Below are 144,179 nucleotides of genomic sequence, written 5' to 3'. Positions count from 1 at the left end.
GCTCAGCCTTAGACTTGGGTGTGGAGCCAATTCCAGGAGAAGCCTGTGGATTGGGAGTGGGCAAGACGGGTCAGTCCCCAGAAGAAATTGGGATGCCTTACAAAAAGGGGAGGAATAGACACTGGCAGCCAAAGCAATTAGCCACTGTCCACTACAATGCCCTGTGTGGTCCAGTCTCTCTGTGCCCTCCTATTCCTAAACGCCAATACAGCAACCAAAATTCCACTAAAGCAATTTCTGACCTTAGGTGGTGCCTCTCAAAGACTGTCAAAGGGGATTTGAGTTGTAACCTACAGTCACACGTGTTCTCTTTTCCCTTTTCTCTCACTCTCGATCTCTCTCATGTCCCATGATTGTCCCAATGCCTGCCTCTCTGCGTGCTCTTTCATCCAGTCCCTACCGAAATTCCAGCCCTAGCTCACATCCCTGCTGTCCTTTCCTCATTTACTGTACCTCAGCTCCTTGCTGGATCCACTTGTCCCTCACTCCTAGTACTTTCCTTCCCCAGTGTGGGTCTTCCAGGCTTACCTGTTTCTCAAGTTTTCCTTCCACTGATTTAACCAAACTGTATAATAAAATTCAGAAATTCCCTTATAAAGTGGGGGTGAGAAGAACCCAGTGGCAAAAGATTAGACTATTTTAACCTTTTTCTTTTTTTTTTAAGGGCATGGATCTTGCTATGTGGCCAAGGTTGGCTTCAAACTCCTGGGCTCAAGTCATCCTCCTGCCTCAGCCTCCTGAGTAGCTGGGACTGCAGGTGGGTGCCACCATGCCCCTGCATTAAACTAGTTTATCTGAGGAGGTGATAAACACATTTATAGTGTCTTTGCTTCCATCTCTGCCATCCGATTATATCCCACAGTATATCATTTCAAAATGTGATAAGAATCTGGAATAGGGGTGGGCTGGAGGAGGGCAGTGGCAGACTTTTGAATTAAGATCTAAAGGATAAAAAGAAATTCATTAAGTGAACAAGATTGGCCAGGTGACAAAGTGTTCTGGGAAAAAGACATCATTAAAGAGGACCCTGAGCCTGGAAGAAGGTCGAGGTGTGTTCAGAGTGAGGTAGTGTCACCCAAGATGAGGCTGCAGGGCAGGCCCAGGTAATCCTCAGGCAAGAAGCAGCAAAAGAGCAGATGCTGATGACGAAAACAAGAGAGTGTGGCCCAAAAGGTGTCCAGAGTCTTTGAGTCTAAGGAGGACAAAGGAAAGCCATTTTAATACTGTTTCTGAGCCTCAGCCTCGTGAGAAAGGGAATAGTCAGTGCAGAAATCCCTTTTGGACACTCTGCCTGGGTGGTTACGCTACAGCAATCTGAGTTATGAAAGTGCTCTGCGAAGAAAGAAATGAAAAGTGCCTTCAGCACAGTGTCTCTTGGCTGAACTGGTCAGACATCCTTCTGTGATATGCTTAAATCAGAAAAGGAATCACTGCCAAGCTCATTTGCTGTTACAGCCATGATTTGTTCAAGTTTCTAATCTTTCACTACACAACTTTTTGAGAGAAATTTAATGCAGATAGGAGATCAAAGTTAACTTGTTTATTTGTCTAAGAGAATAGACTAAGGGCTTATTTGCATGGTTGGGTTTAAATCTACCATCTTGCTAATTTGTTTTCTATTTGATCCATCTGTTGTTTGTTCTCTTTTTCATATTTTCTGCTTTCTTTGGATTGAGTATTTTTATGATTCCATTTTATTTCCTTTGATGGCTTATTAGCTATAACTATTTGTTTTGTTTTGTTTTAATGATTGCTTTAGGGTTTATAAGTGTACACTCTTAACCTATTACAATCTACCTTCAAACAATAATATGTCACTTCACATATAGTATAAAAACCTTACATTAGTACACTTCCTTTTCCCACCTTCAGATCTTTGTGCTATTATTGTCATACATTTACCTCTACATACATTACAAATTCTGTAATACATTGTATACATTGTTAGTGTGTTCTTGTTAAACAGTCAATTCTATTGTAAACATTTTTTAAATTAAAAAAAAATTTTCTATTTACCTATTTACTATGTCTAGTGCTCTTTGTTCCTATTGAAGGTACAGATTTCTTTCTAGCATCATCTTCCTTTTGCTTGAAGGACTTCTTTTTAACATTTTATTTGGTTCAAGTCTGCTGTGATGGCATCTTTCAGCTTTTATATATCTGAAAGATACTTTATTTCATCTTCATTTTTGAAAGATTCTTTTTTTTTTGCTGGTTTTTGAATTCTAAGTTGATGCTTTTTTTTTTTCTTTCAGTACTTTAAGGGTATTGCTGTACTGTTTGGTGACTTGCATTGTTTCCCACAAGAAGTCTGCTGTCATGTCATTTTTTTCCCCCTCTGTATATACTGTGGTGTTTTTTCCTCTGGCTGCTTTTAAGATTTTCCCATTATAACTGATTTTAAGCAATTTGGTAATGGCATATGTTGTGTAGTTTTCATGTTTTTGTTTGTTTTTGGAGTTGTTGAATTTCTTGTATTTGTAGATTTATAGTTTTCATGCAATCTAGAAATTTTCTGGTCATTATTTCTTCAGATATTCTTTCTGCCCCCCACTTTTGGGGACCCCAAGTACATGAATTAGGTCATGTAAAATTGTCCTACACCTTGATAATGCTCTATTCATTTTTTTTTCTGTCTTTTTTTCCCCTCTGTGTTTCATTTTGGATAGTTTCTGTTGCTATGTCTTTAAGTTACTTAATTTTTTATTTTCTAGATACTAATACATTTTTACATTTTTTTAAATCCCAGACATTGTATTTCCATCTCTGGAAGTTCAATTTGGATCTTTTAAAAAATATATCCTATGTGTCTTCTTAACATTCTCAAACATTTTTCAACTTTGTTATGTGAACTTACAGAATATAGTTATAACTATTTTCATGTTATTTTTTTGGATCTGTTTCTATTTATTGATTTTTTTCACCTCATTATAAATTACATTTTCCTGTTTATTTGCATGCTTCATAAATTTTTATTTGATACCAGTCATTGTAAGCTATCAGTAGTCTTGAGCTTTGTTCTGGGATGCAGTTAATGTTATTTGGAAATAGTTTGATTCTTTCAAGGCTTGCTTTTAAGCTTTATTATTCAGGATCAGAGAAGCCTTTAGTTGAGGGCTAACTCTTCCCCACTACTGAGGCAATACTCTCTGAATACTCTACCTAATGAGTACTCTACTTTGCTCCGTGAATTAGAAGGTTCATTCTCTCTGGCTGGTGGAAACAGAAACTATCCCCAGCCCTGTTTAAGCTATAGAGATTGTTTTCTCTGCTCCATTTGGGTGGCTCTTTCCCCAACCTCAGCTAGTTTCTTCATACTCACACACTGATCAGTACTCAGCTAGAACCTCAAGGAGGACCCTCTGCAGCTCTCTGGATTTTCCTTTCTCTGAAGCTCTGTCTTGTCTGGTAATCTGCCCTGCAAATTTTAGTCACCTTGGTCTCCCTGGACTCCCAACCCATCTCCTTAACTCACACAGATGGCCAGGCTCTGCCAGGGTTCCTTCTCCCTGACTTCAACCTGGCAACTCGCCTACCCCTTCCTGGCAGTAAGCTGAAATTTTCATAGGGATCACTTCATTTGTTTGCTGTTTCTCAGGGATGATTATCTTTTGCTGCCTCATTTCCAGTGTCTGAGAACCATTGCTGTGTATACTTTGTCCCTTTTTTTCAGTTGTTTCAGGTACTAGGGTAAATCCAGTCCTTGTTATCCTTTCTGAGCAGAAAGTGAATGTCTTAGACTGCGTTAAACTAGTAGTTCTCAAACTTTAGCATGCATCAGAATTAACTGGCAGGCTTGTTAAAATACAGATTGCTGCTCCCCACAGAGTTCCTAAGTAAGTAGGTGTGGGACCTGAGAATTTGCATTTCTTACAAGTTCTCAGGTGATTCAGAAGCCTTTGGTGCAGGACCACGCTTTGAGAACCACTGTATTAAACTAGTCAGTTAAGAATATCCCAGATGATGTTCATCTACAAATCAACAGTAGAGTGTGAACCACAATGATAGTTAAGAGAAAATCTGTTAGTCATAGAAACACAATTATAAGCACTTATATATTGTTGTTTAAATCCATTGGCAGACACAGAGAACAAGAACTAACATGCTGTTCATGTTCTCTTATCTGGTAAATCTAGGAAATCAACTCCACAGAAATCATGTATATCAATTTTTCCAAATGATATTCTTCATAAATTTAGTACTTTATGAGGTTCTTAATAGGTGCTTTGTGAAAGGTTTGTATAGTCAAATAGGGTTAGGAAGCTGTTATGTTAGTGTGTCTTATGAACTTTCCAAGAGGAAGATAGAAATTGAAGCGTTTCCCCAACTTATTTGACAACAGAACCATTTTATTTTGTAAGACACCTGTCAGCAACTTGAGAAACTCTTCTGCTCCTCTGAAGCCAGTTTGGGAAATACCAGAGGAGACTTCCTTGGCATTTGTAAATTTACTATTTTCAATGTTAGCTATTTATCAGAAGAAGCTCCATTGCTGTAGTAATTTGTGACTCTGTTGGAACAAGGTGGCACACTAGGGGAGGGAGCCACTCAGCTGATGAAGAATAAACCCACCCCTGCCCACATGCACACCCCAATATGGCTTTTCTAGTTTGCTGCTCATCACGCATTTTTTGTAGTAATAAAAATTTATTTGTTTTGTGAAAATGGCTTTGAAAGAAATTTAAGCTGTTGGTTTTGGTGATAGAAAGAAATTAGAAAAAGAGGAAGAGGAGAAGAAGGAAGAAGAGGAAAATGGGGGATGGAGAGGAGATCTTGAAAAGTGGGTCTTAGCAAGGAAATAGAAATTTAGGGATAAATTTTAAAGGTGACCTCCTAAGTCTGGCAGGGAATTGGATCTATAGGACAATAAGTTTATCCTGTAGCCTACATGAAAACCATAAAATGTGATTCATGAACTGTTCTGGTGAGAGAGAAATCTTACCAAGATAAAATATTATATATGCAACTGCTTTCTGAGATATAATTCAAGAGAAAGCCAGAACCCTGGGCAGGTGTTTCTGTGAAGTCACAGGTGGTGAAGACAGTCATGCAGTAAATAAAGTTGGCTTCTGGAATTTAAAGAAGAGCTTTCGTTATGTATTATGATGTTAGCAAGGGAGATGTAGTCTTGGCTGGCCATATTCCCAGGAAATGTTTCCACCTAAGCTAAAGACCTCACAGAAGGAAATATCTGAGAAATAGATTTTATGTCTTAGGACATGCAGAAAGTTATAGTGGGGAAAAAAGTGCTGCAAATCACAATGATTCTAAGAATCTAAAGTTCTATACCCCTTTCACATTTTACTTAGGGATCCTCTCCTATAATTAACAAATTTCGCGCAGCATCTACTACATGCCAGATAATGTGATATTTATAGGGGTTTTAAATGTAAAGAAGCTGGTGTGCTGCCTGCCAGGAGCTCACAGCAGCCACCTGATTGACCCGCCTGTTCTCCCAAGGGAGAACTACTGTGTACCACTTGTGAACTAGTGTAACCTGACTGATCTTCCATGGCTATGTTTCAACAGTGTCCCCTACTGAAACGTCAACTCTGGAAGAGTAGGTATTGGATCTGTCTTGCTCACCTTTGTCTCTGTGCAATACATATTTATCGATTAAATGAACATTTTTGATAATAAGTTTGAAAACAAGCTAGATGTTTAGATATGGGGAATGGTTAAGCAAAGAGTGAGTTAACACAATGAAATGCTAGGTGGTATTAAAAATAAGAATGACATGGGGGAAAAATAAACAAGATAGTTATACCAATTATGTCAGTTATCTACAGTGTCCTGCACTTTGCCTTCTCTGGCTCTTTGCTCCAACTATTCCTTGTATCTGTTGACATCCTACTTCTTTAAGCCTCAGCTGAAGAACCACATCCTTCCTGAAGTATCTAGATTTGCACGTCCCTATATCCTAAGAATTGGCCTCCTTCTATAGCATATGTTGCTAATTCCCACCCACATGCCCCCAATTTTACCATCAGTGCTCACAGTATGTATTTATTTGACTGAGGATTTCCTCCCAACCTGGGGGAAGCCACTCTGCTCACTTATTTGGCAGATCAGAAATGCTAGAAGTAACTACCTCCAGAAAAGTCCCTGATTCAAGACTGATGGAATTTGGTAAATAAGCACCTCAGCCTCTTTGCTCCTTTTGTAGAGTAACGCTAAGTTTGTGTCAATATCCTTTCCCAGTTTCCCCAGGAGATTAAGCTTTCCAGGCAGCCATACTGGTGACTGGCTTGATACTGTATCCTCTATCAGCCACCTTCTCTTACTGTCTCACTTACCCACTCTCATACCTGCCTACACCTTCCAAACCCAGCTGCCTGTTCTTGTATCCTTGTATCAAGGTCATATCCCCTTCTGAGCTCCTTTATTCCTGTGTTATAATATGTCTTCATTAGACTATGTGTTGGAGGGTTTTGTGAATGTCTTGGCTCTCCTAACTAAACCGTAAACTGTTTGAGAGCAGAAACTTTCTTTAATTGCTGTATCCCTCAAAGCCTAGCAATATACCGTGCACACAGCAGGTGCTTGAGAAAACTAGATTTAATCAAATCGAGAATTTGTAGAATAAAGATACTATAGAAATCTAACACCTAGATAAATAAGTTCATAGCATTCTCTGTGGCACTAAATAAATCAAATTATTTTAAGCCAAGTTTTATGAATTATAATTATGTATCAATTTAGAAATCTCATAAAGTACTGTTCCAAGTTCAAAATAAGGCTTCAAGTTTAAGCAACTGGTTGAATATATTTTAGTATTTTCTAGTTGGAAAAAAAATCAGCACCCATGGACGGATTTGAGGGGACACGATTTTGATTGAGTCCATATTCTTGATCATAGTTCAAAGACCCATATTGTCTAGTCCTCCCCTCCCTTTCCAGCTTTTTCTTTTATTCTGTTTCACCATTCCTGTGGATGAGACTGTGTGATCATCATGCAAATTATCTTTAATTCAAATTTATCTTTGCTTATTAACAAAACTGCATAATACCACTATGAACGTCATAAAAAATTATCGTTGTTTTAATGTAAGCAACAAGAGATATGATAAAAGGATGAAAAAAAATACTCCAAGGAAGAAAAAAAGAGACTCCTCAGATAATTCCCAGACATTATTATTAATATATTGTCTGAGTCTCCATTAAGAAATTGGTTCTAATATCTGGAAGTTTGATAACATGAGCTGAATTGGAATAATGGTTTACATGCCCTTTAAAGTTATTTTCAAGATCTAATTCTGTGGCCTGTACATTGAAGGCAGACATCTGCAAGACACAAAAGGGCGGGGACGCTATGTCAGGTAGAATCATAGGCACATAAATAATAAGTATCATTCTTTTAAGAAATTATACAAGTATATTCATGGTAGAAAAATTGGTCAATACAGAGAAGCAAAAAGAAGAAAAAAACATTAATCCTTCTAATCAAAACAAAGCACTATTAAAATTTTCATGTATACCCTTTCAGACTTTTTTATAGAGTACATTTTTTACATATAAAAAATGGACTCATAGTGTACACACTATTTCCCCCCCCCCAACTTTTTGCACAGCAATGTGTTAATAACATGACGTGGCAGACACTGCACACAGACTCACTTAACAACCACTCACTCTTTGAACATAGCTTCCTGTTCTCCAGAGGATAGAAAACTAAACATTTCCAAGACTCCCTTGCAGCTCGTGTTCCACATATAACCTAGTTTCCACCATGCCCTGATGGAAGATCCCTGAGCCAGATTTGGAAGGCAAATGGGCAACACAAGGGTTTGGCCATAGTCAGTGACAGCAGATCTAGCAGCTGAAGCAGGAGGTCTGCTCCTAGGCTCCAGCATAAGAGGTGTTGAGAGCCAGACACAGGCAGCAATGGGGACTCCTATAAAACTGTGCCATGCTGGGGTCAGGCAGTGATGCTGACCCTATAGCACCATTTGGCTCTTTGACCCTCTCAGAAACTCTGTTATCTGAAACTAAGAACCCTGATGGATGCATGTGAACACCTTTCCTTGTCAAAAAATACATGCCTACAATACCATATAGCTGCTACTATTAGAATTGTAGACTTCTAGAGCTAAATGGGACCTGAATAATTAGCTAGAATTAGGAAATTTAAGCTCAGGAAGTTAAATAACTCACCCGAGATTCCACAGATAGGTAGTGGCAGAGGCAAGACCACATGCAGGTCTCCTCATTCCCACTCTGTGTAAGGAATTTATACCACCCTTATGCCCCAAAAAGGAGGTGGGACAGAATGGCTATGCTCTGAGTTAGACTTTGGTATTTTTGTGTTAGCATAATGTGACAAGCTCATCCATCATCTGGCAGGCTTTCACCCCATGAGGATAGTCAAAGTGCAATGCCTTTTTAATGTGTTTCCTTCCTCTTCATGTTCCCTTCTTGTCCCCCACCCCCACCTCCCTTCAGCAGAGGCCCTGTCCCCAGACCCACTCCCCAGTTGAAGACCAGCTAGGATTGTGCAAGTAGGGCACGACTTGTCCTAGCCTTCACTTCAATCAGCTATGCTGTGGGGGTCTCCTCACACTGGAAAGGTTTATGTTTGGTTTGCCCAAAGACGTGCTCCCAAGGAGCTAGAAGTCTTTAGTGTCTTCAAGCAAAGGTACTTTTTTTCACTCCTCTGGTATAACCGGATAGAATCATTGTTAAAAGGCCCCATTCGGTAGTGGAAAGAGTGTGAGATTTGGATCCAGGCTGGATTTGAATTCCAGTTCTGTCACTTGCTAGTTCTGTGGCTTTGGACAAGTTATTCACTTTTCACGAGTCCCACTTTTCCTAGAGGTAAAATGGAAAGAAAGATAACAACCTTACAAGGCTGTCATATGGACCAGAAAAATATTTCTACAATGCTTGACATGCGAGGAACATTCAATAAATAGTTATTGTTATTTGGTTGAAATACATGTTGTTGGCTTGAAGAACAGCCAGTGGCATGAACTTTGGCTCTTCCTCATTTATGATTTTTCAGCAGATTTGGGGAAGATGATCACTCCAAGATAGCCCAATGCTTTTTCCCAGAGAACCCAGATGGTTTTGCAGGTCCATGCATGTGTGTGTGTGTGTGTGTGTATATATATATATTTCTATATGGTGTATATATTTGAGCTCATATCCAGCCATTAACAGGTCACTGGCGTTTAGCTCTGCAGCAGTGTTCCAAATCTTATAATTGAAGTGAACATAGGGACAAATAAATCAAAAGCTGAGTCTTTCAACATATGACATTATTTAAGAATTAGGAATGGGAATTAGGTATTCCCAAAATGTTTTTGGGAATGACTTACAGTGTAAGTCAATAATGTTTAAAGTAAAATCTAAGCCAGCACTCCTTATAAAGATATAAATATAGAATTTATGCAAACTATTTTTTTAAAAAAGCATTAACCTTTTTCCTATAGCTCAACACTTTTCTTATGAGGTGAGAGCTATAGAAACATGACAGTTTTTATTTTCTTTTACAAGAAAAGTTTCATTTTACAAATGACTTTTAATCCCATATGTGAGGATTACACAAAAATCCTGGCAGGCATATGCCATAAATAATTAAGTGCCTATCAATTATAGCATTGTGTATTGTTTCCAAAATCTAGTTAACTTTCCTTACATCATTTCCCAGAGAAATACACGTACACACACACACATAGAGTTTTAAGTGGAAATTTTTATGAGGTTTTCTCTAGAGCTTTGCTCAAAGATCAAGATACATGTGGGAATCTCATTAACTACATTTAAAATGAAATATACACCTAAATGTTAACTTTTAAATCCCAAATTAGAGTTATTTTCCAGTTAGTCTTTTCCTGAACAGGCAGAAAACCCAAAATTTTTGGATAAGCCCTACTGCAAATTTTTAAAATCTTTCTTGAAATTTGGTGGATAAAATATACATTTATTTTTATATAATCTTTAGCAAGAATAAAAAAAATCTATGTAAGAGTTGGAAAGTAAATATATATACACTTTAATTTTTCTGAAGTGTCTGGCATTTCCTATCATAAGTGAGATTAAAAAATCATTTAATGCATCCTCTAGTATCCTCTGGTCCTCACAGTACAGTTTTTTAGGGGAAAAGCTATGCTTCCTAGTGGTTGTGGCTTTGAGAATTTATTACCATTTCTCGTTAGAAAAGTATTGAAAGACAGAGGTTAACATTTGTGTGAAGTTTCAGAAGTGTAACGCTACTAAAATATCTCATTCTGTGCATTTTTACACAATCATATATTTATTCAATGTTGTCCAATAACCAAGAGGTCAAGTAGGGTAAGGAGCACAAAATGGTAATTGGTTAGGCAATTAGGAACTCTCTGATGACCGCAGTGACAGTCTCAGGACCTCTCACGAGGTTGCAGTCAAAGTGTCAGCCAAGGCTGGAATCATTTCCAGGCTGGACAGGACTGTAATATCTCCTTCCAAGCTCATTCATATTTTTGTTGGCAGAAGGGTTCAGCTCCCCTGGGACTGTTGGCCAGAGGCCTCTGTTCCTCACCATGTGAGTCCTCCATAGGCTGCTTGAGTGTCCTCCTGACGTGGCAGCTGGCTTCCCCTGCAGCAAGTGAGGGGTGGAGGCTGGGGGGAGAGAGGGGGGAGAGATGGGCAGGGGATAAGAGAAGAAGGTAGGGAGAAGAATGAGGAGGAAGTCACAAAACCTTTTCTGATTTAGTCTCAGAATCATAATCATACACCTTATTCTAGTTATATTTTCTAGAAGCAAGTCACTAGCCCACACCCGAGGGGAAGGGAATGAATTAAATTCTACCTGTTAAAAGGAGTACTATCAAAGAACTCGTGGATATAGTTTCAAACCACCACAATCCATTGGTAGTCCTAACTGCAGGTAACAGAAAATCTATCTCAAAATGGATCAAACAACAATGGAAACTCATTTGCTCCCTCAATGAAAGGATCCCCCAGGTAGGTAAACTTGGTAAGTAGTTTGTTTAGAGCTCTGCTTCCATTTCTCTGTCCTCCTCTCTGTGCCATATCATCCTCGGCCGCTTTCAACTAGCAAAAATGTTGGCAATAACTCTAGGCGTCTTCTGTACACGTAGCACCTTCCAGAACAAGTGAGCATGGTTCTGCCTCAGCAGCCAGCAGAGTCCTGAGATTCACTCTGATTTAATGGACTTAGGTCACATGTTCCCCTCACCCCCCGAATTTTGTCAGTTTTTTAAAATATGGGGAAAGAGCATTTTTTGTCACCTGAAAGGAAACAGTAGAGACATTGAAATTGAAGAGCAAGGGAGTACTGCCATGCACAACATAAAGATTTTTAGTCAGCAATGGACTGCTTATACAGCGCTGGTCCCATAGGAGTATAATGCTATGTTTTTACTGAACCTTCTCTACGTTTAGATACAGAAATACTTACCACTGTGCTACAGTTGCCTACAGTATCGAGTACAGTAACATGGTGTACATGTTCGCAGCCCAGGAGCAACAGAATGTACCATGTAGCCAAGGTGTGTGGTAGGCCATGCCATCTAGATTTATGCTGGTACACTCTATTATGTTCACACAGCAACAAAATCACCTAATAAGACATTTCTCATAATGTGTCCCCATTTGTTAAGCGATGCACAACTTTAAAGAATGCTCAAGAAATGGATCAAAAATCGCAAGCAGAGTGACTATTCTTGGTAAGGAGCAGGAGAATCACCTTCTCCTCCAGGCTCAGGGACAGCAAATATAAACACGGGAGAAAATCTGGATGCTTCCAGGCAGAGTGGAAGAAGGCTGAGCAAACGTGGCCCGGTAGCTGTGAATGCCAATGAAGAAGGCAATGTCACCAGCTGAATATAAGAGAGAAAAGTGAAATAGGGCATTTAAGGGAATAAAATAGGGTAGATAGAATGGGCTGTCTAGGAGATTAAAGTTAACAGTGTTTTTATACTAGCAGTGCTAGAATACCTCTGCTATAATAAAAAGCATAAGTAGAGCTCAAAAAGCTAGAAAGCTCTGCCTGACAAGAACACACAAATCACAGTCATAAAAGGTAACAGCACTGAAGGAAAATCGTACCTACTCAAGAAAGTGAGTTAGGAAATGGAGCAAGTATGAAGAAGTAGAGTTTATAGCAAGTTTAAAAAAGCAACTATGACAAATACCAAGAACAGTAATCTACCTTTCAAAATGTAAGCGTAAGTAATCTCTTTTCTCTGTCAGATAATGTATCACAGAGTATTGAGTATGAGTAATTTTTAATTCCTATCACTGAGGCTAATTCTTAGCTAAGACCTAAAGTAGAACAGCTGCTTCTTTTTGTTTTAATTGTGTAGATTAGCAAAGTTAGAACTTACTTTTTCTTTTATTTCATAGTAAAATTTTTAGACTAAAAAATTCTTCACCAAACCTAGCGGGCTTCTGGGAAGAAATTATTGCCCTAAAATAAAATAAAGAGGCCTTATGGTTGTAGTCACACTCATTTGATTCAGAGTTTTGTGAAGCAAAAGTGGCATGAAATAAAAATAATAAAAATATTTGAAAAATCTAAGCTTGAAGCACAAGGTCAGGGAGAAAGGCAGCCTTGGTTCAACTTGCCTTCGGACAGTGACCTTGACAGAAGACTTTGACTGGAAATTGGTTGATGGGTTCCAGAGAATGAAGTTGTTACAGGTATAATGTGCATTGTGAGTGGGAAAAAGAATCAACCTGCTGGACACATTTAACCTTCAATTTTAACTGTTACAATGCTGAAGGTGTCAAACGGACTAGGACCTTATGGAATTAAGAAGGGCGTATGCTTCTACAGGAGGACAAATTTCTCCCAGTAACCCTTCCCCAGGCACAAAAATGCTTTGTACTGAAGGCTCTTAATTGTTTTGGAAAACACTGCACACCTTCTTATTACCAAACCCTCGAGAAAGTAACACAAGATGAGTGCTTAGCAAAGCACAATTTCTGTTTCTTTCTCAAGAGTCAGAAAAGGACATCAAGATACCCTTGCTTAACAAAAGAACCATCATTATTCAGTATTTACCATGTTCCAGGCCCTATGCTTGGCATTTTACATACATCGTCTGATTTAATCCTCGTAACAAATCTACAAGTGTATAGTATCACCATTTTACAGATAGAGAAACAGGTGTAAAGAGGTCAAGTACTTAGACCAAGTTCACAGAGCTAGCAGGTGCTAGAGCTGTATGCTGAAACCATGTCTGTTTGATTCCAAAGCCCACACTGTATCTAAGAAAACTTAAAGAATTTCTTATGTTCATAACTAAAAGAGTCAACAATTTAAAGAAATGTTTAAAGAATAGGGAAATAAAAATATTTTTAAAGTGTTGGTAATTAAATACAAACAGATTTATTCAAAATCAAATGTTGTATATGTCATCCCCAGACTTGCTGTGAGATGCAGAGACAAATATATACGGGGACATATAGCAGAAATACTTCTAGGTCAGAAGCAACCCCAAGTTCAAATGATAACATGCAGCTGTGGAATTCAGGGACAACGTGAGCCCTACAGAAAGCAAACAGGTCAGGTCTGGGAGGCCCCTTCCACAGAGAGGCATTGAGAAGGACTCAAGGGTAGGAGAGAAAGGACAATGGTTTGCTCAAAGCTAGTGCTGCAGTGAAATTCACTGATTTAGTTTCACTTAGTAGAAGCACTACACAAACCTGTGCAAGAAAAAATAAGTAGCTGAGCTAAAAAAATGTGCAATCTGAGGAACAGAATTTTCATGTTGGCTCAGGAGTTAAGTCACTTACATTAGCTGATATCATGGAAATAACTATTGCCCATATTAGGAAAGCTCACAGCAGGCAAGAATACTTCCAGACTCCTGCCACAATATCAGGAGGTGTCAATCACCACTATGTGTTTTTGTACGGGACTTGGTGGAGAGAATAAGGCTGCTATTATAATGAGTTTATCCTGGCTTGGCCCCAGCATATAAAATAAAACAAATATTATAAGCTAGGTCTGCACTTTGTCATGCAGATATATGCTTCCTGCCCTCCCTCCCCAGAGGGCATTTGGCAATGTCTAGACATTTTTGATTGTCACAACGTAGGGGGAAGGGCACTACTGGCCTCCAGTGTCTTACAAGGCAAGGACAGCCTTCCACAACAAAGAATTATCCAGCTCAAGACGTCAGTAGTGTGGGGGTTGAGAAGTTCTGGACCGGAGCTCATGCATTTGTGGCATGGGGGGATTTTGGTTACTGCCTTTTCCAGCTCCCCACTCCCCAAGTATGAGGTCTCAGGGACCATGGCTTCTGGCAGGAGAGGTCATCAGAAGGCCTAGAACCAGATACAGTTTACATTGTTTATTTTCCTTCTCATCTAAAATAGTAAATCATCCTGTAGCTTAGTTATTAGGTCCTTTCGGATGTCCCTGGCATCCCAGGCTTTTCTGACACCAGCAAATGGAAACCCAGGGCCTTTTGGCGCGCAGGTTTCCGTTTCTTTCCCCTCAGCAACGTGTGCCCTGCCCTCGTGGTGGGAAGAGCGTTTTCGTAACGTCATTTATTTAGTCTAGATGAGGAATTTTGCTATTTAAGAACAGGAAAGTTGCAGATTCCCAGAAGCTGGAAATCCGACCAGAGAATATTTGTCCACTAGGGAGGTTAATCACGTTGAGTTTACTTATAAGGACAAGGCAAGGTGGGAGGGGGGTGGTGGAAATCCCCGTTCGGCCAGTTTTTTGCGGGAGCCTCCCCGCCCTTGGACTGTTCCTCCAGAAGGGGGACTGGCGCCCGCGGAGGGCAGGTTCAAGGCAGGGCTGCGGGGCTACTTCCCAGCGGGACCGTCCCGCCGCCCGGCCTCGCCGGTGGGTGAGGAAGCGCCCTGTCCAAGTCCTCAAGGTTTCTGGAAACCGCAGGGTCCCGCTGGTGGGGAGGGGTAAGGCCGGCGGGAGAGGTCCCGGGACATGGGAAGATGCCGGGCGGGCGGGAAGCAATAGGAAGAGGCGGGAGTCCAGTCTTTTGTCTCCTGGTCCCCAGCCCGGCCGCGAGCCCCCCTCCCGCCCCACGCCCCAGCCCCAGCCCCAGCCCCAGCCCGCCTAGCGGTCCGGGAGTTCGCGGGGCGCGGCGGGGCGGTGGGCGGGGCGGGCGCAGGCCACGCCCACAGGGCTATTTAAATGGCGCGGGCGCGCGCTTCGCGGCAGCTTTCGGACTGCTCGCGCCCTCGCTCGGCCCGGCGTCGCCAGCTCCGCCCGCGGTGCGTGCTCCCGCCTCCGACCCGAGTGAGTAGGGGCGGTGGGGCGTCCCCGCCGGTCCCGGGGGAGGGGGGTTTCCCACCGCTTCCCGGGCTCCTCCGGCGGTCCAGCCGGTGCAGCCTCTGTCTCCTCCGGCATCCCCATCCCGGTCCCCTTGTGTGCCCCCGGCCAGTCTCCTCACCCTGCACCCCAGTTTCCCCCCCACATTACCCCCAACACACCTGCCCTTCTCCCCGAGGCAGCCCAGGCCCTGGCCCCGGATCCCAGACCCGCGGGGCAGGTAAATAATCCTGAGTGACCTTTAAATTTCTCAATACCGGTTTCTCTGGGGGAGAGGCGGGGTCGTGAGTTTCGCGTTGCCGCTAATCCGCCTTTTGGTCGCGTTGGGTCCCCTCCTCCAGCGGCCGGTTCTCTCCCCGCTGGGAGAGGGGGGTGTGCGAGTTTCGGCGTCTCCTCTGCCCGCGGTGCGGTGCGCGCAGAGGGCGACTTCCCGGGGTCGGTCTCCGGGGGGCGAGGTGGGGACTTCTACGCCCGCCGAGCCCGCAGTCCTTCCCCTGCTGCCGTGCAGTGCTCCTGGCATCACCATTGTTTGGTGGTCTCTGCCCACCGGGCACCGAACCTTCGGTGTGGAAGGAGCCGCAGTGAAACGTCAGTCGGTCACCCCTAGCTTTTTCTGGAACTTTCTACCATTCAGGTACAAACAGGGATACAAGAATGCCTGGTTGTGAAATTCTGCGACAGGTCCCAAAAATCACATTCTGGGTTCCAGAACGGGATTCGAGAGCTCCACGTAGGCACCCACGGAGGGAGGCGGGAGGGGCTTTCCAAGCCGGCGGATCCCCGAACCGCTTCTAAGCCAGAACGTTGTTGAATGAAATTTGTTTACATGGTTACCCGAAACGGTTAACCTGTTTTATTTGCAGTCTGCAGACCAAGCATATTTTCACTTTATGAATGCTTTGCGATACAGAAAATCTTTTTATTTGGGGTAATATTTTTTTTAACCCGGACATTGAAAATTGTTTAATTCTTGACATTTCGAATTAATCTGTTTTAAAGCTCTACTTATAAAATGCCAAGAATTCAGATAGGACGACCACAAAGTTGGCTATACGTTGACTCAAATTTTTGAAGAAAGAGTTGGGCGATAGATTTTGAAAGGGGGGGAATCGCATATGGTTCAAAACGGCATACCAAACTTCAACCGATTTTGTGAAGTATTCCTTGGTCTGTGCCCCCCACCCCGTACGTCCTGGGTCATCGCTCTTCATGATTGCTACTGTACTTTATCAATGTTTCTCAGCGTTCTTTCTCTGCATTCTGGTTTCCTTTGCTCTTTTGGTGCCATTGTTACCGTTGAGGCAGGATCTACCTCCGGTGAGTCTTTGAAACTCGCAGTGCTTGCTTGGGTGCCTTGGGCATGGTTGGATGAGAGCCAATATCAGTGAATTGAATGAAGGAAGAATTTAGCGAATAAGGTTGCAATTGTAGGAAACAAAAATGTTATTTGACTCCAGCAATAGATATTTATTAGCAGATTTGATCTAACGTTTCTCTCACTCCAAATTTTTAATGAATTCCTCCAAATGTATTCAACAAATACAGGCTGGTAAATGGTAAATACTATGCTGAAAGCAGTACTGATTGGAGACCTGTCTTGATGAATTTCCAAAATCTCTTGGATTTGGGGAAAATTGTATTTTATTCTATGACAGCAAGAATGTTGGTGTGTGGAGGGGGGGACAGAAATAAATGAGTTTTAAAAGCCTGGGTTCAGATGCAACTCTGCCACTAAATAGCTGTGCAGATCTGCGTTTCTAATTTTTCTTGTGTCAAAAATTAAATGAATCAAATGAGCCTGGGAGAGAGAGCCCCCTATGGGAGAGGAGGCATAGCATGGCAAGAAGGGCCCAAATTCACATCTCAGCCCCAGCACCCCATTGGTTTGATGCCCTTGGGCAAGTTAAGTGTATTCTTTGGCCTCAGTATTTCATCTTGTAAAATGGGTGTAACAGAACATACCTTGCAGAGTTGTCGGTAAGGCAAGCCAATACTTGTACAAAGCCCAGCCCAGCCTGGGGGAGGTTCCTTGTAATTAGACAAAGGTGTGCACTTTGTTGAATATATGGGGAAATGGCTATCAGTGAAAGTCTCTTCTGCAAGAGAGCTGAGTCAGAGCTGAGCAGTATCTCCTAGGCCTTGCCTGGAGGCCAGCTTTCTTCCCTTCACTAATAGCCACAGGTTTCCTCAAAGCACTCTACCTGAGCTGGTATTCACCTGTCATCTCTTGGGTTCTGTTGGGTAGGGATCCCCAGACTCTCTTAGGGTCTTGATTACCTAGGTGGGGGTATCTATTATTGTGTCATGGACCTCTTTGGAAGGCTCTGGACCCCTTCTCTAAATGTTTTTAAGGACCTTACATAAAGTACATGGCACTGAGTTTACCGATCCCCAGAATTAAAAGGAATCTGTGGATTCTGGATTAATAATCTTGATTTAGAAGAGTTTTTCTTAATCTGGATTGTGGAGGAGCCAGGCACAATTTCTGATTGTTAAAAATTTTATTGTTGTCAGTCATAGAGGAAGAACCAATAGCAGTATATTGTGAATCATTTGCAAAGGATATTAGGTTTCTTGCTTTTTGTTTACAGTCTCATTGTGCCAACAGTACTAATTGCTTTTGGCTAGTAAGAACAGACACCATGTAATATATTAGTGCCAAATGACTTCCCAGTTCACTATAGGAAAGAAAGTTTCATGGTGGTTTCACAGTACTTCTAAAAGAAAACTGAAGTGAGAATTGAATCCTCATCCAGTACACAGTCATACAGGAAGTACTTAACCTGAAAAGAACTTGTGTCATAGCCATAGAGGTCAGTACTTACATATAGTAAATCTAGCAGTGGTTTAGTTTTAGCAAAAGATCAGTCAAATAATTTTGAATTTTATTGAAATTCATTTTTAAGTTGAATTGGTAATTTTGTTTTGGTTTCATAGTTTTGAGTCTCTTCATATCTCTATGCCTCGGCTTCCCAACTCATAAAATGGGAATAGTGATAATGCCTATCTCAGGTGTTATGAAGATTAAGTGAGTTAACATAAACAAACTACTTAACATAAGTAAAGCATGTATTAAGCTTTATGGAAGTATTTGTAATTATTACCTGTCACGTAGCTGACTATTCTAAGTGTTTTGAATATAGTGTTTAATCTGAGAACTGCCTTATGGTATAAATAAGCATTATCTTCATTTTAAAAATGAGAACTAGCAGATCAAAAACCAATCTATGATCATTTGGCAAATGAACAGTAGTCTTGGCATGGAAGTCTAGGTCTGACTCCATATAAAAATCATACAAATGTTAAATTGTTTGAAGAATTAAATGTCTTGTAGTTTGCACAGACCATGGATTGCAATGGCAGATGCCCAGGATTGGAGTTTCCAAGTGTAAAGTGTAGTTGCATTTTAATTACAATGTGGGATTGCTAGGCAGTGATCCAAATCTGTGGGAAGGGGTTTGCTGTACTCCAAGTTGAAGATACAAGTGGTAACAGGACATAGAATTAGTCAGAATGGTGAGGCAGAGGTAGACACAGGAAAGTTTACTAGATAGAAGGGAGGTTTCCGTCTGTGGTGAGGTTAGATTTAAGTTAGCAGAGAGGAGTAGTAGAGAGTGTTTTGGTTGAAAGCAGCAGTCTGGGTGTGAGATTGGCACATAGAGGCCATTTACTGACCGTTAGTTGGATGGATAAAGACTGAGCAGAGAGGAATGCTGTCCTGTGCATGTAATTGGATAACTCAAGGACAGACAATTCTCAGGTGATTTGAATAGTCTCAACCTTTGGTATTGGCAGAAAATCAGATATGGGCGTTTTGGGGACAGTTTGTGGCTCTGGAGTCAAAATGTAAGCCTGATTTGCTTCTTTGGAGATCAGTGACCGCAGTGAGTCACTTAACAACTGAACTTGGTGGCCATATTCATGCTGAGTAGTGCTTCTGAAGGAAAAGGAAGCCAGTGTTTGTGGAGTACTGGCTTTGTCAGGTACCTTACAACTGTTATCTCATTAAATCCTTGCAACCACCTGTGAGATAGTTCTCATCCATTTCCAAGTTACAGCTGAGGAAGTTGAGACTCGGAGGTTAAGGAACTTGGCCAAGATCACAAAGCTGATAACTGACTTTCAAACTTATGTCTGTCTGATTCTAAGCTCCACACTCTTTCTGTTATACCAGGAATGTCTAAGAGGTGGCATGTGTACTGCAGGTTCCATGGCAGACATTAATCACAATACTCTTTAATGCAGAACCTGGGCTGAACTTCAGTATCTTTCTCAACATAGTTCCAGGAATCTACCAGTGGATCTGCACGATGAAACTGTTTCGCCACGCCTGTAAAAGTAAACTGTGCACACTTCTGAAAGCTCTTTCTGCATGCCTCTGTGTCATTGGTTATATTGCCATTATTTGTCCACATATTTTTATCACTAAATTAGAACTCCCTGAGAAACAGTCACCCTTATATCCCTTTTATTCTCTGCTCGTAACCCAGGATAAGGTTTATAAGATGTTGAGTTAATATATTTACAGGAGAGCTTCATAAACAGTAAACATTATACAGTGCTTATAAGCTGCCTCCATGCTAGAAGAATTACATGAGATACAGAAATTAAGTCAGAAGTTAGCTGGATGAGGGAAGGAGGTAAGTCAGTTGCCTTGATGGGGAGGGATTAGGGGCATAACGAAGGAATGGATATGAGACGAGTAGGGGAAGATGAGTACAGATAACAAAGGTTGAACACTGCTGCATATTGATGACAAACACTGTCATTTATTGAGTCCTACTTTACAAGCATTATCTCATCAAATTTTCTTAACTCTATAAAGAAGGTACTCTTATCCTTATCTTACATATAAGGGAACTACTACATTGACTCCAAAACCTATGCTGTTAGTTTTCCCCTCTGCTGAGCTGTCTTAAAGGCCAGGTTGAGGATTTGGCTTCAGTAGGAGAAGTTAGTGGAATATGTAGCTGATCACCAAGACATGAAGAGTCCGTCCTTGATGCAGTGGCATTCACTTCAGTAGGAGAAGATGACTAAGCAGGTAATTTGGATAGCAGAAGAAAAAATTTTTAGAACAGGTGTCAAGTAAAGCTTAATTTCCAGTTAACTACAGGTCTCAAATCCTGGCCTTGCTAAAAATCATTGTAATTGGGCACAGTGCTACTAATTTATATTCTTTAACAAATAACTCCTCCCTGGAAGTGGCTCAAGATGAGACTGGTTTATAACAAATTCTCCCTTTTGGGAAATTGGATTACAGCCAGATTCTAGAGTAATAACAAAGCTCTATATGTTGTAATAAAATGTCAAAGCTTCTGGAAGCATTTAGAATCTGGGTTTATAGACAGATTCACTCCAAACCTTTAGTATCAGAGCAGATAAACTGTGGCAACACGTAGACTTGAAATTCATGGATTCAAGTGATTCAGATTCTAAAGTAAGACAGTAAATGCAGCACTAGTGGTGTGAGAATGATCCAGGTGGTCATTTTGCAGCTCTCAGTTGGTTTTCTAGAGAATGAGGTATCTGTGTACCACAAGATGACTTAGATTTAAAGTCTTATGAATTTTGGGTGGTATCTTAGACTGGGGAGAAGCAGCAAGGAGAAATTGCACTTAGGTGTTCAGATATAAACCAAGCTTTTTAATTGAATGCAGTGGATAAATCCTAGTGCTGTAACTCTTTCAGACATTGAAAAACAAAGAACAAAACTAAAAAACAAAATTTGCCCTATTTTTAAGATATGTATGAAGTGAGATCTTGTATTTGCTCTTACCATTCTGTAAATTAACGCACAGGATTTGGGAAAGGCATGCAGCCCAGACTGCTTGGTGCAAATCCAGTTTGCTGTGATTAATGGCAGCTGTTGCGGAGTGGTGCAGCCAAAGGCTTGTAAGAAAAATGAAGCTTTGCATTTTTTTTTTTATATGCACAGCAATGCCAAGAGTGACAGAAATGGAAGATCACACTTCTTCCTGCCAAATTCAGAAAACGTCCATAGGGGTTCAGCCTAAAAGTGTAAATTTGAACTTCATTTCTTAGACAGTCACCACCATAAGTAGAAATGTTTTTGTACTTGCAGTACATTTTAATGGCCCAGAAAAGGAAGGTTTATGAGCGACTGACTAATCAGCAAAGTTTTTTCTTTACACTGTTTGTTGTTCTGCTGCTGTACTCTAGGCACTGGTCAGTGGGTTTTCCTACTGGAGTACTTACAGCAGGATGGAGGGTATGAGCTGTCCTCTCCATCTCCAAGCTAGCTTTTACTGGCAAGGAACTGCCAAGACATTGTTTACCTTGTTTTATCTTTACAATCTCTCTGTGGGTAGAGAGAGCTACCTTTCCCCATTTACAAGATGAGAAAACTAAGCCCAAGGTTGTACACCTATTACAATAGTAGAGTTAACCCAGGTCTCTCTAGCCCATTCAACCTGCCTACCCTTCTTCCTTCTTTCCATTACGAAATATTTCAGACATACAAAATAGAGAAAAACACAAAGAAAGCCCAACTACCCACTATCCATCTTAAAAAAGAAAACATAAATCCAGTTGAAGCTGAGGATGCTCTTTCTATTATATCATTAGATATTAGAAAAATATTAGATATAATAGAACCTTCCCTGTATCACAGAAAAGATTATTCAGAAATCCTTAGGAAAGCCCTTAAGCTGAATAGAACTTTAAATATTTTGATATATGCCAACTGCTCTAGTACATGGTAGGGAGAATTCAGAAATGTGGCCCTCACTTTAGAGGGGAAGAAGCTTGTAGCATAGTAAGTTGAATGTTGTGGAAGTCTGATAGCTGTTTCCTGAAAATCTGACACATTGTCATTGGTTGGTATAGCTTGTACAACAGAAATTACATTTAACTTAGAATAAGTGAATTTGAAGTAACCCTGAATTACCCTTAAAGAAAGGGAAGAGATTCCCTGCCCCCTTTTTTTTTGGAGACAGAGTCTTGCTCTGTTGCCCGGGCTAGAGTGCCATGGAGTCAGCCTCGCTCACAGCAACCTCAAACTCCTTTGCTCAAGCAATCCTACTGCCTCAGCCTCCTGAGTAGCTGGGACTACAGGCATGCGCCACCATGCCCAGCTAATGTTTTCTATATATTTTTAGTTGTCCAGCTAATTTCTTTCTATTTTTTTAGTAGAGACGGGGTCTTGCTCTTGTTCAGACTGGTCTCGAACTCCCGAGCTCAAACAATCCTCCCACATCGGGCTCCCAGAGTGCTAGGATTACAGGCGTGAGCCACTGCACCCAGCTGATCCCCCTTTTTTTAAAAAAAAAATATCCAGACTGCTCTTCAATGGCATGGAAGAAAATAACAAAGTAATTAGTTAGGTTTTTAAAAATGTATTTTTAAATGTTATTCAAAGGCAATCTAGTCTAACCTTAGTCTTGCCAGTAATCTGGTTCCTTATTGATCGTTGCTCCAAAGTAAATATGTGTGAAAATGGGAAATACCAGGTTGATATTAACAGTCCACTTTTTTTTTTTTTTTTTTTGTTCCTTTCAAAATATTTAGGAGGTACAAAGGTTTTTGTTAGATAGATAGCTTTCATCAGGGCTATAAGAGTGCCCATAAGCCGAATAGTGCTCATCATACCTCTTGGGTAGGCTTTTACCCTTCCCCTTTTGCCCCCTGCCCCCTTCTTGATTGCCAATGAGTTTTACTTCTCTCTGTGCCCATGCGTGTCCATCATTTAGTTCCAGATTATTAGAGAGTACATGTGGTGTTTGTTTTTCCATTCTTGAGATACTTCACTCAGGATAATGGTCTCTAGTTCCATCCAAATTGCTGCAAAAGACATTAATTCATTTTTTATGGCTGAGTAGTCCTCCATGGTGTATATACCACATGTTGTTATTCCACTCATAAGTTTATGGGCACTTAGGTTGACTCCACATCTTTGCAATTGTGAATTGTGCTGCAATAAACATTTGAGTGCAGGTGACTTCTTTTCCTTTAGGATACCCAGTAAAGGGACGGCTGGATTGAATGCTAGGTCTACTTTTGGTTCTTTGAGAAATCTCCATACTGTTTTCCATAAAGGTTGTACTAATTTGCAGTCCCACCAACAGCGTATAAGTGTTCCTTTCTCTCTGCATCCACACCATTCTGTCAGGGGTAAGGTGATATCCCATTGTGGTTTTAATTTGCATTTCCCTGATGATTAGTGATGTTGAGCATTTTTTTCATATGTTTGTTGGCCATTTATATATCTTTTTTGATTAGCTTCTGTTCGTATCTTTTGCCCAGTTTTTAATGGTTTTTTTTTTTTTTTCTTGCTGATTTGAGGCATTTGTAGATTCTGGATATTAGCTCTTGATTGGATATAGTTTGAAAATATTTTCTCCCATTCTGTATGTTGTCTGTTTTCTCTGTTGATTACTTGCTTTGCTGTGCAGAAACTTTTTAATTTAATCAAGTGCCATTTATGTACCTTTGTTGTTGCTGTAACTGTCATTGGGGTCTTAGTCATAAATTCTTTGCCTAGGCCGATGTCTAGAAGAGACATTTGCCTACATTTTCTTCTAGAATTTTTATGGTTTCATGCCTTACATTTAAGCCTTTTATCCATCTTGAATTAATTTTTATAAGTGGTGAGAGAGAGGGATACTGTTTCATTCTTCTATATGTGGCTGTCCAATTTTCCCAGCACCATTTATTGAATAGGGCTTCTTTTCCCCAGTGTATGTTGTTGTCTGCTTTGTTGAAGATCAGTTGTTTGTAGGTAGATGGCTTTACGTCCGAGTTCTCTGTTCTGTTCCATTGGTCTATGTCTCTATTTTTGTACCAATACCATGCTGTTTTGGTTACTATAGCCTTGCAGTATAGTTTGAAGCCTGGTAATGTGATGCCTCTAGATTTGTTCTTTTTGCTTAAGACTGCATTGGCTATTTGGACTCTTTTCTGGTTCCATACAAAGCACAAAACTATTTTTTCTAGATCTGTGAAATATGTTGGTATTTCGATGGGGATTGCATTGAATCTATAAATCACTTTGGGCTGTATGGACATTTTAACAATGTTGATTCTACCAATGTATGAACATGATATGTTTTTCCATTTGTGTCATCTGCAATTTCTTTCTCAGTGTTTCATAGTTTTCCTTGTAGAGATCTTTTACTTCCTTGGTTAAGTATATTCCTAAGTATTTTATTTTCTTTGTATCTATTGTGAATGGTATTCAGTCTTTGATTTGACTCTCAGCTTGAGTGTTATTAGTATATAAAGATGCTACTGATTTGGGTACATTGATTTTTGTAACCTGAGACTTTGCTGAATTTATTTATCAATTTCAGGAGTCTCTTGGTAGAGTCTTTGGGATTTTTTAGGTAGAAGATCATATTGTCAGTGAAAAGTGGTAGTTTGACCTCTTCTTTCCCAATTTGGATACCTTTAGTTCTTTCTGTTGTCTGATTGCTCTGGCTAGGACTTCTAGTACTATGTTGAATAGAAGTGGTGACACTGGACACCCTTGTCTTGTTCCAGTTCTTAGGGGGAATGCTTTCAACTTTGCCCCATTCAGTATAATGCTGGCTGTGGGTTTGTCATATATGACTTTTATAATTTTGAGATATGTTCCTTCTATGCCTAGTTTGTTGAGGGTTTTTAATCATGAAAGGATGCTGGATGTTACGCTTTTTCTGCACCTGTTGAGATGATCATATGGTCTTTGTTTTTGCTTTTGTTTATATGGTGAATCACGTTTATTGATTTACGTATGTTGAATCATCCTTGCATCCCTGAGACGAAGCCCACTTGATCATGGTGGATTATTTTTTTGATGTGCTGTTGAATTCAGTTTTCCAGTATTTTATTGAGGATTTTTGTATCTATATTCAAAAGGGATATTGGTCTGTAGTTTTGTTTTTTTTTGTTGTGTCCTTTCCTGGCTTTGGTATCAAGGTGCTACTGGCTTCATGAATGAGTTGGGAGGATTTCCTCCTCCTTGATGTTATGGAATAATTTCTGCAGTATGGAACCAGTTCTTTGTAAGTCTGGTAGAGTTAGGCTGTGAATCCCTCTGGTCTGGGGCTTTTTTTTGGTTGGTGGATTTTTTTATTCCTACTTTGATCTTGCTGCTCATTATCGGTCTGTTCAGGAGTTCTGTTTCTTTTTGATTGAGTCTTGGGAGGTTGTGTGTTTCCAGGAATTTGTCCATTTCCTCTATGTTTTCCAGTTTATGTGTGTAGAGATTTTCATAGTATTTACGGATGATGTTTTGTATTTCTGTGGTGCCAGTTGTAATATCTCCTTTCTCATTTCTGATTGAGCTTATTTAGATCCTTTCTCTTCTGTTCCTGGTTAATCTAGCAGTATGATGAGAAATGCCTCAATAATAGAAATGTCTCAACAACAAAGTATTTCAAGAGCCAGCTGATACTTGGGATGCAGTATAAGTAATTGTAGTGTCATTCCTATAGGCCTAGATTTGGCCTTTTGGGAACTTAAAGCAGATGTCTGTTACATCCATGAGCATTCCATAATGCGGGTAACTTTGGAGGCCAGGGGCAAAGTCAGTATCACTAATGGCATTCCAAATTCAAGCCATTGCAGGCTACTGGACCTAAGCCTTTGTGTCTTAGGTTTTACAGTGAGACTCAAGTTTCATTCTGGATTTAAACAATGGAGCACCTGTCTCCCAGGAAGGTAATATAAGATTTCTACAAGTACAGAAGGAAAGCTTGACAATCTGTCCCATTGTTGCAAGATATCGATCCTATGTAGATGGCTTCTCAGTAAGTCCGGTAACTTTTGTGGACCCTTGAAATTACCTTGTTCCTGTCTGAATAAGAGAAGTAGACTTTTTGCAAATTCCAATCAACAGTTTAGTAATAAAAAGTAATACCAGTCATATCTCTTTGTGTGTATGTATTGTTGCTGTTTGTTTCAAGGAGCAATTCAAAATGACTTAAAAAGGAAATTTATTGGGTCACCTAACTGAGGTATGCAGGCCAAGATGAAGCACAGTTGAATTCAGGGGCTCAAAAGATCCAAACCAGGGGTGGGGAACCTTTTCATGTTGGAAGGCCACTTTAATTTAGCTATAATCAAATAAGGCCACATTCAAGAAATGTCAATTAGAGATACTTAAAAATGTCCATTATTTTATAAAAAATCTAACTATGTACTTAATAATTAAAAAATGAAAACTATTTGTTAATTTTAAAGTTAACAAACGTTTTTAAGACTTTGTTTGTCTGCTTTTTGTTGGAAAGCCTTTGAATGTTTGGTTGCAGCATGGAGGTCTGCAGTTTCCGTTGAGCCTCTAGATGGGTATTGGTCATTTGTGACCTTAAGGGCATCTTGATTTGGGTCAGGTAGCAGAATGTAGATTGGCAGCAATAAGTGGTGGAAAAGCAAGAAAGCATTTTTCGGGCATGTTTCTGAAGGTGTGTGTATTCTACATTTTTCCATATTTCAGTTGGATCTTTTTTAGCATCAAACAATGACTTTAAAATGTCATCTACTGAGAGCTCAATCAATTCCATCTGTAGTTCTATAAGTGCCTTGGTGATGTTAACTAGGTGAAGCTGAATTGCTTATTTGAGTGTGATGTCATGATTCTCAAAGTCAGTGAACCTTTCATTGTATTCTCTAATAACAACTGCATATTCTTCAAATGATTTACATATATCATCCTGCTCATCAATGACCTTTGCTAACTGGGGAAACTGTTTATCCGAAATTTTCTTTTGAAGACTTGTTTTGAAAAAAGATAGTTTTTTTTTTTAAATGCTTGGATTTTTTTTTTGCCACATATCATATATAGACTTAGTTTCACCTTGCAAAGAAATATTTTAGTCATTATTGTTTGACATGATATCACACAGAAATGCTGCATTCCTATAGAAATCTTCTTTCAATAATTCCCATTGCTGATTCTGTTCTTGCAGAAGTAAAATTTTGGCTACCACCTGTCCCTGTGTTAGCCAATGCACTTTAGAATCATATGACAAATCCACATTGAATACCTCATTGTTCATCTTCAGCATGTTACTAAACTGACTATGCCGTGTTGCATTTGCATGAATATAGTTAACAATACTTATAACTTACTGCAAAGTGTCACTTAGAATAGTAGCTTTAGCACAGAGATTTTACTGATACAAGATATAATGAAATGAGAATGTCTGGATCTGTTAATACTTTTTTTGTCTGTGCAATAAACTCTTCATGTTTTCCTGTCATGGAAGGTGGTCAGTATATACACTCACTACATTTGCCAAATTCAGTCCAACTTCATGACATTTATCTTGAAAGTTTTTGAAGATAATCAATTCCCCGTGTTCTGTTTGCAGGAGTGCCCAAAGGGAGTAACTCTTCATAGCAAACAAAATCTTCCGTTATGACACAAATGAAGTATAAAACCTGCGCCGAGTCATTTGTATCAACTGATTCATCCAAAGTGATCGAATAATATATATTTTCCTTTTGAAGTATCGCATAAAGTTTTGTTAAGTTGAAGGCTAATTCATGGCTGCCGATCAGTTATGTTTTTCCTTGAAAGAGGCAGTTGTTTGTACTTTGAAACATTATCGTGGTCTAAGCAGCCTACAACTTTGGTGCATTCTTTCACAATTTCTACATCACCAAATGGCTTCCCTTTTTTCCTGAGTATATAAGCTACTTTATAGGTTGCTTCAGTGGCATTATTTTTAGGTCTTAGTGCTACTTGAAGGAATTGTCTTTGCTTTTGCTTTTCATCTGTTAATTTCTGCAATAAAACCTTTTGTGCCTCTCCCTCTAACCTCAAATATTTATGGTCCTTATGACTGTTGTAATGCTGATGAGCACTGAATTTCTTTAATGTTGATACTGCAGCGTCACAAAGCAAGCAGATCATCTTATCTTTAGCAGAAACAAGAGAATATTGCAAAACCCATTCCTCATTAAAAACTCTGTTTACGTCCTTCAGCGTTCTCTTGGTCTTCTTTGACATGATGGGCTTTTAAGCAGACAGAATTAAAAATACTGTTGAGTTGTGCAACTATTCACAAATTCCACTTCAAACAGAAACACAGGGTACCATTATCAAAAGCTGATAACAGACTGGTGTACTAGACCCCCATAAGCTCTCGCCAACCAGTCTCATGCACCAGTCAGGCGGGGAAAATTAGAACTAAATTGTGAGCATAAGCAGCTGTTAATTTAGCCCTTATGGCTTACTAATTGTGCCAGTCAATCTTAGAGGATTATTTCATTGAAACTTACTTTATTCTTTGGTACTTTAAATACATTCATTTTAAAAACAAAATACCAATATAAAAGACAAAAATGTATTAATAAAAATAAAAGGATTTGTCCTGTAAAATTTGGATTCAGTCAAAAAGGCCACACTTAAGGATCTAGAAGACCACATGTGGCCTTAAGGCCGCAGGTTCCTCACCCCTGATCTAAACCATTTCTGTTTTCCTCTTTGCTGTCTTCATTCTTAGGTTCTTTTCTTATAGTGCTAGACAGCTGCTAGCACTTCCACCCCTATATCCATACAGTGCTAAACCAAAGCCTTGGGTTTCTCTTTCACTCAACTGAACCAGGTCATTTCTGAACCAATGACTACGGCAAGAAAGGGGAATGCAGTATCTGATTGGCTCTGACTGAGTCACATGCCCAACTCTGGTGTGGGGGTTGCTGTGGTTTAATTGTTTTTGTCCCCTCACCAAAACTGATGTGGAAATTTAATCCCCGATGCAACAGTGTTGGAGATGGGGCCTAGTGGGAGGTGTTTAGGTCATGAGGGATCTGCCCTCATGAATGGTTAATGCCAGTGTAAAATGGGCTTGTGGGAATGGGTTCGCTCTCTTCTACTCTTCTGCCACGTGAGGAACAGCGTTCCTCCCCTCTGGAGGATGAAGCTTTCAAGGTGCCACTTGCAAGTGGAGCTGGGCCCTTATCAGACACTAAACCTTCCAGTGCCTTGATGTTGGACTTCCCAGCCTCCAGCACCGTGGGAGATACATTTGTGTTCTTTATAAATTACCCAGTCTCAGGTGTTATTAATGTTGTAGCAACACAGAACACACTAACACAGAAGTTGGCACCAAGAGTGGGATGCTGCTGTAAACAGTCACCCGAAAATGTGGAAGCGGCTTTGGAACAGGGTAGTAGGTAGAGGCTGAAACAGTTTTGGAGTGAGTGCTAGAAAAAGCCTGTATTGCTATGAACATAGCATTAGGGGTGATTCTGGTGAGAGATCAGAAGAGCTGTAGGGAGTCTCATTCTTAGAGATTAAATTTTCATGACCAGAATCTGGTAGAAATATGGACAGTTAAGGCTATTCTGGAGAGGTCTCAGACAGAAATGAGGAACAAGGTATTGGAAACTGGTAGAAAGGCATCCTTGTTAAGCAATGGCAAAGAAAGAACTTGGCTGAATTGTATCCCTGTCCTAGGACTTTGTGGAAGAAAGAACTTCAGAGCAATGAAGTAGGATATCTGTCAGAGGTAATATGTAAGTAGCAAAGCATTCAAGGTGCTGCATGGCTTCTCTTAACTACTTCTAGTAAAATGTGAGAAGAGAGGATTTGAAGACAGAATTTATAGTTAAAAGGTTAGCAGAATGTAAAGCTTTGAAAAATTCTCAGCCTGTCCACCTAAAGAATAAACAAGCATGTTTAGGAGAGAAAACCAAGGGTATGGCCAAGTGACCTTTTTTTTTTAATATATTTTTTTTATTGTTATTTCAGCATATTGTGGGGGTACAAAAGTTTAGGTTACATGTATTGCCCCCCCCCCCCCCACGAGGTCAGAGCCTCAAACATGCCAAGTGACCTTTTCCTTTGGATAAGGAGATTAATGTAGAGAGAAGGAAGCCAGGTGCTCCCAGCAAGAGGATGGGAGAATGACCTGGAAGACATTTCAGAGATCTTCAAGGCTGCCCCTCCCGTCACAGCCCCAGAGTGCCAGGGTCTTGTGGGCACAAAGGTTTCGAGAGAGGGGCCCAGGGTGCTCATAGGACTGTGGGGCTCGCTGCCCGTATTCCAGCACAGCACTCCTTGGCTACCTCAGCTGTGGCTCAGGCAGGCCCAGGTGTGACTCAGGCTGCCATTTGGAGGGCACAAGCAGTGAGCCTTGGTGGCATCCATGTTAGCTAATTCTGCAGGTTCACAGGCTGCACAAGCTGTGGAGGCATGACTTCCTCTACTTAGATTTCAAAGGGGTACCTCAGAGAGCCTGGGGCCCAGGCAGAGATTTGCCATAGGGGCAGAGCCCCCACAGAGAGCCCTCACTAGGGCAGTGCTTATTGGAGCCATGGGGCAGGGCTGTCCCTGAAAGCTCATAATGGTGGAGCCACCAGCGTTCAGCACCAGCCTGGGAGAGCTACAGGCACCTGACTCCAATCTGTGAGAGCCCTGTGGGCTGCACTCAGGAAGGCTGTGGGGGTAGGGCCACCCGGAGCCTTGAGGGTTCAACCCCTACCCCAGTGTGCGCAGACAGCAGATATGGTGTCAAAGAAGTTTATTCTCAAGCCGTAGGATCTAGTGTTGTTTGCCCTGTTGGGTGTTGGACTGACTTGGGACCTGTTATCCCTTTCATCTTGCCTATTTCTCCCTTTTGGAATAAGAATGTCTATCCCATGCCTGTCCCACCATTGTATTTTAGAAGCATCTGACTTCTTAGATTTCACAGGCTCACAGTTGCAGGGAGATTTGTCTCAGGATGAATGATGCCTTGAGTCTCACCCATATCTGATTAGATGAGACTCTGGATTTTAGACTTTTGAGTTGATGCTGGAATGAGTTAAGACTTTGGGGGCTACTGGGATGGAATGAATGTATTTTGAGCATGAGGAGGACATGAATTTTGCAGTGCTAGGGGCAGAATACTATGGTTTGAATTTGTCTCCCAAAGTATATGTGTTGGAAACTTCATTCCCAATGCAACAGTGTTGGGTGGTGGGACCTAAATGGAGGTGTTCAGGTCATGAAGGATCCACTCTCATGAATGCATTAATAACACTATGGAAAGGGCCTCTCTCTGCTGCTCTTCTGCCACATAAGGAACGTCCTCTAGAGAGGATGCCGGGACCATCCTACAAGTGGATACTGGGTCCTCACCAGACACCAAACCTCTACTGCCTTGATCTTGGACTTCTCAGCCAGCAGAACTATGAGAAATAAATTTCTGTTCCTTATAAATTACCCAGTTGGAGGCATTCTATTATAGCGGCACAAAACAGACTAAGACAATACCGTCTAAATCAGTGCTTTTCAAACTGTCTGTAGTAAAAGACTGTTATTTTTGTTTTAATTTCCAAGTACAGACTGACTCTCTGACTCTGTCCAACAAGATGAGTTCACTGATCATGATTTTGGTTTGTTGCATAAGATTGTATAGAAGTTTCTAAGTTACCTGAATTTTGTCTTGAATTGGTAGTAAGCATGGTGGACCATAGCCAGGAGACCACATTTTAATAAATACTTCTCTAAACCACATGGACTAAGAAAGAGATTGTTGCTTCCTTGGGAGAAAATCTGGGGAAGAGGGAAGAGAATACTGTGTGCCGGAAAGATGCCCACCATCATCATTAATTCTACAGATCTTTCTTTTGGAAAGGCCTCAACTTAGCATCCAGGAAATTGTTGGGTTCTGGATCATTTTAATGGGGTAAGAGGAGAATTTACCACCCCCCTTTTTATTTTAAAGATTGCAGATTCTTCAATCTTTTCTGCTGAGCAACATTCCTTTTCCCTTGTTTTTCTAGCCAGGTTTGAGTGAGTGTTCAGGTCTCCACTTTCTTACCCAGCTGTTTCCTAGAGAGGCAAACAGTTCATCGGAAGAGACGGGCAAGGCCTGCGAGCACCACTCCACAGAAGTCTGAAAAGGGCAGTGGGGAAAGAGGAATTGTTCTGCTGTTCTTAGTTACCACTCAGGGCAGGGCAGACATAACATGCCTCCTTAGCAGGACAACTTTCTGTACTTTAGGGCACTTGAGGAAGCTGGCCATTCAAAACTAGGCATTCTCAACTGTGTCCAGGCAGACCAATTTGTTGAGAAAATTTTGCCGCATGTCATAATGAGATGGTGTAGGATTTAAACTTCCACTTTGCCCATCACATCAGGCCACGGTGTTCAAACTTATTCCTACACGCTCAGCAGACAATTCACATTGCTTGGTAGCAGATTCTGCATGGCCTGACAGACCTGCCAAAGAGGGAAAAGCGACTGTTGGCTGGACTAGTGGGCCTTGGGATTAGTGAAGCATAGAAACTAAATCGGAGCCATCTGGATGAACGTTTGTTGTGGTTACAGCCAGGCTCCATGCATGCCGTCGTACTAGTCACAGACACAACTATTTATGCTATAATTGTGTGTAACTCTAGCGGACAAATGTAAAACTTGTTCTTTGGGGGCAACACACTTTCTTCTTCCCCAGAAAGTATGTCATAGCTTGTGTATGTTAAATGTTAAGAATTTAGTGTTGTTACAGTGAATTAAACATGTAATAAAAACTTCCACCCAAGAGTAAAATCTTCAGCTGAGTTTTTTTTTTAAAAAGTTCATTAAAGACTGGGGCTGTTGGGGAGGGGGGCAAGTTTGCCTTTCCACTCCCCACACTTCTTTGCTAACTCCTGTGGATTCTAGTGGCATAGTTGGTTTTGTGCCTGGTGACCTGTACTGTTCTATTGAATGCAGGTCCTTTGTCTTAGGAAAAAAAAAAATTTTTGTGCATGACAAGCCAGAGTTTCCTAATGAAAGAGCTGTAATTTGGGAGAAGAGATGAGGTTATTTTGGAGGAACTCAGGCCTTTGAAAGATGTGGTTAGAGAGGTTCCTAAAGACACAAAATCTGCAGCTGTCCCTGGATTTAAACAGCCCTCTAGGGAGCTGTAAGACCAGCACGGGGACATTCTAACAAATCCTTTATTTCTTCAGAATGCCTGTCTGGGGAGGTGGAAACAAGTGTGGGGCCTGTGGGAGGACCGTGTACCACGCGGAAGAGGTGCAGTGTGATGGCCGGAGCTTCCACCGCTGCTGCTTCCTGTGCAGTAAGTAGCTCCCTGTGCTCCACCTTTGACAGGATGTGTGTGTAAAAAGCTTCACTACACTATTTTTACCTATTTAAAGAAAAAAACCCTATTTTTACCTATTAAGGAGAAATTGAGGTTTTGCTAGCAAAGATTACTATAGAAGCACGAGTGGATTTTCCCTGTCTGTCCTCTGACGCTGTAAGTGCGGAGCCTCGCAGGCAAGGCCAGCAGGGGTGGCCCAAGACACTCGGCCTCCCTGTGCGTCCCCACAGCGCTTGGCTTCTGTTTCACCTTTTGGTCTTTCCTTGGTGCCGCGTCTGTCTCCCCTGCTTCACTGAGAGTTCAGTGTCGTAGTCCAGCACACTTTGTGGCACGCTGTAAGTCTTGGTGCCAATTTTTGAATAAATGAATCGTTCCTCTTCCACCCCAGCTTTCTCTTTCTGGCTGGGTTCCTTCTCTTTGAAACCTTCTTGCTTATTTCTTGCCACACTGATAACTAAAATTCAGGTACTTAGAAGCTCAAATTCTGTTTTCTCTGGTAGTGAATGTTCAGGGTTATTCCTGGTTTTTGATACTCTAAATTTGAGGGAAAGAAGCAGAGGATATGAAAGTCCCATAGAGGCAAATTAGGAATTGTTTATAGATGGAAAATGACCAGTGTCTGGTGTAGACAGGAAGTAGGACATAAAACAACACATGCCTGTATGCTCCAAAGACAGTAAATACCTGATAATGAGAGAAACAGAACAAGAGAGAAGCCCCAACACCCAAAAATTCCCTCTAATGACAACTTTGTCTTCAGTTTTGAAACAGTATAGTAGCAGCCTAAGAAAGCTCTTCATGAGTCATCTGATTCAAATGACAGAATCTTCTTTATTGAAGGATTTGTTACATTGGAGGAACCCACCCATACATGCAGATATTTGCCTTATCTGTAGTATTGTACAGTGAAAATTGCTGTAAGAAACCGTATATTAAAAATAAATTTGGTTATTTTTAAGAAAAAAATCTTCAGAAAAATCCCCCAAATTTGAATCATTCTGTTCCCTTGAGGAGCCAGCATTCAAGGTATCTGGACCTCTTTAATAGTGTAACTGCTTCACAGACAAGTAGAAACAGCTAACAGAAAGTTGTAGTTACAAAAAATATTATAGAAATACTAAGTATGAATGTTTGCTATGTACTCCTCATAATAGCTACTATTCCTTAAAAGATCTGGTTTAACCATTACTTTCAGAAGTTACTTTTTTTTTCCTAAAGGAGTCTATTTTTCAGCAGGCAGGTTTGTAACCAAGAAAGGATGGAAACAGAGAAAATGCAATACTTCAGGAATTGCTCTCAGTTTTATCTATCTAGGTTGAGCCATGATGTCTACACCATAATAAAGTCAGTGTTTTACTAAATGTCAAGTTCTTTAATGGTCATTTTTACTAACCCTTCCTAATATTTGTCTCTGCTGACTAAAGCTTTTAAGGAAATAATGCAGATTAGTTGGCAGACCTGTGAGAATAGGGATGAGGACTGGGAAAAGAGGAGTAGTTATACTCATTTTCTTGTACGTAAACTTGCTTTGGTTAATACAGATTTTTTTCAAAACAGTTCTTATATTAATATTTATTTATATTTATTCTGTCTGTTAAGGGTATTTGTCCCTCAGCAGTGTATGTTTTTAGGTTAACTGTATCTTCAGTCAAATATCTTTCAGCACTTCAGCCTCCACAGATAGGTTCCAGAGTAAGTGTCATTTTATTCTACCACAGATGACTTTAAGATAGAACGTTCCCAATTTAACTTTATTTTAAAACGAGCCAGCTTGTCATCCCCCCCACCTTCTGTTTTTCCGTTTGTCCTTGTCTCCCTCCTTTTGTTTCTCCCTCTCTCTTTTAAATAAATAAAGATCCCCTTTTCAACTATTCTAATCTTTGCTTTCTGCCTGCAGAATGTGCTATCAGTGAGTTCCCTCATAATTTACTTTTTTTCTAGAGCTTAATTGAAGTTTTAGAACATGAAATAATGTCTGGATAAAACGTGATGATGATTGGCAGTTTTATGAAGTGGGATATGTGGAAATGTCTTGTGGCAAGAAATCCATCAAGAAAGAATGTATTCTCCTTTGGGACAGAAGGGAAAACAAATGCAGACTTTAAACCACTTGACAATTTTCAGACATACTTATCATTGCTAGAGAAGCTGGTGGGGAGTTGAGAGAAGAATACTTTTCCCATTCTAGATGAGTGATGAAAACTAGAATTCTGGATTTAAAGCTGTTTTTATCCCAGGGGATGCTTTTGGGGGAGGAAGCGCTACACAGGCAACGCCCCCAAGGCACTGAGCTACCCTTTTGTTCTTTGTGACATTGTGATTTAACAAGACTTAGTATGGAGAGGCTGAAAGATTAAGAGCAAGGGTTGCCAGCAAGTCCTCCTTAGTTTATTCCTTTTGTTCCTGTAATTATAGCCATTTCTGAGACAGAGGCAAATCATATTAAAAGTTTGAGGCTTCTGGTTATTAAGATTCAGAAACAACTATCAGATCCATGGAGAAAGGCCAATAATCCTCAACTGTAGTTGACCAGTCCAGATGCTGGCTGTCTCATGGCTTTCGGGAAACCAGGGGATAAACTAGGAATGCGAGAGCGCCTGAGCCTTTACCATGTGTAGACCATGTGTCTTTGCCACCAATTTTAAGGAAAAAGGCATCTTTGGAACATGTTTAAAGTCTAACTTTTCCTCCTCCCACCCCCCGCCCTAGTGGTTTGCAGGAAGAATTTAGATAGCACAACAGTGGCAATTCATGATGAAGAGATCTACTGCAAATCCTGCTATGGAAAGAAGTACGGGCCGAAAGGCTATGGTTATGGCCAGGGCGCTGGCACGCTCAACATGGACCGTGGTGAGAGGCTGGGCATCAAGCCAGAGAGGTGAGGAGGAGATTGTTTGTTACCTTTAAGAATGAGTTACAACAATTAATGTGGCAGGGCAAACAGGAACCTGGGAGTTTCCAGATTTTTAGTTTAAACTAAGCAAATACAAAGTGACTAATTTTCCAATGTAAACTAGTGACTATTGTTTTAAGTTCAAAATATTGACAGTTTGGTACCTAACAAAATTATTATTATTTCTAGTCCTGGTTTTATAGCACTCCAAGGTGTATCTAGGAGTCATGTTCTTTTTTTTTTTTTTTTTTTTTTGAGACAGAGTCTCACTTTGTTGCCCAGGCTAGAGTGAGTGCCATGGCGTCAGCCTAGCTCACAGCAACCTCAAACTCCTGAGCTCAAGGGATCCTCCTGTCTCAGCCTCCCGAGTAGTTGGGACTACAGGCATGCACCACCATGCCCGGCTAATTTTTTCTATATATATTTTTAGCTGTCCATATAATTTCTTTCTATTTTTAGTAGAGATGGGGTCTCGCTCTTGCTCAGGCTGGTCTCGAACTCCTGAGCTCAAACGATCCGCCCACCTCGGCCTCCCAGAGTGCTAGGATTACAGGCGTGAGCCACCGTGCCCAGCCTAGGAGTCATGTTCTTAAAAGCAGTTTATTTAAATTTACTTCCGTTTCACAACACTTCAGAGACCAGATGTCATGAAATTAAATGATAGAGAAATGTAGTATCTGAATTATGAGAGGTGTTTCTCTTGTACAGTTAAACAGTCAATGAAAATTCCTGTTACTCTTTCCATGTAAGAATTTTCCTCATCAAGAAATTACTTTTCTCTAACTTAAAATTCTCACCTAGGCTGGGTGTGGGGGCTCACTCTTGTAATTCCTGCACTTTGGGAGGCTGAGGCAGAGGATTGCTTCAGGCCAGGAGTGAGAGACCAGTCTGGGCAATGTAGCAAGACCTTGTCTCTAAAAATTGAAATTATTTTCTGTTTTTGATTCTTTGAGAAACTAGTGTGAAACTTTAAAGGCTCTGTGTCAAGGTGCTAACGGTTAAAGTTCACTTAGTATTTCATACTCAGGCTGACTAACTTCATTTGGAATTTCCTCTTAAGTCCTATTTTTAACCTCTTAATTTCCCTGTTTGAACTTCATATTTTTCATATCCATTTTATATTGAAGAGGTCAAAATTGGTATAATACTCCAATAAAACAGCCTTTCCTTGGATAAGACCATTAATTGTGCCAGGCTTTATAGAATGTTAACATATGTTAACTCTTGTAATCCTCACAAAAATCCTACAAAGTTAGGATTTTCTGTCTTACTCAAGAACAAATTGAGACAGTAACAAGTAATTTGCCTAAAGTCACACTGTTAGTTAATTGTAGAGCTTGGAACTTAACCTCTAACTCCAAAGCTTATGATCTGAAACATGGTGCTTGACTGGGCTGAAATAATAATATATATCGAGTGCCTATTGTCTGCTGAACATTTATCTTCATTCTGTATAATCCTCACAGTAACTCTGAGATGTAAATATTTTGTCCCTATTTAATACAGGACACTAAGGGTCAGGTATACAGTTAATAACTATAGTTACCCTGCCATGCAATAGATCTTATTAACTTATTCTTCCTATCTAAATGTAATTGTATATCCTTTGACCTCTCTCCCCTAACAACCTCAGCCTCTGGTAACCACCATTCTATTCTCCACTTCTATTAATATGAGATAAACGTTTCCAGATTCCACATATAAGAGAGATCATGTAGTATTTGTCTTTCTGTGCCTGGCTTATTTCACTTAACACAATGTCTTCCACGTTCATCTATGTTGTCAAAAGTGACAGGATTTCATTCTCTTTTTATGGCTGAATAGTATTCCATTTTGTATATATAGCACATTTTCTTTATCCATTTATCTGTTGATGGACCCTTAGGTTGATTCCATACCTTGGCTATTGTGAATAGTGCTGCAGGGAACACCGGAGTGCAGATCTCTTTGATATAATGATTTTATTTCCTTTGAATATATACCCAGTAGTAGGATTGCTGGATCATATGGTAGCTCTATTTTTAACTTTTGGAGGAACCTCCATACTGTTTTCTGTAGTGGCTGTGCTAATTTATATCACCACTAAGTGTGCAGGGTTCCTTTTTCTCCACATCCTCACCAATAGTGTTGCCTTTTGTCTTTTTGATAGTAGCCATTCTAACAGGAGTGAGGTAATGTTTCATTGTGGTTTTGAATTGCATTTCCCTGATTAGTGATGTTGAGTGTTTTTTCATATACCTGTTGCTTATCGTGTGTCTTTTGCCTATTTTTAATTGGTATATTTGCTTTCTTACTATTGAGTTGAATTCCTTATATATTTTGGTTATTAACCCCTTATCAGATGAATAGTTTATAAATATTTTCTCCCATTCTGTAGGTAGTCTCTTTACTTTTGTTTCCTTTAATGTGCAGTAACTTTTTAGTTTGCTGTAATCTCATTTGTCTATCTTTGCTTTTATTACCTGTGCTTTTGAGGTCCTATCCAAAAAAATCAGTGCCCAGACCAAGAAGCCTTTCTGTTTTTTTTTTTTTTTTTTTTTTTTTTTGAGACAGAGTCTCACTCTATTGCCTGGGCTAGAGTGCCGTGGCGTCAGCCTAGCTCACAGCAACCTCAAACTCCTGGGCTCAAGCGCTCCTCCTGCCTCAGCCTCCCGAGTAGCTGGGACTACAGGCATGTGCCACCATGCCCGACTAATTTTTTCTATATGTATTTTTAGCTGTCTACATAATTTCTTTCTATTTTTAGTAGCGATGGTGTCTCACTCTTGCTCAGGCTGGTCTTGAACTCCTGAGCTCAAACGATCCGCCCACCTCAGCCTCCCAGAGTGCTAGGATTACAGGCGTGAGCCACCGCGCCTGGCCAAGAAGCCTTTCTTAATGACTGAACACCCGTGGCCTGGACTGCCCTTGTGGCATGTGGCAATTGTAACATTCATGGAGACTAAACATCTTCACAAGAATCTCCCAGAGAGGCAGCATTGTGCTCAAGAACCTTTTCACTGAAGCCGACCTGCATTTTTCGTTCAGGCTCACCATTCACTAAATCTCTAGTCCTTCAGTAAGTTATTTAACATCGAGCCCCATTTCGTCATCTGTAATATGACATAACAATTATCCTATGAAGTCGTTAGAAGGCAGAAGGGAGGTAATCTATGTGAAGTTCTTATTAATGTGATGATTGGCAGATTTGGAAAATTTCCTTAGGAATCTCATCTCCAGCACTTGCAGTTATCATTGATAAGCTCTTAATCATTTTTAAAACTACAGTATATCAGCAGGTTGTGAAGATTCTTTGAAAATACACCTACATTAAGGAAAATTGGAAAAAACTATACTGTGAATTAGTACTTTGAATTGGTATTTGTTGCTTAAAATAAATTTCCAGTGGCCACATCAAACGTGATTAAAAAAGTACTACATATTAAACAACTTAGGTGGAAGTGCAGAAAACTGTTAACAAAAAGCAGATATAATGGAGATGAAGATATTGAAGATACATGTCAAATGTTTGAAAAAATTGTTTTATGAAAAGGCAGTATTTCTAAATTAACATTTTGTTTGATTTTAAATATGCATATAACTTAAAAATATAACTAGGAAAATTTCACTGGGGGGAGTGGTAGGGTGTAGGAGGTGTAGAGTGGGAAAGTGACAAGACCAGATTTTTCAAGACAGTTGAGACCTCAAAAATGGTGATTTCGTGGAGAAATAAGGTAGTTGCTTTTATCTAACACTGAAATTTGCCAGGGGTCTGTGATAGAAAAGTGGCAGAGGAAAGTAGCTTCTAAAATATTGAAAAGAAAGTGGCTGGAGACTGGGATGTTACAAGGATATGTGATGACATATGGAAATAGTTTTAATTATATATTTTTGAAGTACCATAGTCCCATGTAACATGTATTTCAGTCTAAATCAAGTTACCACATGAACATAGCTCAAAGACATTTTATAGTTTACATCCTTCATCTGACATTAAATTCAACAAGAGGAAGCCCATCATGGTGTCCATGGCAACTATAGATTCACTAGTGTCCCCAGAACTCAAAGAATTTAAATTTACAAGTGGTTTATTACTAAAAAAAATTTCAATTACCTGTGTGTTGCTAAATCCCTATATCAGTTCTTGCTGCTTCCTTCTTAATCTTCCATTCTCAACGTTGGAATGCCCTAGAGCTCCTTGTACCTTCTCTCTATTTATACTCTCAGGAGCACATCTAGTCTCAAGGGTTGTCTGCTTTTGATTCTTAAATTTATGTCTCTCTTGAACCCCAGACTCACATATCCAACTGCCTACTGGATATCTCCACTTGGAAAGGCTAAATAGCTTCCTAAACTTGTACATCCAAACCTGAGCTGCCAATATCCCCCTCAGCCTGCTCTACCCAGTCATGCCCCTCTCAGCAAATGGCAGCTCCATTCTCAGTTACTAAGAGTAAAATTTTTGATCATTCTTTCCCACATCTTACAGCCAATCAAGTCTAAAAGGAATGGATTCATCGGATCTTTACAAAACCTATCTAGAATCCAGATTAGTCCAAGTGAATATAATTTTTCGTCTGGTTTATGGCAACAGACTTCTAACTGATCTCCAAAGCTTGTGCTTCTCTCTTTGGCCTCCCCTTCAGTCTTCCCTCAATGGAGCAATGGAATGATCTTGGTAATACCTACATCAATTCATAGCACTGCACTCCTCAAAACCTTTACATGGCTTCCCATTTTCCTCAGAGTAAAAGCCAGACTCTTTGCAAAGGTCTTCAAAGCCCCAGATAATCTAAACCCCTGCACCTTGTTACTAGTTGACCTTATTGCCCACTGCTCTCTCCCTCACTCCCTCCACTGCAGCCAGACTCACCTTCTTGCTGATCCCAGAACTGCAAAACATTGTTTTTCCAGTAGGAAAAACTGACACTTACTTGCCACTTGCTGAGTGCTATTGATAAGCTCAACTAATTTATAAGATCTAAAAGGGCTTTTACATCTTCTCATAAGCCCAGTGGGTGTTCTGAAATAGTAGGTACACCTACTTTATTAAATGGAAAAAAATTCCTGAGAGCAGGGAGTATGGTTTACCCAGTGTAAATAGTGACAAAAATACCACCCTATCCAGAGAAAAAGTAAACAGATCACATAGTAATAGGCAAATTTTCTAAAATATTTTCCCATGAAGAAAGTAGTTCATTCACATTTTTCTCTCTTTAAGATATATTAGGAAATTAAGTAATCTGTAAAACATGCTTAACTTTCTTGTAGACTATGAAGGCAACTGACCTATTTGCAGAATTTCATAACTGCTTAACATTGATTTTTCAGTCTCCTGTGAAGTAAAAAAGCTAGATGTGATTAATAATATGAATCTGGAATAAAAATATGTGCTCTGGTAGGTTTTAATAGAGCTAACAATTGCTCATTGGAGAGGCTAGCACTGGGGATGAAAATTCTATGTGGACTTAGAGGAACAGATAGTTAAGTTTGGGGCCTTTTTGTAGTAATAATGAACCCATAAATTGATTAAAGTAGTAACTGTGGCTGACACCTGAGATTAATTTCTTCTTTATTCTTTCCTCTATACTGGCCTACAGAGGACTCTGGCCTGAGACAGTACAGTAGCCAAGTCCCAGAGTGCTATTGTTCCTTGCATGTGGACTTGTGAGCACCCTGTAGGATAGCTTACCTATTTTTTTTTTTTCTGTTTCCACAAGTGTTCAACCTCACAGGCCTACAACAAATCCAAACACTTCTAAATTTGCCCAGAAATACGGAGGTGCTGAGAAGTGTTCCAGATGTGGGGACTCCGTATATGCTGCTGAGAAGATAATTGGAGCTGGAAAGGTAAAGTGCTATTTTGAATTAGTAACAGTGAATGACTCCTCTCTGCTCTTGTTCCCTCTAACCCTGCCACATCACTCACTCAGGTATGCTATGTCTTATAAATGCCTTGTATCAAACTTTTAAATGAATTTCCATCAGAATCATGAATTTTTTGAAGCAATGTCCTTATTTGACAAATTACTTTTATGTATAAAAAGAAACTTGTTTTCATTGGGGGTGCTCCTAAACATTAACTTTAAAAGGCCACACTATTAAAAAACCTGGAATTTGATCCCAAAGGCAATCAACAGCAACAACAAAAATAAATAAATGGGACCTGATTAAATTAAAAGGCTTCTGCATAGCCAAAGAAACAGTCAAGAGAGCAAACAGACAACCTACAGAATGGGAAAAAATTTTCACATGTTACACATCTGATAAAGGACTGATAACTAGAATCTATTTAGAACTCAGGAAAATCACCAAGAAAAAAATCAAACAACCCTATCAAAAAGTGGGCAAAGGACATGAATAGAAATTTTTCTAAAGAAGATAGAAGAATGGCTAACAAACATATGAAAAAATGCTCAACATCTCTAATCATCAGGGAAATGCACATCAAAACCACAATGAGATATCACTTAACTGTAGTGAGAATGGCTTTTATAAAAAAAGTCCCAAAACAATAAATGTTGGCTTGGATGTGGAGAGACAGGAAAACTCATACACTGCTGGTGGGACTGCAAACTAGTGCAACCCCTGTGGAAAGCAATATGAAGATACCGCAAACAGATACAAGTAGACCTACCATTTGATCCAGCAATCCCATTATTGGGCATCTACCCAAAAGAACAAAAGACATTCTATAAAAAAGACACCTGCACCCGTATGTTTATAGCAGCACAGTTCACAATCGCAAAGATGTGGAAACAACCCAAACGCCCATCAATACGTGAGTGGATTAGTAAAATGTGGTGTATATATATACCATGGAGTATTACTCAGCTATAAGAAATAACAGTGGTATAGAATCTCTTATGTTCTCCTGGATAGAGTTAGAACCCATTCTACTAAGTGAAGTATCCCAAGACTGGAAAAATAAGCACCACATGTACTCACCAGCAACTTGGTTTCCCTGATCATCACCTAAGTGCACATTTGGGAACACCACCAATTGGGTGTCGGGCAGATTTAGGGGGGGAGGGGATGGGTGTATACCTACATAATGAGTGCGCTGCGCACCGTTGGGGGAATGGACATGCTTGAAGCGCTGACTGGGGGGTGGGGGATAGGCAATATACATAACCTAAACTTTTGTACCCCCATAATATGCTGAAATAAAAAAAAAACAAACAAACTGGAATTTGCCAGTTATTTAGTATAGTGAAAAAAGCAGTAAACAGAGTCAAGATACCTGATGCTAGTTAGGTGCATGGATCTGGAGAAGTTACCACTTAACCTCTTTGAGCTGCAGTGTTCTCAGCCAGAAAGGAGGCCGTCATTAAAGGGCTTGTGGCAATAGCTCTTTTGTAGGTGACCAAGAACGTAGATAGTGAGGAGGGCTAGTTTCTGTCTTCAAGTTGGAGTTGAACCACAGAAGTCAGAAGCTTGCTCTGGGCTGCTCTTCCTGGGCCACTTTTTGCCACACATCTAAATTATACTTCAGGAAACAGGCTTCTCAACTGTGCTAACACATTTGTCTCTTCTAGCCCTGGCACAAAAACTGTTTTCGATGTGCCAAGTGTGGGAAGAGTCTTGAATCAACAACTCTGACTGAAAAAGAAGGTGAAATCTATTGTAAAGGTAAAATTAGTTTCATTTATTGCTATCTATATAAATATCGTATACTGGTTATTGTTTATGAAATGTCACCAGCATAGAAAAAACAAAAATACTCTGAAAATAGGGACAAGGAGGTGTCACTGGCTATTGGAAAATAAAAGATCCAGAGATGCTTACAGATGACAGAGAACCACAGATAATCTTAACTTCCTGATAATTTAAAACTCCCCCACAACTAAGCAAAAACACCATATAGTTATCTTTCAACTTAACGTTTTAAGCAAAGCTTATGACTGTATGAAAGTAATGGACAAATACGTAACTGATCTGACTGATATGCTGGCACCTGAGCCCAGCACTATGGAACTAGAATGCTGGCACTTGCCTTCATAGCTTTAAGACACTTGCTGCATGGCACATTTTACATCTTAAATGATTTAAACTCTTTGACATTGCTAGTAGTTTGTTTTTTAATTTGTGGGGATTTGTTGAGTGGGTCTTAAGCAATGATAGCAAAGCTTAACGGACTTGCACTAACTCTCCCTTTTCTTTTGTAGGATGCTACGCAAAGAACTTTGGCCCAAAGGGATTTGGCTATGGCCAAGGCGCAGGAGCTCTTGTTCATGCCCAGTAAAGGTGTAAACCCAGAACTAAGTATCACACACTGAGAATCTCTTCGTAATCTAGGCACAGATAATCTTGTAACACTAAACTGTGAAATTCTACCAGCATTAAGTACTGTATATTACCCTGTACTTGGATAAGCTGCCTAACTTGTAGGAAAAGAGCACTGTATCCTTTTGCTTTATTCACCAGCATTTTCAAGAACCATTTCTTTTACATTTTAAATAAAACTTCAGCTTGATGTGTGTATTGTCTTTTAATTAACCTTTTGGAGGAGCTGCTGTGACTTCAGTTAGTAGAAAATCATTTGGGCCTCCACTTTGTTAAAGAGAATCAACCCCCTCACCCAGTGACTCACTAGGTTAATGTTTGCATAACAGGTGTTGAAAGATGTCTCTCTTAAGCTGCCAAGTACGCCTCAAGAGGGAGGGAGGGTTAGTAGGCAACAGGCATCCCCCTTTCTGCTCCTCAGAGCTGGTGTTCAGCAGTACAGCACCTCTTTCCTTCCTGCCCCACTACAGTCTGAGTTCCTCTATACCTAAAAATCCTTACAGCCACTTACAGACAACTGTAAACTCTCCCCTCTAATCTGATAGATGATGATTTACTAAATCCTGTAAACTGGGGTGTTTTCACACATTTCGATTCTGCCTAAGTAGCAAAGATGCTGCATTGTCCAGGCACATTCAGCTGGCTCCAGTAGGAAAGGAGCATTAGACTGTATAAGATATGGTTTCATTATTCCCCCAGAAGCTTTAGTTCTTTACTGGATATTCAATCTAATCTTTTTCCCCCCAAGGGTAAGGTGTGAAATTGGCCTATAACGTATATTAGTAAAATTGAAGCCCAGTCTATAAACACATCTTAATATTTTCCAAGGTCCATTTTAACATACTATATTTATAGCTTATTTTGAAAAGCTAAAGACAGTACGGTATGACATCAAAAAAATAAACGAAAACATAATGGGAAGAAGTTGAATGAGTATGTACTGGGTGGTTATTTTACATCTTAGCCTTGAGCAACTTTTCAGGTGTTTTATAAGGTATACCAGTTCCATTGTGGGAAGGCTTTTTAGTTAAGCAGGCTGAGAAATAGTTAACTGGCAATAAAAGGGGTTGAACTGAAGGAGACGAGTTATGGAATAACTTCTGATTCTGTATGTGGTAGTTTTAAAACATGTCCACGACTTCTTTGACATTACCATCAAATGATGGTCTAATTCCCCTCCCTTTGAATAAAGGCCAACCTTAGTGACTCATTTTTTTTTTTTTTTTGGTCTAGTTCTTTTTTTTTTTTTTTTTTTTTATTTCATCTTGTTATGGGGGATACAGAATTTCAGGTTACATACGTTGCTCCTGTTCCGCCTTTCCCCCCAAGCCAGAGCTCCAGACGTGTCTGTTCCCCAGGTCATGCGCATTGCACCCATCATGTAGCTAACAAACATATGAAAAAATGCTCAACATCCCTAATCATCAGAGAAATGCAAATCAAAACCACAATGAGATATCACTTAACCCCAGTGAGAATGGCCTTTATCAAAAAAACCCAAAACAACACATGTTGGCATGGGTGCGGAGAGACAGGAACACTCATACACTGCTGGTGGGACTGCAAACTAGTGCAACCCCTGTGGAAAGCATTATGGAGTTATCTTAAACAGATTCAAGTAGACCTGCCATTTGACCCAGCAATCCCATTACTGGGCATATACCCAAAGGAAAAAAGGTCATTCTTTAACAAAGACACATGTACCCGAATGTTTATAGCAGCACAATTCACAATAGCAAAGATGTGGAAACAACCCAAATGCCCATCAATACATGATTGGATTAGTAAGCTGTGGTATATGTATACCATGGAATATTACTCAGCTATAAGGAATGATGAAGATACGACATCTCTATGGTTCTCCTGGAGAGAATTGGAACCCATTATATTAAGTGAAGTATCCCAAGAATGGAAAAACAAGTATCACATGTACTCACCAGAAAATTGGTTTCCCTGAACATCACCTAAATACACATCTGGGAACGACACCAATTGGATATCAGACTGAGGTGGGGGGCGGGGGAGGGGATGGGGGTATGCCTACACAATGAGTGCATTGTGCACCGTTTGGGGAGTGGTAACACTTGAAGGTGCTGACTCGGGAAGGGGGGGTGGGGAAGGGAGGGATATATACCTTAGTGACTCATTTTTAACCAAGAGAATATGATGGACAAGGCTAGGTTAGAAGACACAATACAGCTTTTGCCTCTTTCTCTGGGATGCTCACACTTGGAGTTCAGTCACCATGTTCTGAGAAAGCCCTGACTACGTGGGGAGGCCACATTTACAAACAAACAGTGCGTTAGACCATCAGATTTTGGGGTAGTTTGTTAGGCAGCAAGAGATAACCAGAATGAGAAACAATGGGAAACATAGTAAATTGTTCCCCACAAAAAGCCTACATTTCCCATACCTACCATGTTTCCCAGACTGCAAGTTGGCTGCTAGAACTGGAATTGGAATTGCCAGTAGATAGTCCAGAGAGGAAAAATAATGTCAGTGAAGTTGCCAGGTGCTTGGTAATTTGAGATTTCCATCTAGTAAAATAAAACAAGATAGATAACCATTCACATTTAAAATCATTCTTGATTAAACTGGGACCTATGGCAAAACAGCTACTCCAAAACTATAAAATTAGTTTCCTGCTGTTCTAGGAGAAAAAGGAATTTGGCTTTGGGCCAGATTCTTCTGGAAGGATTCACTTTGATCATTTGGATGTAAGAGGATGCGGTAGCACCAAAGTAATCCAAATGCAATATTAAAGTGCTGCATGTTCAATATATATATATTTTTACTTTAAAAACTACCCTTTTGATGTATTTTCAGCCCCTTTATGTTGGTTTAGTATATTTTTGTGGAGGACTACTGTCAACTCTAGTTCCAAAAAATCTTCCTGATCAGGTAAGTTTAGGGAGTGCTGCAGATTTTATGTATATATAAAATACACACACATATGCATGTATGTGTATATATGCATCACTGCAGATTAACAGTGCATACTAGCATATTGAAGGCCTTGAGATCCCATGGTTGTAAAGTCTGTGTTAACTTGAAGAGAGCCTTACACTGAATTAGTTGTCCATGGAAACACTGACATCTTGGGAATTATTGGTCTGGACCTGTGGTTCTCAAAACAGTTTGATCTCAGGACCTTTTTACATTCTTAAATTATTGAGGACTCCAAAGAACTTTTGTTTGTGACAGTTGTATTAATATCTATCAGTATTTTCCACATTGGAAATTAAAACACTTTTTAAATTTAATTCACTTCCACTTACAGCCAAGATGAAGTAACAGGGACCAGGTTTACCCACTCACTGGAAATAAAGACAAATTACATGATAAAATGTTCAGGACTCTGGTCATTAGGCCACAAAGGCCAGTTATGGGGAAAAATGAAATCATTCTTAACAATTACCAAAATTTACTGCCTTGAGAATTTCCAGGCTATAGCACAAGAAGGGAGAACACAGGTGGAGCTAGAAGCCACCCGGAGCCAAGGAGACAGAGGAGAAAGAGCTGAGAGTCCAGGGAGACCAAGGTGCCTACAGTTCACAGGACTAGAGAAAGCTGCACAGAGAGAACTCTAGGACTATGTAGAGCACTACCCCACCTTGCTAGTTTTCAGCTGAGTTCTGGTGGAACATGCATGTTAGGTGACTACCCAAGGCCAGGGAAAGAATAATCCAAAAGGCTCAGAGGGAACAACAGTGTCTGGTGCTCATGTTGAGTGGGAATAGTCTGTTCCCACCAGTGAGACTGGGAAACATGACCGTTAGGGTTTGGGGTAAAAACATAGAGAAGGCTCTTACCTCAGTAATGAGGAATAATTAGCCCTACCTAAACAGAGCACTGTTCTGGTCCTACTTAATGAATCTTAAAAGCAAGACCTGCAAGGATCAAAATTTCCAAGTAACTTAACTGCATCCCAGACAGAACAAAGCTCAAGAATTTTTACAGGAATTACAAGAATACCCAGCACCCAATTCATAGCATTTGGCATTCAATCAAAAATTACCAGGCATGCAAAGAAGCAGGAAAATACAATCCATAATGAGAGCAAAAGATCTATCAAAACCAACCCAGAATTGACACAGATGTGAAATTTAGCAGGTAACACTATTAAAGCAGTTATATCTACTATATATTTTAAAAAAATTAAGTAGAGATATGGAAGATATAAAAAAAGGTTCAAATCACATACTGTAGGTGAAAACTATAATATGTGACATGAAAATAGACCGAATGGTATTAATGACTAGACATTGTGGGGAAAAAAAAAAGATAAGCACTGAGAAAAAAATTTAAAAAACCAATTGTGGATCAGTGAGCTACAGGACAATCTCAAGTGGACTAACGTGTAATTAGAGTTTCCTGAAAGAGGAGGAAACATATTCCAACAAATAATGACTGAAAAATTCCCAAATCTGATGAAAACTGTAAACATACAGATCCAAGAAACATAGCAACAGCAACAATGAGACTTTCTGATGGTTGAATAGAGCCAATCTCTTTCAAAGTACTAAAAACATTGCCAAATCTATGAAAAATATGTATCAATTCTAGTAAATAACAGAGATATTTTAACAAAATCTATCTGAACGAAAAAATTCATATCCAATTCAAAGGCAAATGAGTTTTTTAAGAGCCACATTTGGTTTCCTTGACTTTGTGACTTAGCTGACTTAAATCAAGGGACATTGTTTGTTCCACTTGGAATTACAGATTTTTCCATTTTAAAAGTCATATAAATATTTACTAATAGAAAACTCTTGATGGGAGATGGAGGCAGGAGAATCGCTTGAGCTGAGGAGTTTGAGGTTGCAGTGAGCTATGATGATGCCACTGCACTCTAGCCAGGGAGACAGAGCGAGACTCTATCTCCAAAAAAACCCCAAAAAACCCAACAGACAAAACTCATGACAAGCACTTTATGAAACTCAAGGTATACTTCCTGACAAGAAGGCTTCTTGTCCTGGTATGTACCACTTGTTTCCAATTATCTCTAGAAACTCACAGAACCAGACATCCATCCGTATCACCATACGATCCACCAATCAAGCAAGGACTGAGAGAGACAACTAAGTAGACAACAAAGAGGAGGAACGTACTTGACTGGAATGAAAACTGATGGCTTGCTTTATTTTATACGGTTGTTCAAAATGCTGCTACCTGAGCTCTAGACCACTCTTGAGACTTTTTTTTCAGTGTCACAAAATAATTATAAATACAGTATTGGTCCAATCTGAAAATATTCTTGTATAATACCACTGGGTTCTCAAACCATAAACAGCCATGTAAACAACAGGAAAGGGCTCCTTCATATTTTTTCCTTTTTAAATTCCCAAATAAAGTAGTTCTCTTTGCCATGAATATTAGATCAATGTTTGGCAGATTTCATTTTGTGGTATTTTATTATAGTATCTTTAGACATACTTACATTTAAAACTTGGAGTTTTATACAGTCCCTGAGGATCCTAATTAATTCCATGGAATCCAAAATTCTTAAAGAAAAATGTATTCTTTTTATTTTAAAAAAACATTAATTACACACACACATGCATACACACAGAATTAGAAATTTTTTTTAGTATACTAACACCACCTTTTACATTTGTAAATTCCTACAGTCTCACACCATTTGACTCCTAGTTGACCAGGATATAAATATATAGAATAATCTTTTCATACCATAGTTACCATTATCATGGTTTCATCAATTTCCTGAATGAACTGAATGAAATCATAAACAAGTACACACTTAAGAGTCAGTATTTATTCTGATTAATATTTTACAAAATTTTGACAGATTTAATTTATGTAAGGAGAGCTAATTTATTAAACACTTTACAGGTTTTTCTTTCACAGAGTAACACAGTAAGTAGCAAAATAATACTTGGCACAGTTATAAATAAAGAAAATATAAAATAAAAATATCCATAGCTTAAGTATAATGATGCTGTTTTATGCCTATTAATATTTCAAATAAATTCCTGGAAACAAAAATATTAACAAAAACTCCAAAGAAGTAATTCATGTTCAGAGCTGAGAATTAAGTTCCTATTTGCTAAAAGTATCCAATTAAGATGATATGAACTATTCCCAAAAGGTTCACCGTCATCTACAACTTTAGAACTGGGTTTAGTTGGTTCCACACGTAGGACCTACCAAATAATTAAGCAGACGGCACACTGCTGCACAGTTGGCTCCTGGCCATCCGACCATTTCTGAGTTACAGATTTCACTGGTGCTACGAGATGGTTACTCCTAAAGCATTCACGTTGTTAATATTTTCCATGTAATTTCTAGAGGTTTTTGTCTATTTAACTGAAAGACATTTCTTTTGCACTGAAAAGAATATTGTACCACAAAGAAAGAGCATGGTAACAACATTCTTATCCAAACTCTGAAAAAACCACCCTACTCTTCAACTGTAGGTAAAAATGTATTTGATAAAAATTGCAACTGAGTCTTCATGTGAAAGTGGCTCAAAATACAAAAATTAAAACAAATTCTAGCATTGTATAAATAACTTTGAATTTAAAAATTATCTAAAATTTCCCCCAATTAGTAGTCAAAACTAGCAGAAACATTTGTAAAGTTAACCAATTTTTACATTCTATGACAAAATGGCACAATGCTATTGCCACCCCACACCCATCTCTTCCCTTTTCAAAAATAAAGCACATATGCCAATTTTCTAATATTAAAACACTCACATACACTAAGGGTAATCTTTTTGATGTGTGACTTATGGTCAAATAAACTACTATATAAAAATGGTACTTGGAAATACTGAACATCAACTATATACATTTTCACTGCTCCTCTTACTAAGGCAAGGGGCGAGTATACCACTAGATTGCTTTAATACCTGTAATCTGCATTTTACAGAGAATACTAATTTTACCAAGCATGAGACATGCAGTGAACTTGCAGGGTATAATGCCTATTAACAGCAATTTTGAACATCACTAGAAGCTCATTAGTTATCTCCCTTTTCTTTTTGGTTGGATAAAAAGAAATGAGCAGCTTTAAAAACACTAACACATACAGACACAAAGAGAAAACTATTTGATAAATTATTTATATACAGATACACATTCTTTACACTGGTCTAGGATCTGTCATCAGTCTGACCACACTTCCCTCCCCCTCTCCCCCCCCATTCCCTCTCACAGGTTTCCCACAGGTTGCTCGAACCACAGTTTGCTACAGCGCTTAAGATGACTAAACCAAATCTCGCTCTGTAAACAATAGTTATGGAAGCAGTGACTAGTTCACCAATAAGGTATGCAAATGCTGCAACAAAAATTGATCAGTGCATCACATTTAACAATAAGATGATCTTTCTGAAATTGTTTCAGAAAGAATTAACAAATTTCAAAACATATTCAATAATGGGAAAATGGAAATAATCTTGGGGATTAAATTCTACTTTCTGATAGGTCATTTTTTTTAGAAACCAGAATATACCATTAGCATTTCTTTTACTCACATGTGCTATGTACAGAGCTCATGCTCCCTCTTTATGTAAACTTCATTATTTTATCTATAATTTATTTTGCAGCTCAGAATTTAAAAAGAAGTATATCCATTTATCTCTATTACTGAGAATTTTGCATTATTTGTTCTGCCTTTTCTTGAAAATATCACCTCAACTCTTTTAAAAATTGGACCACCTGAACATCAAATTAAATTCTAATTTACTTTTCACTGGATAGTAGCTGCTAGTATACATTCTACGTGGTGTATCATGCACTTAGTAGGGCTTTTAAATTTGAACAAAATAATGTAGCCTACTATACTCATGCAAGTGCTTCATTATCAGACCATAAAACCTCAGAACAAGGTTACTACAAATTATTTCACTGAACTAGAAATATATCAGCACTGCAATAGCTGATAGAAACAAAATATTGTTAGCACATTTTATTGTGAACGTTATTTTCTTGTGCCTTTGAAGACACATTACAGTAGACCCCTAATGAAACCACATGATTTTCATCACAGTATTTACATGTACATTCTAAAATGTACATAATACTAGTCAATCACATAAGACAATTCTCCTGAAATTAGATGCAATACCTTTAGTAGACTGTATCATAAAATTTAGCCATATTCCGTAAATTTAGTTTTAGTTAAAACAGAACATTTCTGATCAGTATACCATGTCTGTCAAAAGAATAAGTTCACCCTTTTTTCGTGAAAATATGAGAACAAAACGGAAAAGTTGAGTATGTTGTGAATTTCCACATTAAGAACCATTAAAATCCTCTTTATGATCTTTATTCTTCCCAGAAATGGCAGTGTGTTCCGTCCATGTTTACTTTTGTTAATAAAAGTGTTGAAAAAAAGACTGTAAAATTCACTGTTAGCCCTACACATAGCATGCTCTTGTTCAAAGGATGTGGATTCGAGTGTGAGAGAGACACGGACAGACACAATTTTCAGGCACCACTCAGCAATATGCTTCATAGGATAAAGATGTTGCTACACAAGTTGGTACCCAGATCCTGATATTTGGTCATATTCTATCGTATACTGCCTGGTCCAGTCCACGATAACAGGACGAAAGAGGCCACAGCATCGAAATTCAAAGAAGTCTATAATATTCCTTACACATCCATGGCTAAAAATATCCCCCATAAAAAGAACAAAAAGAAAAAAAGTCAATTAGTACAAATGACTTAATACACGAGTTCAATACAATTTTGGTGTTAAAAATAACTTTTTCTAAACTTAAAAACTCAGTTTACTTGCAAGAAAGAACCAATTTGTAACTCTACAAAATATATATGAATTCATATTTCTCCACTTCTCTGCCAACACTGATTTCTCCTTTTCTCTTTTGCTGACTTAAAGGGCAACACAACTATATTTTAAAGTTATTCAAATTTACATTAACTTCATTCCTATACCATATGGAGTTTTTGTTAAAAATCTTTCTTGAATGGTGACTCTTTGGCAAGAAGACAAACTACCTCCAAAATTGGGAAAGAAAGTAAAAGAAAAACTAATTATAAATAGCATGAATTTGGCAGTGGACCTATGAGTAACAATTCATAAAAAGAAACGTCATGGATAAGTTCAGGAAATTTTAGGACTTGAATAACACCTTTGGAAAAGCAGTCAGTTTTATATCTGACATAATTATTGTACCTATGGGAGAATTCTCAAAACTGCCCAACTAACTCCCTTTTGTTTTTATTTAAAAGGTTTGCTTCCTTTCTGAAGGTATATAATAATTAATATCACAAAAGCTTGACGGTTGATAGTGGCCTGAGTGAAACTCAAAGTGTTAAATATTTTATGTGATTAGGACTCTACTGTTTCTAAGCACCAGACTGAATGCAAATTTAAAATTAAAAAGAAAATATATACATATATAAAGAGATATCACAAATATATACATTAATGTGATGAATTCTGTTATGTTATCATACTGAGCTAACCAATGCTACTTCTGCAGAAATCTTAAATTCAATAGTATTTAAAAGCTATTTACATAGAGCTAAGTAAAAGAAATAGTCCCTATTTCATATCCTATTGCCTTACCGACAACATTTCTCTTTGATGCATTCACAAAACAATTACTGAGTCTAGTTAGTAAGGTAATTTACATGACAAGGAAAAATATTAAAGTTATAAATATGTACATACTTGAATGGGCTTTCAATAGATGTCGTTGTGACTTTAAAGTGCTTGTACCTTCTGGCATTCATTCTTTCATTTGTAGTAATACCTAAACATGATATCTAAGAGGTAAGAAAAAGTAAATCATTACTTGTTCTGAATATTTAATGTAAAAACAAGTTAATTCTCAACAGAACTACGATGGAGAAAAAAATAATAAAGTCTGTTTTTGGTTTTCCATCGGATCATCAAGCTAGTTTGTATGGTATCACTTTGACTTTGTGAAAAGTAGCCAGTTCCATGGGAAAAATATTTGAAAACAGGTTACTTAGCATAATGCATGTGGACAGATAGACAGACACTACATCCACAGACAACTTCTCCCTCAGCCCCTTATAGAATGAGCTTTTAAAATATTCTTACTTTTTTAAAAAAAGGCTTTTGAATAAATATTGATATCTGTGGATGATAAAAATACCCATTAAAATGAACACGAAGTTGACGGCATCATCAATCTAAGCTCACACAATATCCAGCTGGATGTATTTGACTCAGGAATAACAGAAATAAAAATTTTTGTTGAGAGAAGTACTGAAAATCAAAAGTTGCTATTATGAGAAGAGGAAGGAGAAGAGGGCAGGAGAAAGGAAAAGTACATTGAAAACTAAAATTAATCCTTGAAAAGCAGAAATGGTTAGGAAGAGGATACATTATCATCTTTTAAGCGAAGAGGGAATTTTTGAAAGAGTTTTTAGTACACTAAAGAACAAATAATGCACTTGAACATACCTGGTACATCTGACACATGAGTAATACAGCCACCCACATGAAATGAAAAACACTGTTCAGAAACATCCAAAACATCCAAGGAGAACATGTGGCAATTTGAGTAATATATGTCCAAAATCCATCCTTGGTGTAAGTGGTCTCACAGTGCAGACCCCAGTCTAAAACCAGAAGTATTCACATTTACTCAGTATCACCCAGTATCACCCGGGCATTTGCGCTGGCATCACTTAGAAAATAGAATCTAACAGTCGAGATTTAATTGATGACATTCAATAGCAAATGATTTTATACTCTTAAATAACCCTACATGTATTAGTGAAAAAACATAACAAAGAAATGGAAAAGCAGTTACCCAATCTTTAAAAATATTTCTGTATCTTAAGAATAAATAGTAATATTTGATTGGTATTGTAAACACACAATATTTTTTTTTAAATCTTCTTTACACAAAGATGATCTATATAAGTGAAATTTTGCGGGGGGAGTGGGAGGCATATAACATAACAGGATCACCTTGGCGAGGTGAGCTTTCTCTAATACAAAATCTCCTGCTCTTTGAAAGCTGCTGCCATAAAGTACTACTGTTATTGGCAGGAAAGTATTCTCTCTGAGGTGTGTTGGGTCAGAAATTGGGTCAAGCTCTGTGACCAAATCTTTCTATTTATCTCTATTTTAGGAGGTAGCCTCCTTTTGTTCTTGGGGCAATAACATTGATTATTTTTAATATCTGTGAGGGTAGGTGGACTAGGAAATCATCTTTCCAGTATTTATTTTTAAACTAGGATCTAACATGCTAAGCACCACAATGCCCTGAAGCATTGTAACTAATATCTTAATCTAAACTCTTTCCAGATTGTGTTCTTACTGCAATAAAAACTCATCATTTCTTCTAAGATACTAAATCCATATAACTGAATTAAGAACATCTTATCTAAGGATAAGATATATATTAGTATTCTCTAACAGGCAATAATAACAACTTACTTTTCAAAATATTTCATGTTCTGTGCAAACTTAACTTTAAGTATATTTTCCCAACTGTTTGGAAAGAAAGAAAGAACTAGCACAACCACTTAATCTATAAACTACTAGAGTAAAACAATCATGTGATGTGAAAAATGTCAGTGTATTTTACCCAGAAGCTTTTCAAAGCCTATTAAACCCACATATTTTTCAAAGGACACAAGTATTAAAAGGTGGTCAACTGATAATAACTGGTTGCTTATACTAAATGTTGAACATATTTGATGGATCTATATCTCTTTTTTCCTTTGTGCTTCATAAGGTGTCCCAAACCATAATTTTTAGTTAAAAGACTTGTCATTATCATAATTTGTTAATATGGTAAGTAATCTGAGTATGCAAACATTTATATTTTAATAAGGCAAAAAACAAATTGTACTCACAAGAAATACAACCATAAATCATCCAGCAGATCATAAAAAGCAAGAAGAATAGGTAGCCCATAAAGTATCTATGGTTGCCTGCACCTAAAGAACAACATAGAAGCAATATTTTTTTAGCTAAGAAAAAACACTGGTAATACACTTTTGAGGGGTATGCCATGAAAGGTGTGATCACATACCTAATGATTTTATAAAATGGATTTCAAGAAAATATTTTAATAAGAATGCTTATAATTACACACAAAGATGTGATGACTGCAAAGAAGTTCATTCTTAAGGCAAAGGAGTCCCCAAAAAACAAACAAATCACAATTCTGATCTTTAATTCTATTCTTTGCTTTGTGAGGTTTAAACTAACCCTACTTTTTATCTTTCTTTTTATAAACTTTATAATTCAACTTTTCAAAGGCTTCTCCCAAACAGTTACATAATCTTTGTAATGTTTCCCATCTGTCAACTCAAAATCTCCAGGGCCATCTCTCAGGGCACTTAGTTACTACACCATTCTTAAACACTGAAGTGTGTACAATTCCTATCTGTCATTTCTCTGTGCCTCTGTACACACATTATGTCAAATATTATTGCCTTACTTTCTCTAGTTTAATTAAAAATCAGTATTATTTGCCTCCTATCAATTTCATTGTTACCCAAAGGAGAAAGCAGGGAAGAGCAGCAACACTCTATGAGAGAACTGGTAGAGAAATGATATCAATCTTCTCTAGATACTGGTTTTGTAACATTCCACACCCCCCACCTACCCAGCTAAGTTGCTGTTTTGTCTACCAGAAGATAACTGGGGGAATGACAGGTGCCGGAATAAACTTTCTATTATCAATATTGTACTTTATCAGTTACCTAAAGTAACTTAAGTGAATGATATATTTAGAAATTTCCAGTATAACTTACCTACACAATTACCCACCCACGGGCAATGGTGGTCAAATTTTGCTATACAGCGGTTGCACACACCACAATGTTTGGACCTTACTGGTTTCCGTATCTGTTAATAGGCATGTTAAAGGATTATGAAAGACATTATATTAAGAAAAGCCAAACATTATTTTCTCAAAATATAATTATTAAAAAAACTGTATATTTTAAAACATTATACCAAGGTTTCCAAATGAATAAGTTCAAACAAAAATCACTATTGTTCTGTTTAATGAAATTCAACTGCAACCACAAAGACTAAAAGGATAAGCCTACTCCAGAATATAAACTTTTTTATATAAATATTTTTTTAATTTTTTTTAATTTCAGCATATTATGGGGGTACAAAAGTTTAGGTTATGTCTATTATCCTTGCTCCCCCTCCCCCGAGTCAGAGCTTCAAGCGTGTCCATCCCCCAGATGGCATAACACCGCACCCATTAGGTGTGAATATACCCATCCCCTTCTCCCCTCTCCAGACTACGAACTCTTAAGAATGGAAGAGAACCATCACTTTACAAAAATAACTACTAAGAATTAAAAACCAATTTGATATTACATGATACTATATTTAATTTACATCCCCCAAATTTCTGAATAAAAACATATCACTTTCCAGGTTTCTAAATTATGTCTCATTATTAATAATTAATGGTCATAATACTGGCTGCTATTTAATAAAACTGTTTCTTATTAAAATGAAGATCAGCTTAGAAGTGAATAAAAGAAGCTTTTAAAATTCAAAATCATTAATACGTATCTTCCCCCAAATTAACAAAGTCAGCAAGAAATGGTAAGTGTACACATCTATTTCTCTTTATTACAATAATAAAGTGCCTACCAAGATCTCAGATTAAGCATTTTCCCTGCTGAAATGCATGACCATATCTAAGAAAGCAGAACATGCTGAAGAGATTTAGATAGTCACTATTTCTTGAAGAAAAAACATAAAATCCATAATTCAGCTCCTGACAGGCAATAAATAATCATGTTCATGATGTCTCTTTTAAAAAAGTGTTTTGAAATGTTTTTTACCCTACATTACTCTAAATCAGCCAAGTGAATACAAGAACTCATTGGTGATCTTCAAAGGGCTGGCAGTCCCAATGATGGATATATGATAAGAGCTAGAGTTATTAACTCATGCCAGAAACAAAATTTATAATATCCTTCATTGGTGTTTCAACAAAAGCACTGCCATTTCGTAATTACTATGCATAAGGTTATACACTATATTGAGGTACCAGGTAAAAGGCACAGGTGGACTGTGCAGTTCTTGTATTTACAAAATGATCTGTGGACCAAAGAGAAGGGGGCTATTCATCACCACAGATTTGAGACTAAATCTACTAAGGGGAATGCAGTGGGATATATCAAGCAACTTCTACCCTTACTTCCAACCCTCAACTATTTTCCCTTTGGGCAACACTAGTTGAAAAGCTGTTCAACAGACTGATTGGTTAAGCAGCGATGTGCTCTGAAGGTTACTGAATGTAACAGTCTCCTTGGTTGACTTACAAAGTAATTCATTTTTAGAAAACTCTGATCCTCATATGTCTATTTATCAAAGTGAAGCATTCCCATATAATAATAACTACCTCTTAATTTGAATCATTTTATAATAGGATATGCTCTTTATTTTATAACAAGGAATTATCTAAAGTACATGGCTTATAACATAATATATAATAAAATAGTTACACTATGATGACAAAAATAGTCTTGTTTTTGCCATCAGATATTTACTTAACAATGAAACTGCTATCTCTATTGAGTGACGATACAAATAATTTGTTTGCCATATGGCAAGTATATCAGCATTGCATACTTGACTTTGTGCAACAGAATATTATTTTCACAGAACAGCAGTGTATCAAAACATTCTAGATGATAAGAAAAGAATATGAATCTTAGCAATTACCCATTGTAAAGCGGAGAACCAAAAACCTTTTTAAATAATGCCTGAACATACAAAAGAATCTAGTCAGTATCCTAAAGTTGCTACCCAAAGTAAAGCAGCATATATTTTGAATATTCACAACTGTAAATGGTCAAAGAACATTAAGTGAAATAACTTAAAAAGAATTTGTAGAACTAGAATTCTGTTTCAAAATTCATTCCGTGACCCTGAACCTATTATTAATAAAATGTTAAGACATCAGTTCACTTGCAATGTGTAATTTAAAGGTATGAAAGAGCATTTGGTTTCATGTATGATATGGGGCTACCTCAATTTTCATGTAGAAAAACATGACTTAACCACTGTGGCTGCCTATAAATTGTTCACAAATACGAACTATAAAGCTAAGCAGAAAATAACTAAAACAGTATTCTACAGAAAACTGGTATCTATAATAATAAAATAAACAATGTCAATATTACTATGCCTTACTCCATAAATAAATATTACTTAATTTCATACATATATCTTTGCCTACGAACCTGGTTGAAGATGACCACTTTAAAAATAATAAAATAGTGTTTAAAGTTGTATAAACACTCTAATACAGACAAAAACTACTCAAATTGAACTTGTTTGGAAGCCATGCTGTCTTAAGTTATTAATGTCTAATGGATTTTCTCACTGTGACTTTTAAATACAAGAACAAATTTTCTCAAAATGTAGTTAAGAAAACAACCTCATAGGGAATCATAGTAAATCTTTGATTTTAAATACTTTATTACTTGGTTTTTACTTTATTGAGTTACATTTTAAGAGAAAACAAATGAGAAGGAATATGAATAAATGGCACCTCTGAATGAGAAATGTAATCAAGGTCTACCATCAGGGAGAATAAACACATTGGGGAGGAGATATCTTTTGACCATCTTTCCTCTTGTGCCATTCTAAATGGTACTTTTTAGGGGGGATGAAAATGTGTGTTTAGCAAAAGAAATTTTTCTCCTTGTTCCCCATACTCTCTAAGCTGTGCCACTGTTAGGAGGAAGAGGAGGGAGGAAACAACAAAGAAGAAAATACTACCAAGCAGGTACTGCAGAATATACTGAGGTCCAGACTTCCTGTCTCTGCAAGTTCAACTATTGTCTGTGAATTAAAAAAAACAGTCATTTTATTCAAAACTGAACAAAGCTTACCAACTCTTTTACCATCACTATGAATCAATAAATATGATGTTCATCTTCAATTTACCCATGTTTTCAGCTCAAAAGAAATAAAATCTTTTGTTCATTTACTTACTTCTGCTATTTTATTACAGTGCAAATACTGAAAAACGTAAGGGTAGCTATCTCTAAGCAGCTCAGAAAAGGAGGATTAGACCATAAGAATTTGTCATTGTCTTCATCTACTGTGGACAAGAAAAATTCGAGATTTGTCGTTTTCAGAGACTCAATAAAACAGCTCTTAAAATAATCTAAAATGCCTCCAGTCTAATTCTCTAAATACACAATATTCTTTAGATTATAAATTTGGTTTCCTAAGTACCTTGGTTATAGAAAATGGGTGCCCTGGATCGTATACATAAATATTTAGTTCCTGGAATGGTATACTGGCCTTCTAGTTTATACGGTTGTTCAACAAATACCTACTAAATGCATACTATTTCCTGGGGATTTTCAGAGATGTTTAAGATACCACATTCACCCCTGAAAGCAATCACAGTATCCTTATAAGGGAGAGAAACATGAAATTATTAAATGTCATGGAAGTTTAAGGACAGGCTTCACAAGAGCACCAAGGGTGAGCACCAAATAAAATATATATAATCTCAATTTAGTTTAAAACTTCTTTATATTCTAAAAGACAGTTTCTTCTAATATCTCCTACAAATTCGATAAAATACTGATAATTTTACAGCCAAACCCATGTGACTTAGATTACATTTTGCTACCTTTTTCTTTTGCTCTTCTGTAGCTTTAATAATCCCTGGATCTGATTTCCAAGATTTTCCAAAATTGTAGAAAAGTGCAACACTATTGGCAAGGAATGGAAGATGGATAAATAAAAAGTTGAGATGTGCCTGAAGTTAAGGAATCTAAAGAAGCAATGATAAATGAATTACTATTATATATAAATTTATAATCCATAAAATTTTACCACAAAAGAAAATACCTACCAACCAAAAATATACAAGATGTTTTTCATCAAAATATTTTCCCATTATAACTAAATGTAAAAAGTAATAATGTGACTTCTTTATAAACTTTAAATCATGTACACTGATCTGACATTTTAAAAGTCATAGTAAAAATTTAGTCAATACTTAATTTTTAAATGGCCAATATTTCTTTTGACAAAAATGAAGGGATTTCTCATGTTCAGTTATTAACATATACTTTATGTATATGCATTAAAATCTTTATATATCTACCAAACAATGATAAAAAAGATTGCTTTTAACTATAAGTAGAACAGGAAAAATTCTTCCCTTTGCCTTTTTTGAACACGCTGAAGTTGACCTTAATTTCAAAAAAGATATTTTTAAACTTACTTAAAACAGAAAGAGTTTCTAGGTTCACTTTTTTTCTATCACATAAAAATATAAGAAATGTACTCGGCATTTATAAATTAAGTGAATAATCAAAAATTATTTTAAAGAACTGAAAAATAAAGCAATATTGCTAGAGCAATACATTTCTGAGATACAAAACAGACAGAAAAAGAAGAGCTTTTTAAATTAAATGATCCTATATCTGATTGGCAAATACCAAACCACCAAATAACCACCTAAAATACAGGAGAAACAAAGGAAGAAGAAAAAGAATTAGTTATTATCACCAGCCATATTCAAAAGTGATTTATTTCTCTTTTCCTTTTTTCTTCAGTCCCCTATCTTCCCTAACTTTTACCATCTTTATTCTACAAAATATACTGGTATAGCCACCAGAGAGCAAGAATTCAAATTTTCAGCTGTTCCAACTCCAGCTCTTGAGAATAAAGTGTGCAAAAGAATGCTGAACCTTGGCATTATTCAGGGGCAGCAACTTTATTTATCACAACAGTTTCAAAAAGGTGCTAACATGTAAATAAATAGGTCAGGCCTTTAGAACTTGAATTTGCAGGGGGCCAGCTAGGAGCTCAATATAAGACTACGTATTTGAAAGAGATATTCCAGAATTAAATATCAGATGAACTTAAAGAATTTCTTTGCTTGCTCTTAAATGGTAAAGAGATTACGTATCTTCAAATGGTAGTGTGAACTTAACTTTAGCAATAGGTTAGACAAGCTAATTTTAAAAATTTAAATGATATAGGCACTCTCTACAAATAGCATAGTTGTTTTTGGAATTAATATGATTATTAGAGACAATGAGAAAGCACTAAAAAAGCATAAAGACTAAATTGTCCAAGATTACAGAGTGAGTTAGAGGTAAAGCAAGTATTAAAACCCAGTTTCCTCATTATCTGTGCTATTCTGCCTCTCCAAAGTAATTTCCTAGGTCAATAAATATTGACTTAGGACAACAATATCTTTAGGTCTAAACATTTTTTACACACACACACTTTTATACTGCTAGATTATTTTCCAGATAGATATACCAATTTATAACCCCACTGGCAACACTGACTGCTTGGTTAATACATTTGCATTAGCAGTGAGTAAAGAAAAAATGTTGCCGATTGTCAAGGCAAAAGAAGCATCATTTTATTGTTTTAATTTATATTCATGCTTTTATGCTTAAACAGCCCTCCAATTAAAGATAAAATAAATATTAATTATCGATGTTTTCATTTAAATGCTTATAGTATCATTTTTTACATTTAACCCTTTAAACTATTTGGATGTTATTCTGAAGCCTAGTATGAACTGCAGCTCTAACCTTAAAGAAATGTATCTAACTAGACTTTCAAGCTAGGAGTACAGAACGAAATTCACACACTAAATTTCTTTACCCAACAAAATGTACCAGAACAGTAAATCAAACACATCAACTGCCTCCAAAAATATTAGCAACAACTTTAGAAGGGGAACAATCCACACTATACCATAAAGCTCAAAACTGAAAGCCAAGGAATGAAAATGATTCTGGTAAGGCAAGTTGCCTGGGGCAGCTATTAATCCTGCTTCCACCTGTACAACTATTAACAGTATGAAAAACTGCAGACGAGTACTCTGATCAAACCCACCACAGCACTCTGCTATGGACTAATCGTGTCCCCTGAAAATTCATATGATGAAGCCCTAATCCCCAATGTGAATGCATCTGGAAACAGGGTTTTTTAGGAGGTAATTACAGTTAAATGAGGTTACAAGGGTGGGACCCTAATCCAATAGGACTGTGGCCTTCTAAGAGGAAAAGAGAGAATTCTCTTACTTTGTTCTCACCGTGTGAAGACACAGCAAGAAAGTCACCTGCAAGCTAGGAAGAGAGCCCTCACTAGAGCCCAACCATGCTGGCACCATGATCTCAAGCAAGCAGCCTCCAGAACTGTGGGAAAATAAGTTTCTGCTGTTTAAACCACCCAGTGTATGGTACATTGTTATGACAGTCTGAGTTAACTAATTAATACACACTCTCACTTCTCAGCCCCACTCAACTGGAGGGAAAAAATTGAAATAGTGAATAGGTAATTTTAACAAGTCAAGAAAATCCCTTGAGGAACATAAGTCCCTGAACACCATTGATTGCATGGCTTCCACTAAGTATCAAAGACATACCAAGGCTTGTCATTAATAAGGTAACTTAATTAAACTGAGGGGGTGGTTGGTGGGGGATAATTCCAACATCATTCTATCTCTAAGGCTAGTCAGAATGGAACCTCAGGCAGAACTTTTAACAAGATCTTAAGACAGCTAAACCCAGACTCCTGAGCAAGAACTTACAACTGAGCTCTCTTTTTTTCTTCAGGCTACAGAAAAATGGATAGAAATTTAGCCGAACTGTAGCACTGAAGAGATATCCTAGTACCACAGAGGATGAGAAAAACTTCAAGAATTATTCCACAGTATACCAGAGAAAACAAAAGTCTGAATAAATTTGCCCAAGTTAATCGTGAACGTGATGAAAGATGAAAAGAAATGGTATAACAACTATGCGAGCATACTTAAAAAAAAAAAAATCAAATGAGAAAAAAGGTGCACAACACTCACAAAGCAAAGAATCTAGTCTGAAAACCTAAGGACAAAGGCAAATTAACCAAAAATGTTTCATGAGTTCTATAAGAGATTAGCGATAAGGTGATACAACAATTAGAACCACATGAAAAGGGTAATTCCACAAATAAGAAAACAGAGACGAAACAAAACATTACATAATAAACGAACTAAAAATTTATAAAGATAAATACAAGGAGCGTAAAAAGACGATAACAATCATAGTAAATGAGGAAAAGGACAAAACAATAGCGGCGAGAGTATGAACACAGATGACAGTCAAGGATAATTCAACATATGGATAATTTTATCCCTGAAGTAGGAAACAGAAAAGAATTCAGAGATTGTAATAGAGAAAAATTTCAGAAAAAAATGAAGGAAAACCTTCATTTTCACATATTATATACACAATATACAAATAAAATCTCCATTTTACATACCGCATACTGAAAAGACATACTGTATATTAAGAAAATCTGAGGGACAGTGATTAACATTCTCTGAAACATACTGGTTGTTTTTCAATCTCAATGATAAAGAATGTCCTCCTGAGTAAATTTTTTTTTTTTTAATATCTTCTACAATGTGTTGCTGAGCTGCTAGTAGAGTAAGAGAACCCCTTGGAGACCAGACATAATAAATAAGCACAAATCTAGAGGTAAATTGGTTTAGAAATGTCATGTCCACTCTTTGAGATTTCTCTATCCCTATATGCAATATGCTGTTTACAAGACATTTCTAAAATTTAATGTCGTAGTAAGGTTTAAAGCAAATACTACTTAAAATATTCATTGTTGATGCTTTTTACCTTGGATCACTGCAGATTGATACAAGGTTCAATTCATTAGAAAGAAATAATTCTAAACCTATACCCACTTAACAATGTAACTCCAATATATGGTAAAACAAAAACTGACTGAACCACAAAAAGAAACTGACAAACACAGTGGGAGACTTTAACACAATTCTCAATAAATGATAGTGTAAATAGGTAAAAATTTAGTAAAGATATACTGACTTGAGCAACCCAGTTAATAAGTTTGATTTTACATATAAAATTAAGCTAAAATAGTACATAAAGTGTTACTTTTTAACCTTAAATGTTTCTAAAGTGTTACTTTTGAATCTTAATGAAAACTAAAGGATTAAATTAATTAAGAGGTTGAAGAAAAAAACTGAACAAGTAGACAAAAGGAAATCAAAATTATTGAAAGTGAAAATAAATAGAAAGGAGTTAACCTAAAGTTGTATCTTTGAAAAATCTAATAAAATAGATTAACTAAAAATGGACAGCCCTAATTAATACAAAGAATGAGAAAAGAGAAATAGCATCTGAGCTTAAAAAACAGAGAAAATGTAAGACATTTGAAAACAGAAGAGATGGACAAATCCCTAAAATATGTTAAGTATAAAGTTGAGTCAAATAACCCATATATTATAAAATTCTTCAATAAATTATAAAATTAACCTGTAAATAACAAAGAAACTGAGTAGCAAAAAAAACAACAAAAAAACACCTCATGTAAAGCAAACCCCAGGCTAAAATGGTTTTACAAAGTCTAATAAACTTTTAAGAAATCAATAATTTTAACTAACCCAAATCTTTTTAAAGAATATAAAAAGGAGAACAATTCTCCACCTATTTGATGAGGATGATATCATGCTGGTATCAAAACATAACAAAGACATTAAAAAAATTATAAGAAATCTAATTTACAAATATAATATATAAAACTGGTAAAAAGTTTAATCCAGCAATGTATAGAAAGACATTATGCTCAAGTATGTTTACTCCAGATATGTATAAATGGTTTGATATTAGAAAAATCTATTATTTAATATTAAAAGATTAAATAAAAAACTATATACAACTCACGAAAGGCCAAAAAAAGAGGGGCACAGGAATGGAAGTTACCTATAATATACAAATAAACATCACAATCAATGGTGGGATTCCTTTTAAAATCAGGAACAAAAGAAGGATACCTATTCTGTGTGTATTCCACAGTGTATTGATATCTAGCTAATGCAATAAGATCAGTAAAGGAATTAAATAATATAAAGAGTAGAAAGAAAACTAAAATTCATTATTTATACATGATTATTCCTGTCATAAATCCAAAAGACCTCAGACAAATTATTTGAAATAAAAGACTTTAGCAAGGTTGCTAAAAATAATCAGTATACAAAAGTCAGCTATTAATACATTTCTATATACCAGACACAATTAAAATTTTAAAAAGATAAAATTCATAGTAGAAAAAAATTTAAATTCTTAGAAATAAATCTAACAAGTGGAATAGACTTCTACATAAGAAATTACATGACTTCAGCTGGGCACGGTGGCTCACACCTGAAATCCCAACACTTTTGGAGGCCAAGGTGGGGCTACTGCTTGAGGTCAGGATTCAAGACCAGGTGAGCAACACAGCAAGACCCCATCTCTACAAAAAATTTTTAAACAGTTAGTTGGGTGTGGTGGCACACACCTGTAGTCCCAGCTACTCGGGTGACTGAGGCAGGAGGATCACCTGAGCCCAGGAGTTTGAGGTTGCAGTGAGCTATGACGACACCACTGGTACTCTAGTCCTGGCAACAGAGTGAGACCTTGTTTCCAAAAAAAAAAAAAAAAAATTAAAATTAAATAAATAAAAATTATGGCTTGATTAAAAAAACAAAGGTCTAAAAGTAGTCACTTTCTCTAAATCAATCTAGTTTAAACAGATTTCAATCAAAACTGCATTAGGCTTTTTTGGAACTTAAAGAGCTGATTCTAAAAAATTTAAATGGAAGAGCAAAAGGCTAAAAAAAAAGCTAAGACTTCTCTGAGAAATAACAAACTTAGGAAAACTGCCCTTACCAGATATCATAATTTAAGAACAAAGCTATAGTATATAAGCTTCTACAGTAATAGTACAGGCAGACAGATTAATAAATTGAATAAAGTATCTAGGAAACTTGATAAATATCAAAGTTAAGAATGCAACTGAGTGAAGAAAAGGTATGCCGGAACAATGAGCTCTCCAATAGGGAAAAAGGAAGATATTAATCCCTCCCCTCACATCATTCATTTACAGTAGTCAAATGCACATGATTAAGAACATAAATAAGAGAGTACCTTTAATGACTTCAGAATGTGTGCATGAAAAAGATATATAAATATTTATAGCAATACTGTTGGAATTCATGAAAGGTGATGATTGGATATCTGAAAATAAGTATTAAAAAGCTGAGGGTATTAAAAGGAAACTGGAAGAGACACGAAGAAAATTGGAGAAGTCTGACAAGTAACCTACAGGGAAAAATGCATAAAAGGAAAATGCAGAGGAGAATGGAGAAAATGATAATTCTGCACATTCTTCATTTTTATGTATGTAATCATCACCCCAGATTCTAGACATTATTCACATCTTTTTTGGGTTTAGAGAAGCTTAATTTAGCTTAAAATCAGATTGAAAAATAACATTTTCAGATATAGAATTCCTAATAACCTATTATCAATATTCCAAAAGTGGTGCCAACACAATAAAACTGTGGTCAACAATCCCTGGGCCACAGACTGGTACCGGTCTATGGCCTGTTAGGAACTAGGTGCACAGCAGGAGGTGAGTGGTGGCTAGTGAGCGAAGCTTCATCTGTATTTACAGCCACTACCCATCACTCACATCACTGCATAAGCTCCATCTCCTGTCAGATCAACAGCGGCATTAGATTCTCATAGGAGTGCAAACTCTACTATAAACTGCACATATGAGAGATCGAGGTTGCGCAGTCCTTATGAGAATCTAATGCCTGATGATCTGAGGCAGAGCTGAGGCAGCGATGCTAGCTAGCACTGGGGAGCAGCTACGAATAATACAGATTATCATTAGCAGAGAAGTTTGACTGCACAATAAATGTAATGTACTTGAATCATCCCAAAACCATCCCCCTACCATGGAAAAACTGCCTTCCATGAAACTGGTCCCTGGTATCAAAAAGGTTGGGGACTGCTGCTATAAACCACTGACTATACTGGCTATGTCAGTGGATTATAGAGTTGTTTAAATTATTACAAAAGAAACAAGGCCAGTGAAAAAAAAAATTTCAAATAAATAGATAAGAAGCAGAATCACTCAGTCCAATACCCAGAGATAACCACTGCTGAAATTACATATACTCATTTCCAGCTCTTTTCCTTTGCGCATATTAAATTAGAACCACTCTGTAAATATAATTTAGTATTTTTAATTCATCCTATCTTATATATGAGCCCATATTATTAAGTCTTAGAAAACCATTTTAGTGGTTATTTAATACCATTCCATATATAGCATAAATGATAAAACTATCCCCCTATTTAGTTAGGTTAGATATTCAGATTGTGTCCATTGTTTCCCTATTATAAATAACACTGTGAGAAATATCCTTGCAAATAAATCTTTGATCATATGATTATTTATATATGATTAAGAGATCAAGGGTATTTTAAAAGATCTTTCTATGGGTTGCCAAATTGATTTCCAGGATGTTTTACGATCTTAAAATTACGTGCAGAATATAATATAAGGACATCTGAAGACACACTGAATCAGGTCAGAAAGCTGGGTCCTACAACAAACTCTTGGTAATTATTAACACCTCCCTCTGTGACTTTGAGCAAAATATATAACTTCTCTGAGCCTCAATCTTTCCATCAGTTAGAAAATAGCATTAAGATTTGTGTGGGTTTTTTTAATCTCAAAGAATTATTCTGAGAACCAAATAAAATAACATATCTGAAGAAACTATAAACCAAAAAGCACTGAATAAATATAAGGTGTATGGGGAGATCATTACTTAATGAACATTAAGTAAAAACTTATTTATTAAAACAAATAGTTTGTATCAATGTAAAATTCACTATTACCATAAAAACACCTATTAAGTAACCTATTAAGTTGGGTTATCACAGGAAACCAAAACAAAGTTCATGCACTTGATCCTCAGACCTACTTGCTAAAATTTATTTGTAACCCCAAAAATCAATATTCATAGCACTTTTTCACTCATTCAGTGGACATGAACAAGGTAGTGGAAAATTCGAGTCAACCAATGCGCCCATTCTCAGCTGAGGGTGAACAAGGCAACATTCTGTCTGACTTCTTATTTTAGTTCTCATACTGTAAACAAGTATCCTTTTCGTGGTTTAATGCCACATTTTTGTGCTTTCAGTTGATTTTGCTATTTAAAAGGACCCTGAAGTGCAATGCTGAAGTGCTATTTCATGTTCCTAAGCACAAGGAGGCTGTGAAGTGCCTTACAGAGAAAATATATGGGTCAGATAAGCTTCATTTAGGTGTAAGTTACAGTGTTCTTGATTGTGAATTCAATGTATATTAAATAAGGTTTTTAAAAACAGAAACAAATGTAAAACAAGGTTATATACTGACCAGTTGATGAAAATGTGACCTGCCTTGTAGGACCCTAACCCTGTATTTATTTCCCTTAGGAAAAATGGTTCAGTATTTTCTCTTGTAAGTTAGTGCTTGCAGCAACTTTCTAGAATATAACTACTGAGAATAATGAAAATCAACTGTAATTCTACTTTTCAAAACCGATCTAAATCAGTTTTAGTTATATATGTTGCCATGAGTTGCAAGAAGAAAATGGTAGAAGCAACAGAAAAGAGGTCGCGGTCATGAAGAGAGGTAGTCCTGGGCAATTAAGATGGAAATCAAAAGATTTTTCGAACTAAACAACAATCATGACATAAGCATTCAAAATCTATGGGATACAGTAAAAACAATGTTAACAGGAAAGTTCATCATCTTAAATGTTTACATCAAAAAGACAGAAAGATCACAAATTAACAATCTAAAGTCACACCTCCAGAACTATAAAAAGAAGAATGAACCAAACACAAAGCTAGCAGAAGAAATAACAAATCTCAGAGTAGAACTAAACGAATTGGAAACCAAAAAAATAACAATACAAGGAGTCAATAAAACAAAAAGTTGGTTCTTTGAAAAGATAAACAAAATCAATACACCTCTAGCTAGATAACCAGAAATAGAGAAAACCCAAACAAGCTCAATCAGAAATGAAAAATGAGACATTACAGCTGATACCACAGAAATACAAAATATCATCCATGAATACTACGAAAATCTCTATGCACACAAGCTAGAAAATCTAGAGGAAATGGATAAATTTTTAAAAACACACAATCTTCCAAGCTTGAATCAGGAACAAATAGAAATCCTGAACAGACCAATAACAAGTAATGAGATTGAAACCTTAATAAAAAATGCTTTCTCCCCACCCCCCCACCCCCAAAGAGCCCTGGACCAGATGGATTCACAGGCAAATTCCACCACCACACCTACAAAAAAGAACTGGCACCCATTCTACTGAACTGTTCCACATCAAGAAGGAGAATATCCTCCCTAACTCATTCTATGAAGTCAGTATCACCCTGATACCAAAGCCAGGAAATGACACAACAAAAAAAGAAACCTACAGACCAATATCGCTTATCAACATAAATGCAAAAATCTTCAACAAAATACTAGCAAACCAAATTCAACAGCATATCAAAAAGATAATCCACCATGATTAAGTGGGATTCATCCCAGAGATGCAAGGATGGTTCATTATACATACACAAATTAATAAATGTGATTTACCACATAAACAGAAGTAAAAACTAAGACCATATGATCATCTTATTAGATACAGAAAAAGCATTCAATAAAATCGGCACCCCTTCAGGATAAAAACCCTCAACAAACTAGGCACAGAAGGAACATCCCTCAAAATTATAAAAGCCACATATGACAAACTCATGGCCAACATCATACTAAACAGGGAAAAGTTGAAAGCATTCCCCCTAAGAACTGGAACAAGACAAGAATGCCCACCGTCACTACTTCTATTCAGCATAGTACTGGAAGTCCTAGCCAGAGCAATCAGGTAAGAGAAAGAAAAAGGGCCATCCAAATTGGGAAAGAGGGGGTCAAGCTATCCCTGTTTGCTGACAATATGATCTTACACCTAGAAAACCCTAAAAACTCCACCAAAAGGCTGTAGAATCGATAAATTTAAGTTTCAGGTTACAAAAATTAATATGCACAAATCAACAGCATTTCTATAAACTAAATTAGATTTTAAAAGTCATGCATAAGTAAGACGCACTTATTTAACACTTTTTACATGTCAAATGTGTCCTTAGGTGTTCATCTTCTCAAGAACTCTATGAGACAGTACTACTATCATTCCTCTTTTACAGATAGGTAAGTATAAAGCTTGGTATTCTCATACTACAATTTTTATTTGAAAAATTAAATTAACAAATGCAATTTACTCAATGAATTTAAAAAATGAAATATATACCAATCTATTTTAAAAGCAGAATTCTTCAAATAAGGCAAGTTAAACAGACTTGATTGTTCTGGCCTTCCCTTCAAAATTTCTCTCTCATATTCCCAATTCCCCAGCTTTGGAAACTTGCATAGCTATTTTATAATATTTCCACTTAAAGAGAAAAAAAGAAAAAATTCAAATTATACTATATAATACTCTCTAACATTAAGTTTTCATTATTAAATTATTCATAATTTACTAAATTTCCCGCTTCTCAGCACTTATCCACAGATTAGGAGAATAACAACAGGTTAAAATTATTTAGAGATGTGAATCTTAGTTTTTTCTCTTGAACACAAATTTTAATGTCCAATTTAGGAAACACAAAGTTAGAAAATATGTCTGGAATACTAAAGTCATTTCAGAGGTCAGTGCTTTTTACAAGTTTAAAATAGATGAGGTAATGAAAACAAGCAGATTTCTTTTACTCACTAAATGGTCCAATATGGCAATTCTAATGCTTAATATATCCTTGAGGAATAATTTTTATGTCAAAGTATAATACAAGGCCAGAATTAACTAGTGAAAACTGCCATGAGGAAGAACTTGATACTTACACTAAGAAAATGTTTATTAATAAAAGTACTATACTTTCTGAAGGTAATTGAATGCAATAAAAATATAAAAATTATAAATGTATTTATTCTGTGCTTCAAGTATCAAAAATAAAATAAGCACATTTTGTTTTTCAACTAAAACACAAGGCCACTTTATAAAAATATTATAATATGTAAGGTTGTAAACTGAAACAAGGTACTAAAATTGTTTCTAGATAGTGACAAGTCACCAAAAATTATATACCATTCAAAACATTTCTTATATACTTTTTATAGTAATGTTTTGAAAAAAGATTTGTCAGACATTCATAAAACATGTACCTTTATTATAATAAATCAGTCTGTCTTGCTGATTGAAATTTTTCTGTGTAAAAAGATCAAAAATTGATATTGGCTTTATTTCTCTGATATGCACACATGTACACAAAATTTCAAATTACATTACCTTTAAAAAGTATACTACACTGATAATTTGCTAGAGTCAGCAAATGTTTAAAGATACAGCATTGCATGCTTTTCAGGAAGCAAAAGAGACTAAATATTTTTAAGAGAATATAAACTCTTACCTACTGCAACAAAGAAAGTTGTGATATTAAGAAAATATTTAGAAAAAAGTTTGATACTGAAATTTAAAATTATAGTTAGGATATGTTTAGAGTTAGACAAATACATATGTCAGTCCCATCCTTATCAGAGACTAGCTAAATGACCTTGGGCTCCCTAAGCCTAAATTTTCTCATCTATAAAATGGAAATAACAATACTAATTTACGGGATGTGGATTAAATAAGTACTTTAAAAAGTGATTTTTAAAGACTCAGTAAGTGGTAGCTATTATTATTTATGCTATTAAAAGCAGCTTTCAAAACAACCCTTTAAATGAAACATTTAAAAACATTTATATTAGTTCACTCATTTTTCTAGGAATATTGTTGTAATATAGCAAATCATGAGTAGTTCAGTCCTAATGTCAAATTATTATTAAATGTTTGTTTAAATAACAAGCAGAATTTGTTTAGGTATGAACTTTATAACCAAAGGATATCATTCCAAAACCAGAAGAACCACGTCACATACATCCAGAATTTGGTTGCCAAATATATTCCAAGGGGCAATGCACTATGCATTGAATGATCAAAAAAGGATCTGTAAAACAAAAGTTTTATAAATTATAAGCCCTATATTTCATTGTAAAAATGAATATTTAAATGAAAATTACACACATTCTGTATAGTAAGCACTGATTTAACCAGATTCCAGAGTTCAAGATGCTTAAATACTGAGACTTTTCATAGTCATCAATAGTAAATGAGTTCACAGCTGAATGATTCAGCAAGCTTTTGAAGTTCCTTTTAATTCTCCAAGAATTAATATACTTCATATACTCTTTGACTTCAGAATTTCAGTGTACTCCTATTCTCTTAAGTCAAAAATTTACTTTATATAGTAACTATCATCCAGCATGTTATGCACCAAAGATCTGTTATAATTTGAGTACAAATAAGTACAAACAATCCTCAGGTTTTCCTCTGCTTCATCATTATTTCTCCTTACCTACACACTCTAGATAAAGTTGGGGGACATCTTTTCAAATAGAATGAAGTGGATAATTTAGTAAAATTGAAGGTTTGTGTTTATAATACTTAAAATTCAGAAAAAATAAGCACTAGTAAATTTTATTAAATAAACAGAATCAACTCTCCGTGTATACTAAGAACTCTTAGTGACTTCCTGTTGATAAAATCTCTTAGAGCTCCTAGAAATACAACAATTGAGATTAATTAACTAGAATTAAGCCCCTTCTTGAGAGTTAACACATTAGCACATCATTTCTCATCTCTGTGTAAATTATTTTCAGAATGCTTTTATAAAATTTAGGTGAAAAAAAGGTATTAAAAGAAGGGAAACTAGATGGGAAGTTTTCGACTATAGACATCTGCCTAGGTTTGCTAGCTGGGGCAACTTTAGGGCCATGTGACCTAAGGACAAGAGGAAAAGGCAATGAATGGTCATAATGTTTAAAGAAAAAAGATGAAGAAAAGAATTTTTAAAACTAAGCCCCCCAACTCAACAAAATAAATAAATAATTTAAAAAACCCTGTCTCCAAAAAAAGTGAGACCCTATCTCAAAAAAAAAAAAAAAATCAAACTAAGCCTACTTCATAATCATCCTTAGACTTTACCCTGCTACTAAAATCAAATCTCTTCCTTGCTTACTGCCTATGACCAAAGAAAATATAATTACAATAGAAAGGTGAGATTAAGTATTATAAATATCTAGAAACAAATAATATGTATATTACATTTAGAGTTCAACAGACTCAAGTCTACTTCCATTGAAATACTTCAGATATTTCTAAAACTGGATTTTAGTCTTAAAAATTATATGCTAGACTTTTGTCATTAAAGAACCTTCAGAATCATTTTAATAACAATGTTAAAAAATCTCAAAGATTTCACATATGAACGTCTCAAAATTCTTTAAACAATAAATTAAGATCAAACATACTACATAAAGGCAGCATTCTAAACATACGAAACATTAATTTTATACAGCATGGTACAAATTATATTCTCATATACAGTTACAGATGTAGTTAAGAACAACACACTTACTTTGAAAGAAATTGTACTGTAGCCCAAACACCACCATACATTAGCCCTTTAATGAGCCAAGAATCAATATTTAGGTCTGCTATAAACCCAACCAGCCAAATAACTAGGAAAGGAGTTCCTAGCATTACTTTCTGCCGAAATTCCTGTACAGAAACAAACAATTAGAAAACTTTTGCATGTTTCAAGTAACCTTAGTCTGAACCACTGTTACCTTTGTGAAGGCACGCAATGGGGTGAAATTCATTCATTCAAATTTGCCTACTATGTGCAGGTACTATGCAAGGTACTGGTGTCTGTCTTCTGGAGACAGGCATTAAACAATTTAAAAGATCTTTGTTAAAATTGTGGAAAATGAGAATAGATGTTATAGGAGTGGGTTCTATGGTCAAATACAGAAGACAGCAGACTCCCTGCTAACACGTGGACTGGCTAGAAAACAGTTCATGACAAATACCAGCCCATTTTAACAGGAGGACTGATAACTAGAGAGAGACAAGAATCAGAATGACAATATCAGTAAGGAAACCTGAGGATGCTTAGCCTGGAGAAGACATTTCAAATTATAAACAGTATATTAAAATCTTAAAATGAGATAAAGAATAAAATCAAACAATGTACAGGCTCCTAAAATCCATAGAGTGAAGATATGTACTTCCGAACATGTATCAAGACAGAGTGCTCAATAATCCAGAGGTAGTTCCATTTCATTTCTCTACGGGTCTGGTTGTTGGAAAGTCCACACTTGTAAGTGTAAAACCTATATGCCTCCTTGTAACATCTGTCACAATTTTTTTTTAACAGTAAAACAAAGTAAGCCCTTCAAAAACTTACAGGCAGCTATCAAGTCTCTCTTGAGTTACCTTAGGTGACAAAACTATGTAAAATATTCCAGCTGTGGTCAATAAAGCTCAGAGCATAAATATTGTTTTCTTCATTGAACATTTACCTTTCTCAAGGCTAAGATTATATTATACATTTTTAAGACCCCTTTCTAACTGCTGGCTTCTAGTAAAATAAATATTTTTTCATATAAATGATCATATCTTTCCTAACTTGGCCACTGTAATTCATTTTCTAAACTAAATGTGTAATTTTAACTTAGACTAATAATTAAACACCAATTTCAGAGTTTAATTTTATGCCATATTAAAATAACTAATCCAATTTTTCCTACTGTCTGTGAACTTTATATCAAGATATTAGAGATTTATAGCTCAGAGGAGAGAGTACATGGGGTACTAGAGGGAGAAAAGGCAGACATAGTGTCATCTGAAAAAGGATTTTCTAAAATTATCTTTAATTTGGCTTGTTTTTAGTCAGGATATTTGTTCTCCCTCAGCATTGGCCACACTTTTTCATTTTTAAAAATTTAAAATATTAAAAATTAAAAAATATATTTAATTTACATATAGTAAAATCTACCCTTTCCTGTGTACGGTTCTCTAAATTTTGACTAACATACGCAGTGATATAGCTAGCACCAAAATCAAGATATAGAACAGTTCTGTCAAGCCCTAAAATTTCCCAATGCCTTAGAGTCCCTGCCCCAGGTAACCACTAATCAGATTTCTGTCCTTAAAACTTTTTCTTTGCAGGAATGCCATAAAAATGGAATCATAAAAAATATAGCCTTTTAAGTCTGGGTTCTTTCACTTAGAGAATGCATTTGACATTCATCTATGCTGTTTTATGTATCAGCAATTTGCTCCTTTTTAATGCTGAGTAATATTCCACTGCATAGATATACCACAGTTTGTTTATCCAACAAATTAAGGTTGTTTCCAGTTTTTGGTGATTATGAATAAAGTCATTATAATCCTTTCCATATAGGTTTTTGTGTGAACATAAATTTCATTTGGAATACCTATGTGTAGGATTTCTGGGTCAGATTTGTTGCTTATCTTCCAGTTGTATGCCTTGTTTGGTAAAATATTTCTTCATGTCTTTAGCCCATTTTCTGATTGAACTGTTTGATTTTTCACTGTTGAGTTTTGAGAGTTCTTTAAATATTCTGGATACTAGTCTTCTGTTGGATATATGGCTTGCAAATCATCATTTCCCAGTCTACACCTTATCTTTTCTTCCTATTAACAGAGTCTTTCACAGAGCAAGAGTTTTAAATTTTAATGAAGTCCGGTTTGTCAATGTTTCCTTTTTATGGCAAGTTTAATAACTCATTGCCCAGTCCTAGACCCTGATGATTTTTTCTGAAGTGCTATAGTTTTTACATCTTACATTGAAGTCTGTTAACCATTTTGAGTCAATTTTCTTTTTTCTTTTTTTTTTTTTTTGAGACAGAGTCTCACTCTGTTGCCCAGGCTAGAGTGAGTGCCGTGGCGTCAGCCTAGCTCACAGCAACCTCAAACTCCCGAGCTCAAGGGATCCTCCTGCCTCAGCCTCCCGAGTAGCTGGGACTACAGGCATGCACCACCATGCCCGGCTAATTTTTTCTATATATATTTTTAGCTGTCCATATAATTTCTTTCTATTTTTAGTAGAGATGGGGTCTCGCTCTTGCTCAGGCTGGTCTCGAACTCCTGAGCTCAAACGATCCGCCCACCTCGGCCTCCCAGAGTGCTAGGATTACAGGCGTGAGCCACCGCGCCCGGCCATGAGTCAATTTTCTTATAAGGTTTAAGTAGAAGTTTATTTTATTTTTTGCCTATGGATGTCCAAATGCTCCAGAACCATTGGTTGAGAAGGCTATCTTTCTTCCACTAAATTGCTTGCATCATTTCTGTCAAAAGTCAGTGGGCATATCTGTGTGGTTCTATTTCTGGGTTCTATTCTGTTCCATTCATTTATGAGTATCCCTCTAGCAATACCACGCATCTTGATTAGTACAGCTTTATAACAGGTCTAGAAATTATATAATTTTTTTCACAACTGTTTTATATATCCTAGGTGCATTGCCTTTCCATATAAATTTTATAATAATCTTGGTTAATATATACAAAATCTCCCGCTGGAATTTTGATAGGAATTACATTAAATCTATATATCAATTTGGAGATAACTGACATATTTACCATGTTGAGTCTTCCAATTCATAAACACAGTAGGCTTCTTCATTTATTCAAATTATCTTTGATTTCTTTCATCAGCACTTTTTGTTTTCAGTATACAAGTACACCATATTTTTGGTTAGATTCACTTAAGTATTTTAATTTTTTGAGACATTCTAACTCATATTCTTAATTTCAGTGTCCACATGTTTATAGCAAATATATAGATTTAAAATAGATTTTTTACACACTTACCTTACATCCTGCAACCTTGCTGAACTGATTTATTAGTTCTAAGAGGTTTTCTTTGTAGATTCCCTGGGGTTTTCTATGTAGACGATCATGTCAACTACAAACAGGGACACTTTTATCTTTTCCCTTTCTGAGCTATATGCCTTTTAATATCCTTTTCTTGCTTTATTATACTTGGTAAAACTTCCATCACTATGTTGAACAAGAGCAGAAATGAGGAATATCCTTGTTCCTGATCTGGGGGCATTCCATCTTATAACTAAGCATTATATGTTAGTTTTAAGTTTTATAAAGGTTCTTCAGAAAGATGAGGAAGCTTCCTTTATTCCTATTTTTCTGAGAGTTTTTACCATGAGTAGATATTGATCTCTATTAAACACTTTTTCTGTACTGATTGATATAATCATGAGATTTTTCTTCTTTAATCTGTTAATATGGCAGATTACATTAACCAACATTTAAATATTGAACTGGTCTTGCATCCCTGGAATAAACCCTACTTGGTCATAGTATAAAACCTTCTATATACAGTATTCTGCTCCCCACCCCTTGCCTGTGTCTGTGGTTTGACTTTCCACAGTTTCAGTTATTTGTCGTCAACCGTGGTCCAAGAATAGGTGAATACAGTACAATATTATGAGAGACCAACCACATTCACATATCTTTTATTACAATATATTGTTATAATTGTTCTATTTTATTATTGTTGTTGTTAATCTCTTACTGTGCCTAATTTACAAATTAAACTTCATCACAGGTATGTATGTACAGGATAAAACAGTATACATAGGGTTTGGTACTAGCCACAGTTTCAGGCATCCACTAAAGTAAAGGTCTTGAAACATATTCCCTGCAGATCAGGGGCAACTACTGTATTGCTGAATTCTATTTGCTAATATTTTGTTATGGATTTTTGAGTCTATATCCATGAGGAACATTGATCTATAGTTTTCTTTTTTTGTACTGCCTTTGCCTAGTTTTGATATTGTTTCCCATTCTGTTACTTTCAACTTGCCTGTATCATTATATACGAAGTGTGCTTCTTATAGACAGCATATTTGGGAAATACTTTACAATCCACACTGCCAACATCTGTGTTTTAAGTGGTATGTTTAAACCATTTATGTTTAATGTAATAATTGATGTGGTATGGTTTAAGTATGCAATTTTAGTTTTTATTTTCTGTCTGTTCTCTCTGTTTTAAGTGAAGTAGGGGAAACTTACCTCCCTTTATGTCCTTGTCTTGCCCTATTTATAACTGTCTTAAATATGTTCCCTATATACGTTCAGAGCCACATCAGACAGTACTATAATTTTTGGGTCAACTGTCAAGCATAATTTAGAAGACAAAACAAATAAAGAAAAGTCTATTATATTCACCTATAATTTGCTTACTGGGTTCTTATGTTTCAAGATTCCTTCTTTTATCATTTCTTTTCTGTTTAGAGAACTTTGATTAGCCATTCTTTTAGGGTATGTTTGCTAGTGACAAATTCTCTTAGTTTTCCTTGATTTGAGAATGTTGATTTCCCCTTCACTCCTAAATGATATTTTCACTGGACACGGGATTCGGAGTTGACAGCTCTTTTCTTTCAGCACTTGAAAAATGTACCACTTCCTTCTGGCCTGTACGGTTTCTGAAGAGAAATCCACTGTCATTTGAATCGCTTCTCCCTTATTGGTTATGAGATCTAAATGTTTTTTCTTTTTTTTTTGGTCTTCAGTTGCCAGAAGTTTGAGTATATGTTCCGTGAGGATTTCTTTGAGTTTATTTGGGGTTTGCTCAGCTTTTCAATTTGTAAGTCTATACTTTTAGGGATTCTTTCTTCTTTTTTTCTTTGCTTTCTTTCTTTCATTCATTTTGAAACAGAGTCTCAGCTCTTTTACTCAGGTTATAGTGCAGTGGTACAATTATAGGTCACTGCAGCCTTGAACTGCTGGGCTCAAGAGAGCCTCCTTCCTCAGCCTCCTGAGTAGCTGGGACTACAGGCATATACCACCACGCCCAGCTGATTTTTTAAATTTTTTGTAGAAACAGGGTCTCACTATGTTGCCCAGGCTGGTCGCAAATTTCCGGCCTCAAACAATCCTTCCACCTTGGCCTCCCAAAGTGCTGGGATTACAGGTGTGAGCCACAATGCCTGGTCTACAGTTCATTCATCTGTAGGTTTGTTTTTTGCCAAATTGGGGGATTTTTTTTTTTTTTTTAAGCCACTGTATCTTTGAGTACTTTGTCAGACTCATCCTCTTTCTACTCATCTTCCAAGACTACCAAATCACATCAACGTTAGATTTTAGGTCTTCTGTCATAACCACAGGTCCCTGAGGCTCTGTTCATATTTTTTCTATTTTAATTCCTTTTGTTGTTCAAAATGGATAATTTTTCTTTTTCTTTTTCTTTTTTTTTTCTTTTTGAGACAGAGTCTCACTCTGTTGCCCAGGCTAGAATGAGTGCCGTGGCATCAGCCTAGCTCACAGCAACCTCAAACTCCTGAGCTCAAGTGATCCTCCTGTCTCAGCCTCCCGAGTAGCTGGGACTACAGGCATGCACCACCATGCCCGGCTAATTTTTTCTATATATATATTTTTAGCTGTCCATATCATTTCTTTCTATTTTTTTAGTAGAGATGGGGTCTCGCTCTTGCTCAGGCTGGTCTCGAACTCCTGAGCTCAAACGATCCGCCCACCTCGGCCTCCCAGAGTGCTAGGATTACAGGCGTGAGCCACCGCGCCCGGCCGATAATTTTTATTTTTCTATCTTCAAGGTCACTGATTCTTTCCTTTGTCCTCTCTATTCTGCTGTTGAGCCCATCCAATCAGTTTATTTTGGCTAATGTATTTTTCAGTTTTAAAATTTCCATTTGGTTCTTCTTTATATTCTAGTTCTGTATTTCTATTTCTTTGCTTAGTACTCTGTTTTTCATTTGTTTCAAGCATGTTCATGATTAGTCATTGAAGCCTTTTTATGATGGCTGCCTTAAAATCTTTCTTGTCAAATAATTCTAATATCTTTGTCACCATGACGTTGGCATCTCTTTTCATTTTGTCTCACATCTTCTTGGGTCTTGGTATGACAAGTGATGTTCAACTGAAACCTGAACATTTTGGTCATTATGAGGCTCTAGATGTTATCTGAACCTTGTCTTTTAGATGGATTCTTCTGATACAGCTTGGTGTGGGGGAAGGATGCCACGTGGGATAGAAGTCTAGGATCCCCCATTTAGCCTCCACTGACACCTGAGGAGGGGGCTCCTCTTTATTGCTGGGCAAGGGTGGGACCTCCGGCTCTCCACTATACCTCTTCTGACACCTCTCTAGCTGGGAGGGATAAGAGTGCCTCATTACTGTCCCCCATGTGGTCTCCAATGATATGGGAAAGTGGGGGGGCGGGGTGGTTAGGACCTCATTAACAGCCAATGAAGCAGAAAGCCCCAACTCCCTACTCAGCCTTCTCTGACACCACCCCAGAAGACAGGTTGAGGCACCTCATTACCACATGGCAGGCAAGGAGAGAAGTCTAGGCTCACCAATGGGCTTTTGTGGCTATGAGTTAGGGTGAGCCATATTTTTTTCTCTGGTGTTTGCCTATAGCAAAGCAGTCATTTCCTAAAAGTTTTATGTCTTGCTAGGCTGTCTCTTCTGTGGTGCTTTGGATTTGTTTGAGTCTTTTTTTGTCTGCATCTGTTTGTGATTCTAAGTTGCCACCTTTGTCAGCTCCTAGTCTAGGATAGATGAGCGAAAAAGAAAACCCAGGGAACTCACCACCCTGTCATTCTTCAGGTGCTGAGTTCCCTAGTGACTCTGCCTTCTCTCCACCTTTCAGAGTTTGTATTAATGTATGTATCATCCAGGGTTTTCAGTTCTTAGTGGAAAGAATAGGGAAAAGTACATCTACTCCATCTTCCCAGATATATTTTCACATAATCAATAAACAAAATTAAAAAGGAGGATATGTGAGATTTCCATCATTAAGAAATGGAATCATGGATTTCAGAATGTCGAGAAATACTAATTTAGAGATTTCTCTCCAACTTATTATGAAGCAGTTTAAGAATTATTTAACCATTAATCTGCCTGTGCAAAATTTTTTAACTTGAATAATCTAGGAGCTCTTAAAATAGTTTTCTAAAATCAAGATTCTTTCCCTGTCTACTAGCACTATTCAAAAATATGTTTTCCCCCTTGAAGATGACTTTTTAAAATATATAATACTATTGAGTCCTACATGTCATTATTTTCTTGTTTAGTTTTAAATACAGAACACATTTCCTAGGCTAGCAAATCAAATCATGTTCATGATTTAAATTTTTCTTTTCTTTTTTTTTTTTTAGAGAAAGGGTCTTGCGCTGTCACCCAGGCTGGAGTGTAGGGGTGCAATCATAGCTCGCCACGTCCTCGAACTCCTAGGCTCAAGTGATCCTCCTGTGCTCAAGTCTCAGCCTCCCAAGGAGCTGGGACTACAGATACACACCACCGCACCTGGCTTGATTTAAATTTTTCTAATGTGAGATGGAAAAAGGAATGAACACTCTACATAATTATAGCTGCTTAACCTCACAGAGTCCCCAATCATTATATATTCTTACCCAGTAACCTTTTTAAAAACACTTAGTATATTTAAAGCTACTGGAAAAACAGAAAAGAAACTTGTGAACTGATCACAAAAATATACAAATGTTAAAATTACACTAAACTTTATAAAAAGTTCTCTTTTTAAAAAAATATCCAAACACATAAACCTGATTTATTAATGCTATAAGTAACTTTACATATTGATGCAGTATCTAGAATTTACAAATCATTTTCATTTGACTACATATTAAAAAAAATGAGAATATTTACATTCAACAAAATGAAAGCATAAAAGTTATGGGATTTTCCAAAGTAACACAAAATATTTTTATTACTAGCCTAATTATCATCAGCCATTTTTCACCCTGTTGAGCAAAACTGCTCTAAATCCTAGAGAACAGAGCAAGATCACAATAAATAAACCATTTTCTGTTTCATATCTAATATTTAAATAAAAGAGTTAACATGACATGTAAAAACTGTTCACTATTCTCAGCTATGGGGTTAAAAATAGGCAAGTTTATGAACTATCAGTCTAATTTTTCTGATGTCTAAGTAATGGGCCAGGGGACTTTTCAACTCATTAAGGGAATCTGAACACCAATGAATGAATGAGGCACTGCTTTCAAGTGTGTTTTTCTTTATCCAAAAACTTGTCTTTCTGTCTAGATCAACATTAACTCTAAACAATTAGCATTACTACTAGAACAGCCTGAATAAGACATACATAAGATGGTACTCAAGACTTAATGCCACTCGAGTTGTGATTATTGACAAGTTAGCAGACATTTTGTCAATTATTTAGGTATATAAAGAAATTGCCAGAATCTAGACCCCCTTTTTGGGAAAATGTTCTAAGTTTTAAAATCATATTATTAGTAGTAGGCAACTGAGCCAATAGTTATTTAGTTTAAAATTGAAGGTGTATGAAGATCTAAAATGAGTATTCTATAGAGAAGTCAAGAATGTAAGTTTTCTCTCTAAAAAAAGTTATACAACATATCACAAAAGAGAAGAAAGCTCAAGTTAATTAGAGTTGAAGTTGTAAGTAGTTCAAAAGGATATGTATACTCTGGTTTCTCTTCAGATTGTATTAATTTTTCACCTTTTAAAAAGACTATGTATTAGGACTAAGATGTTTCACAATTTATTACCATACTAACAAATGAATATATACCAGAAAAATATTTATTTTTAACCTATTCATTAAAAAAAGCCAGTTGAATCAATGAACTAAAATTTATATTAGTAGCCTATGGAGACTTAAATAATTTCATATATTCCCATCCTTCTTAATTATTAGACAACCCAAACAGGTCACTAACTAAGTAAGCAGATCCCTGAGAAACCCTGCTATTTATTTTACTCTGGGTGAAATAATATTTTAAAAATTACACTGGGAAATGCCAAAATTAAAGGCTGTAAGTACTCATGCTAATTAAGTGTGCCTACTTAAAATCTTACTTAAACATAATATATTGAAAATCTTTAGTCATGAGTTTACCTTATCAGCTTTCAGCTTTCTAAGGAAAGATGGATTGTCATATCCTTTTGCTTGCCTTGCCTCTTGCAAATGGTTGATCATCCACACATTTTTTCTCTGCTTTGCCAAATCAAGCGCTGATTCACCCTGATGATATAAGTAGAAGAAATTCACATTAAAAATAAAAGAAAAAGCAGAATGTCTTTATCATTAACTTTTAAAGAACTTCCATAAAAATAAATTGCTGGCACTATTAATCCATTAACATTGTTTTAACATTGGGTAAAGTTAATAACTGAAAGAACCTAAATCATTACATATTTCTTACTATGCTTTCCCATTCAAAGTACAATTAAAAAATATGTTTTCTCATCTTATTCTATAGATTCTATTTTTGCTTGCATTTCGACATATTAGAAAGCAAATCAAAAAGTAGGTATTTTAGTACATGCTGGATCAGAGGCTATCATTAAGTTTACCAGGTATTTCATATTCTTTAAAGATTTCATTAGTAATAGTTATTGCTATAAAACATCTTGCCATAATGCCAAATTGCCAGAAATTTCTCAGTTTTATTTCAGCAATAATAAGAGTCTTCAGAAAGGAATAGAGAAGGAAAAGAAAAGTCAACTTCTACTTCTCCTATAATGTATTGGCATTCTTGACATAGCCTAAATTCATTCACCCCATCCAGAAATTTCCAAAGAGAATGAAAGAAGTGATAAAAAAATAGTAACATTCAAGTTATAAACTTGAAACTCCCTTTGACCTCAAGAAAAAGAATGACAAGAAGTTTAATAGGATTAAAATATATTAAATGAACTAAGGGACAAAGAAATAAGCATTCCCAATTGTAGATCTATACTTCTGTTTGCCTTAACTAACTTAAAATCTTATTTCTCCTTTTGCAAATTAGCCAGACACACTACCATTCTATTTAATGCCCTCCCCTATTTATCTACTTCTTTAAATAGAAAAGAGAAATTAAAAATGTTTGCCAAAATTTCAAGAATGTATAGATGATCACTCAAAATTTACCTTTAAAAAATAAAAAACACTGAAATTTTATCTCAAAAGACCGAATGAAAAAGAATAGAGGAATAAGGAGCCTTAGGGTACCTTACTTATGAGGGGATGATTACTTATCAAGCCTGGAGTAGTTTATCTAAAAAAAAAAAAAAACCCTAAAAATTAAAAATAAACAACAAAATAAAATACACCACTACCACCAACAGCAACAACTATTACAAAACAACAGTAACAACAAAAAGCCCAACCAATTCTTTAATATAAAGATCAATGGTATTTAATAAGAATGGGCTAATCTAGGTGAGTCTTCCACAAATAGAGATATTTACTTTAAAATATCACCTCACCTATTCCAAAATTTCACCACCTAAGTTGTCAGAACCAGCTAATTAATCCAAACTATAAAGATTACCTGAATAAAAGCAATCCCTTGGGTAACAACTCCCAGAGAATATCCTGCAGTTGCCTCGGTCCAGCTGAGCATCCCTTCCACTAGAGGGCCATGTGACACCTAAGGATTGCCTAGACAAAAAGATTGAGGGAGCTTTAAAAAAATCTTTCAACTACTCCTCTAGTTAGTCATCTGACTATTTTTGTATAGCTCTTTTATTCAGCTGGTAAAATAAATAGCAATTAATTTAAGGAAGCATATTAAAACCAGGCTTCTGATCACTCCATGTTTCAGCCAAATAATAAATAGTACTAAAAACAGCAACATCAGCAAAAATCTACATGGAGTATTTACAGACTATGTAACTGGCAATGAAAGAAATTCTTCAAGGGTTTTGGTGAGATAAACATTATGGCTGGGGGCAGGGGGAAGGCCACTTGAAGTTTTGCTTAAGTAAAGTTGAATTTCTTTGTCAAAACTAAGGAAAATCATTCCTGGAGACCATCTAGGTCAGGTATTTAAGAGGTAATGAACAACTATTTTCTGAAAACAGTTTCTTGCCTCATTTCAGAAAAGCATATAAGAGCTCTTTCACTATATTAAGTAACAAATCTCTCTAACTGTATATTCTGTACAAGCTAAAGATTATGTGTTTTGATAATTTTAGAAAGAACACATTATAAATGCTTGGGCAGCACTCAGAGATTAATTGTCCCTCCCAAATTCACCTGTATAACCAAAAACATATGTTAAGGGATAAAATATTATTTTTTTAATTTACAAATGAGATATTGACACAAAAAAGGGATTATTATATATGCCATAATTTTGTCTTGTTTTTTATTCTTAGTATCCCAAATCACTTTTTTTCCTCCCTAATGCTATGACATAACAAGAAAAGATTTAAGTTTATTCTATGTATTATCTGGGGCTGTAGTTCTTAAATTCCTTTGAGTCATATCTGATGGAGGCCAATAATCTCCCCAGAATAATACTGACGTATGTAACTTTTTTCTAGCAATGTTTGGGGTCCATGGACCCACCTCCCCGAGTCAAAGTCCACTGGGGGACCCCAGAGTAAAAATCTCTAATCTAGGATATGTGACTATTCGTAATCCTTCTAAGGATCACAACAACTATTTTTAAATTATCTATCATTTAACATCAATTGTCTTCAAAATAAATTCTATCTTACTTGATAAAAGAACCATTTTTAATACATTAAAAAGTTATCTGAATATATTATGCACTCAAATAACTAATTTATAAGGGTAAATCTTTAGTTACTATGAAGATAAATTTCTAAGAAATTTAACTTTAACCTTATTTAGAAAACAGTTATTTTAGAAGATATAGGATCAACTAATACTTATATATTAGTATAACTCAAAGTGTAATTTTTCAAATTCTTTGACGAAAGTAACTTTTTATAGCTATCTAGATTTGCAGGCTACATTTTATTGTCATAATTCATTATTATCAACAAGACCGTCTTTCCTAAGACTTAAAAAAATGGAAGAATGTACAGGTATGAATAAACTTTGTCAAATCCCTGGGCAAAAAATCTAGGTTGGTTTTTCATTTTAAACAAATGTTTCCCTTTCAATATTTGCAGCAATTTAAGTTTACTTAATTAGCTTAATATTCCACATAACTAAAGTTACCACTTCAAATTAAATATTACCAAAACAGAACCAATTCTTATCATCTTCATCCCAAAAAAGTATTTCTCCTTCAGTCTTCACAACCTCAACATATGCTATCACAAGACAGGTACTCAAAACAAAGCCTAAGTCATCACTGATGTTTTCTTTCATCACCATATCTAATCTACCTTTTCATTTCTACTCTAAAATATCATCACCAACTCCATTCATTTCTCTCCATCTCTACTCTTCCAATCCTAGGCTAAGTAAGCTCACATCATCACTTGCCTGATTTATTGTAACAGCCTAATTGAATTCTGCCCTTTCCATTTTCTTAATTCTTCAATGCATTCTCTATACATCAACCAAAGTAATCACTTAAAAATATTTAAAACAAAAAGCAGATCATATAACCATTCTATATAAATCCTTCCAACTGCTTCCTACAACTGGGAATACAGCTGAAGCTCCTTATCATGGCACTGCATGATCTGGCAGCTGCCTTTCTCAAGTGACTTCACTCCTTTGCTCACTGTATTGTAGCCAAGCCATCCTTATTTCTGCACCTCAAACATGGCAAGCTTATTCCTGCTTATTAGGACCTTGTGCTTGCATGTTCCTCTACATGCAAAGTTTTTTCCCACAATCTCTGCATAACTGACTCTTTCTTATCACATAATCCTCAAAGCAAATATCATCTCTTCAGAGGCATTCCCAAATCATTCTCACCTGATAGGTCCCTCTCAGCCCTGTCATTCTACAACATTTGCCTTTTTAAAAAATTTACTCATTGCCTGTTTCCTCAATAAAATGTAAGTTCTGAGAGAATAAGGACCTTATCTGTCTTGAACATTCTGACTTCCCACCACTGAACAAGGATTTGTTGGATGAAATATATTCCTGGTATGTGATCACTTTACAAATGGCTGTCTGGTAGCAAAGGGAAGAGAAATAACACTTGAAAGCAATTCAGACAATAAAACATGAGGTAATCTCACTAATTTTTTCTTATTTGGATAGTGATCAGGTTTAGTCAAACCCTTCCTTCCTTACCTTAACCTTTAGGCTTGGGATCAGCTAATTTACTAATCCCAGTGTTACGAACTTTTCAGAGCATCTTATTTTAAAATATTTGGAAAAGTAAAAATTTATCTTTATAATTTCTGAAGTGGTAGAGAGGTATCCTGGTAGAATAATGAAAACTAGCTTAGCTAAAGCTCAAGACTACACAAATCTTCATTCGTTCAGTCAGTAACTTGAGTGTCCATCACATGTCAGGCACTACGGTATGCTGACTTCCCTCTTGCCCTGTGTTTAATGGCAGACACTGGACCATTCTGATCACTTTGGGTAAGGACAAGAAGACATGAAATTTTTAAAAAAGAGAGAGAAAATAAATGATTTTATCAATTTCTGACACTTTCCAATATTACTTACTTCTAACTAAAATTAATATTTGTAATTAGACTCATTTCTAAAAATTGAATATAATGTTAAATAAATTATGCTGCATAGAATTAGTCTAAACTACTTTATTTTAGTAGTTCAGCCTTCTCTTAAGCAACTGAATCGAGGAAGAACTACTCATTGGAACATAAATATGCCCTGATCCAGCAGGAGATAACCTACTTTTTGATTGGCAATTTCAGATTAGTATGTGGCCTGGACCTCCTTCATATTTAATTAGCACATATCTCTTAGAAATTTAAAAAACATCACTTGGGAAATACTATGAATTATAGTCAAAATTAAAGAAGATTTGTCAACGGGCACAGTTATTTAAAAATATACATTTATAAAAGATGATGTTTAAAGTCATTTCACAGAGTCTATCGCTCAACCAAAATTTGAGACTACCAATAGAATTTTCTCACATGTATTCATAAAATGTGTACAAATTTGTAAATACTCAGAAGGTTAAGTGTTAACTGTGCTTGGCTATTGGACAGTTGGGATAATTTTGTATGCTTTTCCTAGATTAGCCCACCATTGGAGGGGGAGAAGTTCTTCTATAAACATCATACAGGTATTTATCAAACTTAAAAGTCGTGACCTTTAAAAAAATAAGAGGATAAAATAACCAAGTCAAAGAATTACTAAAATTATGCATAGTGTGGTTTAACTACAAACTTGCATTCTCTGTAATGATCTTTTTCAAGAAACCAGAAAACTGTTCCCCTTCATCTATAAAAATACAGATTATATAATTTAATTTCCAAAACCCAGTAAGAATTCACTAATGAGAAGGCCACTAAAACCCAAAAATTACTTCAGTACTACAAGATGAAAGTAAATGACCCCATCTTCCAAAACAAATTAATACATGGAAGCAAAGGGTCCAGCTTGTAAGTTTTTTCCCATTTCGACAATCTATGAAAAACCTATTAAGGAATTCATATATGCCACGTTTCATACAGCATCATCAATATGGTATATTTTTACCTTGATATTCTGGGCATCAACATTAGCTCCAGCTTCCAGAAGAAGACTAATGACTGTGGTATTCCCTGCTAGTACCGCCCAATGCAGGGCAGTGTTTTTGTGATACTTGTCACCAAGGTTAACTGAAACATTGAATGTTAAAAGCAATCTAGTTGGATCCACACTGAAAAGGAAAAAAAAAAACAAAACAACAACAACAACCCTAATTTCAATTATAGAAATCATTACAGATACTAAACTGATTGTGGCTGTATTTGAATTCCAACTTGGAACTCTTCTAGCCTACTCAATAATTTTATAATCCATAATGAGACAATATTCTAATATGAAATATTAAGTATGTGCAATACCATATAAAATAATAGAGTTCCAAGAACAGAATACTTGGTCCTGACATTTTCTACTTTTGATCTAGGAACTGATGTCATTAATAGCTATATAATTAAAAAATAAAAAAGGTTTTAATTTAAATCTGGATTGTTCTGAAAATGATTTAAGACAATTTACTAATACATTAAACTTGCCAACACATAATCACATAAAAAAATTAATTACTTTTTAAAAGAAGATAACATCTTGTTTAGTCTTAGAAATTGTTAAAAGAGGAATAGATTAAGGAAACTACAATGAACTGAGATAGAGGTAAGCATGGAGACACCAAAACATTGAAAAATGTAATTTACTTTATATAGTATATAGTCATAATAAACATTGTAAATATTAGTAAGCATAATATTAACTGCATTTTCTCATCACTTGTTTCATGTTGAATTATGGCTGAAAATGATCTGAATAAGCATTTCATAACAGTTACATACCTATGTGTTCTATAAGCTGCCCACATTAAAGGTGTCATTCCATTCTGATCCATCATATCTACATCCTGATAGAATAAAAAGGAAAAGGTCAGACAGTAAAATTTCATAAGTTCCTAACCAAATTTATGTGGAAAAATCTAACTTACACAGAATAGAAGAAGTCAACACAATACAACCCAATCAAGGATGATTTATGAAACTTTCTCTTTTTTAACTTTAAAATCATTGCCACTAAATATTTTGGTTGACATATATTATGCTTTTATAGTTTCCCCTTTTAAGATGTTTTAATCAGTCTTTCAATGTTTTATATTTAAAGATTTTAACCTATTCTGATCTTCCAGGCACAAAGGACAGGTTAAGTGATAAGTCTCTGAAAAATTTGGTTATTCTAATGCATGGAGGCAATAACAAACCCTGTTTATTCCTACGCGTTAAAAAATAAAGAATAAGATCTGACTTTTTAATAAACTCAAGTTTATTGTTTCTTATTTTATTGTTATAGATGTACATTTTTAGAGTTAAATAATACCTGTAAAATTTAGGGTGAAAAAGCAATGTGCTAAAGGAAATGCCCTAATTTCCCACTATTTTCACCTTTTTTTAAGCTCATTACTTTGGTGTTTACCTCCATATCTTTAAGATGACTGAATTGCTACTTCTTGATTTTTCAGTCTGGCATTACTTTCCGAGACTACTCAGCATGAAAAATGAGAATTTCTCTCTTTCCTCTCCCTAACCCATCATAAATATGTACCTTTCCTATTCCTTCCTCTCAAGAGATCTATGATATTTCTGGTTACACAAATATTTGATATTTACATTATTATAACTATATATAAATACTACTGCTAGCCAAACCATGTAATAAACCATGATTATTTTTTCTCTTCCACCTAACTTTTTGCTTTCCCTGGAACTGTCTTTCCCCTCCTTTTGCTTAACTTTTTTTTAGCAAATTAAAATTAAAACTACAATCTATTAAACCCAAACTCTATTCTCTAGTTATCTAAATCTCCTTTCAAGACATTCTGATTTTATCACTTTCACTGCCTTAAAATTACCATTCCTAACTCACTCGAATCTGGATTATCTCCTATGCCTAAAGCATCTATCTCATGAATTAGAATAGGAGTTCCTTGAGGATAAAAACCATATTAAATCCATCTTTGTATTCTCAATGCCCAGCAGAGTAGATAATCAAAAACCATTTGTTGGCCAGGTGCGGTGGCTCACGCCTGTAATCCCAATACTCTGGGAGGCTAAGGTGGGAGGATGGTTTGAAGTCAGGGGTGTGAGACCAGCCTGAGCAAGAGTGAGACCCCATTGCGACAAAAAGTACAAAAATTAGCTGGCATGGTGGCACTCGCTTGTAGTCCCAGCTACTCAGGAGGCTGAGGCAGGAGGATCACTTGAGCCTACAAGTTTGAGGTTGCAGTGAGCTAGAGGCTACAGTGAGCTATGATGATGCTACTGCACTCTGGCTGTGGTGACAGAGCAAGACTCCATCTCAAAAACCTAAACAAGGCCAGGCGCAGTAGCTCACGCCTGTAATCCTAGCACTCTGGGAGGCCAAGGCGGGAGGATTGATCAAGCTCAGGAGTTCGACACCAGCCTGAGCAAGAGTGAGACCCCATCTCTACTAAAAATAGAAAGAAATTATATGGACAACTAAAAATATATACAGAAAAAATGAGCCAGGCATGGTGGCACATGCCTGTAGTCCCAGCTACTCGGGAGGCTGAGGCAGGAGGATGGTTTGAGCCCAGGAGTTTGAGGTTGCTATGAGCTAGGCTGACGCCCCGGCACTCTAGCCTGGGCAACAGAGTGAGACTCTGTCTCAAAAAAAAAAAATAAAAATAAAAAATTAAAAAAAAAAAAACCACCAAACAAAACAAACAAGCAAAAAAAAATCTGTTAAATTTGTTAAATAAAAATACTCTTCTAGGCTTGGGAAAGGCATATCCTTTAGAATAAGACAGACATGGTTTTGAATTCCTACCTCCATCACTTAATAGCTATGAGATTGTGGGAAAAATTACTTCAAACTCTTAGTCTCAGCTTCCTCATCAAAAATTGTGAATCTAAATAATGACTTCATAAACCCCTGTGGTAATTAAATAGAATAGTGTGTATAAAGCATCTAGTCTATAGCCTGGAACATAACAGACATACAATAAATACTAAGTTTCTTCTTCTTCCCTTCCCCATCTCCCATTACTGGATTACATTAAACAAGCAGTTCTAATCCAAGTTGTGTTACCTAATTTAGCAATCAGTGTAAAGAGGAGAGAATTACTGTAAACATGCATACATCTCTACGCAGCAGTTCTTTGTGAGTCCCTGTTATTGACAAGAATACATCTCAAATGTAAACATTATCCAAGTGTACTGAGGGAAAAAAAAACCCCTAAGAACCACTACGTTAGAGAACTAGAATATTTCTTTAGATATCATTAGTTTTAACCCCACTCCATGAATACTATAATAGAATGTTATACCTTACCCACTGCAAATCCATTTCTAGATTTACTTTAATAATGTTTGGAGTATCTTCTGTAATCTCACTCAACATTTCTAACATACAGGTTCATTTTTTTTTTAATAATCACGTCACTTTGAAAAAAGTGTTTTCTGACAAAATGACAAACTTCCTTGTTTTTTAATATGAGAGGTAGGTACCATAATTTATTTTACTCCTTATTACCCTGGTTTCAAGAAAGCTCAACCAAATTTTATGTCTAATTAAAGCAAACATGAAAATTTTTATGCTTAAGTTTCTTCTTCTTCTTCTTCGTTTTGAGTCTTTTCATATTCTTTTTAAAAAGTGATAGTATTAAAAATACCAATAAATAAAATAAAAATGTAAAATTATGGCACATCTCTAGAGTACTAAAAGAAAAATGAAATTCAACCTTTTCTCTCTTTGGGTCGGGATTTAAAACTTGGTACTTCTTTTCCAAGTTCAGCCTGGACGTATGAGTATTCTCTATTAGGAAGAATTAACAAGCCCAGATCAAAAGCTTATGGAAATTCCATGATCAACAGGGCTCCATAACTTAGCATTTTCCCCTTTTTCTCCTGAAAATCATCCAAAAGAATTGGTAGTGAGCACTGAATATATTTAACAGTATAACTAAAATAAAACAATTGTGAAGAACAGAATGACAAAACTGAATGGAAATGTTATGTGCCCTAACAATGTAAAATTGATACAATTAACAAAAAATGGGGAAAAATGGAAAAAGGTTGAAAAGAAAGTATGCGGAGAGCCTCATCTGTAATAGTTATGAGTCAAAGAATATTATCAAAAGCTAAAAAAATCAAGTAATAGAAATGTAGTTACATTTATCAGAACAAAGTTAACACTATGGAAAACAATACTATTGACTAAAGTCAGTGAAAGACAAGGAAGGGAAAGAAGAAATAAAAATATACTAATTTTGTTATTACTTATAATTAGGAACTATGTAATCTGAACTAATAAAATCTGAGCAACCATCTGACTGAAGTAAGAGAGAGAACTGTGTCTATCTGAGGAAAGAATATACCAGCAGCAAAAGAAACAGCAAGCACAAAGGCCCTGAGACAACAGCATGTCAGAGTCGCTCAAGGACTAGCAAGAAAACTAGTGTGGTTAAAGCAGAGTGATGAGGGCAGGTAACAGAAGAGGAGCTCAAGAAGTATCTAGGGCCAGACTACATAGTGCTCTGCAGAGCAGAGAACTTTGGACTCGATTCAAAGTATGATGCAACACGCACTGGAAGAGTGTCTTTTACAAAATATTAGTGTATACAGGTTGAGTATCCCTTATCTGAAATGCTTGGCACCAGAAGAGTTTTGGATTTCAGATATTCTTGGATTTTCAAATATTTGCATATATATATAATGAGGTATCTTGGGAATGGGACTAAAGTCTAAACATGAAATTCATTTATGTTTCATATACACCTTATACATATAGCTTGGAGATAATTTTATACAATATTTTTAGTAATTTTGTGCATGAAACAAAGTTTGTGTACATGGAACCATCAGAAAGCAAAGGTGTCACGTGTGGAATTTTCCACTTGTGACTTCATGGCTGGCACTCGAAAAGTTTCAAATTTGGAGTATTTTGAATTTCGGACTTTTAGATAAGGGATACTCAACCTTTACATTGAAAAAATGTGGAAAAATACATACTAAACTATTACAGGTAATCTCAGTGGGGGGGGGGAGAGGTGGGATTTCATTTTCTAAGTCATACACTTCTATTATGTTTGAATATTTTATAATTAACGTGTTATTTCTATATGCAGAAAAAAATTTACTTGTGGAAAAGAAAACTATTTGGCAGACTTTTATCATCATCACCATGCATGTTTTTGTACACAAAGCACGACAAGTAGAAATCCCGCCCTTTGAGAATTTTATAGCCTACATACTATACCAGAGATAAAAAGAATAATGAAATCATCCCAACTCCAAAATCAGTAAGTTAAAAAAAAGACCACGAAGACTCAAAACTTTACACTACCTTTCTTTCCCAGTTAAAAACGGAAAGAAAAAAGTGAATGTGTCCTGTAAATTTACAACTGCAATACAGAAGGCTATTAAAGACACTGTGATATGCTAGAGTACATCTGCTTCAACCCTGGTCTAGAAGAAACTGTAGGACAACAAGCATAATCCCCTGTGATAGCTGGTCGCCACAGATGGCCCCCAATGAACCTGGCCTCCTGGTATTCACAAGCTTGTATTGTTCCTTCCCACACTGAATAGGGGCTGACCCTGTTATTTACTTTAACTGACAGAATGAAGAAACATTGCTGTGCCAGTTCAAGACCTGAGACTTCAAAAGGCAGAATAGCTTCTACTTTTGTTCTTTTGGGAGGTCTAAGTCACTTTGTAAGAAAGTTCCCTTACTAGAGAGACCACATGGAGTGGTGTTGTGGAGAAGTTGAAGTTCTGACACTGCATAGAAAAAGAGAGAGGCTAGCTGTCCCAGGATCCCAGCTAAGCACAGTCTTCTAGCCATTCCTATCAAGAAGCAAGATATGTGAATGAGCCAATCTTCCAGCTCAGACAAGCTCCCAGATGACTGCAGGCACCAGCCATTATCACAAGGAAAAAAACCACCCGGACAAGTCCACAGAATTGTGATACATAATAAGTGGTTGGTGTTGTTCTTACACCATTAGATTTTGGGGGTAATTTGTTAACACAGTAGTAAATAATAAATTCTTCCTTTCCAGCAATTAATCAGTCTATGCTTCTTTTCCTAAGCTATAATACACAACACACACCACCACTGCTTGATACAGCCAACAACAAATACCTTAAAGGTTTCATTAAAAGAAACAGTATACAAATTATAAATCAGCATAAAATTTTAAATTAAAATAATCATAAATACATGTTGATAGCAATAAATTCAATTCATTTATCATAGTTATACTTGTGATGAGATCCTTAGTTATAAAAACTATTTAAATATAACCAGAAAAACACATGGAAGAAAAAGTGGGTGACATTACTTTTAACAAAATACATTTATCACAAAAACATGGTAATATAAACTGGTAATATTTAATGTGATTATGGTCACTGTACATTCAGGAAAAATCAGATCACTTAAATCACGAGAAGTTTTTTGACAAGTAAGCAGCAGCATTATTTTATACAGCAGAAACTGAAAAACTGATCTTAAAAAATTTATCCCCCTCAAGCGGTATTTAATATAAAAAATAACAAGTTCAAAAAAGTTTAGGTTAAGTCAGATGACATATTCAAAAAATGCAATTAAGGGAAAAAATAAATACTTAAATTTTCTCTCTTAACTTTCTGGAATTTATCTCCATCACTCTCAGAAATAAAAACTCAACGTAATGGCTCATTATCTGGTTCATGATTATCTTTCTTATTTTTATGTTAAGTGCATCAAATAGCTCAATATCAAGCTAACTACATGATTCTCTTCAACCATCAGAAAGCACTATTTAAATATCACCAGGTTGTTACACATGTAACCGATGATTTATGGCATTTAAACCATGAAAGACAACATCTGATTAAAATTCACACCACTGCGATTTTTTTTTTTACCTGTCCTTTTGCTATCAGATAAGCAACAATTGAGGTATGTCCAAACTGAGCAGCCAGATGAATACAGCTACATCCTTCTCCATCAATTAATGAAGGATCTGCACCATATTTCATTAGTTGTACAACCATGGATAGATGGCCTTGTCTAAAATATAAAAGAACAAACACTTAGACATAGGGTTATTTCAAACAGGATTCTCTAGAAAGAACTTTTTTAAATAAGGTAATGATGGGAAGATTACACATACATTTTAAAAAGTTATTTTAAAATAGATATATGTCAAGAGACATTTAAGATTTTATGGTTCTTAAAAATCTTAACAGGAAAAACCGTTATTGATAATCTATGGAGAAACTCATAACTTCTTTAAATATATAATAATTAGTATATTCTATTATTTCTATTCCAATATGATCTCAGTTATATATAGAAAGTAACCAATAAATAAGTTCCCAAGAACTGAGCTTGCTCTTAAATTGCAAATATATATCGGATGCAAAAGTATTACAGTCAAAGTGTAACCCAATCTTATAAAGTAACTGGATGAATATCAGCATGCGTAATTCCCTAACCTAAAAAGAGTTTGGACAACAAACTTTGCTTCCAATTAAGGTCTAACACTGGACAGGAATACATTACCATATTAATGATATTAACTATTGGCATAATAAGTTCTCTCCTTCATTTTAGCATGTCATTTTTAAAAAGTTGTTTAGTTGTATACTAATAAAGGAATCAAAGGGAAAACAAATCCAGAAGCAAATTTATTTAAACCTTGTGGCCCAGTGCAACGGAGTTGAATTCAGGTCTCCTCCAAGTTGATCCACAATAGCACCTTTCGAAATATAGTATCTATAAGAAAAAATTTTAATAATTCAGACAACTTTCATTTCCAAAAATTATGTGAAAAATGAAAATTTTCCATTTTAGAGATCATGTTAGGTTATGCCTTTGAAGATAAACAATCTTTTGTGATAGTTTTAAAAACATATTTAGTAAAACTTTATACCAAGTACATCACTTTCTTTTGTTCTAGAAGTAAAAGGAAAATAACTTTTTTAAAGTTACAAAATAGAATAGAAATGCCAAATAATCATGTAAAAAAGAAGGTAGAGAACCACACAGCTTTGAGTAGCAGAATATAAAAATCTTGTAATTAGAATAGGCAAGACATGGTCCTTGGGTAGCTCAGCTTTTTAAGCTGTACTTTCCTCATAAGATTACTATAGATTAAATCAAACAATATATATGAAAGGATTTTCTAAATCGTAAATTATAACAAAAATATTCTTTATTATGTCTTGTTATTTGTTGTGCCTTTAAAACCACGATGCTTGAAAAGGAAACAGCAACCTCATTGCTTAATATATTAATAAAACATCTTGATATTCTCTAAAATAAACAGGACCTTGTAGTTTATTATAATGCCTTCTTTGGGACTGATCAAGGCAATGAATCTTGAATATAAATGATTCTGAGGCATCTGATGTCATACTTGACATATATATCTCACTGAGGCTCTTAAGCTGTTCTAAGTGATTGTTGCTTTGGAACAATGCAATAATGCATTCACTTTTAATGTACATAGTTCTAAACATTTAATATAATATACTTTTATGCTTAATTCAGGAATTTTTTTTTTTTTTTTTTTTGAGACAGAGTCTCACACTGGAGTGTAGTACTGTCATCATAGTTCACTGCAACCTCAAACTCCTGGGCTCCAGCTAACCTCCTGCCTCAACCTCCTGTGTAGCTGGGACAACTGGTGCACACCACTACACCCAGCTAATTTTTATATTTTTTGTAGAGATGGGGTCTCACACTTGCTCAGGCTGGTCTAGAACTCCTGACCTCAAGCAATCCTCCTGCCTCGGCCTCTCAGAGAGCTAGGATTACAGGTGTGAGCCACCTTGCCCAGCCTTAGAAATTTTCTTTTTCAAGTAAGTATTTGTTAAATTGGTTCTTTTAAAGAATTGTGCAATGAAGGGCCCAACTCCAACTCTATCATACAGAATGGTTCAAAGTAACTTAATAGTATTTCCAGAATGTCATACTATTATAATAAGAACACAAACATTTAACTATTCCTAAATTGGTTCTTAAGGTTGGTAGACATTATATAATGTTGAAAATGTTTTTTGAGAATGGTTAGGTTAGAACCCAAAGAGAAGTACAGCTCAGCCAAAGAACCACTTTGATAGGAAATGATATTTTCTTAAAAATCCTAAATTGGGATTTCACTAAAGCAATTTCATTCTCTTCTCTATCGTCAACTGTTTCTGAGTTGTTTTTACTGATATATGGCAAAATTTATATCATTCCTAGGGCTATGCCAATGAGTGATTTCCAAACTGATTCTAAAGTACAAATTTTTTTTTTTTTTCACAAGGCCAGGGGAATATTTTTTTCCTGCATACTAAAAAAAGAATAACTTCTATTACCTTTTCATTGTAAACTTTGGAAGAGAAGTACTATATTTTTATAACATGTTATTTTTTTGTAGCTATAAGACCCTAGTTCAAAACTACACACTTCTGAAAAGATCACATGACTCCTTACTTTTAAACTCGAGCCTCCTTGAAATACTCCTTAAGAAGGTTATCAAAGAATGTTCTAGCAAGTACTAATGATCCTAGGTTTCAAGAAGAGGTCATCAAAAAACAAAACGTATCAACAAATATTTGAAAGATAAAAACCAAATAGCTGAAACTCAAACGTCTCTGGAGGGGACACTGATGAAAAGCCAGCCAGAATATGTTATACAACCCTGGAAAGACTAAGGAATTTTAGGGGTAATTGTTACCTGCAAAGAAAGTAGTAAGTAGCTAGGCTGTCAACAGAAGCATTAGTTGAAAGCCAATATAAATATGTTGCTGAATAATTGTGTTTTCTAACATATCCTTGCTGAAAGTGACGATTTACTTAGCATCACAAATAGCCATTTTAGTGACACGAAAACAATCAAGCAGCTGACAGTGCTAGAAAAGCATTGTGTACTGTAGCATTCATTAAATCTTAATGACTACTCAAGTTTTTGATAGAATGGCGGTTATAATTCAAACTCTTCTTTTAAAGTCCAGATTGACTTTTGTCTCCCTAAACTTCACTGCATGATGGCGATCTCTGACTCTTCAGTCTCAGTCTCACGTTGATTTTAATACTTAACCATTCAGCCTTTGCCAAAACATAATTTAATTAAAGTGTACATTGTGAACAAGAACCCCAGACTCCTTTCCTTACTCAGGTTAGCTGGCAGCCAGACATATACTGAGCTCCTTCCCACAAAAAGATTAGAAGATTCTTCTCTAAGAGAAACTGAATAGCCCCAGAGAAAAACTTCTGGAAACTGATATTTGAGGAGTTCCTATTGTAGAACCTAAGTCCCACAACTTCCAGTCAACTTTATGTTTCTGTCCTCAGTGTGAATGGTCAAATATAACCAGGTAATTGAGGAAAACTTCAAATATACAAGAAGGAGATCAAAATAAGCAGAAGCAGCCCCAAATATGCAAACTAAATGTAGAGAAGAAAAATTAAAAAAAAAAAAATTACAATATCCTCCAAAATTACAATATCCTCCAAGAACTAAAAGATAACATATCTATGATACAAAATGGAAGTATTAGAAAAAAGAAATGGTTTAAGAATGAATGCTTGGCCAGGCGCGGTGGCTCACGCCTGTAATCCTAGCACTCTGGGAGGCCAAGGCAGGTGGATCGTTTGAGCTCAGGAGTTTGAGACCAGCCTGAGCAAGAGCGAGACCCTGTCTCTACTAAAAATAGAAAGAAATTATATGGACAACTAAAAATATATAGAAAAAATTAGCCGGGCATGGTGGCACATGCCTGTAGTCCCAAATACTCGGGAAGCTGAGGCAGAAGGATCACTTGAGCCTAGGAGTTTGAGGTTGCTGTGAGCTAGGTTGACGCCACGGCATTCACTCTAGCCCAGGCAACAAAGCAAGACTCTGTCTCAAAAAAAAAAAAAAATGGAGCTCTGACTTGGGGGGAAAGCCGGTACATGGGCAACATATGTAACCTGCAATTCTGTATCCCCCATAACAATAAGGTGAAATAAAAAAAAAAATAAAATAAAATAAACAGCTCCAATAGGAAAAAAAAAAAAAAAGAAATAAACTGCTATTACACACAAAAAAAAAAAAAAAAGGTTAGATGTGGAAAGTCTGGAAGAGAAGGTGCTAGGAACACATTCATTGTATTTGTAAAATACTGTACTAAATTCTGAGGATGGGAAGGTAAAAGAAGACACAATTACCCTATTGATAGAGCTTCTAGTATAAGTTGGGAAATTTACACAATTGGGAAATATATAGGATAAGACAGTTTATGTTGGGGAAAGTTGCCTGTTGAGTTTTGTATATTTATCAATTTTGAAAACAAACCAGAACATGCAATTTATTCATGGTCTGATAATGGCACAGGAAAATTTGCATCCTTCCTCACTAGAGAGAGCCATTGGAAGCTCAGGCAGTAAATCTGAACTTGGGGAAAGCAAAACTGAGCCTAACCTCTTTTCTCCTTTCATAAACAGTAAAGAGGAAGGAGGATTTTAAATGACAAAATGATGAGCTCAGGTTTAAACATGATGTGTCTGAGGTGAGAATGGCAGCAGTAATTACTAAAGATACTAACATAGCAGCTAATATTAGAACAGCATTTACAAAAAAAAAAAAAAAAAGGAATGAATGCTTGAAAATTGAAAATGTGATAGATAAAATTAGAAATTCAAAAGAAGGTAAGGATTAAAAGATAAATTAAGAAACTCTCCCCAAAAGTACAATGGTTATATTGGAGTATAAAAGATAGTTGGAAAAAAGCTAAGAAAATGAGATAATCACTCTCATTGGTTCCAACAAACAAGAGTTCCTGAAAGAAAAAAAAAAAAAAAACCAGAGAGAATGAAGGCAAAGCACTATCGAGGGAACAGTATAGAAATAGGCCGGGCGCGGTGGCTCATGCCTGTAATCCTAGCACTCTGGGAGGCCGAGGCGGGTGGATCGCTGGAGGTCAGGAGTTCGAGACCAGCCTGAGCAAGAGCGAGACCCCGTCTCTACTAAAAATAGAAAGAAATTATATGGACAACTAAAAATATATATAGAAAAAATGAGCCGGGCATGGTGGCACATGCCTGTAGTCCCAGCTACTTGGGAGGCTGAGGCAGTAGGATCGCTTAAGCCCAGAAGTTTGAGGTTGCTGTGAGCTAGGCTGACGCCACGGCACTCACTCTAGCCCGGGCAACAGAGCGAGACTCTGTCTCAAAAAAAAAGAAATATACTTCCTAGAACTAAAAAGGCAAGTTTCGGATTAAAAGTGGCCACCAAATGCCCATGAACTGCATTTGTTTACACACACACAGACACACACACACACATAATTGCACAGTAATGTAAACTTTCACAAGTCAGGAGTAAAGAAAAAAATCTTAAATGTTCCCAGGGAAGAAGAATAAGCAACACATATAATGTGTTCTCAGAAAATTATAAGCTCCATATTTTTTAATAAAGCCTCATATTCTTTAATAAAGCCTTGACCTGGAATCAAAGTGAAATCAGACACAAGTATTCATCAACTGCTGTTGATGAAGAATCTTAATAAGAGACTACTGAAGACAAGGGCCTGAGCAAATCACTTCTATTTTATTGTATTAGGGTAAAAGCTTAGAAACTGTTAAAAGATTATCATTGGAAAACACTAGGAATATAAACTTAATCCCAGCTAGGGTGAAGGTCTTCTCTCCAAATTATACCTACTTTAAATTTTATCATTCATCATTACAAAAGTGAACTAACTTCTTTGTTTATGGTAAGTTCCATTAATACATCCTGATACAACGTCACTGTTAGGAGAGACACTTCTCCATACTGTTTTAGCACAGTAACTTGCTAAACCGTGTAAGAATTAAGTTCACCCACCTGAAGATGTAATGTACACAGTAACACTGTGATTATTAACTCACTCTATAATTTACTGCTTTATTCCATAACCTCACTAGTTAATTACTGGCTTGGAGCAATTTATAAGGCAGACAGTTTCAAGATATTTTGTATTTTTTCTATGGATTTTTATTTATTTTTAAAAACAACTATAAATTTTTTGATCAATAGAAAGAGATCACACATCTCAACAGCTGAAGCAAGAAAATAATACAGTAATGCATCAAAATTCTGAGGGAACGATTTTTTAACTAGAACTCTATGCTCAAACAACCAATAAGGTATGAGGGCAGAAGAGATATTAAATTCAAAACATTTTCCCCCAAAGTACTGTCTCAGAAATCTATCACGGCTGGGCGTGGTGGCTCACGCCTGTAATCCTAGCACTCTGGGAGGCCAAGGTGGGCGGATTGTTTGAGCTCAGGAGTTTGAGACCAGCCTGAGCAAGAGCGAGACCCCATCTCTACTAAAAATAGAAAGAAATTATATAGACAGCTAAAAATATATATAGAAAAAAAAAATTAGCCGGGCATGGTGGCACATGCCTGTAGTCCCAGCTACTCGGGAGGCTGAGACAGGAGGATCCCTTGAGCTCAGGAGTTTGAGGTTGCTGTGAGCTAGGCTGATGCCACGGCACTCACTCTAGCCTGGGCAACAGAGTGAGACTCTGTCAAAAAAAAAAAAAAAAAGAAATCTATCACAAAGTGTACTCTACCAAAGCAGGGAACAAACCCATAGAGACAAAAACCTGAGATCTAGGGAAACAGAGACCAACCCTGGAGTAAAGGGATTTCCCAGGATGATGGCAAAGGAAAATCTCAAGGTAATAGTTGTTTAGTAGCCCTAATGAGCAAACAGCCTGGGCTGAAGCACAGAGGTAAAGACATCCAACATTTTATCCCCTTTCTCCACCAAAAAAGAACAATTCGATCCAATTTGCATACAGAGGGGGTTTTATAGTTCTGAGAATATGGGAAGAATTCGTGATAATATGTTGAAAATTAAACAAATGAAAAAACAAAACAAAATGATTGTTACTTCAGACAAAATCAAAAGTTCTACAGAAAAGGACAGATAATCACAGAACTCTTTCGGGCTTAGCAGTGTATAATATTAACATACTCATAACAATTTAAATATGGTATAGCGATTTAACTAAAACTATACTAGTGGATGAAAGAGAAAGTATTAGTGGGTAAGGTAGTCTAGGACATCTAGTTATCCCAAAATATAAAAACAAATATAATGTTAAAAATTGATAAATCAAACAAAGCATAAAACTTGGCAATATCTATTAAAACTAAAAATTCATGTCTTTCCTTGTTGCTCCTAAGAATTCTGTAGATATAAATGAACATACGCAAAATATGTGAAAATGATATTAATCATAGCATTGTAATAGCAAAAAACACCAGAATCAATCTAATGTCCATCAATAAGGAAACCAGTAAATAAATTCAGGTACCTCCATATAACTGAATATTATATGGATATTTAAAAAAAAATGATACAGCTCTATTTGTACTGATAGGAAAAATCTTGAAGATGTATAAATTAAATAAAAAAGCGGAAAAGTGTTTGCTACCATTTGTGTACAGAAAATAACTTTATAAAAGTAGCAATATAAACATATAAGTGTAATACCGAAAGAAACAGCTAAGTATTGAAAAGAGTTACTTCTGGGGTACAGGACCAAGGAATGAGGAAGGATTAACATTCCTTATTGTACGCCTTTAAGCACTTCTTGATTTTTCAAATTGTTTATGTACCATTTTGATTAAAAAAATAGAGAATTTGGACCAACTCTCCCATTAAAGAAAACTAAAAAAGCTCAATAAAATAATAAAATATAAAAAACATTTCCTAAAAAGCAAAGCCTCAAGAGCATTACCTGATCAAGATTCAGGAGATGCCTAAAACTTGAAGAAGTCGGAAAAACACTCAGATACAATGTGCCCTACAGACAATTTGCTGATGCAGAAGAGCTGGCCAGGAAGAAAGCTAAGGAGACAAAAGCAAAAATAAGGGCTGGGACCCCCAAAAGCTGCACTATAGGAATAAGGAAGAACCAGAAGTAAACTTGGCTCTGGCATGGTCTTCAGCCACCTGCGTGATCTGGAAAATCTAAAGCTTTGAAATTAAATTAAGTTGGGCCTGCCAAAAACAAATGGGAATCTTTGCAACTTAGGCCTCAAATTATTCAACAAATAATTTTTCAAATACAATGTCTTATACATATCAAAAGATAATCAGGCACATGAAGGAACAACACAAACAGACCTACAGAGACTTCAGATGCTATCCTCTTAAACACAGATCATAAAATCACTATATTTACTACATTCAAGTAAGACAAGATTGAAATTTTCAGCAACTAATGTTTTAAGTAACAGAGATTTGAAAACAATATTTCAAAGCTGAAAAATAAAATTTTAAAAATTAAGAACACAATGAATGAATTTAACAGCAGATTATACATAAGTAGAGAGTAAATGAACTGGAAGACAGATCAAAAGAAATTCCCAAATGATACAGAGACAAAAGGATAGTACATACAGAAGAAAGGGTAAGAGACACAGGGATACAATGAAAAGGTCAAACATACATTTAACTGGCGTTACAGAAGGAGAGCAAAAAGAGAATGGGGAAGAAGCAATATTTGAAGAAACAACGGCTGAGATTTTTCCAGAACTGATGAAAATACCAATCCAAAGAATCAAGAATTCCTTGCAATCTCATTCAGGGTAAATAAAAAGAAATTCACACCTGGATGTATCATTGTGAAACTGCAGAAAACCAGAAACAGAAAAATCTTAAAAGCAGTCAGAAAAAAAGAGCCTTCAGAAGTGTGATACTTAATTTCTCAACAGTGACAGAAGCCAGAAAACAGTGAAATAATCTTTTCAATGCAAAAAGCAAAAATAAAACTAATAAAAACTGCCAACCTAGATTTCCATGCCATGTGAAAATCTCCTTCACAAACAAAGATGAAATAAAAACATTTTCAGACCAACACAGAATTAGATATCAGGAGACCCATACTGAAGGCAGAGTGAAGGTTAAGACTACAAGAAGAAGAAGAACAAAGAAAATGAAATAACTCTCTCGAAGAAAGTGATTCATAGACTTCAATGCTTTAGTTATTACTTGCTTAATCTTTGCTTAATACCCTAAGGGCAAATTCTTTTACCTGGCATTAATATACTATTTGCCTTTAGAGTCTGTGCTGCACTTATCTACACATCTGCAAGCAGTTCACTTTAGATTCGTGTTTTTATTTAAAGATTTTATGTCTAAAATGTCAAAAACTACTAAACAAGTCTTACTAAAAAAGATTTCTTATCAGCCTGACTCTTAACTACCTGTTTACACTCAGTACATAAAGTATCCATCACTTATGCTGGTGTGAATTATTAAATCAGATTATTATTACCTATTGTCATTTCAACTCCTCGCTTTCCTTTTGCTGCTTTTTCCCACAGAGTCCATATTTAGAATGTGAATACCAAGTCAGACTACCTGAGGTCAAGCCCTGACTCCAACCTTTATTAGCTGTGTGTCACTGGGTAGCACATTTAAACCTCTTTGTGCCTCAGTTTCCTCATCAGTAGGATGGTAGTAATTGTTATATTTCACATAGGGTTATTGCAAGAAAATTAAAGGAAATATACATGAAAAAGCAGTCAATACAGTAAATTGTTAAAAGCAATATTTTCAGGAAAAAAAGTACATAAAATCCACATTTTAAAAGTCACAAATTTTAGAAATTTGTTTTTATGATAATTACTTCCAATAATTTTATAACAATATTAATAGTAAAACCAACTACTAATTAAAAATACAGAAAACACATACTTGACTAAATCTATTCTGTTATTGATGGCAGCCCAATGAAGGAGTGTAACATTTTCTTTGTCCGGTTGCCGTACATCATAGCCTGCTTCCACCAACTCTCGGCAGCGTTCATATATTCCGTATCTTGAAAAGAAAAAAATATGGCATTGTTACTACTATTGAACAAGAAATTAAAGCTGAAAGCAACATTTTCAGAAGAAAACAACGCTTCATTTTAATAACTGGAAATTAAATGTATTTCTCAACATAAAATATTACTTTTAAGATATCAATATTCCAAAAGGTTTTACTAATCCATTTTATAGTTCTAAAATTTCTTATTTATAAGAACGTTACGTCTCATTAGGTGAAAGGGAAAAAGATACCAGAAATAAAACTCAATCAGCTACATGTTTCTCTTGATATAACCACTTATCTTATTCCCCCAAACACTTGAGGCAGATTATAAAAATACACACAAGCTAAAAATTATTAAATACACAAAAATCAGTAACAAGGAGCATATAAATGATTTAGAAGAACATCAAGAAGAAAGGATGTTTTACAAGCCCCAGGATTCTCTACTTACAAATTTAGCTTTGATATTCCTGAAGGCAAATAAATAAAGGTGTGCTGAAGTGAGAAGTGGGGTGGGGCAAGAGTCCTGTGACTCAGCTCAAGCCAACGAGACATCCGTCTACTGGGAGAGTTCTAGAAAAGATGTTTGTATCTGATAAAAGAGAGATGCCTCACCAGAAAGCCTGATCCTTCCTTCCTGTTTTCTGTTTTCTATCATTGTGTGGCAGCAAGAATTTTTTTTTAACTTATTATGGAAATTTTCAAACATAAAAGAGAATAGTACAATAAACCACCAAGAATCCATCATCAAGCCACAACAACCATCAACTTTATCATAATCAAAATATTAGGTCCTCAGAAATATATGACACAAAAATTTTAAAAAGTGAGCAAACCCCTGCAGTTGGTTCATGAGAATCTCACTTGTTAATGTTTTTATTGTTACAATATTGACAATTTAATTGCAATAACTCACACAAAGAAAACAATAAAAGATAACAAATTTTTCATTAAATTAGAAAGGATTGTTTTGTTTTTGAAGTTTTTATTCTATTTCCGTGATAAAACACCACGGCCCCTAGGAAAAAAATTTTTTTCTAGTGTGGCAGTCAATGTGTTAATTAGTAAATAATACTGAAAAGGTAATAATTTTGATTTAGTAGATGCCACCTATAAAGTAATTCTTCCATTTGGGAATCATGTTTCTTTGTGAGGTATACTTTTTCTTAGGAAAGAAAATCATTAACACAAAGTATCTGAATAAAATAAATTAGAATACTAAACCAAGACCTACAACAACAATGATGACAGCATACTTAATTATACTACTCTCACTGTAAATAAGATTAATAAAAGACTTAAAGACCTAAAAATATATATATTTCCCCAAAACTGACTTACAAATTCAAGAGAATTCTAATTAAAATCCCAAATGAGTATTACACATGGAACTCTAAAACTCATTTAGAAAGAAAGAGTAAGAGGTCAAGAATAGCCAAGCCCTTTTTGAAAACTAGGAAGAAAGCTATAGTCAATAAAACAATGTGGTACTCACGATTCAACAAGATTCAACAAATGGAACAGAAAAGTATATCTAGAAATGGACCACAATTGTGGCAGCTTGGTGCATAAAAGAGATGCATTATAAATTAATAGAGAAAGAATGAACTACTCAATAAATGGTGGTTGGGATATAATTGGTTATATATGTCGAAAAAATGAAACTAGAACCATGTTTATACCATACCAAAAAAATTAATTCCTAAATTAAGATTGTATATAAGCACAAAAATATAAAAAGATAAAAATCAAAAAACTTTTAGAAGAAATACAGATGCTTTCATTTTAAAACATTATTTTGTTATAAGCTATGGTACATTTCCAAACTATTAAAAATGTGTAGAATTTTGAATATAAATATCCACATAATCACCAGTCAAGCCAAGTAATAAAACAGTCTAAGCACTCCAAAAATGCCATCTCCATGTCCTTCCATATGATTATTTTTATGATCTTGGGTAGGGAAGATTTCTTAAACAAGACATATAAAAAGAAGCACCTAAATTTTAAAAGATTGATACATTTGCTCACAAATAAAAACTACTCAATGACAGAAGATAATAAAAGCAATGTGATATCTGCCAACCTCTTAATCAATAAAGGATTAGATAGCCAGGATATACAAAGAACTTTTACAAATCAATTACAAAAAGACAAAAGAACGCAGTAGAAAAATGAGTAAAGGATTTAAAATGGCAATTTACACAGGAAGAAACCCAAAATGCCAAGAAACACAGGATATTTATGCAATGCCATTTGTAATCACACAAAGGCCAATGAAAACAGAGAAAAACCATTTCACAACCATCAAACTGGCAACAATTATTAATTCTGATAAAACTAGGATTTTGCAAGAATGCAGTCAAGGAAGAAGTCATTTCCTGCAGGTAGAAGTATAAATTGGCACAGCTACTTTGGAAATCAATTTGGCAATAATTAATAAAACTGAAAAACAATATACTACACAAGCCAGAAATCCCACTTGAGATGTCTACCCTAGAGGAACTCTTGCTTGTGTGCAGTAGAAATCAAGTACAAGGACATTCACTGATGCAGTGTTTTTAATAATGAAAAAGAACAAACAGCTTTATGTGTCCCGCAGTAAGGAATAATATAATACCACAATGCAGTTAAACAGAATAAATTAGCTCTTTATCTATCAACACTGATAAATCACAAAAGCAATTATATTTTTTAAAAAAGCAAGCTGCCATCACCTAAGAGCACATTCAGGAATAACATTAATCCGGTGTCGGGCAGATGTGGGGCAGTGGAGGGGATGGGTGTACACATACATAATGAGTGCAATGCGCACTGTCTAGGGGATGGACATATTTGAAGCTCTGACGGGGGGGGGGGGGGGGGGCGGGCGGGGGGGAGGCAAGGGCAACATATGTAACCTAAACTTTTGTGCCCCCACAATATGCTGAAATAATAATTAAAAAAAAAGAAATTGGAACAAAATCACCTATGTAATGTTGTAAACCCTAAAAAAAAAAATAAAATAAAAATAAAAAAGCAAGCTGCAAAAGGATGTGTATAGAATACAACTTATATTAATATAAATTGCCAACATACATTATAGCAGCATATTTTGTTTATAGAAAAAGATGTTTATAGAAATGTACAGGAATGTGAATGAGAATGATTCATAGCAATTTCAAGGGAGGTTTCTCTGGGGGAGGTAGAGGAAAGAACACACTAGTGAGCAACCTGTAGCAACTACAGCAAAATGTTAGCATCCACTTAATCTGACAGTTATGTTTCATAACTTAAGTAAATGATTTAAAAACAGAAATTGCTGACAGTATACATGGACACTTTTCATGAAATAGGATAGTTAGAATGGTATGTAAGGGGTGGTAGAGTGGTTGGCATTTTTTCTTAAGATGGAAGATGCTGAAGTATATTTATTTCCTGATGAGGAATGATAACAGTGTGGAAGAGATTAATGACAAAGGAGACAAAGGATATATCAAAAGGAGCAAACAGAATTTGGTCTTTGAGGAAAAAAAAAAAAAAAAGAGATGATGGACAGGTGTGCAGAATTGGTGATGTGAAGGCAAAGTCTTTTAGAGTCTGGGACCTGAAGTACTTAAGTGTCCAAGCAAGCAAAAATGTAATAATACTGGAGGAAAAATGGGCTAACCTTTCAAAAAACAAAAACAAAACACGGATAGTCAAACAGGAAGAACCACTCATTAAGTCTCATAAAATCTAGTATGTGTTTATGATGCTTAGTGTCAGAAAGTTACTAAAAAATACAAAGTTACTTAATGTCTAAATATCTGCTTAGTAATTATTAACAATTTAACAATGGTATCCTCCTTCTCATTATATTACAAAGGAAATGACTGAAAGAAAAAAGCTTTAAATGTTGGTAATTTATGTAATTAGTAAAGCATAACTATAAAATTTCAATGTTAATATTCTTTAAAATGAATGCAGAGCAGTGTAATTTGTTTATAAACACAGTTGGCACAAGTGTACTTTGGTCTCTCAGTGTACATCCATTCAAGAATGAAAAGTAACATCAGTGGGCTGTTTGTCCCTCCACAAAAGCAAAGAAAAAGCCAGGAAAAATTATCTGAATCAACTTTTTCAGAACTCTGGAAACTAAAGGCTTTCAGCATCTGAGGGAACATTTAGTCAAGAAAAACACTATAGTGCTAAAGGAAACCATGTCTAAAGAACTAAAGGATATAAGAACAATGTCTCACCTTATAGAAAATATCAATAAAGAAATTATTAAAAGGACTCGAACAAAATCTAGAGTTGAAAAGTACAATAACTAAAATGAAAAATTCACTAAAAGGCTCAAAAGCAGCTTTTAGCAGGCAGAAGAAAAACATTAGTGATAGGTCAATTGAGGTTGCCCAGTCTGATAAAAAGAAAAAAAGAATAAAGAAAAATTAACAAAGCCTGAAAGACCTGTGGAACATCATCAAACATACCAACATACACATAACAGGAGTCCCAGAAGGTGAAGAGAGAAAAAAGGCAGAAAGAATATTTGAAGAAATAGTGATGAAAACTTCCCAAATTTGATGAAAAACATTAATCTATATTACAAGATCTACAGATAGATAAATAAGACCTATAATCTTTATATTCAGGAAGCCCGATGAACTGTAAGTAGGATAAACTCAGAAACTCACACCTAGACACATCATAATCCAACTGTCAAAAGGCAAAGACAGAATCTTGAAAGAAGGGAGAGAGAAGTGACTCATCACATATAAGGGATCCTCAATGGGCAGTACAGGAGGAAATGGGGAACAAAAAAGACAAAAGACATACATGAAACAGATCAAAATGGCAGATGTAAATCCTACCTTATCAGTAATTACATTAAATGTAAATGAATTAAATGCTCCAATTAAAAGAACACAGACTTACTGAGGTTTTGTTCCAGTTGAACAATGAGGATTGTTGTTCAATATGTAGGTTCAAGGGGGGGAAACCCTTTAACACTTTTTAAAATTTATAAATAAATCTCCTTTTTAAAGTAAATATGAAATTGCTACCTGTGTTTCTTAAGCTGGTAATACAGATCACATTTTTCTCCTTTACTTTTATATATTTTCCAAAGCTTGCTTTTTATGTTTATAAGGTGAACTACACACCACAAATGACAACTTTATAGAATTTCCAAATATTTTTAAACAATCCAAAAAAAGCATTTTTAACCTGTATCTTAGGAGCAATAAAAGTAATAAACACTATTGATAATTATAAATGTTCAAATACAAAGAAATAAGAGAACAGCCCCTAACAAAAAGATCAAGAGTCCAAAGGTGATAGAGCAACCTGATTAGGAATAACCTTTGAAAATATGAGAACAGTTCTCATTCTGGCAACTTTCATCAAAAGATAACAGGCAGCATTCATAGAGTACTTACTATATACTAAGCATTATAATTTTTTATATGTATTAGCTATTTTCATATTAATATGATACCAATTATTCTGTTAAATGATTATTCTATTCATGATTACCAAAAAGTAGAGTCTTCTCTTAATAGAGAAGATTCCAAGCCAACTACTACTGCTATCATTAACTGGTCAAAAGGCTCAAACTTGTTCTTTCACCTTCTCCCTCTCTGCTCCACCCCTCTCCAAGCCAGCTATCAACAAGCAATTACTCCATTGTTTCCAACTGCAGACCCAGATCATAAATTGGGCTGAAGAAAAATTGGGAGAGAAAAAGGGGAATAGAAATGCAGAGATCAGCAGAAATATAAGGAAGCAGAAAAATGATAGTGCATATACTGGACAGCAAAATAACACCAATGATTATCTCTAAATACACCATCTATTTATTTCTACTCAGAGTATTTCCAATTTCTGGAATAACAGTTAAAATTTAGATAAGTGACAAGACTAGAATGGATAGTATCCCAAGTCAAAATATATAAAAGATAATCAAACTTGTATTTCACAAAGTATAAAAGGTTCAAAAATACGGTTACCATGCAATATGTGGAATATTTACACTAAAAATTATTTACTTATCTGAAATTCAAAGTTAATTGGGCATCCTGGTATTTGTTTGTTTGTTGCTAAATCTAGCACCCCAGTCAAAAAGCCTCAGCTATTTCATAGAATGAACTATTTATGTAACATATGAAGGCCTAAATGTAACTGGGGAAAGCATTAAATTTAGACTTATGTATTTTTAAAAATGAATTGAACTTATATACCAAATTTAGTATTGTGCCTCTTCTCTCCATTATAAATAATTAACAATTTCCAAGCAAATACCAAGTGAGGAAGGGAAGACTATGAACAAAATAAATTAGGTTGTAATGACACAAATTTTAGAGTTTTGTCTTGTTTTTGTTGTTTTAAATGTGAAAAAATATATATACATGTTATTCTAATAGAAAGTATGTACAGGTTGAGCATCCTTAATCCAAAAATCTGAAATCCAAAATGCTTCCAATCCTAAAACTTATGAGTGCCAACATGATACCTCAAGTGGAAAATTGCACACCTGACCTATTATGAAGTGCACAAAATTATTAAAAATACTGTATATAAAATTACCTTCAGGCTATGTGTATAAGGCAGATATGAAATATAAATGAATTTCATGTTTAGACTTGGTCCCATCCCCAAGATACCTCATTACGTATATGCAAATATTACAAAATACAAAAATATCTGAAATCGAAAAACTCAGTTCCCAAGCATTTCGGATTAGGCATATTCAACGTGTATTTAGATAATGCAGCCTATTTAAACCTAACAATAAGCAAACATACCAAAAAAAAAAAAAAAAAACCCCAGAATCATATTCAGAGGATTGAAGAACACTAAAAAGTAAAAAGAAAACAGAATCATAATTTTTATAGATGTCATGGAATTTATGTTGTTGCACTCAAAGCCTGTGCAAAGAATGAGATCACTTTAAATCAACTTATTCAGATCAACTGTTATTAATCTTTTACGGGGATCATAGGCCCCTTTGAGAATGTAATAAAAGTTACAGACTCTGCCAAGAAACGTGCTCTAACACACAAAATTTTGCATACAATTCCAAGCATTCAAGAAAGTCTGAAGTGCTTCCTAGGATACAGGTAAGGATGCTAAGTAATTCATACATCCTAAACAAGTTTTAATGAAGGCCACATTACTGTGAAATTTGGTTTGCACTGAGAAGTGTTAAGGTTTCCAGCACTTTACATAATACTAAGAAGCTAAAAGCACACTCAGTCCTTTATATTAGAAAAATGTTGTTTCATAGATTCACAAAACAAAAAATACTCAGTTTTACTTTACTGGTGTACCAGATACCACTTCATCCCTTCTTCTTGAAATAGATAGCAGATAACCAGAAAGATCAGAAAAAACATACACACTAAGTAACTATACTGTGACTATTAACGCTGCTAGATGCAATGAACTTCAGACAACTCTTAAAGCTAAAGACCCTATGAACTAGTTTCTCCTCTTTGTAGATGAAAATGTTATATTTCAAGTTCCATATGATTTGCATTATAATATCCTTAGATTTACCCTTTTCCTTGGCCTATTTCAAAGACTGATATAATCTGGCATTTTGAAGATAATATTTTAAACTCTGTGATACTTCCCTCAGCACAAGTTAAATAAATAAGTAAATGAGACACTGACTACATTTTCTTTCTAATCTGTATACCTGGTTGAGAGGGAAGAGAATATTGGATACGCACTAATATTTCCCATTTAAAATGCTTTAATACCAACAATGTTTTTCAATTCTCCATAACCAATTTCAATATTCTTAGGACATAATAACTTCTGGAAAGATTAGCAAGTACCAAAAGCAAACAGACATATTCAAGTAATCAACGGAAAAGAAACTAATTTATTTAATGGAGATATAGACATTTTTCCCAAGGTAATAAGACTGTTATTCAGACTAACAGATGCCAAAGAAGAAAACGATTACAACAAAAACCTTACTGGGTAGCCTTGACTATGTCCCATGTGCTGTAATCATCAATATGAGTTTTCCGTCCAAGAGGTTCACCATATCCATGGTTATAATGGCTTTGGGGTTTGATTTCCTGTTGAAGAGAAAAATCACACACAGGCAAGAAGTGAAAAAGCAGGTACAGAAAATATTTCAATATTTTATACTAGTGTTTTTGTGCTGTTTGAAGAATGCTAATTGTTGAAATAATTAAGTTATCAAATTTTATCTTATTCTGAAGTTTGTACTCTTAGAGAAAAAGTATATTCAAACAGTATGCATTCCTTGTACACATTCTCAAAATTCAAAAGCTGTAAGACTACAAATTAGTAACAAATTAGCAACAAAAATTCATCACAGAACTCTGATCTCTTCATCAAATCAACTCACTCTTTCAGACCTATTTTTCTATTATTCTAGCAAAATCCCCAGCTCTAACAATTCTACTTTTAAACTTTCATCACATGCACTGTCCTATTTCCCACATAAACTCTAAGGTCCTTTTGGAAGAAACCATGGATAGATATTATTCGCAGATATTACCTTTTCTTAAACTCCATGCTCGGGGCCACCATTAGCTGAATTAGGAACAATGGAGCAGTTCCATTGTTCCTAATTTCAAAGTAAATCCACTTAAATAGTTCTAAAAAATGTCAATATCCTTAAGAAAACTTTTTATATAAAAATTTAATTACATGACAGTTTCACAGAATATTACATCCATTCAAAGTTTATATGCTGTATGCAATTTTCTATTTAAAGTACAAAATTTGCTACATATAGTCAACTTCCAATATAGCACCTAAGATACAATCATGTTTCTTTTTTGTGAAAACAGAGAAAAATTGAGCATGTTCAGCTTTAATATCATCCATTCAAATTGCTGTTTCTGGTATTTTTCACAGACAAGTCCATAAATAAACATAAATAAAAGGATAAACCACAAAATATTTGGAAAGAAATCCTTAGAACAATTTATGTTCTCTTGCTTCTGATCACATCACTTACCACTGATACTTAATAATGCAAAGTTAAGTAGGGCATTTTACTGGAAGAAAAAGGCTACTCTTTACCTTACCCTAGCCACTGAAATTGTATAGACAATTCCAAAGCTAATTTGTTTGAACCATAAATTTGGAGATTATCAATCTGAATATTTTCAACAAAAGGGAATTAAAAAAAATTCACAAAAGCAGATTCTGCTTAGTATATAACCTTTCAATAGGTAAATGTTTAGTTCCTTATGAAAATGGTATAGACAATATTAGAATACCATGCAACCATATACCCACATTAGCAGAAGAAAGGAAAAAGACATCATTCTTAAGCCAAGATTCACGATATACTGCAGATATTTTACTAAATATTTTTTAAGAGACTGCTCCAAACTCTAATAAAATAGAACTGGTTATTCTAGAATATGGGCAGGTGTAGTATTTTGGGTATATGCAACATTCTGAATAACTGATGAAGCAAACTGATATATAAAATATCCATTTACTGTCTTTAAACCTTTCGTATTTAATTTCTCCACTGAATTCTAGGTTTCAACTTCTCCACGCCCTATACTAAGTGAAGTGAGGTGAAGACACTTCTCAAATGAGAAAAACTTTCTACTTTCTAAATTTTCTTTTCTGATTCTATTCTCTCCAACCACAGGGACAATCATTTTTTAAACCTTCAATTCTGACATCTATAGGGCTGTAATACACCTGAAAAGGAAAAACCTGGTCATAGCTTTCAAGTAGAATGTAATAATATGCCCAAGAAAACACACACTGAGAGCCTGCTATATGGCTCTCTACAATGTACTGGGATCCAGGATCAGGACGGGGTAAGGAGAGTACAAAGTTTAAGAGGCTGTCAAAAAACTCAGTAATCAAGATAAAAAAAATTTTTATTTTATTAATTTTTTTAGAGACAGGGTCTTGCTCTATCACCCAGGCTGGAGTGCAGCAGTATAATCATAATTCACTGTAACCTCAGACTCCTGACCCTGAGAGATACTCCCTCCTCAGCCTCCCAAAATCCTGGGATTACAGGCATCAGCCACTGCATCTGGCCAAAAAAAATTTTAATGAAATATCTTTTAAAAATCAAAGGCCGGGCGCGGTGGCTCACGCCTGTAATCCTAGCACTCTGGGAGGCCGAGGTGGGCGGATCATTTGAGCTCAGGAGTTCGAGACCAGCCTGAGCAAGAGCGAGACCCCATCTCTACTAAAAATAGAAAGAAATTATATGGACAGCTAAAAATATATATAGAAAAAATCAGCCAGGCATGGTGGTGCATGCCTGTGGTCCCAGCTACTCGGGAGGCTGAAACAGGAGGATCCCTTGAGCTCAGGAGTTTGAGGTTGCTGTGAGCTAGGCTGACGCCACGGCACTCACTCTAGCCTGGGCAACAGAGTGAGACTCTGTCTCAAAAAAAAAAATAAAGTAAAATAAAATAAAATCAAAACCAACGCCCCTCCCCGCAAAAAATCTACCACGAACCCAACATCAACAATTTAAATTCAGGCAGCATCAGAATCTGCTTTTTCTTTTTACGCCAGGCTACACTATGGCTCACAGCAGCATTGTGAATGTACACAAAATACAGCTTCTTGCCCTCACGGACTTTACAATCCAGAATGGAAGGACAAAGGCGAAGAAAAATTAGTGAAATATTATTAATATAAGCAAGAGCCTTTCAATAATAAGTTAAAACATAAAGACAATGTAATATCGAGGAAGTAATAACTTTAAAAACTGTTTCAATTTGAAATGTGCCAAGGCAAACTGCTATTCTTTTTTACTAAGGACAAATATATTGCTTTTATATACAAATAATGAATATTCGTCAAATAAAAATAAATCCCTTTTTTGAAGATTTCTATTGTAAAGCTTTCACATGACTTGAATTTATTTTCAGCCCTCGGGACCTCACTGCACATAATGATTAAATCGTATTCTCAGTTTTTCTACAGTCCATTCTGTCTCACTGACATTGCCAAATGTGAGCTTCACCATGTTAATGGAAATTAGACTTTTTTCCGGGAACATTTTAAAACTAATTTATACAACTACCTGTTTTGTCCCAACTATAATGTAAACTAAAAATAAAATGCTAAGCCCCTGGCTGACTGAACAGACCCCCTCCTGGCCAAAGGGACCCCAGAAAAAATCTTAAAACAGTTCCCAGCCGTGATGGAAAGGGAGGTCAGACGCACTTCATACCCACTTCCTTATGGAGTTTAGACACTACAACTGATTAGCATTAATGTTAAAATAGAGATCATAAGCCTGACAAAACAGACTCTTTGTGGTAATAGATATTAAATTACAAACAGGACCTAAAACCACCTGAGGAAAAGGTTAAGTCAGACCTTACAAACCATAAAATCCCATTAAATGGGTTTTTTTAATTTACCTGGTACAATGTGGCTTATTTTCCAATCTGACTCTGGAATAGCATCACATGACAGATAGAACCCCTCATCATAACTCAAGTATTCCTTTCTACTGATTCCAAGCCTTTATACAAAGCTTTATTTCTCTAACCAATTACAAATTGAAGACTCTCCAAATTCACCTATAACCTATAAGGGCCCCCCTTCCATACATCCCACCTTTCCAGGCCAAATCAATGTATAACTTCCACGTACTGATTAATGATTTCACCTCCAAGTGCTGTCTCCTGAAATCTATAAAACCAAACTATAACCCAAGTGCCTCGGGCACATTTTCTGGGCCCTCCTAAGACCATGGTCTGAGGCCATGGTCACTCATAGGCTCAGACCAAACCTCTTTATTTTACAGAATTTGTTTTTTTTCCATTAACAATACAGTTATTTGTTTGGTTTTTTGGTAATCAGCAACCAAGGCAATGGAATAGAGCTTGCAAAATGAGAATCAGAATCAGAAGGGAAAGACATGTTACTCAACAAATGACATAAATGGACAACTGCCTAGCCACTGAGGAGAAAAAATTCAGCAGGCTCCAACATGGGAAGGTGATGCGCTTGATGCAAAGATGACAACATATATAGCTGAGGATGTAAATTTTCTTTAATGGCAAGTGATACTAAAACATGTCTGAAAATAAGGGGCCACACAAAACAGAATTAAGGGCAGCATGCTCCCAAGTGGGGGCTTCCCAGGTTCCCCATGTGAACACACAGATGCCTAGGATACTATTCTCCTGGTAAGAGAAGCATGCACCCTAATGTTCTTGGGAAGACTTTGTGCCACCTGGACTCTCCTGACTGTCCTAGAGACTTTGGCTATGAGCCTGGTGTTTACCAGGTATAATAACTTGTTCAAAACAGATCTAGGACTTTCCTGAATGTTACTGCAAAACAGGGTAAATATCCAGGTCTGCCTAAGGGCTCTTTCTATAGATTCCCACCTCACTCATTATGTCAGAATAACTTCCAGCCAGACCCAAGATTTAAATATGAAGAATACTGGCAGTAACAGTCTAATGTTAAAAAGCTCTCAGAAAAGCATGAATAAGTAACACATTTGAAAAATGAAGGATATGAAGATAATTCAAAGACTGCAATATATAATGACAAATACATACATGTAAAGATGCTGTAATTCTCAAATAATTAAATAAATACATTTCTAAACCAGAGAGAGGACAAACTAATTCAACAAGATTCTAGGGCACATATTATTTAATAATACATGTTACCTATATGACACACGTTATCTGCCTGCACAGCCCATATACACAGGTGAATTAGCAAGCCAAAAGGACTTAACCATGTGCTCATGACTCGAACTATATAAATGCCAGCTGTCAGGTATCATTCCAAGAGGTTGGATTCTGAACCAAAAATCTAAATGAACTGAATTACATCATTTTGAGCTGCTCAGATTTAACTCCATTAAATTTGTAAGATATTACAGCATTATAAAGTGTTGCTGTTAAAAAGACAGGAAATGAAAAACAGTCTCCATGGGCACTTAATTTACTTGTAAGTCCTACCTAATATTGATGTACCAAATGTGAAAACTTCTTAAAACAAAAAAAACACATATACAGAGCATTTAAAAACAAACAAACAAACAAACAAAAAACTCTTTCATCCCGAATTCGGTTTGTAAAATAAAGGCATTTTCTCACAGCCTTAAAAACAGGCAAAAAACTTTGGTAAGGAAGAAACCTCAGGTAGCAATCAACTAAATTCTAGGGATACCATAAGGATTTTTAAAAAGGAATATTTATTGTTTATAATAAAAAGACAGCATAAGCATAAAACCTACATAATCAAGTGAACAATTAATAGCAAGGAAAACCAGTTGCCACTACAAAATTATAAAATAACTTTCTCTTTAAATGTAATTAGTTAACAGTGCCAGCAGATGGCACTACACTCAAGACAGAATCCTTTACTAACCTACTTATACCATCTTTTTTTGCTATTATTAATTGATACCTAATTGTACATGTTTAGAGTGTGACATTTCAGTACATGTATATAATGCATAATGACCAAATCAGGGTACTTAGCATATCATATCCATCACCTCAGACATTTATCATTTCTTTGTGTTGGACACAATCAAAATCTTTCCTTCTAGCAACTTGAAAATATACAAAAAACTATTAATTATAGTCACCCTGTAGTGCTATAGAACACTAGCTAGGACTTATTTCTCCTATCTAGCTGTACTTCTGTATCCGTTATCCAACCTCTGGCCATTCTCCCATTCTGCCTCTAGTAACAACTATTTCACACTACTTTCAGAAGATCAACTTTTTAGCTTCCATATATGAGTAAGAACATGTGGTCTATTTATCTTCCTGTGTGCACCATCTTGAAGACTGGACAAAAATGATTTGGTTAATTAGGAATATATAATGGAAAGATACCAAACCAATTTTTTCACTCAATACCAGGTTCCTTATATAACATGTGCTATGGCCAGGAGTGGGGGCTCACGCCTGTAATCCTAGCACTCTGGAAGGCCAAGGCAGGAGGATCACTCGAGGTCAGGAATTCAAGACCAGCCTGAGCAAGAGTGAGACCCCGTCTCTACTAAAAATAGAAAGAAATTAGCTGGACAGCTAAAAATATATAGAAAAAATTAGCCAGGCATGGTGGCACATGCCTGTAGTCCCAGCTGCTCGGGAGGCTGAGGCAGTAGGATCGTTTGAGCCCCAGGAGTTTGAGGTTGCTGTGAGCGAGGCTGGCGCCACGGCACTCACTCTAACCTGGGCAACAAAGTGTGACTCTGTCTACAAAAAACAAACAAACAAAAAAAAAATGTGCTGTGGTCCCAATCCCTACCTAATAGTATATGATTGTTGGTTCTAATAAATTGTTAGAACTTGAGGCATAGGTTCTATTTATGCTGTAGTATCATCACTGCCTGAATCCAAACTATCAAATTCACCTTCTTGCTTCCATCAAGAAAGGTTGACATGATGAAAATAAAGGAAATTTTTAGACTAGGAAAATGTTCATAAACCTCTAGTTTCTTTAAAAACTGGTTTTCACTTCATTTCCTTCTAGCATTAATCCACATGTATGTAACAATATATATAAATTTGGCATACTACTTTCTTTCCACAGACATTTGGTGAACATTTAAGCAAATGCCTACATGTACATGCTTCTCCCCTTCCTATCTTTCTCAAAATAAAAAATTTATTTTTTTAGAAAAGTTTTAGATTTACAAAAATAATGCAAATAAAAAAAACCCACCAAAACAATGCAAAGATAGTTGCCATATTCCCTACACCCAGTTTCCCCTATTAACATCTAACAGGATGATACATTTGTTACAATTAATAAACCAATATTGATACATTTTAACTGGAGTCTATACTCTTTTCAGATTTCCTTAGTTTTTTTGTAATGTCCTTTTTCCTGTTCCAGGACCCCATCCAGGATACCACATTGCTTTGAGTTGTCATGTCTCCTTAGGCTTCTCTTGGCTGTGACATTATTTCAGACTTTCCTTGTTTTTGAGGACTTTGACAATTTTGAATATAACTAGCCAGGTACTTCATAGAATGACCCTCAAATAGGATTTATCTGATGTTTTTCTTTTCATTATTATACTGAAGTTATATGTTTTGAGGAAGAAAGGTTGTTCTTAATCTAACCTTATTTTTTGCACATTTCTTTCAACACTGCTATACAATCTTTATCTGTCCAAATGTTTACCTATCTTTATAGTCTGTAATAATAGTACTCATACACTTTATATCCTCTTGCCATTACACATAGTTATAAGTACTGCTGTGAACCACTTGCATATACTGATATATTGAAATGTTCTGAAACAATTCCTAATTGCTGAACATTTAGGTTGTTCTTAAATGTCCTAACTAAACTCGGATGTTATTTCTTAGGCATTCCTCGTCTATGTCTTCCCCTAACATTCTCTTCACCACTAGACTTTAAGCTATGACAGGACAGGAACCCTATCTTAATCACTTGTGTGTACCCCCAGTGCTTAGAACAGAGCCTGGCATAATGGTAGTACCCTTAAATGAAATGAAAGAATAAATATATGGATTTTTCCTCACCAATGAAAAATACTTTATTTATTAAACATTTCTTCTATTTAACCAAGGTAAACTTCCTAGACAGGGATTCTTAAATTAAATGAATATTTTTAAGGTTCTTGAGATGACATATAAATTGTTTGGAATAAGGATTATATTTATAATCGCACCAGCAACATATGACTATTTCTCCATAAATTCGTTGCCACTGGTGTTTTTAAATTCTCCCCTAATTAAATAAAGTAATACTTGCAATTTCAACTTTAAATATATTGTTATATTTCATCTTTTGAGAATTCTCTGTTCATATCCTTTGGCCATTTTATTGTACTTAAATCTTGAAATTTGTTTAATATATTTGAATGAATCAGACTTTTATGTACGTACAAGAATAGATATTAACCTTTTTCATACTGAACTAAAGACTTCTGTTCCACTGTTAGAATTGTTGATTTAGGCTTTCAATATATTTCAGAGATTATACTCTTTATAGTCACATATATTAATCTTTTCCTTGGACTTTTTTGGTCTCCATTTTTATATTTAAATATTTCTGCAATCATTAGTTCTACTTATAAAATATTTCCAGTTCTCTTCTCAGGTACATGATGGGATTGTACACCTTTGGCCTTCTGAAAGATAAGTGCGTCCAAGTGATTGACCAAGTGATTTTTAACCAATGGAATACTAATAAAAGGGACCTATTGCTTTCAGAGAACAGGTTTAAAAGCCAATATGCAATTTCCCACTCTCTCTTTCCCTCTGCCATGGAGTCTAGCAATCTTCTTGAAAGTACACATACTAAATCATTCTTGAGTTCCAGAGTAGCTATATCCAACTCACAATGTATGTAGCAAGAACTACTAACATTGTTTTCTTAAGAGATGAGGTCTTGCTATGTTGCCCAGGCTTGAGTGCAGTGGTTATTCACAGGCTCGATCATTACACACTACAGCCTTGAACTCCTGGGTTCAAGCGATGCTCCTGCCTCAGCCTCCCAAGCAGCTGGGGCTACAAGTGCATGCCACTGGGACCAGCTAAGCCACTAAAATTTTACAGTTGCTATTGTGGCAAAATCTAGCTTACCATGACTACTTCTGAGAGTTGTTTATTTTGGTAAACAGCATATAAACTGATCTATACAAACCCTTTTCATTTTATTTTGAAGGTGGTTGTAACTATTACATGGTTTTACGACTAATATTCACAAATTTATCTTATATCTGGCCACAATGTTAAAATATAATCTTTGATTTTAGATGATCTCTTTGAATAGTCTAAGAATACAATCAAATCTGGCCCAAAAAAAAAAAAAAAATGCATTTTTCTTCATTTCCCTGGCGTATGGAGTTGGCAAAAACATCAAATGTGATACCGGAAAAGAATTAGAATACATCCTTATTTCTCTGTATTTCCTCTATTTTTAATAGACAATGTCTTTAGTGTTTCTCCATTATATATAAAGTAGCTAAATCATCTTTATTCAAATATATTCCAGGGAGTGAATAACACCATATTTTGGTAGAAATGCCTACTTGAGAACCAGTGACACTCTTGCATTGTAGACTATGTCTAATTTAATATTTCACTTGAAATTCTCAATTTTATCCTCCAACTCTAAGATTGTGACTAGCATTCTTTTAATATACCTCCTAGTTAGATTGATAACCTTATGGAAGTCACTTTCCCTTCCCCCTTGTTTCGCTCCCAAACGACAGGACAATTTTTCTTACCAAACAGCCCATATACAAGTCCTGGCCACATTGCCAATTAAGGCTGAGAAAGCTAGGACAACACCGAATTTATGTAAATAAGTTCCCCCCTTCGTGAGTTTTGCTTTAAAGCAGCCAATCCACAACCCCCACAGGAAAGCCTAGGTGATCATGTTCATGGAGCTTAATAAAGGCACAGTCCCACAGATGTCCCCTCTTTCCTCTCCCCAAGCTCCTTCCCCTCCTTCCTTAATCTTAACCACACTGGGACCTGTAATAAATTTTTTTCACGCATTTTGGTTCCACTTTCTCAAGTGTCTCACCTGACACACACACCAGAACCTAACTCTACCCCCAACCCCAACCCTATGCCAGGCTCTCCTAGAAGCTGAGGTTATTGGGCTTATGGACACTCTCGAGAGAGACCTCAAGACCAAATTAGAAAGAAACTGAAGTTTAGGCCTGGAGCAGTGGCTCACACATGTAATCTTAGAACTTTGGGAAGCCTACGTGGAAAGACTGCTTGAGGCTAGGAGTTCTAGAACAGCCTAAGCAAGAGACCCCATTTCTACCAAAACGAAAAAAATTAGTCAGATGCAGTAACATGCACCTGTAGTCCTAGCTACTAGGGAGGCTGAGGCAGGAGGATCACTTGAGCCCAGGAGTTTGAGGTTGCAGTGAGCTATGATCATGCTACTGCACTCTAGCCCAGGCGATAGAGCAAGATCCTGTCTCAAAAAAAAATTTTAACTTAAAGAAAAGTTATCAACTTGAACATTTAAAGTATGTACAATTTATCATGAATTGAATATGCCTCAATAAAAAAGTTATGCAGGAAAAAAATTTTAAAAATACAAATTTTTAAACAAACTATCTCCAGACGTTGTCTAATAGAACTTTCTGCAATTATGGACACGTTATGCAACTCTGTGCTGCCTAAAACAGTAGCCACTAGCCATACATGACTGATAAACACTTGAAATGTAACTAATATGACTGAAAAACTGAATTTAAAATTATATTCATTTTAACTAATTTAAACAGCCAAATGTCACTGGTGGCTACCATATTGAACAATGCAGGTCCAGACATTACAAAGCATGAGAAACACTATTATGTGCTAAAATAAAACTATGTCCAGAACTATATACAGAAAAAATACAAATTTTATAACATATAATACCATTTATGTAACGAAAACAAAGAAATGTATATAAGCATATAAATAAAATATACATTTAAATGTGTAAGCATAGAAAATTTAAGTGTACTTAAATGTAATGGTTACCTCTGGGGAGAGAAATTTGTGTGTATTGATGGTAAGGAACTGTGAGACTTTCGCCTTCTATATACCCTTCTGTACTATTTAAATTTTTGACAATAATCATGCATCACTTTTTTTAAGGCTAAAAAAACTGTACTGAGACTTAAATTTCTGGTACCTTGAAAATTCATAAATTATTCAACAATACACAATAAATCAGATGTTAGTATAATAATGGTTCAGAAAGTTTCAGTTTATATTTGGTCTGCTATGCTACAATGCTAGATTCTAGTTTGTCAAATTTTTTTGTCCAAGTGTGCCCCCTTTTTTGGTCTTTGTTACATTCAGTTATCCACAGGAAAAAAGACAGAAATCAGGGGAGGGAAGTTTATACAATGGAGGCTTCTGAAATTAAGTTACAGGTGTTCAAACAGAAAGCAAAATTTCCACAGAAAGCACTGTATATAATTCGTGATTAAATTTGCAGAATTATGAAGATTAATGAATATTTATCATTTCAGTGAAAGTACATGTGGAAATAAAATCTCCCCAGTAAAAACAGGATTAACAATGGTATACATATTCTCTCATAATCTTGAGTTGCAGAAAGAAAGTAAAGATTACAAAACAAATAATGGTTAACTCTTAACTATTTGCCAGGTACTACTCTAAATTTTATTCAGAGACAGAATTTCATAGACTCAAAGATGCCACTGATTGTAAGATATAACAATACTGTATGTATCACTAAGAAAGAAACACTGCCAATTGAACATCCAATGCTTTCTTATCAATTAGAATTGTAACTTATACAAATTGGAGGATTACTTATACTAATTGAAAGATCTTTTATAGACAGATTTTTATCATATATCACTCTTTTGGATCTACCAAAAGCAGAGAAACGCATCAGTTATTGTACTGCTAAAACTTCTTCATATTCAAGGTTAGCTTCTTCTGAATCACTGTTCAACCTAGAATTGTCAATCCCCATGTTTTTCATCATAATACTGTTTATGAGGCACCAAGAATACTGGCTTACAGCCTTTCTTAAAAGATTTTGTCACTTTTATTATATCTCTGGGATTTCCTTCCAAGCTACTGACACACACTCCACAAATTTGGATGATTTTCTTGATCTTACCAGAAGCTACCAACAGTTTTCAGAAACAACCAGGAATCATACTCCTTTCTCAAATGTTCCTTATGTGGATTGCTAACTAAGATGGAGGCTGCAGGTATGCAACTATGCCATCAGGAATAACCACAAAGATGGTCCATGCACAGGAAGTGACAAATGATCACTATTGCAACTTGGCCAAAGCAACAGGCACCATTAACTGTAAGTCACAAACCCCATTTTCCGAGATATTAAAATATATACATGCTAAAATCTACAAAATATGGTATATTAATTCATTTACTCTCAGAAGGACCCTAAGAGGTAGATGCTATTATTATCCCCATTTTCCAGATAAGAAAACTGGGGCACCCAAAAGGTTAAGTAACCTGCCCAAGATCATACAGTCACTAACTGCTGGATGTGGCATTTGAACTACATTATTCTCTCTGAAATGTAACCACAAAGGCTTTATTAAGTAGGAGAATGTGGTCCAGAAACAAATCTTCAGAAGAGTTTGAAAAATAATACAGTGGGACTCTTCAAAAAGGCTTAAACTTGAAGAATCTGCAAATTAAACCAGCACTATCTGTCCTCTCAACAGCTAATACCACAGGTTTAATACTGAGAGTATCCATCCCCAACACCATCTACAGCTAGGATTATCTAATGAAAACCACCTCCTTTCACAGGATTAATGAAAGTATCTTTTACCTTATTAATTTATACTAAGTAGGAGAAAAATTGAATTAAAGAAAATTTTAAAAAGGAGTTTTATTATTTCAAGTCAAAGGGTTACTAAAAGAAGTAGCCTTAAAACAACTGCCAGAAATGAATTCTCTAATTCCTTTAATAACAAGAAAGAATTGATGGTAATGGATAAAGTTTTTCTACTATATTGTAAAATATAAGTAAAAAATAAATTGTGTTGTGATCTACTACTTTATATGGCAAAGTATAAATGAGGATTATAGGTTTGGGAGTCAGAGAGTTCAGGTTCTAAAACAAATTCTGCCAACTGTTACTGATGTAAACCTGAATAAATTACTTTACCTAAGACTGTTTCCTAATCTGTAAACAGTTCTATAATAAATACTTCACAGAATTACTGTGAAAAGTAAATGAACAAAACTTGGAAGCAACCAAGACATCCTTCAGTAGGTGAATGGATAAACAACACTGTGGTACATCCAGACAATGAAATATTATTCAGTGCTAAAAAGTAATGTGTTATCAAGTCATGAAAAGACATGGAAGAACCTTAAGTGAATATTACTAAGTCAAAAAAGCCAATCTGAAAGGCTACATATTATATGATTCCAACTATATGACATTCTGGAAAAGGCAAAACTATGGGGACAGTACAAAAATGGTTGCCAGGGACTGGGGGAGGGACAGACATAAGCAGAGCACAGAGGACTTTTAGGGCAGTGGAACTATTACATGTGACAATATAATGGTGGATAGCATTATTATACATGTTAAAAACCATAGAATGTATTACACCAACAATGAACCCTAACGTAAAGTATGGACTTCAAATGATAATGATACATCAATTTAAGTTCATCATAAAAAACATACCATTCTGGTGCAGAATATCCATGGGAGGGGTTATGAATATATTAATATAATTACAGTGCTACGCCCAGAGTCATAGGGGTGGACACATAATCTAAATCAGGACCACCCAATGCCAGTCTTCAGTGTGGAAGAAGGGAAGATACACAGTCCTTCTCTAATGGGTAGTGAAGACTTGAGCTATATGGCCAAAAAAAAAAAAAATGCTGGCATCTGTGTCCTCACTACATGGAAAAAAGGAGTAGTGGATATATGGAACCTCTCTGTACTTTCAGCTTAATTGTACTATGAACCTAAAACTGCTCTTAAAAAAAGTCTATTCAAAAAAATTTAAAACAAAACACAAATGAGGACATTTGTAACCACAGCCAGCTAGTGTCTAACAAATAATATTCAATCAACTCTATATCATATCTATCACACTGTACCGTGCTATGAAAATAGGAGTAACTTGGATTTAAACTGAGTTCTGTCACTTACCAGCAAGTTACTTAATCTCTCTATGCTTCCATTTCCTCATTTGTGAAATAGGTATAAAAAGCTGTGAGAATTAAATGAATATATATGTAAAATTGTTTAGGTTAGTGCCTAGCTCATAATTACAATTTAGTAAGTGTTAGCAATTATTACATTATCTATCAGATTAAGGAGATAACATTCAAAGCACTCAGTACAATGCCTCATATATTAAATGTCAAATTAGCTTCCTTCCTTCTTCTATAATACAACTTCTCCCACATATTAAGTAGGTATCAGAAAGTAGGGGAGAAAGTGTAGGAGTGTTTATCAGAATCATTCTAGGTAATTTTTCAAAATATACATGCCACAATTCCACATACTGAATGAGAAACTTTGAGGTGCTATGTATGGAAATATATTCTAACAAAGCTCCCTATAGGTTTCTAATATACACATAGATACATTCTTACTTCACCCAATCCACCTCCTAAATAAATCCATTATGAAGTTATTACCTACCAGAAATTAATGGAATTCAATGTGTTGAGATATCACATATTTTAACATAAATTTCTTGTTGGAGTTTCTATGTATTGTCTAAATCAAAGCTTGGCAAACTATGGCCCATGAGCTAAAATCTGGCCCACCAACAACTGATTTTATAAATAAAGTTTTATTGGAACACAGCATGCCCACTCATCTCCATATTGTCTATGACTGCTTTGATACAACCACAGAGTAGTTGCTACAGAGACCTTATGGTCCACAAACTTGAAAATATTTGCTCTCTGGTCCCATACAGGAAAAATTTGTCAATTCCTGGTCTACATCATTCACAAAGAATATCATTCAGTAGCCCAACTAGAACATTTATTGTGGAGAATAACTGAGTTCAATGTAATTACAACATCATTTAAAGTATATTTAAAAAAAATAAAACAGAAGACTGGAAACAAAGCAAATAAATAGTTCTTCATGTTAGAGTGTATGAGACAGAAATAGTTATGCCTGCCCAGCTGTTCCACCCCCAAGTCCAACCAAGTCATCTTGGCCAATTACAGTGCTACACACCCATGGTCATGGGAATGAACACATAATCTAAATCAGGACCACCCAATGCTACTCTTCAGTGTGAATAGGGGAAGATATGCAATCCTTCTCTAATGGTTAGCGTGGATTTGAAATACATGGCCAAAAAAAAAAAAAATGCTGGCATCCATGTCCTCACTACAAGAAAACTGCTCTCCGTTAGGAGAAAATGAAGCAGAGAGGGAGGGAGGAGGAATAATGAGAGACAGTCTTGGTAGCATTCTCAGCTCAGTTTTCCTTGATCCAACTGTATCTCTGCCATTCTAAGTTTGGGTTATTTGAGACAGTGAATTCCCTTTTTTGCCCAAGTAAGTTTCAACAGAGTTGCTGACATTTGCAACCAGAGGATTCTAACTAACACAACATGCACCTTCTGTCTTCAGCTCAAAGGAGGATTTATTTTTTTCCATAAGAATAAGGATAGTTTGAGACACTAGTTTTGTGCATCAGTTTTGGTTGTCTCATAACTTAATGAATGTCCACGATCAGAAAATTATTCGTAAAAACTAAACAAGATCTATGGTCATTTACATGAGGAAAAAACTGAACAAGGGTAAATACAGTAACAACTCAATCAGAAGTTATTTTTCACTTGATTTTTCCTAGAATAAATAATGAATAAAAGCACAAGGCATTTGACATATATATAAAAACCACTTTGGGCACATTTAGCCCTATCATCTTCATATCCTCTATAATCACTGATAATCATAAAGATGATCCTAAGACACTATATACAATATTCTGATTATCAAAGAAAGATCCTACTATATTTAATATTTAGTATGTATAACCCTAGAAAATAGGATAATTCACTTGGCAAATTTTCAACAAGGATTGAAATAAAAACAAAAAAGCATTCTGTCCAGCCCTCTGTAACTCAGGATATTAAGTTCACAGTATCTCCTTCACAGAAGGCTGATGCTTCACTGTATTATCATACTAGCTGCCTGTAGCTTTACTTTCAGAAAATTTTAATGGTATTAGCCTAGGTCTGAATAATTATTACAATGGGTAAAAATTTTATTTGCATATTTTATAAATATAGTATTGCTTTCAATTGCAATTTTTCAAGCTCCAAAGTTAAAATATTTAATATTTTACTCTTATTCATCTGTAATAAAATCTAATCACAAAATAATACTACAATCAGATGATCTTTGAAAGAGAATTTTGTATAACCTCGATAGTAAAAGACCTCTTTAGATTACATGATTGTTGGGGGTTCTGTTAAAAGTACAATACATCATAAGATGCCTTAACTGTTCAATCCTGACTACCTTACTATAACCTTTAGGATACTCTCTAAAGAGGACAATTCATTTTTAACTTTAAAAAAGTACACACCCACACTCAACCCTCATCTATCCTGAGGTATCTGAAGGTCTACAGTCAATCTTTTGTTATTTTGTGAATCTCATTACTTTGTGGTCTAGCAAAGAGTCAAGACTACACTTGGATGATGTTCAATAAACACTCTCCATATCAAAGCACACATCTTTAAGAATATCAAATTGGGAAAAAAAGGCTCATATTAATAATACAGTCATCATCCGCCTATCTTTCTCCTCGATGCCCACAGACAACCAGTATTAATTAGCCACTCAGTCAGCTGCTTCCATGTCTATTGCTTGACTTTCAATTTGAGATACTACTGCTTACCACAACATTAATAGCTAATATTTGTGTTTACTAAGTGCCAGACACAGAACGTAGCATGTATTATCTCATTTAATCCTCACACCTTCATAAAGTAGGTGTTATTATATCCCCATTTTAGTTCGGAAAATTGGGACACAGTTCAATAACTTGCCCAGGTCACATAGCTAGTAAGAGGCAGAACTGGTATTTGAACACAAGCATCCTAAAACCATTGCTCTCATTTTTAACCTATATGCTCTCATATCCATCCGCCCCACAGTCCAGTCTTAATAAGTACTTCTGAGATGATTCCCCCAAATTAAATAAAAATTGTGAGTAAAATAAAACAAAAAAGGCAAAAGAGGTAAATAGCATTTCTCAAAACCAAATACAATTTTTTGGTTCTATATGTCAATAATTTTAAACTTTGGCTTTGCCATAATCCATGAGGTCACCAATTAGTTGTACTTTAGTTTTATATATATTGATTCGGTGGTTATTATGTCTAACATACAGTATTTTAAAATTTAAATTACAATTATATGACCTATAGCATTTTTGCTGAATTTAAAAGGAAGGCATCAGATCCTAAACACATGCTTTGAAGAGAAAGAGTTGCCGGTAACCTAAGAAAAAATAACTTTCAAAGTAATTTTCTATCTGCTTCCGGAAAGTAAATAATTTATATATATGTACAAATATATATCCCTAAATACATAATAGGGCCAAAAAAGTAATGGAAAAAGGTGAAATTATTTTCACTAAAAGAAAGCTTCAAAAAGTAGACACTATTAAATCTGTGAAGACAGTAGATACAGTAATACTTCCGTTTACTATCCAAACAAAAAACCATTAGTCATGAATATGGATAAAATGAATGTGAGACTGAAAAAATAGTACCATTAAAAAGACAGAGAAAAATGAGAAAAAAGGCAGTAGCAGAAGTTTTGAAATTGAGAAAAAAGGAAGAAAGCAAAAGATGAAAGCCCTACGTAATCTAGGCAATCCAGTTCAAAGCCGAGTCAGATCTTTCTGAAATAGAGAGCCCCCACAATGCTCTGGCAGAAGCGGGTACTGTGATCTCATTCTACGAAAGAGCTGAGACAAAACAGAAGACTGGTTACAGCAAGTCTGCTGGACCAGTAGACCAACATGTGCTCTCTGTCCCTCTACCCAAGTCTTTTTTCTAACCATTCTAAATGACAGGACTCTGACTCTACTAATTTGGCACCTGTTAGAATCCTGTCAAGTGTTTCTCATGTGCATGTAACCTCCCAACTAGATTACCTTCTGGAAAACACGTTATCCTATTTTATTTTAGCCTATGTAACTTAGCACAGTGCTATGTACCTAGTGGTTAGGTGATTATCTTGAAAAAAAAATCACAACTAGGTGATTATCTTGAAAAAAAATCACTTACAATCAGAACACTTGAGTTTGAGAAATCTTAGAGATCATCTAGTCTAGGCTCTTTACCGCAAAACCAAAGAAACTAAGAGCACTTAAGTATCTACTAGCTCAAGGTCACAAAGCTAGGGCTAGCACCCTAATCCCTTGATAATCAGTTCATCTTTTTCCAAATAGTCTTTAATTTCTTCCATTATGATAAAACACATAATCACCATTTTAACAGAAAACAAAGTAACAGCAGCTTCTCTTTCAATATTTACTATATGCCAGGGCCTTTAGAAGGTTTTGCTCGGCAGCCTACACGCCTAGATCTATGATGACTGCTTTGTAAACATTATCCTACTTAACACTAACAATAACTCTAAAAGTAGGCACTATCAATCCAATTTTACAAATGAGGAAAATGTCATTTGACCACGATAACAGTGAGCGGCAGAATCTAGATTTTTGGTTTGTTACCACAGCTTTGGCTCTTAACCAGTATCCTACAGTGCCTCTCATTGAATGTACCAAAAAAATCCTGAAGTCTCACGCAGAGTCCAACACAATAATTGACCCAAACATCATAAACAAATGATGTAATTAAATGAATGAATGATTTAATTCATTAAGAAGTAAGGTTCTCTTATCACAAATACCTCTAAAAAGGTTTCCCCTAATTGCATAATCCTAAGGTTTTAAGAGTAGACAGCATACTAACAAGAGACTTAAGCAATGGCTCATTTTTTTATCCTACAAATAATTCATCCATTTAACTAATATTTAATGAGAAACTATTTTTGTGACAGTGTTAAATCTGAAGATAAAAAGTAAAATAAAACTTGTTCCTGCAAGACTTTATTCCACTAAATTAAAACCCACATAAGTTTTAAATCACTCACCAAAATCCAAATAATTGTGTAACACTTCCCTCCTTCTGGTAGAATAAACAGAAATAACATTAACTAAGCACTGCAACGTGCCAGTTCTTGAACCTCAACACATAGTCTCACCTAATCCCTTTCAGTCCTGTAAACTAACTAACATCTCTATCTTCTGATGAACAAACCGAGGCTTAAAGAAATTAAGTACCTGTCTCAGGTCACTTAGGTAGTTACTACAGATTCAGAATTGGAATCCAAGTCTGTCTGACCGTTCAAAAAGTGATTAAAAGTAGTATTATTTCATTGCTTACCAAGACACAGAGCGGGTTTCTTTCTAAAGGAGACTGAAAACACTGCTTATTTGACAACAAAAATACATTATCTCACTTAATCTTCACTATTGTCTACTAGCTAAATATTATCATCCCATTATTATAAATGATGAAGCTACTCAGAGAAGTATCTTGCCCAAGAACACACTAAGCAGCAGCAGAACTACACCAGGTGCAGACACTAACCACAAAAAAAAAAAAAAAAAAATTGAAAAAAATGCAGAAAGACCTCAGCTGTGTGGTTACGAGCTTAAGATCCACAGCACTTAAACTAATCAGACCTTGTGCTTGTTGGGTAAAAAAGGAATGGAATATACCATTAACAGCAATTTCCACTTTTCAATGATAAGGAGGTTGATTTTCTAGTAATATCCTATCCATTAACTGGCAATTTGAAGACTGGCCTCGAAACTTTAACCCTGCTGGCTATTCTATTATACCAAGCAATCCCTGGTTAATTATTCTTAAAGTAGCAAACAACATAAATACTATTTTACAAAGCAAAGATTTATGAAGAATAGTATGTTATAATACACAGAATAAATATTTAAGTGTTTGACATATTTCCACAGGACCAGAAGAATAGAAATATTCCCTTAGCAACATTTTCAAGGCATCATCTGAAAACTGTCTACTTCTTGATATATTTATTTTTAGGGCTTAAGTGTGACCCAAAAGAGAAATCTCCAATGCCAGTTCTGATAATGTTACCACTTTGGTCAAAAAAAAAAAAGTTTAGCCTTACTGTACAACACTGTTTGTCAGAAATCCAGAGTAGCCTTTTCTATTGAGACTGGCCCACGCATATGTTCCTAAGAAACTGACCACATCTGTTTTTGATAAACCAAAGTGATGAACGGGAGGGTAGCTGAGTACTAACATAAGAGAGAGTGATCGCCGTTATTCACATTTTACTCAAAAATAGGAGCATGCTACAAACCAAAATCCAGAAATAAACAGAATCATTGTAATGTAAAGCAACCAGGTAGAGACTTCCATGTTTGTTCACCCTACAACATAATGATTGTCTTCATCCTTCAACCTCATAAAAACTAGCCGGAAGCTGTGCCGCTGCCCCATCCACAGATCACTGTGAATCATTAAAAACCAGAATGCATCAAGAATTGCTTCCAGGCCCTAACTAGCACCAGCTCTGCTACAAACTAGGAGGTAAACAAGTACTGAATGTGAGTGATCCTGGAGCGGGGCACTGTTTACTTACATGGGAAGATACTCATGTTGTGATGGGAAACGTGTTGCACTGTCCTCCCCTGGCTCCTAAAAAACAGTACTTTGACAAGCTAATGTAAGCATAGTTCTATTCCCAAAAGTTTTGACCTATCTTTTTAATCGCTTAAGGACAAATGCTCAAATAAGGACAACTGACACAAGGTGCCCCGAGGTGCTGCCTATGGCATAACCTGGAAGGACACAACTATGCAGAAGAAATTGTCCCCTCATAGTGAGCTAAATGGAAGGACAGATACCGTCATTCACACTGGCGAAGGAAAAAAGAAGAAACCAAAACCAGACGCGCTTCCTCCTTGCCCTCGAAAGGTTTGGAGCAGGACTAGAGGCTAAGCCGCGGTTCCAAAACAGCATCAGGACCCCCAGCGCCTCTGCAACCGCAAGCAGCGCGGGGACAGAGCAGAACCATGAACATCTCCACCTCTGTCCTCCAGGCACAGCCAGGGACTGCGTCCCAAAGCCCGCCCCGGTCGGGCCCGCCCCGCTATCTCCTCCCCCGTTATCCGCTCGCAGCCGCGCTCGGGCCTGGACTCGCCTCCCCTCCCTCCCCAACTTCGGCACGTCCCACTACCCCACACACGCAGGCCACCACCCTCGGCGAGTCCGGAGGAGAAAGGTTGGAGAGCCGCAGGGCAAGGAATGCGCTCGGCGCGGTTCCTCACCTCTGGATGGAGAAGGGGCACACAGCCCGCCTCGGTATCGTACTCATCCGGGCCGTCCGCCATCTTGGTGTTAAATCCCTCCTCCCGCTGCATGCCGGGAGAAAGCGTTTCACCCTCGCGGGGCTCGGGCAAGGCGGAGGGCGAGGGCGAGCGCGAGCGCGAGCCCCGCCAGAGGCGACGCGGCCGCCTCCTTCTTCCCTTGCCCCCGTGACGCCCCCTGTGCCCCCTCCCCCTCGGAGGGCGCGGGTTTCTGCGCGCGTGCGCGGAAGGGCGGCCCGGCCCCGGCCGGGAGCGCGCTCTGCTGCACTGCGCTGGGGCAGACGGACGGCTCTGGGCGTGGGCGCCGCGGCTCGGGGGCGGGTCCGGGCCGGAGGCAGATGTGCGTTTCTGGCTGCCCAGCGGAGGCGGCTGGGCGGTGAGATGTCCGATTGGGAAATCTTGCGGCCACTTGGGAGCAAGAACGGAGCTTCGGAGCCGCGCAGTCCAAGTCTAGGCTGCCGAGGCGGCCCACGCCCACACGCTCAGCTCTCCTGCTCCAGGACCCCACTCCGGAGACCCGGGCGGAGCCATCACCCGGCTCCAGGGAGAAGGTTTGGTACTGTCAAGCTTGAGTCGAGACGTGCATCACTCCTGAAGACGAAAGAAACACCCCTTCCCTCCACGCTCAAAAAGGTCACCCCGCAACCTAAGCCTCCGGGGGGCACCCTGAAAAACATAGATGCAACTTGGGGCTTCCTCCTGGAGAAACCTTTTTTAAACGATCCCAACCTGCCGTCATTTGTCTTGAATTACTACCACATAAAAAATTTACGAGCTCAAAGCCCACACACCGCCATCTGTTCCGTTTTGGTATAACCCGGGAATTCAGAACTGAAGTTATTTAAACTGAATTCGCTGAAATGCGAACCAGATCATGACTAAAGCCATTTTTTAAAGGATATTATAGGGCTGGTATGGGGGGGTTGCTTGCTAGATGGGGTGATGGGACAATTTTAGAAGGCATTTGTCTTTGTTTCTAGCTGTTAAAAATTGTAGCTCTAAACAGCTTAAAGAAAGATTTAGCAGAGATCATGGAACGTGATCTCTTAGAGATCCCGGTACTAACAATCTGTCTACTGTTAAAGCCAAATCAGCCAAAGACCACCACAAAGAAATCTGTAGTCCGACAACATCAGACTTAAAATCAGGAGGCAGGTTACTCCAGAGAAAGCGTGGAATACCACTGGGAATGGGAGGAGGAAGCCTTTGTAAGGTTTATGTTCCCGCCAAAGGAGTCTGAGGAGGGTCCAGAGAGAGCAGGAATCAGTTCTGGATTGGACGCTGTTTCTGCAGCGCTATGAGGAAAAGCGGGGATTAACGAGGGATTGGATACTGTCATGAGGCTGGGACAATTTAATAATTGGGCACCCCAGTAATAAATGAATATAGTAAAGTGAACCTGGGGCCCGTTGGTAAGAGACCAGTAATCACTCAAAGAGGCTATGGCGTTTTATAGCTGTTTCATGGCAGTGGGGTTAAAGAAGGTTTTCTGTTAACTTTGCAGCTGGCTTTATCTGTGTCTGTCCTCCCAGCACAGCTGCTTTTTCTCTTTTCAGTCCGAGCTGATTTTCATTCTCTTAGTTCTGGCCCAAAGTAGAAATCATCATGCAAAACTAGGCAGAATTGGGGTTTTGCCTTTGGAGCACCAAATTGTTTCCAGACACATGTTAACATGGACAGAAATCATTTTCACATCAACATTTCAATTTTTAATATTGCCCCTCCTTACCCTCATGCATTTACTGCAAATAGCAGATGGGAGTAAAGAAAGGAAACTCAGTGAAAAAGTTGAAAGGTGGCATCAATAAGGTATTGAATGAAGTGAAGGAGTGAAGAAACTAGGCATGGAGAACAGGAGAAAATGTTTCATAGGTACCCATCTTTAGGAGCATTGGTGCAGGTGTATGGTGGGGACCATTCATAAAATGGAGATGTTTAGCCTTCTCAATGATCTCACGTTCACAGAGGTCCAAAGTGGAAGGATCAAGAGCCAAATTCAGCCAGCAAAAATGTTTCATTTGGCCCACATGGTAGTTTGGTAGTTTTCAAAATATATTTTAATTAGATACTGAAATTCAATAAATCAGGTATCACTTTAAAATCTAGATTTCTAGTTCACCTGGAAAACATGAGCAATCTAAGCCTTCTTGCTTATCCACTGGACCCGTGGCCTGCTTTGTTTTCGTTACCTGCATGGCATCAGTGGACATTTTTATTTGTGACATCTGAGACTTCAACTTAAACGTAAAGAAAATACTAAACGTAGCTGAAAAGAAGTTGAAACAACTCAGCTAGGGTCAGTATCTGCCTTGCTCACTGCTGTTAAGACTGAAATAAATAGTTATTAAATGAAGAACTGAAGGAAGAAAGAAATCAAGAGCAAGAGCAGCCATTCTTAGGAAAACGTGTTTAAGTTGAGGCTTGGGCTGGGTTTTGTATGGACCAGAAAATTCTTTAGATATAATCAGAGTCCCTCTTGGTAATTATAGAGCTCTCATCTATAGCTCAAATTTGAGACAATGTATTCAGGGGACTGTAAAGGACAGCCAAGAAAGTGCACTGATTGGGTAGATTGGCAAAAGAATGGCATAGAATTATAGAGGAATGCAGAATAGTGGCTAAAAGAGAATAAAATTCAAAGAGAAAAATAGACCTTGTTAGAGAGGAATTGTGAAATGGATTTAGAAGCAGACAGATTGGAAGTAATGGAGCATTGTTATATAAATACAGTTTCATATGTAACTTCAGAGACTACTGGATTTAAAGACAACATTAAAGATCATACAGTTTTAGTCCAACTCTGTCAATTCACAAATGGGGAAATGATGGTTGGGGAATTTGAGAAACCCTCTTAAAGTCATAGAAGTAGGTGGTAGCAGAATCATGTCTGGAAGCCTCCTGAATCTTCCCCATCTACTACTTTTGCCTCTACCCCATATTTCTTCTGTTGTAATTATCTTCAATGAATTATTTGGTCCATTTCATATTTTTTTACTGTGGTAAGAGCAATTAACATGAGATTTACCCTCTTAAATTTTTAAATGCACAATACAATATTAACTATAGGCACAATGTTGTACAGCAGATCTCTAGAACTTATTCGTCTTGCATAACTGAAACTTTATACCTATTGAACAGCGACTCGTTTCCCCCTACCTCAGCTCTAGGCAACCACCATTCTTCAATCTATCAGTTGACTATTTTAGATACCTCACAAAAGTGGCATCATGTACTATTCGTCCTTCTATGACTGGCTTATTTTACTGAGCATAATGTCCTCCAGGCTCATCCATGTTGTCATATTTGGCAGGATTTCTTTTTTTTTTTTTTTTTTTTTGAGACATAGTCTCTCTCTGTCACCTGTGCTAGAGTGCCATGGAGTCAGCCTAGCTCACAGCAACCTCACAAACACTCCTGGACTCAAGAGAGCTTTCTGCCTCAACCTCCCAAGTAGCTGGGATTACAGGTTCATGCTACCACCACACCTAGCTAATTTTTTCTTTTCTTTCTTTCTTTTTTTTTTTTTAAGTAGAGACAGGGTCTCACTCTTGCTCACGCTGGTCTCAAACTCCTGACCTCAAGCAATCCACCCGCCTTGGCCTCTCAGAGTGCTAGGATTACAGGTATGAGCCACCTTGCCCAGCCTTTCCTTCTTTTTAAAGGCTGAATAATATTCCATTGTATATACACACAACATTTTCTTTATCCATTCGTCTATCAATGTATATTTAGGTTGTTTCCATATCTTGGCCATTGTGAGTCATACTGCAATGAATATGGGAGTGCATATTATCTTTTTTGATATTCTGATTTTACTTCTTTGGGATATATAATCAAATGGGATTGCTGGGTCATATGGCAGTTCTATTTTCAAATTTTTGAGGAACTGCCATACTGTTTTCCATAGTGGTTGCACCGTTTTCCATTCCCACCAATAGCGTAGGAGGGTTCCAATTTCTCTACATCCTTGCTAACATTTGTTATCTTTTTTTTTAATGGTGGCTATCCTAAGAGGTGTGAGGTGATACCCCAATGTGTTTTCAATTTGCATTTCCCTGACAATTAATGATGTTGAGCACCTTTTCATATACCTGTTGACCATTAGTGTTTCTTCTTTGGAGAAATATCTACTTAAATCCTTTGTCAGTTGTTTAATCAGATTATCTGGGGCTTTTTGCTATTGAGTTGTAGGAATTCATTGTATATTTGGGATACTAATCCCTTACCAGATGTATGATTTACAGATACTTTCTGCTATTCTGTAGGTTGCCTTTTCACTTTGTTTCCTTTGCTATGCAGAAGCTCTTTAGTTTGATGTAATCTCACATTTGTCTAATTTTGATTTTGTTGCTTGTACTTTTGATGTCATAGCCAAGAAATCATTGCCAAGTCTAATGTCATGAAGCTCTTCACCAATGTTTTCTTCTGGGAGTTTTACAGTTCCAGGTTTTACATTTTAGTTTTTAATCCATTTGAGTTGATTTTTATGTATGGTACAAGATAAGGATTTTTTTTTTTTATTTCATCTTGTTATGGGGGATACAGAATTGCAGGTTACATACGTTGCTCCTGTACCACCTTTCCCCTCAAGTCAGAGCTCCAGGCGTGTCTATTCCCCAGGTCGTGCGCATTGCACCTATCATGTAGGTATATATCCCTCCCTTCCCCACCCCCCCTTCCCGAGTCAGCACCTTCAAGTGTTACCACTCCCCAAACGGTGCGCAATGTACTCATTGTGTAGGCATACCCCCATCCCCTCCCTCACCCCCCACCTCAGTCTGATATCCAATTGGTTTCGTTCCCAGATTTGTATTTAGGTGATGATCAGGGAAACCAATTTTCTGGTGAGTACATGTGATGCTTGTTTTTCCATTCTTGGGATACTTCACTTAATATAACGGGTTCCAATTCTCTCCAGGAGAACCATAGAGATGTCATATCTTCATCATTCCTTATAGCTGAGTAGTATTCCATGGTATACATATACCACAGCTTACTAATCCAATCATGTATTGATGGGCATTTGGGTTGTTTCCACATCTTTGCTGTTGTGAATTGTGCTGCTATAAACATTCGGGTACATGTGTCTTTGTTAAAGAATGACCTTTTTTCCTTTGGGTATATGCCCAGTAATGGGATTGCGGGGTCAAATGGCAGGTCTACTTGAATCTGTTTAAGATACCTCCATAATGCTTTCCACAGGGGTTGCACTAGTTTGCAGTCCCACCAGCAGTGTATGAGTGTTCCTGTCTCTCCACACCCAAGCCAACATGTGTTGTTTTGGGTTTTTTTGATAAAGGCCATTCTCACTGGGGTTAAGTGATATCTCATTGTGGTTTTGATTTGCATTTCTCTGATGATTAGGGATGTTGAGCATTTTTTCATATGTTTGTTAGCCATTCTTATATCTTCTTTCGAGAAGTTTCTATTCATATCATTTGCCCACTTTTTGATAGGGTTGCTTGATTTTTTCTTGCTGATTTTCCTGAGTTCTAAATAGATTCTTGTTATCAGTCCTTTATCTGATGTGTAGTATGCAAAAATTTTTTCCCATTCTGTAGGTGGTCTGTTTATTCTCTTGACTGTTTCTTTGGCTGTGCAGAAGCTTTTTAATTTAATCATGTCCCATTCATTAATTTTTGTTGCTGCTGTGATTGCCTTGGGGGTCTTCTTCATAAATTCTTTGCCTAGGCCAATGTCTGTAAGAGTCTTTCCTACATTTTCTTCTAGAATTCTGATTGTATCACGCCTAAGGTTTAAGTCTGTTATCCACCATGATTTGATTTTTGTGAGAGGTGAAAGCTGTGGGTCCTGTTTCAGTCTTCTACAAGTGGCTAACCAATTCTCCCAGCACCATTTATTGAATAGGGATTCTTGTCCCCAGAGTATATTCTTTCCTGCTTTGTCAAAAATTAGGTGACTATATGAGGATGGTTCTATATTTGGATTTTCTGTTGTGTTCCACTGGTCTGTGTCCCTGTACTTGTGCCAGTACCAGGCTGTTTTAAGAACCACAGCCTTGTAGTATAGTTTGAGATCTGGCAAATTAATACCTCCCATTTTGTTTTTGTTGTTTAAAATTGCTTTTGCTATACGGGGTCTTCTCTGGTTCCATACAAATGTATAATTATTTTCTCTACATCTGTGAAGAATGATGTTGGTAATTTAATAGGGATTGCATTGAATCTGTAGATCACTTTGGGTAGTATAGACATTTTAACAATGTTGATTCTTCCGATCCACGAGCATGGTATATTTTTCCATCTATTTGCAAGTTCTGATATTTCTTTTCTCAGTGTTTCATAGTTTTCCTTATAGAGGTCCTTTACCTCTTTAGTTAGGTATATACCTAGATATTTTATTTTCTTTGTTGCTATTTTGAAGGGTACTGAGTCTTTAATTTGGTTTTCTGATTGACTGTTATTGGCATATATAAATGCCTCTGATTTGTGTATATTAATTTTGTAGCCAGAGACTTTGCTATATTCGTTAATCAATTCCAGGAGTCTCATGGTTGAATCCTGGGGGTTTTCCAGATATAGCATCATATCGTCAGCAAAAAGTGAGAGTTTGATCTCTTCCTTCCCTATTTGGACTCCCTTGATTTTGCTCTCTTGCCTGATAGCTCTCGCAAAGACTTCCAATACTATGTTGAAAAGTAATGGGGACAGTGGGCAGCCCTGTCTGGTTCCAGTTCTAAGTGGGAGTGCTTTCAATTTTTCCCCATTCAGAATGATGTTGGCTGTGGGTCTGTCATATATGGCTCGTATCATTTTTAGGTAGGTTCCATCTACGCCTATTTTGTTAAGCGTTTTTATCATAAAAGAGTGTTGAATTTTGTCAAATGCTTTTTCTGCATCTAATGAGAGTATCATATGGTTTTTGGTTTTGCTTCTATTTATGTGGTGAATTACATTTATAGATTTACGTATGTTGAACCACCCCTGCATCTCTGGGATGAAGCCCACTTGGTCGTGGTGGATTATTTTTTTGATAAGTACTTGAAGATAAGGATTTAATTTCATTTTTTTACATGTGGATATCTACTTTTCCCAGCACTATTTGTTGAAAAGACTGTCCTTTCCCCATCATGTAGTCTTAGCACCCTTGTCAAAACTCAGTTGACCATAAATATGTGGGTTTATTTCTGAGCTCTCTATTATATTTAATTGGGCCATATGTCTGTTTTTATGCCAGTACTATACTGTTTTAATTACAATAGTTTTGTAACATATTTTAAGATCAGGAAGTATGATGCCTTAAGCTTTGTTCTTTCTCAAGATTTTTTATTCAAGGTCTTTTGTGCTCTCATGTGAATTTTAAGAATTTTTTTTCTATTTCTGGAAAAAATGCCTTTGGGATTTTGATAGGGATTACATTGAATCCATAGATCACTTTCTGTAGTATGGACATTTTAACAATATTAATTCTTCCAATCCACGAACATGGGATATATTTCCATTTATTTGTGTCTGTAATTTCTTTCATCAATGACTTGTAATTTTCAGCATGCAAGTCTCTTACCTCTTTTGTTGAATTTATTCCTAAATATTTTATTCTTTTTGATACTGTCATAAATGGGATTGTTTTCTTAAGGCAAGGGGTTGCTATTTTGACAAGAGAAAGCCAGCACACATAACAACTCTACAATCCTATTTTAAGTGAAGTGAGGACAATTTTTCTGCACTCATATTCTGTATGAGTGATGTAGACAAAACCTGACTGGAGAATTAAGGAAATATATGGAATTAGCATGTGTGATAGCCAACTTCTGAGAAGACTCCCAGTGATTCTCATCTCCTGATATGCATACCTTTGTACCCTCTCACACTGAGTAGGGCTATTGTGTGGAACCAATGAGATATTCTGAACAATGGTGTGTGATTTTTGAGGTCAGGTCATAAAAGGCATCAGGGCTTCTGCCTCGTTTTCTCTTGGATCCCTATTTCTGGGGGAAGCAAGCTGCCATATCATGAAGACATTCAGGCAGTTCTATGGAGAGGTCTACATGGCAAGGAACCGAGGCTTCCTGCCAAGAACCAACACTGATTTGCCAGGCATGTAAGTGAACTGCCATAAAAGTGGATCCTCCAGCTCCAGTCAAGCCTTCAGATGGCTACAACCCCAGCTGACATGTTGACCATGAGCTCATTAGAGACTTTAGGCCAGAACCACCCACTTAAACTATACCTGAGTTCCTGATCTGCTAAAATTGTGTAAAATATAAGTGGTTATTTTCCTAAGCTGCTAAGTTTTCAGATAATTTGTTATACAATAATAGATAATACAGTGGTAAAGCCTGAAACTCCCTAAAATCATTTACAAAGTTTTATGTTTACAAGAATCCAAAGGACCAAACATTCAGTCTGACTTAATGGAACTGGTTATTTTTTCCTAAACTTTTCTCCCATATAAGAAATGTGTAATCTATTTGGTTGTTATTTTTGTAGGGGGTGGTGGAGGTGTGGTGTGCAAATTTCCCCTTTCCAGGAAATTTGAAGGTTCAGCTGTTCATATCCCTGAAAAGATTATTGGTGCTAATAACTTGGGGTCAGCCTTCAAGGGCCATCAATATCCTTATGAAAGAGAAGAGAATGGAACTTTGTGTTGAGAAATAATGAGGATTTGAAACAACAGTGTATAGATTTAAAAGGTGGGGAGAGGAGATTGTCTGGGTAGCAAGAGTGTGGATTGCTGGATCTGAATTTGTTTTAGAGCACATCCTGCTTCTAGCAAATAACGACTGCACTAAGAGAAGAAGAGAAGATTCCTCAAAAAGAGCAAGATTCCTCAGGAGCCTCCTGGATCAGAGACTGCCCAGCACCTAGA

General features: G+C 36.3%; 2 protein-coding genes across 7 annotated transcripts; one reads left to right on the top strand and one right to left on the bottom strand.

Annotated features, from left to right (window-relative positions):
• Window positions 1-15,145: 15,145 nt before the first annotated feature.
• On the top strand, window positions 15,146-44,628 carry CSRP2 (cysteine and glycine rich protein 2). Of its 6 annotated transcripts, XM_069489456.1 has the most exons (7): window positions 15,146-15,220; window positions 25,852-26,004; window positions 33,144-33,256; window positions 35,990-36,158; window positions 41,873-42,002; window positions 43,691-43,784; window positions 44,321-44,628. In XM_069489456.1, exons 2-7 carry the CDS (start codon window positions 25,994-25,996, stop codon window positions 44,395-44,397), a joined length of 594 nt encoding a protein of 197 aa, XP_069345557.1. In that variant the 5' UTR covers window positions 15,146-15,220; window positions 25,852-25,993; the 3' UTR covers window positions 44,398-44,628. The 6 variants fall into 6 exon arrangements, with proteins under 6 accessions (XP_069345557.1, XP_069345559.1, XP_069345561.1 ...); XM_069489458.1 differs by lacking the exon at window positions 25,852-26,004 and having other exon boundaries at window positions 15,146-15,195; XM_069489460.1 differs by lacking the exon at window positions 25,852-26,004 and having other exon boundaries at window positions 43,691-43,766.
• A 5,566-nt stretch (window positions 44,629-50,194) lies between these two features.
• Window positions 50,195-135,523, bottom strand: ZDHHC17 (zinc finger DHHC-type palmitoyltransferase 17). The gene is made up of 17 exons (XM_069489582.1): window positions 135,312-135,523; window positions 114,414-114,517; window positions 106,347-106,469; window positions 97,313-97,390; window positions 96,538-96,682; window positions 90,451-90,515; window positions 89,633-89,795; window positions 84,146-84,271; window positions 74,813-74,955; window positions 73,242-73,342; window positions 61,054-61,178; window positions 60,186-60,248; window positions 57,179-57,272; window positions 56,273-56,356; window positions 54,867-55,024; window positions 54,105-54,199; window positions 50,195-53,073 (listed from the first exon to the last, which is right to left on the bottom strand). The coding sequence occupies exons 1-17, from the start codon at window positions 135,402-135,404 to the stop codon at window positions 52,935-52,937; spliced, it is 1,899 nt and encodes a 632-aa protein (XP_069345683.1). The 5' UTR covers window positions 135,405-135,523; the 3' UTR covers window positions 50,195-52,934.
• Window positions 135,524-144,179: the final 8,656 nt, after the last annotated feature.

The sequence above is a fragment of the Eulemur rufifrons genome, chromosome 16, assembly GCF_041146395.1.
Source record: "Eulemur rufifrons isolate Redbay chromosome 16, OSU_ERuf_1, whole genome shotgun sequence".
Lineage (NCBI taxonomy): Eukaryota > Metazoa > Chordata > Mammalia > Primates > Lemuridae > Eulemur > Eulemur rufifrons.
Note: the sequence above shows the minus strand (reverse complement) of the source record. Positions and strands in the feature narration are given on the sequence as shown.

Coding starts and splice junctions, on each gene's coding strand:
- CSRP2 (XM_069489456.1), top strand. Junction 42,003..43,690: donor AGATAATTGGAGCTGGAAAG/GTAAAGTGCTAT, acceptor TGTCTCTTCTAG/CCCTGGCACAAAAACTGTTT. Junction 43,785..44,320: donor AGGTGAAATCTATTGTAAAG/GTAAAATTAGTT, acceptor TTTCTTTTGTAG/GATGCTACGCAAAGAACTTT.
- ZDHHC17 (XM_069489582.1), bottom strand. CDS start 135,404: ATGCAGCGGGAGGAGGGATTTAACACCAAGATGGCGGACGGCCCGGAT. Junction 73,343..74,812: donor ACAGTACAATTTCTTTCAAA/GTAAGTGTGTTG, acceptor TTTGTTTTACAG/ATCCTTTTTTGATCATTCAA. Junction 56,357..57,178: donor GTGGGTGGGTAATTGTGTAG/GTAAGTTATACT, acceptor GTTGTTCTTTAG/GTGCAGGCAACCATAGATAC.